The sequence below is a fragment of the Agelaius phoeniceus genome, chromosome 14 (genome assembly GCF_051311805.1).
Source record: "Agelaius phoeniceus isolate bAgePho1 chromosome 14, bAgePho1.hap1, whole genome shotgun sequence".
NCBI lineage: Eukaryota > Metazoa > Chordata > Aves > Passeriformes > Icteridae > Agelaius > Agelaius phoeniceus.
Genome location: NC_135278.1, coordinates 12,894,248 through 13,038,426, shown reverse-complemented (window position 1 = coordinate 13,038,426; position 144,179 = coordinate 12,894,248). Strand labels below are relative to the sequence as shown.

The window sequence follows — 144,179 nt, the reverse complement described above, 5'->3', positions numbered from 1 at the left end:
AACAGAACTATTTCCAGTCCATCAAAGAGAGAAAGACAGTACAGACCTCACCAGCCATGCCATCAATAGCAGCACCAGTGCTTGATGGAAGACCTCAGCAGCAGTCCTGGGGATCTGCCTTTCCCTCAATCACCATTTCCCAGGCAGGATAAAGCTCTCCTGGGCACGTGGGACTGGCCTGATGCTACAGCTGAAGCACTGCAGGTGCAGCAGAAGGTTCTGTCAAATCAATATTTTGCTTTCATACAAAGTCTGAGGTCATAGTCTGACCACTGCCATCTCCATGGCTTCTCCTTTCTCTTCTGGGAAGAGCAGCACTGGTTCACAACCCTGTGTCATCTCAACCTTGGGAAATACAAATGTGTTTGTGCAGAATGGGCCTATTAGCTAAACCTCTGCTGCAGGGCACAGCTCAGGTGATCCACTGAATTTTATCTGCATCCCCTCAAAAGCCTCTGGGAAGCCTCAGGAAGCTTAAATAATGTAAGGGCACCAAGCACTGAACCCAGTCCCTTGATGCTTTGAGTTCAACCACTTTGCTTTTAGCCCCATCACTGGTGAAGAGGAGGGAAGTGGTGCTGGCAAAGTTTGCCTTGCAGTGGGGTGAGAGCACAGAAAGGCAGGGGAGGGGGTGCAGGGGAACACTCCAGTGCCTGAACACTCCTCAGCAACATCCCTGTTGTTCTTGTGGCTCCTCAGGAGCCCTGCCAGGTCTGGGAGTGAGGTGAGGTTTGTACAGAGCCCTGCAGAGAGCAAGAGCTCTGTCAGGGCAAACCCCAGGAGAGAGCCAGGAGAGGAGGGGATTTGGGGCATCCAGGGGATCTGGGATGTAGCTTTGCTTCCCTACCCTTGCTGGAGTAAAGATACAGTAAAGATGGAGTAACTGTGAGTATCAGTGGAGAAGAAAACCATGGCAACAGAAACTTAGCTCCTGTGTTAATTTATTGCCATCGAGATATTTGCCAAGTGCCAGCTCCCTGGGAAAAATGCATTTTTCATCAGTACTGCACAGAAATTAGCATCAGAAGAATTAATGCACTTAATAACTGACAAAGAGCACTGAGAAATGTGCATGAGATATGAAGACAACTGTATTTATGTGTCCCTTCAACCTATAGCAAACACCAGCTAACTGGATAAATGTCACTGCAAGTTTGAATCATGGCTTGGTGTCATTTTAAATTCAAGTGAAGCAAGGATTTTCTTTATTTAGCTAACACTGGAAGTGACATAATGAATAAAGGGCACAAGCTTCTTGTTTGTGTTGCAAATCTTTCAGCCTTTAACCTAGAAAAAGGTGAAGGCATTTCCAGAACAGGTCAGGTCATAGGCTAATCTGCTGGTTTGTACCCAGAGGAGATGTGCAGTAGACATGGGACCTCTCAGACCCTTTAGGCCATGGGGGCTTGGGCCATCTCCTCCTCCTCACTGTTCCTGCCCCAGGAGGAAAACCAGGAGAGTCTGCAGCCCCTGGCCTTGCTGTGCAAGAGCCCCCTGGAGCACATTCAGGCAGAGCTCTGCTGTTCCACAGAGCAGCAGCACAGAAAATCTGTGCCTGCCTGTAGGAAATGCAGGGGTCTGTGTGCTGGGCTGAGTGCCTCCAAGCCCACTCCAACACTCTGATCCTCAGCTTATCTCCAACGTTATCTCCTGCTACCCCACACTCCCAACAGCACAACTTCTCCACAAGGCTTTGGTTCTTCCCCTCCTTCCATATCACAGCCTGCTGATCTGAATGCTAGGCAACAAGCAGCCAGCTTGCCAGAGCATCTCTGGGTTTTCATCAAGAGAGTCCACTTCTTTGTTTTGGCCCAAAAAAAAGAGAAGAACCTTTTTTCCCAGCTCTAATTCATGAAATACACAACACACAGGCCACAATTAAGATGACTGCAAATAGCATCATTACATTTCTACGAATATTTTTGAAGTAATATCAATCTCTGCATTGTTTTTTTTTAAATATACTGGCCACTGACAGACAGGACTGTCTACTCTCAGATATGCACTGCAGAACTAAGTCCTGGGTTTGCTTTCAGGACCTACAGAGACTTTAGGAAACTTGAGGGGTGATGGGCTTGTTTTTCTCTCTGAAGCAACAGCTCGTTCATACGTTTCTAGAAGATGGTTTCTCCAGACCTGCCCCCAGACTTTCCCCTCCAAATGATGAAGCACTGTTTGCTTACACTGAAGGCAGTAGAGCTGATATGCACTCTCTCTCAGCCTGTAACCTTGTAACAAGCTGACCACTTTATTCAGCCTCTCGATTTTAACAGGGAACATTATTTAGTACCACATGCAAATTGGCATCTTAACTGTGAGAAAAATAGAGACTGATTCATTGTTCAGCTGATGGGAGGAATTACCTCCATCACTGTGTGATTCATCTTGATTCATCCCACACCAGGAATCACGAAGGAATAATTTAAAGCCAACTCAATATATTGTAAGCTCTAAGTGGGAAAGCCTGTGCTTAGCACACATTGCTGATGGACAAAAGCAAAGTGTGGGGCTATCCTGTTGCAGGGCAGAAATTTTGCAAAGATGGAAGCACAGTTACAGAAATAGATGATTTTTCCCCCACCCCTGGTTCACTGTGGAAAGCTGACTCTCACAGGACCAGGTGGAAAAAGAAACAAGGTAGAGAAAAGGCATAAAAAATTTATTGTAGGCAAAGTAAGATCTGTGCAGGGAAAGAGTGACAAAAATTGAACTGCTACATGTTCTGATGAGACAAATAGGACAGGATATGGCAGAGCATCCTAAACCAGTGCAAAGCCTGGTGCTTGCCTGCTTGCACATGAGACAGAGGACAGATGAAAAAAAGGGAAAGCACACAAACTGGAAGAAAATGTGGGGGAAGAGGAGTTAGGAAAGCAGCAACACAAAGCAGATAGTCCAGGACTCAGTAAAACTGAGAGATAGGGATAATGAGAAACACAGCCAGGAAAATAACCCAAAGATCAGAAGGATTCAGGTTCCCTGATGGGGTGGGGTAGTAGGGGTGACCTTGTAGACAAATTGCAGAGTATTTACCTGCCACAAAACACTGTTTCTTTCAGGATCCTGCAAAGGCACAGACAAAGGGCTGCACGAGACAAAAAGACAGTGGATATTGTTCCCATGGCACAGCTTTAGCATGTCCAGAAGCAGGATGGTTTGTAACCCTGACCTAGCACAGATTAGAAAGCCCTGCTGTGGTGTTGGGGGAACACAGGCAGGGCAGCCCTGCAGAGCAGGACCAGGTTATGGATTTACTAAATGAGCACTCTGAAACACTGTAATTGCCATCTGGGCTCCATTATTGCAATATGGGGGTTTTAATGGAGAGTTAAGAGCAGTGCTGACCTTTAAATACCCTAAGTATTTTAAAGCTGTACTAGAAGATTTTGCACCAATTATTTATTAGCATTATAAGTAAATGAGTTATTATCATTCATGAATTCTGTAACAGTCAATTTGTTTCTCTGCCCAGAGCCTTGAAGTGCCTATTTCACAATTTCTTAGAGATGTAACCATAGGAACTAAGTGGTTGCCAACATAAACCCTCACAATTAATGACAATAAGCTTTCACCCTATTGAGTGATAGTGAAATGTATACAGAGCTGATGAAATGCACCTCAAGGGCCATGGGACCCTGAAGGCAGAGGCACATCCACTGGCTGTGCAGCACTCTCATGCTGCCTCAGTGAGTGCATTGGCTCAGCTGTGCCTTTTTGAAACTCTCACACAGAGAATCCTGCTGTGAAATGGAAGACCAAGAAGGCAGATTTTCTGCCCTGGAAAGCAGAGATCCCTCTGAGCTGTAATAGAGAGCAAGGACAGTGCCCTTGACCCACTCCCTGAGCATCACAGAGGGATGGGAAATGGCAAGGGAGAGGAGCCACAGCGCCCCAGGGACACCAGGAGAGCTGCAGCACTGGGGGGCTCTGCTCCTGCAGTGCTGCACCCACCTGGCATCAGGGGTGCAGCTGTGATGCCTCCTGCAGTTAAACCTCCTCTGTGGAGATCCTTCCTGTCCCTTTCACATTGGGATGAATATTTTGCCTCTGTTCCCCTCTGAAGAGGTGGGTTTGTTTTGTTCCCTAAGCATCTATTGCTGGAGGACAGACAGCTCCACTGCAGATGATCATCCTGACGTGGGTGTGTGATTTCCAAGCAATAACATGGCTTTTCCCAAGAAAGATTCACAAATACTCCATCTCTGGAGGTGATAATTTCATATGCTTAAATACCATGCCAAGGACAAATGCTTTTGCTGTTGCTTGCCTGTGACCAGGAAGGCACAAGACCTTCTTGCAGGGGAAAATGTTCAGTAACACCTGAAAGCAAACTGCTTTCTTGCCAGGGAGGGGAAATTCATCAGGAGTTTGTGACATTTATGGTAACAGGCTCAGAGGACATCTTGAAAGACATCTCCATTTACTGCTTCAAGAGAAATACCCAGATGACTTTTCCCACAGCATGTTATGGTAGAAATTAGAATATGGAAATTAGAGGCATCCTTGCAAATGGTTTTGAGCTTCATGAGGTGGCTCTATCAGAAAGAAATAGAAGACTTTCCTGTTTCTGAGGTTCTTCCCAGAGTGATGCTGTGGAGGAAGATTGTGAGTGGGCTCCAGCTCCAGAGAAGGAAACAGTTCTTTGCCCACAAGGTGGTGGAGAACACAAGAAGAGTCACCTGGGGCCTGAGCAGAAGGGAACAGAGCCCTTTGGCTGCCAGGGAGATGTTTAAGGAGAAGGGAAATGTGAGCAGCACTTGAGGGGCTGCAGGTACATCTCCAATCTTGCAGCATAGAGGGACTGAGGAGCTGCCAGAGCCAGTGGGATCAACCCTGCAAAGGATCAGAACTCAGAGTTTGCCATTTAAACCTTTGTGAATGAAAACAGCTGAAAAGGGGCACAGAAATAGCTTCCTTTTTTCTTTGGGCAGCACTGCTAGAGAAGAGTGAAGTGCTTCAAGACGGGTAGCACAGGCAGGGCACAGTTCTGCACACACACATCTATTTCTATCTGAGCTTTCTGCATGCAAATCCTTGCATTAAGTGATGCCATACTGATTTTTGCCTTTTTCCCTTTTATATATTCTCTGTATTCTTTACACAAATATTTGTAGCTCTGTAGCCTATTATTGCATTCAGAGCTAGTTTTCCCAGTACTTTTCCCAGCCCTGATAGGCAGAAAGACAAAACATATTCCAAAGCCCCATCCTATCTTTGTTCTCCCTGGGACCCAAGACCAAAAAACAGCTCTTAGAGACACATTTTCATCAACAGCTTCAGTTTCCATCTGAGGGGGGAAGCCTTAGCAGGAGCTTGAACTGGAGGGGAATTGCATCACCACCTGTGCTCCCAGTTGGTGATTTTTGTCAATTAAGATAATTTAATAAACTTACAAGACTGTATGCACCCCTGTGGTGGGTGGGCTTTTGTGTATTTGCCCCTGGAGGCCTCCAATAAAGACCAGGCTTTATATTACCACCTGTACTAATATTACATTGAAAGTGTGTGTTGTTTCATTTCTAGGTTTCTTAAGGCATCATAAGAAGCCCCATTTGGCTTCTGCAGTGCAATAATCCTACCAATAAAGAAGCCCATTTGAATATTTGATGCCATTAAGTAAACTGTACTGAACACTTAGGTTTTTGGTTATCTCAGCCATCAGAAGCACTCAGAATTCTCTGTGTTTAAATGTATCTGTCTTCAGCTCAGTACAGATACACAGTTCCTGGCAGATAACACTGTCACACCAGATAATAAGCTCCTGCTGCTAGATAAAGCACTTGGAGGAAGATGCACATTTGAATTTCTATTCCCTCGGCTTTAATGAGATGCCATCAGCTCAAGTTTGGCCCCATATTTAAATGTCATTAAGAGAAGTTCTATGCAATCATAACAACAATTTAAAAAAATAATTTTAGCATGATTTCTACTGGAAATAGGATTTTCTTGCAAACCCCCATTTCTTTGCAGTCTTCATGCAGAATTATGTTGGCAGATAAGAAATCACACCCAGCAAGGATGGGACTGAGAACTCTCACAGGGTGACCCAGGACCTGGTCACCCCAGAGGGGTCAGGTGTCCACCCAGGCAGGGATGTGACACGTGGCAGCAGTGTCCCCACCCAAAGGACTGCTGCCAGCATGGCACAGCACTGAGCAGGTTTGTCTGACACCGACACACTGGTGTGGCCACCAAGCCACACAGCCAGAGGAGCTTTGGAGACTCAGAGGTTCCATTTCCAGAGGTTCGAGCTCCTCCATGCCCAGCACACAGCCACCACCCATTGCCCCCAACAGCAGCTTCTCCCACAGAGGCAAAAGGCTCAGACCAATCAGATTTGGTGTTTTTTCCTCTCTTTCTCTGCTTCATATGCTGCTGACTTCCAGTGTGCCACATCCTAATCTTGATGAAAATCTTGGTGACCTCTGGGGGTTTTAAGATCTCAAAAACTCATTTTCTCCTTCATATTCCAGCAGGAATAGCTTGGAAAATAATAATTTGGCCATATATATATTTATATCCTATCATATTATATTCCAAACAACTGCCTTGGGGTAGGAGAAACCACATTAAAATGCATGCAAACTGAGTTAACAAATGTCAGCCAGAGGTCCCAAATACAAAGTGTGCTTCTCAGACCCCAGGCTAAAAGTCTGAATAAACAGATGTTCTTTGCACTGTGCCCTGAAGGTTAAACTTAACCTTTGTTAGACAAACAAGGGACCCTGATACTCTTTGTTAAATAAGAAAGGTCGATGGCATGTATAATCAATAATATTAGACCATTTGACATATTTTAGGTTAGGGGTTTTAGCAGAAGAAGAGAAGTTATAATATTTCTAGGAGAGGAGAAGCAGACAGACTGTGCACAATAAATCACAAGATTAAGAGTTCAGAGGCACCCACAGAGAAGCAGCAGCTCTCTCCCTGTTTCCACACCTACTTTATTTGCAGTTTGGGCTCCACCCCAGATGGAGGGATGGTCTCCAAGCCACACCAAGGAATGGCTCCTCTCTGACACCCTGGTCCTGGCAGGTTTGCAGGTCCACTCACAGCAAGACCCAGGTTTTACTCCTTCTTATCAGTGAGTTAGGACTTGAGATCTGGATGTGAGTAATTCTACCAGAGATAAATTTTGTCAGAAGCACTCTTATCTATAACTCCATATCCATGCTCACAAAGAGACTTAAACAAAAAGTCCAGAAAAACCTAGAAGAAAAACTGTGAAACAATTTCCCGTGATCCTAAAAACAGAAGAGAAAGTTAGGGTAAATCCTAGTCACTGTGTTGTTTTTTCCCTGGAAATAGAAAAACTAAATATACCAAAAGACTATTTGTTTCCTCATGGGTTGGTCAGCAGGGTTTTTACTTTTTCTTGTGCTCTTTTTGGGCTTTGCACTATGAAATCAAGGCACGTGTTCATCTTTGCTTTTTTTGCAATCTCCATTGATTTATATTCCTCTAGGCTGTGCTGCTTTCTCCTGCCTGTGCTTCTATTCTGCTCTAACCTACCCTGCATGCCTTAATCTGTAGAATTTTTCATTATCTCCTAACTCATGTAGATATCCATCTTTCTAGCTCAGCAAAAACCAACTTGAATATGAATGGTCTGTGTTCCACTATATTGTGCTGTGTGTGGCAGGAGCTGCCTCCCACATCTGATTGCTCTGATTTACCCATTTGATTTCTCTTCATATAACAAAGTGAATCCTTTCTCTACCCAGGCCATGCTTGCTGACCATGGAGATTATTTTTAATGTGGTTCCCATCCCACAGGAGCAAGGACTGCCAGGGTTATGTTCCTTCCTGCTCTGCTGAGTTACACATCACTAACTAATCTAGAATGACTCTCAAGGACCCCTGTTACTCAACAGAGCACAATCAACAGAATTGCTTCATGTTTGGCCATGTTGTTTCAGGAATAATGGGTTCAGATGAGGTGACAATGCTTTGTAAACTGTCTGCAATGAGATATGTTTTATTAGGAAAGTACAGAACTACAACTGTTGATCATCTAATTAAATTTCAGGCTAAGTTTGCTGCAATTTGATTTACTTATGTGCTCTGAGTGAGTCACAAGCATTTTGAAATAAGGGGCTGGTATGACAACTGCACAATGATACAGAAAATAAAGGCCTTTTCCATGCCAATTGGAAATAAACCCACGTTCATTTAAATAAAGATATGAATTATTTATGGCACTTCTGTAACACAAAGATGCTGATGCAGATACTATCATAACAGAGAATATAAAAGCAGAAACTAAACATGTGTCTTACCTGCCAATAATCCTGCAAGACTTCTAAAGAAACAGAACCTTGTTTACTGTAGTGGGCTGCTCCTCCCAACACACAGTGGATGTGAGTTTTCCCATGTTTCATCCCTAAGACAACTAGAATACCTTATGTACTCATGCTAAATACTTACACTCCAAAGCTGAATCTTTATTATTGTTATTATAGAGAAAATATCTGTTGATTACATCCAGACAGATATGCCCATTTCCATCATAAGCTGTAGAACAGTTTTATTGCCTCTCACTGAAAAGTCAGCATTTTGCAAGATTTAAAGAAAAAAAAAGATAAAAAAGAAGAAGTTGAAAACAATTAAACAACACAAGTTTCATAGCCATTTTCCATGGGAACAAAATCTTCTATAGTCAGGGCAATTATTCCTTTTAAAGTATAGCTTCCAATGTTCTGTTGTGAGTTGCATTTAAATAGGGAACGAACTCATCATCTCACCGTTTAACCATCTGTAAATAGTCTAAACACAGGACATTAGATCTGGATAAGAAATTTCTGCAAAAATGTTCATTGGTATTTAGTGCAAATTAGAGCAAACTCCATTTTGTAGAGGACACCAGAACTCTTTGTTCCTCACGAACTGTCTGGAAGAGTTGATATTTCTGCCAAATGTGGCATTTTGGCTGCCTTGAGTGAAAGTTGAGGGAGCATGGCTGAGGCAAAGAGTACGTAAATTCTGGCTAAATCAGCATCCAGGCCACCTAGGCCATGGCAGAGTCACACCAGAATCCATGGGAAAGGCTGTGAACCTCCCAGCCCAGCCTCAGAGACCCACTGCTAGGGTTGTATCATCTCAATTATAACCTGCCCAGCAGCCATTAATAAAATAAATAAAATTATATCCTAGAGATGTAGCACTTGCTGCATTTCTAGCATTAATTATGATTTCATCCCATCTTATCCCATCTGTAGCAGGGCATAATTTCACTAATACCCTTTTAAAACACAACTAGACTCTACTCCCAAGGGAGGGACTCAGACCACTGGTGCCCACATGAAGACAGAGCTGTTGTTCAGGAGCACAGCTGCCAAACATCATTTCCAGAGAAGCCCTTAATTGACTGCACTTGTGAAAGATGCATCAAAATGTCCCAAAATGAGCACATTGTCACTTTTATAATTTGCTGACAGTTTGCCCCCAGGTAAACCTCCAGCACACTAATAGTTTTTCTTGGCCAGCACAACCAATATAGACTTAATATCTTTCTTTGCTAAATAAGAGGAACATTTACAATAGCTGCTGGGTAGAAAATTAACCAAGTGAACTCTTCAATTTGTCTGTCCCTGTCTGTCTCTCTCATTAATTTTTTATGGAAATCAAAGACTAATTCTGTCTCTCTGCTTGTAATCACATTCAAAACATGCTCATGACTCAGTAATCTGCTTATGAACGTTGCTGTTCTCTGCAGTAACTCTGCAGACACCCACATTTGGGGCGGTCTGAATGTTCACACAGCTTGCAGTTGCCAACACAATTTCTATTCCTTGCTGTTTTTGTCATTTTAGAATCTCCCTTCCATTTTGAAAGCTATCAGGGTGAACAGAAACTCATCAAGCCTAAGTCAGAAGTCACAAGAAGCTATTCACCACACTGCAAAACCCTGGTAAGCAATTTCTGATGGCTTTAGTAAAAAAAAAAAAAAATTACTGATGATGCTTTTTTTTTAAAACACGCCCAGCCTGAAAGGCCAGATGTGAAATCCCACACTTATTATCCCAATACAAGGGAAGTCTGATCCAAATTTGTTATTTTGGCTCGAGCCAACACTATTTGCTCAGTTCCTCTGCATACAGAACATAATGAGAGTGAGGTTTTATTTCAAATTTCAACTAGTTGCCAAGATGTTAACTTTCCTAGCTGTGTTCAGCATCATAATTACCTGCTTCAACCAGTAATTGGTCGCCTTCACACAGCAGCAACAATCCAGTTATTATTCCTCATTCTGCCCCAGTCAAAAAGGCCCTGGGGAGGCTCAGTGAGCAGGTATCCATGTCACCTTCCCAGCAGCTCCTGGAATAAAAAGTGGCCAGAGAGAATTTCCACGGAATGGCAATGCCATAATTGATGTGCTCCTCGATGAGGAGAGACAAAAGGCAGTGATGAAGGAAGGAGCAGGAGCAGCTCTGTGGGAGCACGAGGGGCACAGCTGGCCTCATCATTGTTTTCCTCTCAGCTGCATTTTGATGGCTTAGCAACACAGCTAATTTTACCTAAGAGGGAAATGGTGAAGCAAAGTGATAATACTTCTTTATTAAGCAAATGCACTCTTATTTATAGTCAGATTTTAGATCACAAAAATAAAATAGATGAACACAGAGCTTCCTTACTATTTTTTTTTGTGTGCATGCATAATTAGTACAAATGTTTTTCCACATTCAAATCATGTAGCAAAATCAACTATCTTCCAGCATGTAAATGTTTTTCTGACTGTATGGACAGCACAAACATAATGTCAGGAGAGTTTGTAGCAAAATGGTTTGAACACTTCTATTTAAAACTCTGTTCTATACACAAAAAACACATGTATGTATTGCAGAGATCTGGTGATGTATTCAAATATTCTCTCATGTTTCCTGTGATCAGTCCCCAGAGCATAATATTTTGGAAGAAGCTAATTTGTTACATAATCTAAAGCAAACAGTCGCAGGCTTCCCAGCTCTGCTCACACAACAAATATAAAACCAAAAAGGATTTCTTTATTCTTAAAGAATGAGCCATGAGTTGCCTAAAATAAGCTTTCATAAGCACATAAAAATAAACACCACAAATAAGAGTGAGAGAGAATTCTAAATGAGACATTTATTAGGCTTGGGATGGCAAAAGAATAATGAAGTAATGTGTGAAAACTAATTCTCTTTGATTTGACATGTTGATTTTTGTGTGTTTACAGCTAGGCAGGGATTTGCTGAAGAGAGGTGTCCATGAGGATGTGCAAGTGGGTCAGAATGACAAGTTTCTTCAAGCTGAATTGCACCATTTTTTAAAAATTACCTTCTGGACAAAAACACACCTCTGCTAGCTAAGCAAAAGTCTCCTAAAAGTTCTTGTGCAGAATGTATTCTACTTCTGATTATTTACCACTTCTTTGTTTCATGTTGCCAACTACAGTATTTCCATATCAATCTAGAGCATGCTCATTTTAGGCCTTAAAACTGGGTCAACACACCCTGGAAATTCACACCAAACTGCAGTTCCTGAGCACAGATAGGCAGAGTTGTCAAAATATTCTCATCACTGAGTAAATTTGTGCTTAGAGCAAAACCAACAGCCTGGAAAACACAAGTGCCCTGCAAGCTATCAATTAAGCCTTACATCAGGACAAACTTGTGTCAAGAGGAAATGATTTCCATTTTACCTGGAGAGATCCAGCTCTGCTCTGACATACAGACAAGGACAGCTCAGGGAAGAGTCCACTTGCCTAAAGAAAGGGCAAGTCCTTGCTGTGCTGTTTGATAAGGTGCTACAGAGAGCTCCTGTACCCTCAGTGGGGTATGATTTAACCTGAGCATTTTCTGAGATTTCAAAGCATTCCCATTCCTCATCAAAATGAAAGAAAAATGCTTTCAGGATGTGCTTTTGCTAAAGCCACAAAGTGTCCCCAGAGGAACCCAACACTTCATGACTGGGGCAGAAATTTGGTGGCTGGACTCTGCACACAAAGCCCTGGTGTCAGGGAGGTGCAGAGGGGAGATAAAGCAGCTCTCCACAGCAACCAGCCAAATGAGGCAGGAGAAATCAAGATCCACCTCCTTTTTCCCATCCAAGTACCTTGTGAGTGTTTTGGTCCTAAGAGGAGTCTGAACTAACAGACATGAAATTTGCTAAAATGTATTTTTCCCAGACTGGTCCTAATTGAGTGTTATTGTACATGGCCTCCACTCCCCAGACAGCCCTGCCACACATTTCAAGTTGAAACTCACACTGCTCTGTCTTAGACTCCAGTGGGATTTAATGAACAGGGAAATGCTCCTTTTGAAACATCCCATGGCTCTCAGGCTACTGAATGGGGTAAATGTAAATTGGATCTGAAGATTATATGATTTTTAAAAAAACACAATAGATGAACCTAATTTCCAACCAGATTTTCTAATAAGACACATCTTTCCCTTCCAGTTCTGGTACTGCCAATATTGTGCTGCATCTCACAGTATGGCAGCACACAGGGTGGATGGGTCAGAAGAGTTCAGTCTTGAATTTGTAGGAAAAATGATGCTGTACATATTTTCCATCTCTTGTTGGTGCTAAACTCTCCATCTTGAGATATGCAACATTTACCAGCTTACACATTTTACATTTCCCTCTTTGAATGCCCATTCACCTTCTGCTTTGAACTGTTTCAGGGTCTGTTAATAAGGGAAGATAGAGCTGCTCAGAAAAATAAATTACTTTTTTAAAAAATATTACAGTAGTGCAGGAACGTTTCTGAGTAACTGGGTTGAGAAAGGGGACAACAACTGCAAACCATGTCCTTAAAAGTACCTGGACAAATTGACTTTGCATTACAAATTGGGCCTAGGCTATTCAAAGGCATCAATTTGTATTGTGTTAGTAGTCAATTCAAGTAGTAGTTAATAATATTCCATTACAGTTAGTAATTAATTCAATAACAAAATGAAATAAATATTAAATATTATACATCAATATTATTTTAAATTATTATTATTTAATACAAATATTAAATAATCAAATTCAATAATAGTTAATGGTTAATTCAAATCACTTATTTAATGTCTAAAGGACCTATGTAAAGAGAACTTACTTTCAAGACTACAGTATCAATGAGCTATTGTAGCATCATTTTTTAGCTGCCCAAAGAGTGATTTCAAAAGTTAAAACTAAATTTCTGACCTTACACTGTTACCCAGAGGCAACTTTCTGTTGCCCACTAATCTGATTTCCAGGAAACATTCAGCTTTAATTCCTCTTGTCATCAGTAAAGGAAATGAGCTGGCCCATGCTCTGCCTTTACAGCTGTTAGTGATGAGGCTGGCAGGATAACTCAGGCTGAGTCCTCTCTCCCCAAACCTCAGAGCAGCCTGGTGTGTCTGTGCTCCAGAAATCCCTGCCCCAACCTGCCCCGGGGTGGGGCAGGGCTGTCTCAGGTGATGGGTGACCCTTCCCCACCTCCTCTCCAAATCCCTACAGGTGAAACCCACCTGCACAGGCTCTCTCCCTGCCCCAAGTGCTCATCAGGCTCCTGTCTCTTGTACATGGTTCTGCAACAAACAAACAGAGAGACAGAAGCTGCCTCCTGCCAAAGGAAAAAATTGCAAGAAGGAGGAGATTAATGTGGAACAGCTGTGCTGTGGATTTTTTGAATAATTTGCTGAAAATAAACTTTAATGGCAAATTAAGAACAGAGATTAGCTCTGCAGTTCTGTGTTCTCAGAGGGTAACTTGCTTGCACAAAAGCAAAGCCAGAGCTTGGCACCAGGAGCAGCTCAGCTGGCAGTGCCTCCCCAGGGCCAGGCAGGGATGGGAGCAGGGCTGGCAGGGAGAGGGAGCTGCTCCCCACACCCTGCCCAGATCTGAGCTGCTCCCCTCACCCTGCTCGGCCCTGAGCTGCTCCCCTCACCCTGCTCAGCCCTGAGCTGCTCCCCTCACCCTGCCCAGATCTGAGCTGCTCCCCTCACCCTGCTCGGCCCTGAGCTGCTCCCCTCACCCTGCCCAGCTCTGAGCTGCTCCCCTCACCCTGCTCGGCCCTGAGCTGCTCCCCTCACCCTGCCCAGATCTGAGCTGCTCCCCTCACCCTGCCCAGATCTGAGCTGCTCCCCTCACCCTGCTCGGCCCTGAGCTGCTCCCCTCACCCTGCCCAGATCTGAGCTGCTCCCCACACCCTGCTCGGCCCTGAGCTGCTCCCCTCACCCTGCTCGGCCCTGAGCTGCTCCCCTCACCCTGCTCCTCTCTGAGCTGCTCCCCACACCCTGCTCATCTCTGAGCTGCTCCCCTCACCCTGCTCAGCCCTGGGCTGCTCCCCTCACCCTGCCCAGATCTGGGCTGCTCCCCTCACCCTGCCCAGCCCTGAGCTGCTCCCCTCACCCTGCCCAGCCCTGAGCTGCTCCCCTCACCCTGCTCAGCCCTGAGCTGCTCCCCTCACCCTGCTCAGCCCTGAGCTGCTCCCCTCACCCTGCTCGGCCCTGAGCTGCTCCCCTCGCCCTGCCCAGATCCGAGCTGCTCCCCTCACCCTGCTCAGCCCTGGGCTGCTCCCCTCACCCTGCTCAGCCCTGGGCAGGCTCCTGCTTTTGGGAGCTCACTCAGGAGGAAGAGGAGGTGACAGCCCAGTGGATCAGCCTGGCTGCTCCTGTCCCCTGTGCCTGGCTCTGAGAGGTGACCCAGGAGGTTCTGGGCAGGGTTGAACACCACTGCCCATGGCAGGGAAGTCACTGCCTCTGCCAGCTCAGGTTCTCTCTCCTGGATGTGTCTGTTTTTCAGCAGTTCAGAGGCCCAGATGAACCAAAACCAGACCTTTCAGGTCTCACCACAGGAGCTGACAACAAGCAGGCAGCCTGCACCCCCCATGCCTATTGGAATGTGTTTTCTGGGCTCACCAAGAACTCAGGTCCTTCAGTCTGCATCTCCCAAATTCTCAGCCACTCTCCCCTCCGCTCTCCACTCCTAGAGCAGCTCTCATCCCCTCTCCCAGCAGCAGGAAGGGGAGCTCAGAGGTGTGACAGCACCTTCCAAGCAGTGATGGGATACAAGGCAAGGGACACTCTCATGGAATGTCTGCTGCCTCCAGCAGGGTCTATTTCTAGGACCATTCCTGGTTCAGCTTGCCCAAAAACACCTTCCTTGTGGAGCCCCCAATCCTGAGCACAGATCTGTCAATGCAGAGTGTGTGAGCTCCCCTCCTGCTCCCCCTGAGTGCTGCAGTGGTGCCTCTGCAGGGACTGCTTGGGTTCCTGGCTGGGAGGCACAGGGAGGCTCCTCCTGAGGGAGATGGGAGGGAGCTTTCCCTGCTGCATCCTGTGATCTGTGAATTAAACACCCTGGCTCCATCATCAGTTTCTCCTGTAATGACTGGGCACTGACAGAGAGGGATGAAAACACCAAGTCATTCCTCCTCCTCTGAAAGGATAAAGGCCAATAAAAGATGGATGTTGGCAGGCTGGCATGAATTACCATGCGGGCTGATGTTCTGAAAAGTCCCAGCTCTGCCAGCCTGCCTGACTGCTCCATGGACATTGAGTTACATGACCCCAAACATGACAGAAACTACTTGTGTCTGCAGAAATGATGTCAATTCATTTTGAAGTTAATTCATCCAGCTCTGATCACTGCTTTTGCTTCAGCTGAGAAAAGACATTAATCTGTTTAATTTCTCCCTCTGTGTTTCAGATCAGACAATCCATTTACTGAATGTGATTGATAAATGAATTAACTGTGCAACATTCATTCCTTTCACTAGTTCAGAACACACAAACTGAAAATAAGCCACTACAAACCTCTATATATGAAAGATAAACTGCAGATCTTTCAGGATATTGTAGAGTTCAGTACCAGAGGAGGATTGAAAGATTGTTTAACCTTGTCCAGTCCAATTCTTCCTCACCTTGCACCCTCAGCAGCCATAAGAGATCACCAGCATTGCATGGTCAAACACAAAGGTCTGTTGGGATGGATATATTGCATCTGGCAGGAGAATTTTCCCTACATGCTTTTCTGATTTGTTCTCTTACTCCAACAAGCACAATTCCTTTTTTTTTAAATATCTTTGACACACAACTATATCCTACCAGAATGTAAAATAAAGCATTTTCAGTAATAAATATTTGCCAGTTTAATGTTTGCTTGCTTGCTGAATGAGAAAATTTGAAGAATTGCATGGTTTGTGAGAGAAGAGACCATGGCTTGAAGGGGGCAGTGGTGGAAGGTTCCCAGCAGCAGATCCAGGCCCACAAAAAGTGGCACTTGCTCCTTTTCCTACCCACACAGCCATGTGGGGCAGGTTGCAGCTGAGACACCCTGATTAATGGAAAATTGTTTCTTAACACTGATGAACCACCCATCAGGAAGCACAAAGCACATCCATTTCCTTCCAAACGTGAAGACATTTACTATCTGCTCTATAAGCTTTATTACAGTATTTCCTACAAGTTTTATGTATGCAATCAAAGCATCTACATCAAGTTCTGCACATTTTAAACACCTCCATAAAGCAGAGTAATGACCTTCCCCCCCCCCAAAAAAAGTTAATAAACCAATAATATTCAAGTTTTACATCAATGAGGCACAAATATTAAGTGTATGCAAATTGCACTGATAAATCTGGAATGAGCATGTAGCATCCAGCACTTTGCATAGTCACTGGAGACTCTGGAGCATCAGGAGATTCTGATGGCCAGTCCTGCCAGACAAGACCTCTTGAGTGAGGAAACCAATGCAAACATGTTCATAGTCTTTGGAAATGAAAGGGGTGAAGCAGTAATTCAAATGCCACCTAATCTGTACTAGTTCAACAGCAAAACAAAAGCCCTTTCCCAGGGTTGGTTAAAACCCCTCTAATATCACATGATTGGGAGAGGCACTTAATCAGGGCCACCCCTGCCTGCCTTGGGCTGGCTGGCACCTCTGTGCAGGCCTCTGCCAGCTGAGAGCCACGAGCAGCCAGGGGATACAGAAGGGACACCAGGGAGAGGAGAGCATGGCACATCCAGCAGAGCTGCCTCTGGCCCTCTGCATGCTCCCACTGCCAGCCCAAGCCATCTGCCAAGGGTGGGAAAGCCACCAAAGTGTTCCTTTTTTTAACTGAGTGATCATATAAAGATGTACAGGTAATCCCACAGCTCCCCCCCAACAGAAAGAGTTGATATGTGACTGTATTTGCTGTCTGCCTGCCACTGCCCAGCAAAGGACCTGTATGCTCATGTCTCCATGGATTTAATGCACTGTGCATCTCACAGCAAATGTTGGCTGCTTTTCTTTGCATTGCACTGCAAGCTCATCAACAGAGCAACAAGGTCAGCTTCTTTGTAAGCACAGAGAAAGCAAAATGGAAAAAACAGTCATTGCATTATTATCCCCTTGTTCATCCCTGCTCCTGCTCCCTTCTCCAAGGACACACAACCTCAGGGGTTACCCATGCTGCCAGTCTGGCCCAATAATTACATTTCAAAATAAAGTTACCTGCCAAGATGAAGTCTGCTTTCCTGATGATGCTGATCTCTTCTTTTTGTACTGCAAAATAATACAAACAGAATGAGAGCATGTTTGGTGGGGTTTTTTTTCCTTTTTTTTTTTTCCCTTTTAGGCTGTATGATTTTAACCTCCAAACTAGGCCAGCTCAGAGAAGGAGCATTTAATCTGTTACAGTGATTAACAAAGCAGTTATATTGTTAAAGATTACATGTGAAGTGTTTACCACAATACCATCCACTTTGTGCAAATGCTTCCTAGAGGGTGCTAAGGAAAAGCATGCAGAATGCAGAGAAAGACCAAAGAAAAGAGCCTGACTGAAACCCACCAGTCTGAAGCTCTGACATTTTGGGCAGCCCCACTTCCTGGGATATGAAATGATGTTACCCATCCATTAAGAAAGTCAGCACATTCCACAGCACACATAAATCTGTGATGAGTCAGGGGTGAGGAAAGCCTTGTAGACTCCAAGATTAAATACAGCATGTCTCATACCTTCTGTTGCTAACTTACATCTTTTCAAAATTAATCAGGAAATGGAGCATACAGCCCTTTAGCATAAATAAAACGGGGAGCAAACCTCTCTTCTCCCTCCATCTCCTCCTGGCATTTGTGCTGCCTGAAAACACAACCCCCATGGTGAGTTTTGAGGGTGTTTGCGAACAAGTCCTGGCATCTTTATTTTGCCTATATCCTCGCATTTAAACAGGCTTGGGATCCTGGCCAGGGCAGGAGGTTTCCCACCAGGAGAGCCCCACCCACCGCTGTAATTTCACTTTGGTATCCCTTCCTTTTGATTTGACAGCCCTTGCTCTGTGGGCTTTCAGACCTTTTTTTTTTTTTAGGACACTCCCTATCCCATCTGTGGTCCTGAAGGGCCAGGCACAGACCCAGCTATTGGATGTGACCCCTTCCTGCAGCCCAGGGAGCTGCCCTGCACCAGGGCACACTGCTGTGGGCTGCCTCCTTGATGGAGCTATGATGATGGAGAAACACTGAATTACTGCTTTATTACGTTTGTTAGGAGTCTCAGCAAGGCAGGTGAACATTCCTATGAAAACTCTGCTATTGTGCCCAAGTCAGGCAAACTCTTGGTTGAGTAGAACCCCACCTGCCCATGCTGCAGTATTTGCTGCCTTGTATCATTTGCTCTTCTGGCTCTCCTCTTTGCTTCAGCACAGCTGATAGGCTGGAATAAAAAATAAAAGCATGCTGGGGAAAGCCTGGAGCTCAGCCTGGCTTCCTGTGAAACACACAATGCCATGGGAAAAGGAGCTGACCTTTAAATCTTGTGTTGCATTGGGCTTGGAATAACTCAGAGCTCCTTCTCTATGAAGATTTTCAAGAATATTGGTAATATACAACAATTTATGGAGGCTCTATGTTAGTTCACTGCTTTCTTACTTCCCCAACTCCCCAGCAAATGACCTCTGCCACATCTGGTGGTGTCTGGAGCACAGGTGCTCTTCAGGTGCTGTGCTCATTTCTTGCCAGGGAGTGGGGGATATTTTACACCTCTCAGTGAGGGATTTTGTTACCTTTGTGGAGATGTTCTGCAAAAGCTTCAGCTCCTTTTAGGACTAAAATTAAGCCTCTCTCACTGTGTGTTTAATTAACTTTTATTTGCTTGACATTTCATTTTTTATTATTTTTAAGCAGCCTGAGGTTCTTGGCATTAACATCACATGTAAACTAATTCAACTGATAGATTATCTTCACAAAAGACATTTTTTTTTCTATTATCACACCACTAGGAATATTTTTCTGAGGAAAGAAAGTGGCTGCAAAAATTCCCCTTGATTACCTCAGTACAATGGATGCTTTGCAAGGCAATAACAAGGGGAGAAAGTATCTGCAGAGAACATGTTAACACTAAATCAGGCACTTTATGCTTCTGGTTGAGCTCCTCCAGGTACCAGTAAGGGAGAGGAGGGGCTACAGAATATTTATTTTATTGGGAAAAAAACCCCATTTATTTCCTCAGTGGTTTAAAGCCTGATTTTAACCAGATTGAAGAGGAAAATAACCCCTGCACTCCTCCACCTGGTTACTGCCAGGCTTCTCCTCCCTTCCCTTCTATTTTGGGCAGATTTTGGAAAGGCTCTGGTGTCTCTGAGATGTGAAGCCTCTTCTGCCTGAGTGGCCATCAGAGGCCACAGAGGAGCAGGAACAGGAGCAATGTAAATCAACATGAAGAGTGAAACTAAGGGGAGCACAAAATCCTCTGCTTTGGACAATAATTTAATGTATACACACACACACAAAAACATACCTAAAAGCAGATGAAGATTTTAGGAGAAATGTTGCCTATCCCTCCCCCCCAAAAACGGAATCAATTAATATACTGAGCATTACCAAGACACCAGCTTGATGAAGTGCCCTCAGGAGAGGCAAGAAAAAAAATTCTATTTTTGCATTTACAGAACATCTCAACCCACAATGTTCCACCTATCCTTTTCAAAGCATTCATAATTCACCGAAGAGAGAAAACTTGGCACTTACTGCATATGAAATATGTTTACAGTGGCACAGTTGGTATATTGATTACATTACTTCATTTTAAATATTTTAACACAGTCTTTGGCTAATGGAGTATTTAATTAAAGAGAAATAAACATTAGTTTTCAATTTATGGGAAAGGAATGCCCTTACAGTATGGACTGCAGGATATGATCCTCCCTGTCTTTGCAGATTTATCACTTTCTCCAGACAGGGAGGATATAAATAACATCAGCCTTAGACTGGTGGCTCTCAGTAACTCTTCAACACTTCATAATATTCTGCTGAAAAATCAGCGTTCTCTGAAATTCTAGTCCTGAATTGCCAGCAATGTCTTCTCAGCAGCAATCAAAAACTGTTGGGAGATATGCAGTGGGGGTACAGTAGTCAATATTAGGTTTACAGACATCATAATCTGTTTGGCTGATAATAAAGTCAACATGCTGGTTTTGAGAATAGAAAATAATGTTAAATAAGCATCATGTTTGCAAAGACCCATTCTATTCCCTTTTTAAAATGAATTTTTTCCTTCCATTTCCTACAATCTGATTGATTCAAAGTAAAAAATTTAATTTTGCTAATTCTACCCCCTTACTGAAAAAACGGTATTTCAATCTGTGTGGATGTGGAAAAGAACAATTCAAAGAGTTTCCTGCAGAAAAATGGGCTCTCTGGAGTATTTTTTGCCATCATCTCCCTAATTTGTTCCTAATATCTGATCTAAACCAACCATCCTTGAGCTTGAAAGCATTGCCCCCTGTCCTGTCACTGCATGCCCTGGTGACAACACCTGTGGTCATTCACCAAATGGCAGCAGCAGATTTATGTCCCCAAGGCACCCTTAAACTTTGGGCCTCCTGTTTAGCAGTGCCACTGTAACATTTTGAGGGCTGTCACCTGTCCCATGATTTGCAATGTGATATTTCTACTTCTGCATTTTGTGACATGGCTTTTACCCAGTCTGCAAATGCCCTGGAGCTCTGTGCCTGCTGCTCTCCTCCTCGTGCAGCACCTTGCAATGGTCACCACTGATTTTCAAAGCTTCCAGGGCAGCATCAACCAGGAGCTGCTCTTTCTAAGGGTTTTCTGCTGGCTGTTTTTCTTCTCCTTCCCTTCATTTTTCTCCCCTCAGACAAGTCTTTGGGGGAGAGTGCCTCAGCACAGAATTACTTTGTTTGGGTGCCAAATCCTCCTCACAGTGGGGTGTAGTCAGGAGCCTTGCATCCCCCTGCCAGAAAAACTCTGCTTTTCAGTAGCTCTCAACCTCCAGCATCCCTCTGGCAGCCAAGGCAGAAAAGAACAACCTTATTCCCAACCCAAAGCATTTATTTTTTTCTCTCTCCCCTGCAGGCTTCATCTCCACCAGTCACAGCTGTGCTCTGGTCCAGGTCTCTCCCCACACTGTCTTCACACAACTGGCCTCCAATTTGCTGCTCTGGCTCCAAATGGAGCTTTCAAAATCGAAAGGAAAGCCAAGCATGGAGGGAGAAGGAGCAAGCCAGCTCTCAATACGAGCTAGCCCAGCCAGCCTGCCCAGTCCTGGGCTCCAAATCCACAGACAGGGCTCCCCCCACCCTGCTGGCTCACACCCTGCTTCAGAGCAGAGCAGGAATCCAAAAACAGAAGAGACTTTTTATTTGCTGCTTCTCTGGAGACCTCTTGAGCTGCTCTCTGAGCAGCTCTCATTTAAGAGCTGGCATGGCAGCCCATTTGATTTCTTTTTAAGCACTTGGTGGTGGAAGCAATTTTAGAAAAGGAGTGTAATTCTTGTAAGAGCAACTTCTGCCTGGGCAAGTGCTGCTGTCAGCAGTGGCACAAATGAAAATGGGAAAAGAAAATTCTGCCTCTTAAGTGGGATGGGAAGAGCAAAGGCTGCAGCACTGCTCCAGGGCTTTGATGTCCCAGGGACCACAGCACTGCTCTCAGGGCCAGTGAGCTCCCCTGAGCCATGGAGGTGGCATCTCACCCAACAAACCCCACTGAAAGCCCCACAAGTCTTTCCTGTCTCATAAAGCAAACAGATTATTTGCCTTTCTTTTCAGCCTTGACATTTCTTCCCCGATTCTTTTCCTTCCTCAGATCCATCCCTATCCCATCACCACTTGACAGCTTCTAGTTATTACTGATTTCAGCAGGTAAAAGGGGGCAGACATCTCCCTCCCCAGTCCAAGAGCCTGACTTTTAAAAATATGTGCAATGAGATGAATAAACCTCAATACATCACATACCTGATCTGGGCTGTGGTGGAAGAGACCTCTGCCAATGGCAGTTTCTCCTAATAAACTTTTGTAATGGTGCATTTTCAGGAAAAATATATCAAACCCCAGGAAAGAACTAAAACTGCTTAAGTGGCTGAGTCTCAAACACCCACATTTACAAGGTTAATAGCTGTGAGGAACAGAGCATGCTGCACCACAGAGCAGAAAAAAAATGCCCCACTCATGAAGCCAACAACAAAAACCAGTATGCAATTTCCCTTTCCAAAGGGATTTGGAGATCACACTCTGCAGAAAGCTAGGAAAAAAAACATTTAAGAGCCTTTCTTTCCCTTGAAATGCGTGGCTCTAGGGAATCTGATGGCACCTGGGCCCATCCACCAACAGCAGCCATGTGAACCCAACAGAGACATGAGCATGCAGTGATGGGCTCTGGACACTTGTCTGGCATGTTTTGCTTGTGGAGATCTTCCCCTCATCCCCAGGCCCCTGAATTTAGCAGATATACTCCTAAAACCACACTGGAGAATTGGAGTTTGCATTCTATTTCCTCTCCCAGATGCCTCTGGGAACAAGGAGTCCTTTGGCAGGAGTTTGGGAGAGGTTTTGCCTCTGCTTAGTGCCCACATTCAGCTTATCAATGAGTCCAGGAAAGATCTGGTGTTTGCTTCAATCCCTCCCTCAATGCCTGGAGCCATGGGGTTGGCAACTCACACCAGGCTTGCACCAGGCTCTGCCAAGCTCTACTAGTGGTGGAATTAAAAAAAAAAAAAAAATACACTTGCTTCTATCTGCCACATTTCTCTGCTGGCAAAATACAATAGCAGAGATACACAGTGCCAGCATGAATTCCATTTGCTAACTGAGCCTATTCTGCTCACTAAAACAGCTTTGGAACTGTGTTTGTGTTGTGCTACAGTGGCCAAATTTCTCAGCACAGACCAAGCTGAATTCCCAGCTCCCAGCACTGCCAGGGATGGGCTCTACCTCTGCAGCCCCTGCAGCAGCCTGGGAGCCTCTCCCTCTCCTGTCTCTGGCATGATTCCTTTGTTCCCTGGCTTTCCAGAGGGGAAAACTGAGCTCAGATGGGTCAATTCAAGAGCAGACTTTTCACACCAAAGGCTTCATCTCGCACTTTGTAACAGCTAAGTGTTGCCTTTCTTGCAATTTTACTAATTAAAACATTACCCAGCAAAACCCAAACATGACTCTCTGTTTAATACAACCTAGATGCAGTATCTTTTTAAGGAAGGCTCCAAAGTAAAGGTGTATTTTATTTAGAGCAGCAAGGACAGGTTTAATCAGTGTTGAACAATTGAGTTTCTCCCCTAGCCCTTGATTAATGAGCATGAAATACAATCTACCTTATAACTGCTCCCAAACACTCAAGTATGTTAAACAGACTTTTGATTCTCTCCAGCTTCTTGAGTGTGTATGGAGCTGCAGCTGAATCCAATTTGTACCATCAGCAACAGGAGTTATTCTGCATTTGTCACTGGCACTACGTTTGGCATTACACTTCTCCAGCCACAATGAGGTGGCACTGAATGATAGAACTCTTTATACTGCATTAACACTGTGATCATCCAGGTGTTTGGAGTCTGTCAGGGACCTTGAGCTACATGTCTGCCAGGACAGAAAGGTAGGAGTGTTTCCAAGGAATTTTGACTGGGCAAATTGAATGACAATTGAAGCCAGAAGTGGCTCTCCTGCACCTCCCCTGCAGTGTGTCCTTTGAGGGACTTGCTAAAACATCTCAATTAAATCTCATCTATCAGTGGGAGCAAGACAGGAAAAACACCAGCTTTTGTCCAGAGGCACCCAGGCCTGGTAATGCCCTGCACTCTGAGGGTGGCTGAAGACACCTCCCTGTCAAACTGAGGATCCTGGGGCTTCCTGAAGGTGTGGGGTGAATCCTTGCTAAACCCCACAGATGGATGCCCTGACCAAAACAGCACCTGCAGGACAGAGGCAGAATGAAACAGTGAACAGAGACGAACATCTGCATGAACCTCTGGCCACCAGCACAGCACATGATGCCTATCAAAGGTGGAAGGGGCCATTTTTAAAATTTCTGCCACAAAGGGAATCTGTGCTGTCCTGAGAGGAGAATATTCATGATAAAGCCTGAACTGAAAGAACTACTAAATATTTTAACCAACTCAGTCCTCCTATGGAAAAGAAGCAATTTTCCCCTCTCAGGGCTGCATGGATGGGTGCACACTTGCTGCCTGATGGAGCAGTGATCATTTATTTAGGCTGCTTTAGCTTAACAGCTAAAATTCAGCTCTTTGACTTCCTGTTCTTAGGAAAGAAATGGATATACATTTTTTAAACCTTGAAATAGACAGAAGCCAGTAAAAGCCAAAAAGAGGGGAGGAAAAAGGGAGCATTCAGAACAAATCAGCCTAGAGTAATCCAGAACAGGTTTAAGCATGTTTTCCCTCATATTGCCTATTTCCTTCTAGACAGTTTTTAGTGTCTTGTGCACCTTTCACCCTGTGGACTTTTCATATTCCTACAGGGTCAAATACAACCTCTTCCACAGTCCTTAACTCACAGCAACTCAGGGAATGCTGCTCCTTGCCACCCCAGGTATTTTCCCCTATAAATAAAACCATTGGAGCTGCTTCCCTTGTTTTTACAACTCTTATCCAGCTTTCTTTAATCTGTGCATATATTTTCTAATAATTGCAATGTGCACACAGTGTCAGCTCCCCTTAAAAAGCTTTAATCTTCCTGTTAATCTAACTTGAGGTTTTTGGTTGTCATCTGCCTTTCTATTCCCCATCCATTGCCAAGCAGGAACCTGCCACCCATTAATTAATCTGGACAGCAGAGCACCTGAAAACAGTCAGTCCAAATGCAAACTACAGAACACATCATTGTCATCATCTTTTAGGAAAACCACATTTGATTCTTAATGGTAAATCTTTAATATTAAATCTATAAAACTAGTTCAGCAATAAATGAATGAGGGAAAGCAGAGGTAAGAGGGGGAAAGATATAATTTCAGATTATAAACATAAAAAGACATAAAATATTCCCAACTTTGGGCTGCTCTCAGAGCTTATGTGTGTGGTGAAGCCATTTCAGTCCAGCTACTGCCCTGCTGCCCCACTAACTCCAGTGACACCCATCACACTGCAGAAACAGCTGGCACCAGTATTCCCCAGTTCAAGGAACTGATTAAATGACTGTTCACTACTGGGAACAGCACCATGGAACATTAGCTGTTTGTCTCAGGAGAGGGTCTCCCTTTCATCTTAAGGACCCAGATCAGACTTTGCATTGTACTTGGAAGGTGCCTGTGCTGGCTCTGGGGGGCTCCATGGGGCTGGGGTTGGCTCAGGGTCCCTGTGCTGGCTCTGGGGGGCTCCATGGGGCCGGGGTTGGCTCAGGGTCCCTGTGCTGGCTCTGGGGGGCTCCATGGGGCTGGGGTTGGCTCAGGGTCCCTGTGCTGGCTCTGGGGGGCTCCATGGGGCCGGGGTTGGCTCAGGATCCCTGTGCTGGCTCTGGGGGGCTCCATGGGGCCGGGGTTGGCTCAGGGTCCCTGTGCTGGCTCTGGGGGGCTCAGCCAGCAGTCCATGAGAGGCTGCTCAGGCTGTGGGGCTGAGCAAACTGAGCAAAAAGCTTGAGGGCTGTGTCTATAACTGGAGGTTTCCCTGGCAACATGGAGAACGTGGCACATCTCATGGTTTGCTGTGTGCACAGACTTTCTCACCAGAGCTGCAGCCCAGGGAGTGCAGGGCTGGAAGCAGGAAAGCCTCCAGCTGCCCAAGCATCCAAACTCCTCCATCCCAGCACAGGCCAAGGCTCATTGCTGTGCACTGAACAGCTTTTGGGGGGCACAGCCTCCTGTGATGGCTTGTGATGACCACACAAAAGCCATTGGACTTGTAATGCCATTCATCCCAGCACACAGCAATGCCATAAAATGAAGAAAACATAGCTTGAAGCATTGCTTAAATTAATTTCTTTTTAAAAAAAAAATTGTATGTAGCTTTACTTCAAGGGTTCTGAAACCACCTAGCAACTTGTAATTTAGTAGAGCAAAGCCTGTGAGAAACCCAGATCCCAAATCCTAAAACTATATAAATAGAAAACTCAGGCATATCATCACTAGGAAATTAGTCCCAATTCCCATAGCACAGCTGGAAGTGAAACAACAACTCCTGATCCAAGGCAAATTACACAGAGGCCTTGACCTCTGATAATGAGTCCTGGCTCCCCAAGCTGTTGTGTCAGTGGTGGTAAATGTGTGTTTGGAGTCAGTGTTTGTAGAGGAAAATTCACATCATGCAACCCAAGTAATCAGAAAACACAGGAACTGACACCATGATAGGCAAGAAATGAACAAGAAGGAATCCAAACTCATCTCCTGTGCTGCTTCCCACTGAAGGTGTTTTAGCATATTGTTCTCCAATACAATTCAAACTATCAGCTGATAGAACAATTATCTAACTAAAAGATTTAACAGTGATTAAAGTCTAAACAAGCTGCTGAACAAACACCTACTCAGCCTCACTTGAGCTTCATTTCAATTCCCTGCACGTTGAGTGCTTCAGTTACTGATTTTTCATTTACTGATGATCAGGCTGGCAGGGTTCTAGGCAGCATCTCTTACCTGCTCACCCACCATTTATAGTCCAACCCCCCTACCAAGGCAGGGTCACCTGGAGGGGGTGACACAGAAACGCTTCCAGGTGGGTTTGGAAGGTGTCCATGGAGGGAGACTGCATGACCTTCTTGTTCCAGGGCTCTGCCACCTTCAATATAAAGTTCTTTGTTGTGTTGAGGTGAAATTTCTTGTGTTTTAGTTTATGGGCATTGCTCCTTGTCCAGTCACTGGACATCACTGTAAAGAGTCTGTCACCAACCTCTGGTACCCACCTTTGAGACATTTATGGGCATTAATGAGATCCTCAATCAATCTTCTCTTCTCCAGATTAAATCCTGTGCTAAGGGGCTGACAGAATGGTATTTCCAGCAGTCTGAGGCAAATCTGGAAAACTTCTTGAAGCTCCCATTGTAAACCACACACCTGAGCTAGATCCAGGTAGTCACTGGTACCTGGGCACCAGCAGGTCCCACAGAGCCCATGTGCAGGTGTCCCCATGTGCCATTTCTAGCCCAGGATCTGACCTTAGACATCACATTCCTATTTTCAGTTTAAAATCTCTGGAATTATAAAGGAGAACAGGACACCAGCACAGGTAAGTGCAGGGACTTTCCCCAGACATTTCCAGGGCCAGTTGCAGCTGGGAAGAATCCCTGCATTCAGGTGAGTGCAGCACAGGAGGTTAAGGCAAGACTGGCCATGCAACAGGTCTTTCAAATGCCTTTCCACAGCTTGAGAATGAGAATGACAATTCTGTTCAGACAGCAACAGAACTGGAATGTGACAATGCCAGAGCAGCTGCACTCCCCAGCAAAGCCACAATGCTGGAGCCAGAGCTGCCAGTGGCACACAGGGCACCCAGCTTGGTCATCACAGCTGAAATGATGCACAGATGTCCCCAGATGTCACAGCCAGGGTGACAATGTTCTACCCACAGAGAGGCTGCAATGTCCCCTCTGTCCCAGTTAATGACCCCATGGCAGACCCTGTTCCCCAGGACCCTTTTCCAGGAGTCCTGCAGAGCTCTGTGGATCCCTTTGGGAAGGACAGATGCCTTTAACAGACAATTTCTGCAGAAAGGACCAGTCTGCCCAGGCCTGAAGCACAAGATCATTTCCTACCCTTGTGCAATGAGCAGCACTCCAGTGAGTGCTGGCAGGAGGAGGAGAGCCAGCACTCCCCTCACCACACCCCAGCCAGGCAGCCACGTCTCCCTGATCTTTCCATGGACAATGCAATTGATCTGTGACAAATGGCAGAATGCATCAAATGAAGAGTTTTACAGCAGGGAAATGGCAAAATGCCAGTGGGCACTGCTGGGTTTCTGTGTCACCAAACAGCATGTCCACATCCAGGGAATGTCACTGTCCCTATTTAGGGACCACAGCCACTCTCATCATTTCCTGCCACCACACACAGCTCAGCCAGGAAACACCAGCAAGGGTCATCCACTCCTGAGGCCAGCAAGAAATACAAACACAGCCTGGGCTTACTCCACCTCCTGGGCTAACTCTGGAGCATTTGAGAAGATGCTCAAGTGCTCATATCAACACAGTATTGTGCCATGGGTGCATCAGCTGAGAACAGAGGAGATTAAAGTGACAGTCTGTATCCTGATTTATGACATAAAAATGGCAGGATCTTTACTCATTGGGCTTGAAAAATAGTTATGCTGCTTGACTTTTTAATTAAATTGTGAAGACTACTTATTATATGACCATAAATTGTTTGTATAAATACTTATGGTTTTGAGGGATCTCAGTGCAAACGACAAATAAAATAAAAACTAATAAAAATGTATTTTTTACCATTAAATCAATAGTAATTTAGGCATGCCAAGGGTCACAATTCTATTTGAGAAAGATTGATCATCCCACAGGAAGAATTTTTAACTATTTGGCTGGTTCCTTGCACTTTCATTGAATCAGCTTCTCTTGGGAAACCAACAGCAAAATGTTAAAACCCGTTGATTTTAAATGGCTGAGCTTTTGAAAATCACCCACATTTCATTTGCACTTCTCAGGCAAGTGATGAATAATAGACATCTAAACAAAACTGCCCACAAGCTTGCTAAGAACAGTGGAACACACCACAGTGGCAATAAAAGTAATCTGTAATACCTATTTCCCCATACATGAATTCCTTAACAGGTATTAAAAATGAATGCATCATAGAAGAGGATCTACAGGCACAATTATAGATCTGAATTTGTACCATTGGTATAAAAAAAAATCTGTTAACCTACAATAATGTTAAGGTACTTTCAATCCCATTTGGATGACAGAAAACTGTAAGGAAAAACTACAGCTGAAAGGAGCTAATTATGGAAAATCCTGTACAAAATATGGCTGAACACAGAAGTGAGTACAGCTCCCACTCTTTTCTGCATTGCAGATGTACAGATTGGCTTAGGTAAATATCCCTTAACAGTAAAGAGAAATTTGAGCATAAAAATAATAAATTTTGGTAGAGAGAATAAGAAACAGCAAGCTAACACTGGCTGGGAATTCCTCCCTTTCCTTCAGTGCATCTTCACACACACACAGGGGGATCTTCCCCACAAGGACCATGTCTTGGCAGATACCACAGGTTCAATATAATTCCTTATTTAAGTGCACCAGTAAATAGAAAGGGCTTGAGAAAACTTCACATCTTACCAAATATTAGATATGCAAGTCTAGGGAGTGGAGCTTGCAGGGTGTCAGCTCATTTAGTCCCTAGCAGGAGCACAGGAACCATTACCACACATCATGCCCTGGAAGCTGTTTTTTATGGGCACTGTGTTTGAAAGCAAACCAGCCCAGGCCCTCACCTTTCCCTGGAACCCATTTCTGGGCTTTGTCTAATACTTCCTATTAGAAATTATGCCTGTCACCTATTTTTGAGAAGGTCTCACACCTCTGCCACTTGCTGCCAGCCACTGAAATTTAGTGGGGAGAGAAGCCCCCAGCTAAACAAGCTCTTTTTCTTCAGCTCATTCTGTTTGGGGCTGCTCATGTTCCTTCTGCTCCTGGTGCCAGCAGCAATATTTTTTTGCAGCCTGTCAAAACTGTGATTAAATCCAAGGCTGCAATCTAAAGCAGCCCCAGCAGCCCCAGAGAGCTGCAGCAGAGGCAGATCCTGCTGTGCCAAAGGTTCCACTGGCACCTTGCACAGGCAGGGATGGGAGGGATGAGGGGATGGAGACCAGAGGCACATCCCAGCCTCGGGTGGATAATCCTGCAGCAGTAACAAATCCACCTGAGGGTCTCACTTCTGCATAAACATTGAACCAGCAACCTTTGCACCTGAGCCTCACCTCTGTATGAATTCCTGCCTGATCCAGACTGCAGCAGAGGAGCCCCAGCCATGCACAAGCAGATTTCCCAGCCCTACACAGGCAGATTTCCCAGCCATGCACATGCAGATTTCCCAGCCATGCACAAGCAGATTTCCCAGCCATGCACAGGCAGATTTCCCAGCTCACCCTCTGCAGGAGGGTGTCTGAGATGTGAAGAGGGGTGGCAGCAAATGCAGCATCCCCAAGGGGATGAGGGAAGGAATACATCTGCCAGATAAACCTTTTTCAGAGAGAGGTAGAAGATGCTGGAATGGCTGCCTGGGGAGGTGGTGGAGTCCCCATCCCTGGGTGTGTTTAACAAAGCCTGGATATGGCACTGGGTGCCAGGGTTTACTTGAGGTGCCAGGGAATGGGTTGGACTCGATGATCTTGAAAGTCTCTTCCAACCTTGTGATTCTTTGATGATGTTGGTAGCTTTTGGGGGTCTGCACAACCAGGCAGTGCAGGGGGAGAAGCACTCAGAGAAATGTTGATTTACCAAGAGGCAGTGGCAAAACCTGCTACTACAGAGCAATGATTACCTCTGGATGAACAGGAGGGTCTGGAGCTTGTAAATCCCAGAGTACACCTCAGCAGCCTCTCAGGACATGCCATTCATGGCAGATTATTCACCAAGAGTCCCAGTGCCTGTTGCAGCCCATCCCTGGGTGCTGAGCACCCCCTGATTCCTTTTGGCTTGTGCATAAGCTCTGCACTGCTGCTCTTGTGCCAGGATGCATTTGAAAAGAAATCATCTGAAGCAGGCTCCTTTCTAGGCTGCAACACTCAAAAACCCAGGTGCACTCACTGTCTCTCCAAGGTGCCATCACATAAAAAAACTAAGCATTAGTATAGAAAATATTAATAAAAATATAATTATGTTAATACAAATAGAAAGATAATATATAGTAAACTATGTTAAAACATTGGAAAACATGGACTTCTACAAAGTTGAAAAAACAGAAAGGGGTGCTCTGACTTCCTGAACTTTGCTAATGTTTGTGATTCCTCCTGCAGTACTTGGTGAGAAAGCAAAGATTTTGCACTATGCAAGTCACATTCTTTCACTAATATTTCTATACAGAGGCAAATTGCTGCACTTCTAAATATCATGAAGCTATCTCTATATTCACACTTGTTTTATGGTGTATCCTTCTCCTCCTTTAAAAACTTAATAATGCCAATTAAATTTAAAAAGCTGTGTAGGCTGGATTGGTGGATTGGATTAAAAATGTTTTGGCTGATTAAATTTGGAAAGATGCCTTGATTTGAAAACATTTTCTTCGTCCCTGTGCCTAGAGCCAAAGGTGCCTCCACTTTGCAGCATATTCCAGCTGAACTCCAGAGAAGTGGCTGACAGCACAACAGGAGCTCCTGGAGAAGATACACATCCAGCCATGCTCTATCTCTCCTCCCTTGCAGCCCCCACTTTGCATTCCTTACACTGGCTAAGTCATATTTGTCTATGCACAAAGGCCCACAGGGGGAATTTTCAGCACCAGGTTTACAGAATTTGCCCTTTACCACCTCCTACAGATATCTAAAAGGAAACATGCAAGCCAGGGCTCCAAGGGAAGTGGGTGTAGAAACCCAGGACTCTCAGCATCATGACAACTGGAATAGCAATAAGGAAGTCACATGTCTTGGCCAAAGTTCTGTGAAACCTTTCATTTTCAATGACTTGCCATTTTTCAAAGGGGAAAATGCATCATTGCAGTATTTTTCTTCAGAATTCATACAAAGATACACCACAATAATTTGCTTTGCAACAAATCCCTCCATAAAAAGTGCTGATCTTGCAGAGCTGTCTGCCTGAGAGGTTATATGGAAGATTTGTAGGAGTACAATCAAAGATGAAATGACATGTTAACTTCTGGATTATAACTAATCCCTCTGGAAATAATCATTTATTCAATCAACAAAATAAAATCAGTTACATTAACCTTGAAAGATCTACTACCAGCTACTCTCCAAGCTTCACATACACAGATTATGATGTTTAGCACTGACAGTTCCCACTATCTGATTTTTCACTCTGTTTCTGCCATAAAACAGTGAAAGATATCCTCAGGCCTTTTTACTGTTGCACTTACAGAGAATGAAATTATTTGGAAGGTAATTTTCTTCTCACATGCCCCAGCCTCTCTAAGTGGGCCAGCAGCATTTCCATCTCCAGAGCCATCGGAGATGGGCTCTGTTGGACATCATGGAAGCTTCCAGCAGCTTCTCACAGACACCACCTCTGTGACTTCCCCCCCACTACCAAAAGCCAGGCTGTGCTGAACCAGCCCACCCTGTCATGCATGATTCCATTGCACCATCCAGCCTGGTGTGTTTTTGTCTCAAATCCAGTTCTGGCTGGAGACAAATGGCAAATGTCACTCTGTGGTGTCCTCTGATTCCTGGTGTGTTGCTGCTCAGTGCAGGTGATGCTGTGCTTTCCACACTGCACCAAGCACCTGCAAGATGAGAGGATTTACAGCAATCCCCAGCTCAGCATGGCCATTGCTGGAGTGCAGCCATCCCCAGCACTGGAGCACTCCACGAGGCCTGAAAGGATGAGCTCTGAGACCTTGGATCCAGCCCATCTTCACAGGAGCAGCACACACAGCTCTGGGAGCCAGGCAGGGGAAAAGGCAGGAGAATTCCCCCAGGCATCTCCCGTTTCTGGATTTTTTTTCCTCAGGAGGGAAATTCAGAACAAATGAAATGGAAAAGGTGATTCAGATGCACTGGCAGGCAAACAAACTACAGGAGCACCTTAGCTTTTTGCAAAGTCAGGTCTGTCACTGCTAAAGCTTCAGGAGTCCTCCAGAGGAAAAGACTGACAACAGAAAGTGCTGAGAAAAGGATGGTTCTGGAAGAATCAAGAGCCAGCTGGAAGGCAGCACGAGGCTGGGTGTACTGCAGCCAGCCTTGAGCCACACTCACAAACTGCAGCACTGCTCCGTTTACACTGCTCAGCACTGCTGGAAAGCTGTAAATTCAGAGGTCCCAGGATGGCAGTTTCCTGGAATTACCTGAGGAATGGTCACCAAAGTCCAGACCCACAGCAGGATTTGGGTGCTGACTGCAACACAGGCTGACACCTGGGGAGAGCAGGGGGCCACAGGAGGGTTTCTACAACAGCTGGTGGTTACACACAGGAGCTGCCTGCAAGAACCTGAAAGAAAAGCAGACATCTCCTGTTAGCCAAGACTTGGCCACAGCATTCACATGTCCAGGTGCAAGCTGTAAAAATTGAAAAATGTTGTATCTCCAGCCCCTGGAGACAAACAGCAGCCTGAGCAGGAGCTGGATGTCAGCACTGAAGTCCAAGCCCAAAGGCTCAGCTCCTGGATGCTCAATCCTGCTCTGACTGAAGCCAAAAGGAAATCTGCAATGCACTAAAAAAGCCAAGTTTACTGGTGTTTATGTTTATAAATATATAATTAATGTTTGTGAAAAATTCATTCTGGGAGCCATGGAGAGCAGCAACATCAGAGGAAAGCAGACTTGAAAAGAGAAGGGAGAGGTTGAGTCAACAACAGAGCATCTTTATGATCCATATATTTAACAACTGCACCTTTCTGTGCTGTTTTTAAAAATCACTCTTATTTGTTATCTGTGCATTTGTGCAACACCTTTACCCTGCAATCCTTCAGGAAAATTATTAAATTTAATAGAATCCACCCACGTTTTAAAGCTGAGATGGAAAGTACTCATATTTAATAAAAAGTACATTTTCTAAATGGTTATGGTATTTAATTTGCATTCTCTTTGCTATTTTAACTGCAGCTTTATTAGAACAGCATTGTTGGCTGCAGTGTTTATTTTTCACCACCATTGTCATGATAAGAAAAACATGGAAAGCAGATGAAAAACAGGGAAAATATAAAAAAACACAGCATGAGCAGAGTAGGCTGAAATGTGTGTTTTGGGGAAAAATATCTCAGATCTCTGCAAAGCTCAAATCCCCAATCACCCTCCCTATGAGCTTCCAGGAAGAGAAAAGAAGATGTAGGATGTTGCTGGCTTATTTCCATAGCAATTAAACATCCTTTTGCTTTGGCAGAGAGGCACAGACAGTCAGCAGGTGAAAACTCAGCCCTCCAGCCAGCTGTGCCCATTGGCACTGGTGGAGGAGACCTCTCCCAGCCTCTGATTCCTCCATCCTTAGATGGTGGGCACAGAAACTCCCTTTCCTTCCTGTGCTGTCTCCATCTCAGGATGCAGTGAGCTCTGTGGGGTGGATCTGGTGCCAGATGTCTGAGTGTGCCCAGGTCAAATCCCCAAGCAGAAGATTAGACATGTCTGCACCAAGAGGATCATCCCCAGTCTCTGCTAATGAAATCACAGAGATCAGGAGGAGAGGCTGTAATGATGGCCCTGGAGAGGTGGAACATGAACTGGCAGCAAGGGAGACAGGGAATGGGGTGGGTGAGCCAGGGAATGGGGTGAGTGACCAGGGAATGGGGTGGGTGAGGCAGGGAATGGGGTGGGTGACACAGGGAATGGGATGGGTGACACAGGGAATGGGGTGGGTGACACAGGGAATGGGATGGGTGAGGCAGGGAGTGGGGTGGTGACACAAGGAATGGGGTGGGTGAGGCAGGGAATGGGGTGGGTGACACAGGGAATGGGGTGGGTGACACAAGGAATGGGGTGGGTGACACAGGGAATGGGGTGGGTGACACAGGGAATGGGATGGGTGAGACAGGGAGTGGGATGGGGGACACAGGGAATGGGGTGAGTGACACAAGGAATAGGGTGAGTAACACAGGGAATGGGGTAGGTGACACAGGGAATGGGGTGAGTGACACAGGGAATGGGGTGGGTGAGCCAGCTCTGTGTGGGTGCCCAAAGCCCTCCTGTGTTGTGGCATTCACAGGGGTCCCAGGACGAGGGAAGAGATGAGAATCTTGACTCCATGTTTCAGAAAGGTGATTTATTATTTTATTATATAGATTATATTAAAAGAAAATTATATAATAAAACTATACTAAAAGAATAGAAGAAAGGATTTCATCAGAAAGCTAGCAAGGAATGGAAAGGAATGATAATAAAATCTTGTGACTGCTCACAGCCTCGACACAGGTGGCTGTCATTGGTCATCAAGTAAAAACAATTTCACATGCTGGGTAAATAATTCTCCAAATCACATTCCAAAGCAGCAAAACATGGAGAAGCTGAAGCTTCTCAGCTTCTCAGGAGAAAAGATCCTGGCAAAAGGATTTTTCATAAAATATGTCTGTGACACTCCTGAATCCACAGCCCTGCTCCAGCCCCTCCAGCCTCAGGCACAGGGATTATCAAGAGTCAGAGGGCAAATTGCAGAGGGAGAAAGGTGAGTAGAAACAGCAGCTTGATCACAGGCCCCAGTAATCACTTTCTGAGCTGGAATCAAGAGGATTTCACCACTGGGGAGGTAAACAATCATATGGGTGAAAATGATGCAGTGAAACGGTGCTGCAGGCTCAGCACCTACATTCCCCACTGTCACCAGCTCAGTACCACCCCACAGACCCCATTCAGAGAGCCCTGTCTGCTCCCCAGCCTGTTTTCCTCCCCAGTTGCAGATGCAGCTCTGCCTGCTCCTGGCAGCACAGCCCCAGCCCTGTGGAGCTGCCAGGGGAGGAACGTGGATCAATGACCTTCCAGAAACCAGCACAACTCAGTGCTGAGGCCATCACTGCTCAGCATCCTCCCAGCCTGAACCAGGCAGAGAGCAAGGAATGGGCTCAAAGAGGGGAGGTGGAAAGGCTCCAGAACACCACAGCACAAGGCACTGGGAACTCTGAGCCAGAGCTCCCCAGGGGCATTGACAGCTCAGCCATGCAGGATCATCCATGTGCAGGCAGCCAAAAAAATGGTCCCTGTCCCAAACCCCAGTAAAAGAACCTAGTTAAAAAAGGAGGGAGACAAGAGGAAGCATTCTGGAATTACTCAGATCTTTGAGTCTGAAGGAAATGTGATACCCCACAGTGAAAAAAAACTCATATAGGAGACTATATCTCTGCTAATTCTGAAAATTCTATATCTCTGCTGATTCTGAAAAATTAGGCATTAAATTTTCCTTTGACTTTGTCCATTATAGGGATTTGCTCGGATTCATCATCTTTGTTGCTTGCTGGATGGAACAAGGAGCAGCAACTCACCTTTCTACAGATGTCACTGAGTTTATGGCCCCATGTGCTAAGAAGGCAAGGCACACAAAGGAAATATTATGCCTCCACTTGCTAAGAAGTCAGATTCACACTAAAATGAAATAAAAGTATTATGATTTGTTTACTGCTTCTCTTTTTAATAGAAAAAAAAAAGAAGTTACTTTAGTGAACTATTTAAGCTGGTTTTGATATACAACAGACTTTTTGGGAGAATAGTGTGTGCACTGATTAGATTTTGAGAGAAAGGACATGGGTTTTTATGTTAACTGGTCCTTTTGCTCACTGCTGTCATGAGTTTGGACAGATCCCCACCAAAAATCAAACTTTGATCTAAAATAACACTCACCAAACGTGGAGCAGAGCCAAGAATGCCTGCAATTACAGGGCAGCACTATTCATCTGTCCTGGGGTTCCTGTGCTGCAATACACACAAAACACTTCAGATGGAGTAATTCAGATAATATTTCAGATAGAATAGCTAATAACAATTGTTTTAATTAGCCCTTGTCAAACATCACAGAACAAAGCCCTGTAACACCAAGACTGGTGCAGATGTTTTAAGATTTGCTCAAACAGGTTCAATCAACAGCTTTGTCCTGGCAGGAAATTCAAAGAGGAGAGGATAACCAAAACATTTATGCAGAGACACGTGAGCTTGCAGCTATTAAATACAAACCTACCAAAGAGCTTACTCAAAGGGGCACCACAGATTCATACCAGAATTATTGCCAACTGAAAACAGCTCCTCAATAGTTTCTCTGTGCCTACTGAATGTCTGCCTTCAGCCCTTCTCTAAATATATTCCATGTCATCCTGGGAGAAATACTAGAAAGGCAAAAAGATCTTCAGTACTTGTACTCTTTCTTGTGAAAGGGCTGCTACCACCTCCAGCCTCCCCTTTAGATCTGCTACACAAAGTGGCCCTGCTGAGGGGCTTTGCATAGCAAAACTTCTTCAGATGATGATGCCAGAGCATGAGTGCAGTGGGCTCACCCCTGGCCTTTGCTTGGCAGCAAGAGAAAACAAGGTGCCTTCGGCTTTTGAAGTCTCCTTTTAAGCAGGTTGGTTCATCTGATCAGAGGCAGGCTGGCTGGTCAGGAGTAGATTTTACAGGCAATTAAAATGGCAGAGAAATAAAATGCAAATATTTAAAACACATTTAAGTTTAATTAATGGATTTGCAATTATGCAGGGTGTTTCATGCACAGGATGGCACAGAAGGTGCCTTGGGAGACCAGGGACAGGCATGTGTGACCTCAGCAGTGCCCACACCAACCCAGTCAGCCCCAGAGACTCAGCTGGGATCCAGTCCTGAAGAACACAAATCTCAAAATGCAGAAGGCTTCAAATCCTCAGTGTGGCTCCTTCCCATCTCAGAGTCTGACCACAGGCTGCTCACAAGGGCTGTGCTGGGCAGGTCAGCTCCTGCAGTCAGCTCTGGCTTCAAGCAATGCACAAAATCCCTGGCCTGGCACGGATGGCTGGGTCAGCTCAGGGGTGCCACCTGTGAAGGTGATGCCTGGAAGGTACCTTGGATCCACCAGAGGTGCTACAGTGCAAAAAGGCCTCATTCCATGGCACACCACTGCCCCAGCCCTGGGGATCAGGGCTGCACCCACCTGGCCCCCTCCTTTGCTCTTCCCCTTTGTGCTCCCTTCAAGGTGAGCTCTTCCCCCAGGTTTAATTGGATGTGTCGGTGTGTTTCTGTGCTCATGTTAAAGTGGAGCTAATTTTACATGGCAATATGCCAGTTCAGGAAACCAATACGCAAATTCATAATTATTCATGCATAATTCAGGGTAATTTGCATACAGTAAACAGGCCATCATCCTGATGAAGTGTCAAATGACATAAAGTGCTAATGAAAGAAAAGAGAATAGACAAGAAGAGATCATGAGATCAAGAGGGAGAGAAAGTAGGAGTGGAATATATCCTCTAATGAACTTTCAGAAGTCTCCCTAAACTGTTGTGCATGACAAGAGGCACTAAAACACCTTTGAACACAGCCCCAAGAGCCATCTTCTCTCCCACACTTCACTCCAAAATCTTCCATCAAGCAAAGCCACATTTTCAGTCTGGCCCAGGGTTTATCTGGGTGTAAATCAGATCATTCCAACCAAAGCAGGAATCAGTTCTCCCAGTAATCCAAAAGGCCCATCATTGTCAGAGGTGCAATGTTTCATTATTAAAGGGCTCCTTGGCTATTCCAGGAGGGTACCTACACTTTCATTATGTATTATGTATGGTGAGATTATTTTAATCATTTCAACACAAGAACAAACATTTCCCAGCCTCATTCAAGTCTCTCTCTCACTCTTATCCTGGGGTCTGTGAGGGTGACAGAGTCCTCACCTCCAGCAACTGCAAAAATATTCTACATTACTAAGAGTGCTTGTCAGCAACATGATATTCACTGAGGAAGAAAGGGAGAAATGGATTCACATGCTGATACTCCAGCACTGGATTCATTCCATCATTTCACAGTGAGGGTTGCATCCAGGATGGATGGCACCTTCTGTGCCATCCAAGAGACACAACTCTTACTGAAAGCATTCTCTTTGCAAGGAAAAACAATCAAAGGTTTGCTGAGAGTAAATTCTTTATTTTTAAATATGCAGGCTTCAATTACTATTACTTTGAGCTTTAAAATGTAAATATTTCAGAAAAGGGTTTCTAGCTTTCAAGATTCACAAAAAATGTGGTTTTTAATGTGTTATATGTAAATAATATTTCTACCAAACCACAGGTGTTGGTAGTTACTATATACATATTAAAAAATCTCTGAGAAAAACTACAAAAGCTCTTGTAAAAATATGCATTTAAAAGTTTTTTCAACATTTGATTTTAAAAACTTGACTTAACTGCTAATGAAAAACTTGAGCATGGAATAGTGCAAACACAAATGACAAAGGATAGTTCCTATCCTGATTTACAGTGTATTACCCTGTTGCTTTGTGCACATTACAATTGGCATAAAATGAAATAAAGTGATGATGGTACACTCCTGGTAGTAACTCCTGCTAGAGTGAAGCCCAACCAGGCTGGTCTAGGGGGCTACTGGAGTTTCTAGTCCTTTTTGCACACAGGTTATTGTGTGGTTTGCCATTGATTTGGTCAGAAAAGCCCTGACTTTGCCATCTGCTTCCACTGAAGTGGAAATCAGTGGGATCTCCCCAGACTTGCTGTGGATTTATTATACTTCCACTGAACTGCAACCACACCTATTGCTCGTGGAGGGGCAGTCACATTCTCACAAAATACAAGCACCAAAACATTCATTATTTTGATTGTTCTGTGGTTTGCTCCTTTCTGCTGTCACACCAAGAGCAGCAAGGTGGCTTTCAGAGGACAAAAGGAGAGACAGGCTTTCTTTGTGTGCATTCCTGTTTGTTTGCTTGCTTCTTCAGCAGATAATATTGCCTCTCCACAAAATCTATTTATAATCAAGGCCTCAGTCTTGCTTTCCTCTTGGGTTTATTTGGGGAGGGTGGGGGTTGCTGGGTTTTTTCCCCATGAATGGACTGCCAGGGGGAGCTGAGCCTGGGAGATAAATATATCAGCTGCAGTAACTCTTGAGCAGAGCTGAGGCTTGGCACAGTGCTCTCTTTCACACTGCTCTATGCATGATAAAAAGGATTTCTTTTTTTTCTGGTGAAGATGCTTTAGGAGAAAATGTTCTAAGCATGGTGTACAGTGGAGAGAAAGGGAGGGAGACAAAGTCTGGGAAAGAAGGCAGAAGCACTTTGCGCCATAAGAAAAGATTTAAGCTTGTCAGAATGAAAGACAAGCATTTTCAAAGTGCATAATATCCTGAGAATTACATGGGATGTGGGTGGCTTCAAGGCTACAGCTCCTGCTCTGCCACATATAGGTTTCAAGGTCAGAGTCTAATTTTATCCTGTGATATAACAGCCTGTGCTGGAAGCTGCTGAGACGAGTGTGAGCGCGCCCCAAGTGATTCGTGCTCGCTTTCCTTGTTTCTCTGAAGCTGAGGACGGTGAGAATGGGGCAATTTGGGATCACTCCATGACTTCCACATCCACAAGTGACACAGGGGCAGCCACAAACACTGCTCCAAGCCACAGCACAGCTTCCACTGCCAGCTTTTAAGGTGAGCTGAAGGTGCTGGAGGGGAAGGAATGAAAGCAGGAATTCCTGCGGTGGGCACCAGCTGTGGAAGATGCTGGTTTCTTTTTCCAGTTATCCCACAGAAGCCTCAGCTTGAAAATTAATGACTTCAGGGCAGGAACCAGAAGTGCAAGGCAAGGAGGGAACATGGCAAGGCAAGGCAAGGCAAGGCAGCAGAGATTCTGTGCTCATGAATTCAAGGGTTCATCTCAGATGAGCTTGGCAGGAGCCCGAGAGAAGCACTGGGAAGAAATCTGACTTCAAGCAAACAACCAAAAAAAGGAAAGGATGGAAAATGGAAATTAAAAGTCAGTGAGACAGACCTTGAGAAACCTGATAAGGATTAACACTTCTGATGCCTGTTCCTCATAGAGGAAAGGAGGGTTTGGCAGGATCACAGGGCTAAATAGTTGTGACCTCTGGAAATTGGTCCACCAGAGCTCCTAGGATGGGCTCCTGAGTTGAGGGCAGACAGAAATCTACACCTAAGTGGTTCCTGCCTTGGAGCAAGCACAGGGCAAAATTACTTTCTGCATTATCTGCCAGTCCTGCTATTCAATCATTTCACAAATTCTCCCTAATGCATCTGCAATGCATCCCAAAGAGGGAGGGAGGGAAGGAAGGAAAGCAGGAAGGAAGGAAGGCTTCTTCCTTTGTTACTTTTCCTATAAACAACAGAGCCACCTGCCAAAAATGAACACAATTTTTGTGGGTTTGGGGTTTTTTCCCCCCACAAACATATGCCAACAGGTCACAGAAAATGTTGGAGAGTCAAACACATCTCTACAGCTGAGGGCCACGGCTCTGCCATTATCATACAGAAAATGTCAGGTTTTGCTGTCACCACAATGTTCCAGGGCTGGCTGAAATAAATCATGGATGAAGAGAAAGGCAAATTCTGGCCAGTGGCCCCTTCCCAGTGAAGTGCAGCCCCTCAGGAGAGATCTGCAGTGAGCACTCCCAGCTGCTGCTCAGTCTCCTGCTTGCAGCCCCCAGACTCACACAGGGTTTTTCATACAGTGAAAAACTCTCCTGTGAGCGTTTCTCTCCTGTGAGCTCACCTGTAGCACTATTTAAGCTGTCCCCTAATGACAGTCTCAGAGACAGATTTTTCCTTGCCTAAGCAAGAGCTCTGCCAATTCCACCCATTAGAAGTATTGACTGCCACAGGGTGATGTGTGGAGCAGTGAGAACACAGAGCTGCAAATTGTAAAAGACAAATTAAGTCCCCACTGACAGTTCTGAGCACCAGCACGAAGAGAGCTGTTCCTGCCAGCAGAAGGATTTTTAAGACTTTGCTAGATAGAAAACAAAAACAACACATGGTGACAGTGACCTTTGGGCTGAGGAAGAGCCAAGGATGGAATTCTTGCATCTGTAAGGACCAGAGGAGGTGCAGGATGATGCTGGGGGAGCACCAGGAGCTGTTCAGCCACCTCTCACTTCTGCAGCACAGATGACAGAGAACAGTTCAGTTTTTTGGCTTTCACTGAGCAGACACCAGACCCCCAAGTCAGACACCCAGGGCCATTGCAAGCACTAAAGCATCTGGTAACTGTAAATCATAAATTTTCCTCTGAAGCATTCTGTTAAAGCAACAAATTCACTATCTTTCCCACACAGCCTACATTTATTTTGCCTTGTACCTTGCCTTGTATTTAGCTGCATTAAAATCAGCTTATTCTACACCAGTCCAGTGCTGACTACAAAGCATACTGCTGATGATTATAAATTCTTCATGATGTTATTTCCAAAGTAGGAAAGATCTGCAAGGCTGGGAGAGACTCTCCTTCAATCCTTTTACCTTAATCAATCACGTCTGCTATAAACCTGTTACAAGCTTGTTATGAAGTAAACAATCAGAAAACCAGTATCAAATTTGTCTGACAAGGTCATCTTGCCCTCCTTTAATACTTTATTCTTTATGAAGTAGGATTTAAAATAATGATGCCCTCAAGGTGCTTTCACCCCTAGCAGATGGCAGAAGTCACAAGGCAAGAGCTGTAATTAGAAAATCAATGGTGGTCTCATCATCTACATCAGTGCTGGAGATAAAAAGAGGGGGGTCTGTTTGTTGGTGCTGAGGGTACCCATTTTCCAGTCTGGTGCTCCTTGTCCCTGGCCTCCAGAGAATGGTAACTTCCCACTGGAGTTGTTTTGGAAGTCTCCAAAGGGCTCAGATGTTTCCAGGACCAAGGAAAGGGGAAATGTGTCACTTTGCCTGCTGAGGAGTCCCCAGTTGCTTTTCTTTGGAGCTGATCCATGAAATTGGCAGGGAAAGGGCACTGACAGAGGGATTGTGCCTTTTGCACCCCCCTGATGAGGGACCAGGCTCAGCCTAGGATTTCTTTATCACCAAGAGGAGTGTGTGCAGAGACCCTGCACTCCAACAAATGCTCTGTGTGCATATGGGTCACACCAATTTTAATTACAGGATTTTGTTTTTCTCTCAGATTCCCAGACTTATGCAGGACATGCTGCAGAGCTGGTTCATGACTTACACACCTAGAAGGAGCTCTAGTCATAAATCATAAGGTTCATGCTCCAGGCCTGCTTCCTAGAGTATCCAATCTTGAGTAGCAGCACAGAAAGCTCAGGAATGAGCAGCACCTTGCCAAGCTTTTCAGCCAGGGCCCAGAGCAGCTGGCCTGGCTCAAAAAGGGTGCAGAAGTACCCAGGGCAGCAGCTGCACCCTGGCTGCAGCTGCCCCCAGCCACAGGCTCCAGCATCTCCTCTTTGTGCAGGCTGTGGGCAGGACCTCAGTGCCCTGAGGGCTGGAGGGGTGAGAAACCAGCCCAGAAAAGGGGCACCAGTAGCACAGGGAGCATCCTGTGAGTAACAGGGCAAATGGTGCAGGGGTCCAGGCAGCATTCAGCCAGGAGCTATTCTGGAAACATCCCACAGAGTAGATAATGCCAGGGAAAAGCATTTTCCTTTAATGGCCCCTTCATTTCTCTTTTATTGCATCTGAATATGCAGTAAAAGGAAAAACATTAGAAGCCACAAACAACCACAAAGAAACAGCCTGGCATCTCCTGAAATACACTGCAGGATGGAACACAGGCAATTTTAGGGTGGTGGCACAAAGGAAGAGCATTGATGATCCCATGCTGGGGGAAATCTCATCCTCCTGTGGGGTGTCTGAATGAAGATCCCACACTGCACTCCTCATCACTTGTTCTGCTCTGGGAGACTTTCCTGCTGGCTCCATGGGCCTCAGGGATCCTCCTGGGGGAGGCAGGGGTGGTGGACAGACACAGGGACACTCCTGCAGCAGCACCACGTGTTGCAGGTCCTAGAGGTGTGCTGAGGAGATGAGCCAAGACAAGGCTTGTGGCACTGCACTGCAGCACAAGGAATCCCAGCAGCAGAATTCCACCCCATGGACAGTAACAATGCAGAAATGTCAGAGCTGTGCCCCACTGGCAAAATATTGGCCCTATATCCGAAATACCAAGGAAAATGATCTTTTTTTTAGGAACTAATAAGGTACCAAACCCCCACAGCGTGCAGGATGATACAGAGCCCACTCACAGTAGAAGAAGAGAGAACCCCATGGTGGGATTGAATTCCCCCACAGCCTTTCTCCCCTCCACAGTGAGAGAGATGGGAGCTGTGCCCAGCCCCTTCCCCAGCCCAGTTCTTGAGGTATCTCTGCCCCAGCAAGAGAAACCCCTCAGTGAGAGGAGCCAGGTGCACCCTTCCCCTGAACCACTGCAGCTCCTTGGGTCTTCTCTAGTTCCAGTCATGATTGTCTCTTAGCAACAGATGGGAGAAAATTCCCTGAGAGAAAGGAGGAAAGGAGCAATCCTGAGCTCCAGGACAGCCACACATATGCAAACAATGCTGCTTTCCTGGAAAGTTTGTAGAAAGATGTTAAATAACACCTAATGCTGGTTTTAATTTAGCTGGATGCTGTAAAATAATGCCAAAATAGGAAAAAAACCCCACAAAATCCCAAACAATCCAAAATACCTATTTCCAGTGCCCAAGAGTCAGTAACCAAGGACATGAAACAGGTTAATTATAACATTCAGTGTAGATGTGCATTACACCACTGCCTGTCCAGCCAGCAACACCTAATTGAACTCAAATTATTCACTCTGCATATGTAATTAGAAGGCACAGTCTCAAGGCTGTGATGCAATCAGTCACTCAGCATTAGGCTTTGTTGAGAAACACAGCTGATGACACTCACTGGTGCAGGGCATGGAGGAAATGCCATTGCTGGAGCCACAGCTCTGCTTTGCAGCAGATATTACTGTTTATGATGGCCTTGATCTTTTTTGTTGTGTATTTATAGACCCTACTGCTGTGCACAGACATCCCACACTAAATCTATCAGAAAACATTACCCACTACAGCTCTTGGCAGCACCAACTCTGCTGTGTCAACCAGCCAAAACAGGGCTCTAAATGAGGAGAACAACTCAGATCATATGTTTTGCTAATTATGCAGAAGAAGAAGATGTAAACAAGCTCTATTAAGATTATTATGCATGAGTTCATGTTTTTGCACAATTCACAAATTACCTATAACTGCTTTTCTCAGATAAATAAGGTTGGAACGACTCAGCTGACATTTTTTGCCAAAGTCTATGACTTCACTGCAGCTTTCAGAGAAATTACTCTGAGATTTACAGTCTTATTAACCCACGGCCCTGATATTGTCTGATGAGACTTGATTATCATCCCAGTCTGGTGGCTGAAAGAGTCCTTTTCTTGAACCAGAAGACTCAGAGCAGAAGCAATGTGCCTCTGAACTGAATCTGAGTCTGAAAGAAACTGTCCCAGCTGTGTGTGAGCAGGGATAGCCCTGTTCTGCCCAGGAGGAAAGCTGGGTCAATAGGATGAACACATAGGATGTCTTTATTTTCTGATTCAAGTCAATCTTATACAAACTGGGAATGCTAAAACAGACACAGTTACTAGAAGGCATTGATACATAATTCCCTGATCACACCAAGTTCACCATGCTCCTGCAGAGAGATGCATGGAGAGTCTGGGGGATCAGGACAAAAAAATTGGGTTTCCTGCAGGCATCAGGATCCCCACATCCTGAACAAACACAGCTCCAAATGCATAAAGCCATGGCCTCTCCCTAGGTCTCAGGTCACAATGAACACCTTGCTTGGCAATACCATTCCCTGTTTAAAGCTCTCCATCCCCCAGCACTCCTGGCTTCACTCCTCACTGCCTGCACACTTGGGATTTCCTGTGGAAAAATGCTGGGAATCAACTGCACTCGATTTCTCAGTCCCTTTTTACTTTTTAACATAATAATCAGATCAGGGCAGACTTGTGACTTTTTAAATTAAACATATTATTATGATTCTCTTTTCTTCTGCATCATTAGACAACAGGAATGCCTTTCTAACCCCATGTCACTCTGCCAATTGCTTCAGTTGTACCTACTGAGCACTGTCCAACACTGGAAAGAACAGATGTGTTATGAAGGGATTGTCTGCTTTTCTGTAGTATTTCCTGGCAGAAATAGAATGAGATGAGAGTAAGGTGGGACAAGTCCATGGTTTCAGCCAGTGCTGCAGACAGCTTTGCTGGAGGAAAGCAGTGATCAGCTTCTTCCCTTGACCAGGCTGTACACAAGCAGAAAGTCTTACCTAACATTTCTGAGATTTATAAATCCCTGAATGACCTTCATGGATCTCTTTAAAATAGTTTTGAAGCACTGCCAGGTTCACTAACCTTGCAGCATTTCCAAAAGGATGCTGAGAGCCTTTGCTTAAATCGGCGGTGGGGTAAGAGCACCTTGTCTCTTCACACCTGAAGGGCTTAAAAAAGGTAATTTAAGGATTTCTGCAGAAATCTCATCCATCTTCCAAAAGTGGCCATTCTGAAGGACAGAACTCCTGTAACACTGAGGGCCCAGTGGACTGGAGGGCAGAGCAAAAGTCTAGAGGAACCCAACAAGACCTGGGGTTTATCCCAAAATTAACCCACATGTCCATGAGCTGCTGCTACCTTTGAGTCAGAGCAGGAATGTGTTTTCCTAGGGATGTGTTCAAGCATTCAGCTTCCAAATCCAGCTTGCTCAGGGGCTCCTGCTTGTGCAAAACTGTGCCCAGACCACAAATTAAGGTTTGCCAGTGGCATTGTGTTCTCCTTGACTGACATTCATAGCTTTAACTACAGGTATTTAGAATTATATTAATGTCTCCTATATTATGTAAGGAAGATTAGAGTTCTGTTCCATTTAATCTTGCTCATCCATCATTTATTTAACTTTGCATATTGTCATTCAAGACAAGTATTTTGAAATCAAAGCTCCATTAAACCTATTCAATTATCTGTTGTTCTGGGTAACTGTTATCACTGGGTGCAATAGCTTTTATTAACTGAAATAGAACATTAAGAAAATGAAAAATATGTGATTGTTAACCTTGGAGCATCCCCAGGTCCTCGTTTTAAAGCAGCTCAGGCATTAATCCTACAACTTATAAATAAATGATTATTAAAAAAAGACTAGGAAAAGTTGTAGAAACAGACAACTAAGCAATGTCTTCCATCACTGATTCTGCTTTTTTAAGCAGGTAGATCTTTCTTTCCGTGCAGCACACAGAAAGGCTTTGATGTTTTATGTAATGCTGTTGCTCACTGAAAGGCAACTTGAAGTTCAGTATAAAATTCAGACTGCACAAAGAGCCCAACTCCACAGCTCTTGCTCTCCTATTTTTGAAATGCTTTATATTTAAGAGTATTTGTACTGCTTCAAAACTATGTTCAGAAGAGACATATTGTGGTGAATCTGTCTTAATCACTTTGTAATTAGATATACATTTAGTAACTTCAAAGTAAGAGGAAATATTGGTCTATTTCTGTACTATTCTTACTCTATGTCATGCTTGTAAAAACTTCAAAGTGTCTAAAGAACCAGCCTGATTTCATGCATAATTAGGTGTGGAACTGATACTTCCAAACAGCAGCCTAAGACAATAGCAACCCACTTTCCAGCCCTTGGCAAGAAACAAGCTGAGACAGAGGCAACAGCAAGAATGGCTGATACCTGAAATCACCTCCCTGCTTTCTGGACTGAGAAAGCTTGGGATCAGACAACCCACGTGGTCTGTGGATCATCAAACTTCTCATTTGTGCCAGGAAGTTATCTAGGAAATCTTAGAGACTGAAATGTATGAACTGGTCAGAGAGAGGTGGCTAGATCCAGAACATGCTTGAAACAGGGAGCTGCAGACAAGTAACAGGCTCTAAGGGAAGATGCCCAACTCCCCAGAGGCCAAAGATGCCTGATACAGGATCACAGAAAGCAGCCAGTAACAAGGCAAAATGGCACTGTGAAATTCCACTATGCTTGGGTACAGTTGTTAGCTTCATCCTGGGGGAAGTTTAATCCAGGCTTCCTTGTAGCCTTTTCCTATTGCTGATCAACACCACCTCCCCAAACAGCCCAAACCACTCTTCATGGACAGCAGTGCTTGCACAGCACAGCCTGCCATCCCCCCAGAGTTCTCTGGTGCAGGAATCAATGCAAACTCCTATTAAGGCATAACTTTTTCTGTTGTTCCTCTGCCACAGTGCAGAGAACCAAAAAATACCCTTGAAGAGATGCACATATGAGATTAGATGATTTACAGCTAGCATTAACAACAGATGTATGTGGGTATTGACTACCTTTCTTGCTCCAAGTAATTACTGCAGGCTGCAGTGAAGAAGCTCCCATCTCCCAAACACCTTCAGTCACATCTCATTGGTCTCCAGCCAGATCATCCCACAAGAATCTTTTCAATCACACAATCCTATAAAAACCAATTTGGTTTCATGACGGTGATGAATCTGTCCTCTGACTAACCTTATTATTTGCTTGCTTGCTTTGTGAAGAGCCAGATCAGACAGCTTCAGATATATCCATACATTTTCAGTGTTTTGTTAATCACCCTATTGCTTTATTGATGTTCCCATATTGGACAATCCCCTTCATCTGAAGAACACTTGCTAATTGTCAATACTGGGGAGGCTGTACATTTGTGATAAGTCTGGTTAGTAGAACAACATTTCTTTGTTCTGCTAACAGAATTTGTCAGAATGTAATCATCAGCTGTAAAACAATGGGATAAAAACAAGTGGCAAACAAAATAAAATGCTATGTGTTTTCATCCACGGGAAATCATGCCTGACCAATAGCACATAATTCCTTATAAGAGAGCTTCCTTGTTAGACTGGGGAAACACACTTGTCCTCACCTACCCAGAGAGTGGCAGTCACTGCAATCTCCTTAAGAGAGTTATTGTTTGAAGATGGAGCAGATGGGAATTAAGAGCAGGAACCAGCTCCATTGGGATTACCAGCAGGCTGTGCTGAAATGAGACTTCTGAGAGCAAGGGCATTATCAGTGGTGACAATCCAGTCCATGGTTGTCATCAAGGATCCTGGCCCATGAAGCAGCTGTGGTGCTCAAGGAACACGCCAGGCTCATGTTCAAGGCAGGAGCTGCCTTACAGAGGGAGACAGAACATCAAACCTGTGTAAAACTGCCCTGTATTACCAGGCTTTTCTTTTCCCAAAACCTTGAAATGGTCAGAGGCTGAGAGTCAGAGAAAAGGTGACATCAGAGGGACTGGTAGAGATAAAACAGAGAATGCCTTGCAAAGAGGCACAGCTTGACTCAGCTCTGCTCTACATCGAGCAGGTGATCACTGACACAGGCCCATGTGAAAAGGAAGAATAGAAAATGTACTTCAGCTCCTGAAGACTCAAGATCTGGGGAAAAAGAAAAGCAATCAACAGTGCAATTTGTTTCGAATTCCCAAACATTTGAAGTCTGCTGCAGTGAAAGAGTTCATAATGAAGCAATTTCTGCCACCACGCTGAAGAGGAGAGATGTATGGGCCAGGAGCAAATCAAAAGCCACTCTACCAGAACCATCACTCTTGAAGAGCCATCAGAATTGCTGCTGAAGTGTCTTCAGTGCACAGAATTCAGTCCCTGCCCAGGCTGATGCCTGGCTAACCAGCCCTCTGCAGGTCAGTTTATTGCTGCTTTGGGGCTGAGCCTGGGGCCCAGGTGACTTTTGAGCTTCTCTGTGCAGGACAAGGAGTATGAGATACTCTCATTTGCCTCCCAGAAGCACTTCACCTCTAAATTATCAAGCAGTGAAGTAAAAAAGGGGTTTTATAATGCCAGATGCTGCAGCTTATGTCTTCAAGGCCGTCTCTCACAGGGTGCACCAGAAAGGCTCAGATGGGACAAAGGGCTCAGCCCACACAGGGTTCACAGGCCAGGAGGTCCTGCAGTGACCTGCCTGTGGTCACCAAACCCTGGGAGTTTGCAGGATTTCCTCAGCTCAGCTGGAGCAGGGGTGAGCAGGAGCAGCAGCACAGCCAGGACAGGCACCTGGGGCTGAGGCAGGTCCTGCCCCAGGGCCAGGAAAGCTCAGCCAGGGCAGATTCTGGACCAGAGCACCACAGTCAGACAAGCTTAGCATCACCCCAATGAGCTGCAGGAACAAACCCTGTTAATTTTAATGCTCCCCCATTTCTGCTGGAGTCACTGTGCTCCCACACTCCCTTCCCCTGCAGGGAGGGACAAGGAGCTGCTCATTCCTGAAGCTGCAGCTCCTCTGTACCCCTGAGCCTGGGCTGGGGGACCAAAGCTCAGACATGAGCTCCCAGATGCAGCCTGGGGGATGCAGACACCTTGCTCACTGCCACTGCAGGACTGCCCCAGAGCAGGATTAGTGCCTGGCTGAGGGGAGGTGATGCTTTTGTCTCCAAAACCTTCCCAATCCCTCTGCAACTTCGAGGTGAGCTGAGGGACCTCAGCAGGATCCCAAATGGCAGCAATCCGGGCCACAGAGACTCCTGAGCCCAAAAAAATTACAAGACAGGGCATAAACAGAAATTAATATAAGTATTTCCTTGGGATTTTTTAAGCATGAAAACCTTTTTATAAGCATCTATGGAAAGATTACTGCTATTTTGGATCAGCTGTAGAGTCAGCATCGAGCGACAGATTTTGCTGAGCATCCGCTCCTCTGGAAACATTTCCCAGGATAGAAAGCAAAACACCCAGAACTTCTCAGCACACTCAATTTGCTAATTTTGTCCAAGGAAATCTGTCCTCCAAACTGATCCCTTCATGTCTTAGACAGAGCAGTCCCAAGGAAGAGCAGCAGCAGTGCAGACACTTTGGTCACCATCAGCCCTTTGTACAACACACTGCACACACAACCCAGAGCCTTCCCCTTGCCAAATACACATTTATATCCATTTTAATGCTGATCCTCCCTGCAGTAATGAGTGGCTGAAACACAGGCAGGGAGGCAGCAACAAAGCCAATCTTAAGGTGTTGGGGAGGACTGAACCTCCCTGAGGGCACTGGTGGGACTGGACTCCTCCTTGGAACAAGAGTGGAGACAAATTCAGGGAACTTCCTCCTGCTGTCCAGATGTGTTCAACATAGCAGGCAGATGTGCTGAACTGGGGATGTCCAGAAGAAAATCCATCAGACAGCAAGGAGAACAAGACCCTGGAGAGAGGGTGGAACAAACTGTATAGCCATGGATGCTGACTAATGATCACAGATTAATTATCTTACTAATGTTCCACAGTGTTAAAGCACAGAGTGATACTCTGGCATCACTTAAAACCCCATTTGATTAAGGCTTATACAAGCATACTTTTATTTTTTTGTATTTTTGCCAAAATTAACTCTGTAAAGTGTCAATGCTACAGCAGAGCACTGCAATCAGGGTATTTGTAAGGCTGTTTTCAAGATTTTAAAAATTGGGAAAGTGAGTTTAAAAAGGGAGCTTCAGATGAAAATTTGAAAGCCAGTTTGCCAGCTTAATAGTACAAGGAGAAAAAGAAAAATTAAAAATAAAGTTATCAGGCTTTTAATGCTACATTTACCTGACAAACTAAATATAGCAGGATTAGACTAAAGCATTGTCTTTTGCAGGCTTAAGTTTCAACAATTCATTTGCTGATTAGCATCAACACGAAATCACTCAGCACCTTGATTTTTGGAAAAAAAAAAAAGACAAATAGTGAAATTTTACCTGTTTAAAGAAACCCAAACCACAGTGGGCTAAACATAGAAAAGGAGAGCGATAACAGAGAATGATGTAAAACCTAATTAAAGACCTCTGGCTGCCGCAGAATTGAAAACCAATTAAAAACCTCTTTTTGCCTAGGAAGGTCCCAGAAGAAATTCCTAAATCTTAATTTGCTTCTGTCCTTATCTGCACTGTGTCAGGTCTCTAAGGCTCCCAGGCAGACAAAGGGCAGCGAGCAGAGGCACCGGGGCTCTGCCTCCCCCTCCCCAGGCACAGCCACGGGACCCAGAGCTTTAATTACAGAGCACAGTCGGGGGCTCCTGCAGAGAAAGGACTTTTAAAGCCCCATTTAGACCTTGGTAGCCAGCCTCAGTAGCCCACAGCCCTGGAGGAGGAGGAAGGATGGTGCTCAGCCCAGGCCATGCTCTGGGAACCCAGGAAATTCCTCCAGCTGCCCTGGAGGGCTCCAGCCCCTGCCCAGGGGGCTCAGAGACCCTGGCACAGAGCCCAAGACCCTGGGCCTTTGGTTTAGCCCTTGGAATAAACAATTGCCAACCTTATACAAAGAATTACAAGCCACAAAAGTTTAAGTAGAACGATAGTGAATTTATCACAGGTGAAAAAAATAGACTTTTTGGGGGTTTTTAGAATGGGGGTTCAGGGGACAAGATGGAGGGAGCTGGGTGTGTCCAGCCTTTCTCCTTCTTCTTCTTGGCCTCCATCTTCTGCTGTGATGTTGGCACTTTTAGATTGGTTTAGAGTAGAAGCTCACTGTCTAACAGGTGATTGGTATTGGAGAGTAATTGTAAACATTGCACACGTAGTTTTTAGTATAAAAAGATAACACCACCCCAGGGAGGCAGAGTGCCTCTGACTGTCCTGCTGAGCAGACCTTGGCTGAACAGGAGAAAAAATTTCATAGATAAGAAACAATAAACAACAAAACAACTTGAGACTGAGAAATGAAGAGCTCTGACTCCTTCTTTGACTGCCAGGCTGGGAAAAGAGACTTTATAACACATCTGGGGTCCCTGTGACCACAAGAGAACCTGAGACCCTACCTTGAGGCCTCCTGCTCCTGCCAGCACCTCCTGTGCTCCCAGCTCAGGCTGTCTCCTGGCCTGCTGCACAGGGCAGTGCCTTGATGCTCTGCCAGACACTTGATACCATTTTGTTTTATTGCTCTAGGGAATTATCAATGGCAGAAGCTGGGAACACTCAGAAGGACTTTTTACAGGTTTATACTTAATTTAAAAATCTAATTTAAATCCCTAGTAGCCTTTCCTTTTTATAAAATTAACATTTAATTCCTTCCTTGCTACTTGAATGGATTCATATCTGTGGTCAGCCAGAGAAGATGAAATTGGCAATTACAATTCTGGGGTGTCATACTGCATATGAGTAATTAGAACCATGGATTTTGACATTGATTTCTTTTCTTTACTACCACTTTTTGTTGCCTATGTCAATATCGCTGTGACCTGGGATGTGAGGCTCACACCCATGGCAAGTGCAGAGACCAGGGGCCACAGAAGGATCAGCTTTGCTCCCAGTTCCAGCCCTGGGAAGGTGCAGCCTGCCCACAGTGGGTGTCCTCCCTGTCCTAGAGGACAACACAACCCAGATCACAATCCCAGACCTCTGAGGCTCTGCAGAGAATGATTTGGGAGCTGGCCTTGCCAGAGGGCATGCTGCCTGGTGTGTCCATCACCTGAGACATTCTTGGAAAGACATCAAAGAACCTTTTCTCCTGCACATCTTTCCCTTTTGTTGCATGCTCCCTTTATCCTATTACTGCCCTCCTTTTCCCTTCACATTTTTAGATTTCAAACATGTTTTTTCCTTCCCACCAAGGCAGGCTCAGTCTTGGCTCCCCCTGCAGAGCTGGGTGAGCTCTCCCTGCTCACACCACCCCTCTCACGAGCTCTGCTCTTCTCACCTGAAGAAGGAGAATTAAAATCATCTTAGCAAAACCCTGCACAGTGATGGATGACTGATCATGGCTCTTTCTCCCCAGAGACCCCATAGTCATTGCTTGAGCTGGCAGCTTGCTGGGATTTTCATGATTTAATGTTTACCCATGAGCTCCCTGAAGAGCAGCTTGGGCTGTCCAGGCCCTTTCATCACTTTTCCTGCTGAAGTCCCAGGCTCCATCCAAGTCATCATCTGCAGAGGAGCAGCCTATGCCTGTGCAGACACAGAAAAAGTCATAGCACTGGTATTTACCAATTGATTAGCAATGACAAGTGCATCCACCTTAAGCAAAAGGACCACCAGAGCCCCAGAGCAATTACATTAAGCAAACTCTCACCTTGAGAACAAATTGACATTATTTAAAACTCATGCTCCCAGTGACTTTGTTCCCTTTGCTTGTGTCCCTCTTGATGGCAGCAGGGGTGGATTGCTGCCTTGAGGCTGCCATGCCAGTGATCTTCATATTCCACTGTCCCCAGGGCTGGGGCTTGCTCTGCATGGACAGGATGGGTGCTTTAACTGCAGCCCCTGCCCCCTGAGGCCTCACCCTCTGCAATGCCAGGCCATGGAGCCCCAGGGCTCTGGTGATCCTTCTGCTGCAGGCAGGTGCTCTCCTCACTACTGAGCCCTTCCAGGCAGCCCTCAAGGATCATTTCCATGACCAAGGGCCATTAGTCATCTGATCAGCTTGCTCACCACAAGCAAGTTCTGCTGCTGCATTCCCTACATAAAAAGGCAGCTTTAATTTGGGGGAGGCAGCTTTAAGCCTGCTGGAGGAGCAAAGCCAAGGGGAGTTCATTGAGGGCAGTTTGATGGGAGCTCTGTGTGGCGGCTCTCACGCCAGCAGACACTGAGTGAGAACCAATTCCAATAGGGAATTAACCCATTTTGCAGTTACTGCTAAACCTCTAGGTTTAATTATTTTTAAGAAAGTATTTTAATCCCCATTCCTAGGGTTTTTTCCCCAGAGGTCTCTTGGCCTTAAAGCAGGTTCATTTGTACAATGGCAGCTTCAGAACCTTGTCTGAGGCAGGTTGGATCCTGAGTTCAGGGGGCTCCAGGCCATCAGACACATCCAGGTATTCCAAAACCATCAGCTCAAGGGCTCTTCTACACACAAAAATAGCCTTTAAATTTGCCCCTCCCTCCCTCACTGGTACAGCTAAATTTTATTTTCCTTTATGCCAAGCCTTTATTCCTGCACACCAGACTGCCAGGGAGGAGGATCAAGAGGAGCTGTCCAGAGGTTTGTGCATTGTAAGGTCACAGCAGGCCTCTCCTGACGTAAGCCACTAATAGCATGGCTAGACACACTAAATGACATAAAAGTCAAGAGTGGACAATTACATATAATTTCAAAGTGATAGTTATCCTACTTGGGAAGGCCACTGGATTTACAATGTCTAATCCTTTGCAAAATGTCTGTATATTAAATAGAAATAGTTAATTCAACCACATATCCTCTCTGTGACCTCATTAGTCTATCCCCTTGCTAAAAATACTCTTGGTTTGTCCCTGGGAATACAGTGATTCTCATTAGCAAATCATGGTTACTCTTACTCAGAACAACAGCACAGACTGCTATACATGAAAAATACATCAAAGAAACTAAACAATGTCTTTCTGCCTTTCTGAGGGGTAAAACCAGTCAGAACAATCAGTTATTTTCTCGTGAGAATACAAAAGAACCACCAGACCACTGCATGCAGAACCCAGCAATAATCCTGTGCAGGTATAAATTAGCCCCTACCCCTCCCTGTGCTCAGACCATGCATTGTACCCACAGCTCCACTCTTTTATTCCTTTCTGGCACATTCTGGAGGTCCTTGGCAGGAGCTGCACTGACCTGTCAGGGCAGTGTCACCTGCACACCTGCCACCTGTGTCAGCTCAGTTCCTGCAGAAGTCACAGCTTTCCAAAAGATGCTGGCCCTGAATTACAGGCAGAGTCTTGTTGAATTCTTCCATGCTGTCACATCACTCCTGCTGTGAGATCCAGCATGAGCCCTGCCTTGTCCTTGCACACAAAGGCTAAATTTGCTAGAAAAATATGTTAAAGTATTAAAGTGTTAAAGCAAACAACTGGAGATTCTTCAGACTGTACAAAGCATTTCCTGTGAGCGTGCTGGTCACAGGGCTGGTCAGGATCTCCCTTTCTCCCTCTGTGTCCATCACCCAGCCCAAAAGCAGAGCTCAGTGAGGTAACACCAGAGGCAACCCCGAAGTGGTGACTGCAGCCCTGCCACAGCTGGAAGCAGAGCCTGCAGGGATGCTCCCTGCCTGGAGGCAGCTGTGCCCAGAGGGGGAGGAAGCTCTCAGGTGCCAGCAGCTTTGCCAGAGGGCATTTAAAGACCTGAGTGCTTCTCTGGCCTTCACCATCCTTAAGCAGCAAAGCCCTAAGATCCTTCCAAACAGTATTTTTCCTAACACTTCTTCAAAAATCACTGTAAGCTTTCATGAAACTCATTTTACCTGTAATTTTATCAAATTGTTTTGGTGAAAACTGTTTACTCCCTACTTGGTGATGGCCACAACCAAAACTTGTTCCTATGCCTATAGTAATACTGGGAACATGCTCCAGATTTGCTTTCTAAGCCTAAAATTATTTGAAATAACTTTACATCAAGACCTGTAAATCTGATCTGTGACCCACACACAAACATTCCACCTGGTTCCACACCATTCACTGGATCTGGAGGGAAAATGGACCTTAAATGACCATCTTCAAAATAGTTCCTCTGTTACATCCTTCCTGTTCATCACTTTTTTCAGCTGAGAACACAAAATATTTGGTGATAGAAATTCTAAGAAGTAAATAAAATTAGTTCTAATTAGTAACCAAAGTACTTTTATTAAATAAACAAACTGTAAATCTTTCCTCTGTGCCTGAAGGAGATATTCTCTCCTATATTGTCTGTGATCATATTACCAGAGTCCTGCTACTGGGCAAACCTGGTAAATGAAGCCCAGAAGTATCAGACATTCTGCAAGGTGTGAGCAGGGCAAATGCTGCTGGTGGTGCTTGGTGGAGTTGTATTGTTTGCAAGAAAAAGTTGTTGCTAAACTGCTGCAGCCCTTTCCAGGGTCTTAATGGTGGAAAATGGTAAAGCACCTGCTACAGGCCATGAGCAGGAGAAGGCTGAAACTGCTTTAGATTTGCCACCGTGGTGCACATCTTTACAACCAAATGTTCATGTGTAAACCATCATCCATTAGCTATGGTAAAACATGCACTAAAAATAATTTTAAAAGGAACATTCGGCTGCTATTTACCCATTATTTTTTTAGCCATTCAAGATGGTTTGATTTTTTTGGTCCCTTTTTTAAAACAATTCATCCCACTCCACCTTGACATCTTGTTTACAATTTGTTTCTAGGCACAGAGAGCTGACAGATGTGATGTGATTAGCAAGACAAGACAGCCTAAATACAGAGCAGACAGCAGAGCAGACAGCACACAAGGGGCCTGTGAGCTCCTCTGCAGCTCCATCATCCCCACCAGCCCTGGAAGCTCCATCTGACAGGAGGATGGGCATTAACCCCTGCAAGTCCACACAAGGATTGGTTTCAAAACAGGCTGTACTTAGGAGTAAACACAGTTTCTGTTGAATTATAGAGAAAAAAGTGTCTTTCTGCAGCCCAGCTCTTTCAGACAGGAACATTTCCAGCTCAGTTCCACTGTCATTAGCAGAGTTATTGAAATTATTTCTGAAGATCAGCTTGTGTGCTGTGCCCTTGTCCTTGGTGCCACCTCAGCAGTGCTGTGGGAGCAGGAGCAGAGCCCCAGAGCTGCCCGTGGGGAACCCTCCCCTTCAGTACTCAGAGCTGGCACACATGGAGTCCTCTGTGTGGTTTCCAAAAGGGGTCAGGACTGGCAGTGCAAAGAGAAACTGAGGAACTGTCTAACAAACCCAAATGAGCATTTCTGGTGTTGGCAAATTGGCAAATTCAGATACCTGGGGTCTTTCTTACCAGGGTCTTTACATTGCAATGCTTTGGCTTTTTAAACACCCCCCAGCTCAAGCAACAGGTAACACATCCAGAGGAGAAGCTTCTTTACAGTCATTTGATGGGGGCTTTCCAAAATATTACTGCCCTGTTTTGAAAGGCACACGAGGCCATCCAATACCCACCCCTCAGTACCACACATCTGAGAAGGTGCTGCCCAGGATCTGCAGACAATGGGGTCACAAACCTCAGCACGTGGCTTTACTTTCCACTCTGGTGAAGTGTTTTCACTGCAGGCTGTCAAATCACATGGATAAGGTCCACAGTAAGAGAATAGAAACAAGAAGTTGGAAAAGGGGCATCCCACCTTCAGCAAGAACAGCACAGGGTGGTACAGGGGCCGATGGTTCCCATCACAGCAGCCATGCACAGCATTTTGCAGAGGCATTAACCAGGAGGGGCAGCCTGCCTAGATACTTGATCCCAGCAGACTAACCTTACTCAGTTACTTGTGGCAATTCAAGAGCTGTTTTCATAAAATAACCAGTGGTCATGAGGTTCTCCTGTGCCTTCTGTGGGTGGCCACTTGACAGCCCAGCCTTTGCTCTTGACATCAAAAATGTCACCTGACCCCCCCATCCTCCTTCAGGTAGATCACAAGATTTTAGCGCTTTTGAGAAAAAAAAAACAAAAAGTAACACCAATAAACAGCTGGAGAAAACAAGTCTTTCAAACCTTAGCTGATAACCAGCTTCAGAAGAGTGTAATAAATCTTTGTTCCCATTTTATGTGTAAGGGATACAGGCTTCCCAAGTGGCTTAGAAAAGAACCAGGGAAGAGCAAGGTCTTCCTCCAGCAGATGGATCTAGGAAAATAAAGATGAATCACATCCTCTGACCAAGACCCAGCCCCTGGGTGCCCCTCTCTGATCCTGGCCCTGCTCTCTCCTCATCCCCATCCAGAGCCTGGACAAATGGCAGTGCTGGGAAGCTACTGGGAAGCTACTGGAAGTTACTGGGAAGCTGAGGAGCCACCCTGCTGGGCAGGAGCTCTCCCTGGAGGCTCATGGCACTCCTCTCTCATTGGTTTTGCCCAGCAGCTGCAGCGTTCAGGGCTTCCTCAGCAGGGCCCTCCCTCCTCTCCAGCACTGAGCCCGTGGCATTTGGCAACACAGAAACTGAGGTTTCACTTGCCTGTTAGCCTTCATACTTGCATCACACACACTGAGATTCCTCTGCTTAATCCTGACCCATTTCCAGTGGCCAAGCAGTGACAATGAGCACAGGGTGCAATGGTTTGATGCTGCAAAGTCAGCTCTGTGTGGGGTGTAGGGAGAGGGCTCAGAGCAGAGGCTTCTGTAAAAAGAAACTCCAGTAATTTTTAGTTTGTTTGCTAATTGACAAGCTGATTTTAGACTGCATGAAAGACTAATTGCTATTCCTTTCAGCCAGTGAACTGTTAATGAAGCTGGAATTTGTCCTAAAGACCATATGGCACATGTCATCTCTATCAAGTTATCTAAATTCCAGAAAGTCCACATTTATAAGAGTATAAATATGGAAGAGGAAAATGAAATGTGATTCTGTAAGAAGTGTAGTTTCTGCTGTAACCCTGAGTTCCAAGCTGCAGCTGTTTATTGAATGGCATTGGTCCCTCATGCCACATGATGTTAAGACAAAAAAATTCATCTTAATTTTTAAAAGGCAGCAAAAATGAAGAGTGAGATGAAGAATGTGAGGCATCTTTTAAAATTCCCAATCTGATGTCTGGTCTGATGAAAATGCTGGTTTACAATGGGAATGGGTTCTCTTTGGGGAGGAAGTAAGGACAGGGAGAGCAAACAAGGTCACAGCTTTTTTCCTATCAGCATCCCTAAGTACAGGACACATGCCTGGTGACATGCAGAGGGCTCAGTCTTGTCCCCAACCACTTAAACCTCTGCACAGCCCAGCCTGTGGAATCAGACACAAAATGTCTGAGAAATGTTTAGGGCTTTGGCAGAAAACTGGGGATGGGGTGGGGAGAAATCCCCACTCTCTCCAAAATCTGGAGTGGCTGATGAGTGCTAGAACTGGAGGAGATCACTCAGACAGGCTCTTAGTGACCTCCACGTGCAATGATTGCAGCTCAGATTTGTCCTATGCTTTGGAGAGCCAAGATTCAAAGTATTCTGATGAACAATCAAAGATAAAAGAGAAAATCCTTTCTCCATCCATGGATGAAGGTATTTTTCTGGCTCTGCTGTCCACAGTGGAGCCCTGCTGGTCCCTGCTCAGAGGCCACAACAGCCCCTGCCTTCCCAAAGCCACTCTCCATCCATCCCTTCATCCTCCAGAGCCATGGGATGCAGCCCAGCTGGGGCAGGGGTGGCCACAGGTGTCCCCTGGCTCTGGCAGCTCTGCCACAGCAGGGACTGGAGCCACCCCTGACAGGAGCAGGGCTGGGATCTGAGGCTGCAGTGCCTCTGGGCAGGTGAGTTCCCATTGCTACTCCATGGGGTAAGACACAAGGCACAGAGCAGGGAATAATGCAGAGATGTTTGGTTTTTCCTTTCCCAGCACTGTGTCACTGCAGGCCAAATGGAAACCTCCTGGGTTCTTACACAAGATAAATTTGACAGGATTGTAAATCATAAAATTGTCCCAAATAGCAGAGCTGCTGACAGCAGACACTCTCATTCAGTTGCACCTGATGTTTCCTTTTCTTTGCTTCTTCTTGCCATTCCCTCCTTAAAACTCCATAAAGTAAAAAGGAGAAGCAGAAACTCCAAAAAAACCTGAATGATGAACCAAAACCTGACATTTCATGTTTTCTGGGTTTAACTAAATGCAGTAATGCTGAAATAACAAGATACATACAATCTCTTTTAAAAAGGCTTAGGAAATAAAACCAGAAAAGTGTATCCTCTAATATTCTATGTAATTTTAAAACATTATTCAGAATTGACTAGATAGAAAACATTGTGACTAATGGGAACTAGGGCATCACTTATGTGATATGAGCACTTGAGACATCCCATATACACACAAAGTCAAATATTAATAGTGTGGTATATCAACAGAAGCAATCTCTGTTTTGGGGACAGATGTAGGGATTTATTTTATTGTCTTCATTTACAGCAACAATCCTTTCATTGCTAATATCCTCAACTCCTGACAAAACATGCCTAAGGGACAGCAGCTCTCTCCCCTTTCTGGAAACTTGGGCTCTGCTTTAACTGCAATTAGGAAACTGCTTTGATTTTCCTTCCAAGTTCACTGCTCCTGACCCTGGCAGAGGCTCTTTAGTCACAGGGTTGTTCCCCTGAAGATGGAAGAACATCACTCCCAAAGAGTCCTTCTGGGTAGGAAGGGAACCTGGCAGGCAGGGCCCAAGGAAACCTCAGCACCCAGTGCCTCCCCCATGGGTGAGCAGGGAACACACACTCTACAAACACTGCACTGTAAGCACCCAATGCAGTTACTTATCTGAGAGAGACAAATATTCAAAACTAAAGTTAACAAGCACAGGCCAAAACAGTCTGCATTTAAATGTATTAAACAGGGCAGGAGGTTCTTCAAAGCAATTTTTTTTCCAGAAGTGATTAAGAAAGAGATGACCCCTCTTTATCCCAAAGCAGGACCCATCAGCAGGAATTTTATGGCTCTGTGATGGTATTTATTGACAGCTGTCAAACATTTGGGTAATGTTATAAAAATATGGAAAGATACACTGGCAGGCACTGAGTAAGAAACATGGGGAGGGAACTCAGGTGATCAGTGGTGTGTTTATTTTGGTGCATAAAACATGTAAGGAAAATTATTTCCACATTTCTAAGAAAAGGTTACAAGCAATGAAAAACAAATGGAAAAGAAACCAAGCAATTCTTTTTACAGTAACGTGTAACAAGGGAGGTAAAGGCAAAGTTGTTAATTCAACAGAAGCCAAGTCTTTTGGAACAATCCTGGTTATGAGGAACACAGGTTAAAACAGACTAATTTTTCCTTTATTAATGAATACTGTTCTGTGAAACAATGTTTAAAATCTATAATGTTCCTACTGTTCTCTTTCCTGCTGTGTTGTGCAGACAGAGGAGAATAAACAAACTTGCTCTCTCCTGAGAGCTGGAAAGGGTGACCCAACCCTGACCTGCCCTCCCATCACCCCCACCTGGGCACAGAAGAAGGAGCAGAACCAAAGGCCAATAAAAGGTTTGGTTACCCAAGGAGTGCCTGCCCCTCCCAGAGCCCTCAGAGCTCATGTGCAAACTCTGCTTGCAGAGGGGACAAGGACACTCTGGTGCTCTTTAGATGCTCAGGTTACTGAAATTTTCAGGCTGAGATTTGCCTCATGCACACAGATTTTGGCTGGGTTTGAGAACTTCTTGCAAAGCAATGAGGGGCTGGTGGGGAATTAAATGTCAAAGCCATGGCCTTCAATCCACAGCTCCACATGGTCTTTAGATCCACAGGTACTTTGGATGTAAGAACCCAAGCTCAGATTGATTTGGAACTCAATCAACAGGCAGCAGGGAGGACAGGAGGTGCCCTTACACGAGGAAACAGATGCCAGACAGCACAGAATGCTGTGGTCTGAGGGAGAATACAGCAACAGGGCAGCCAAGAGTGCAAGCAGGTACAAATAACTGAGCTTTGACTCACTTAAGCCAACTATAAGTTATTAAAAAAAATAAAATATATATCACTCCCTATTCAGTGTGTGAGAGCTGAAAGTCCAAACTAACTTCTAAGCCATGACCAAAAAAATCTGAAACAATATGCATTTTTGTTCCAGTCCTAAACATGTTTTCATCTGAGATCTTTTCACATTGCAAAATGATTTCTCCTAAACACTTAGGAAACAGAGCTCCAAATGGAAAGGGTTTAATAACCATGTGGACAGCCTGAGAGCATGCAGCTCTGAAAGAGCCACCTGAACCTTTTGCTCCCACTGCAGACTCACAGAGGATTACTCATTTCATGAATAAAAAGTTAAAAACTCAAACAGCAGCAATAAATACTCTCAAAGATGGGGGGAAAACCAGCACTCGAGCCAAAGTAACACATAGAGTAGGAGAGCATCCCCTCAGGAATGTCAGCCACTTGTGGCTCTGCTGTAGCACCACTCCCAGGTCCCCTGGGCTGCATCTCTACACAATCACCAGGTCATTAAAGAGCAAACACATCCCACCACGTCTTCCCCAGAGTGGGTAAGCAGCAGGTCCCCAACAGAGCTGGACACCAAATTTGGAGCCTTTTGACCGAGAAAAGAACTTCACTTAATGACCTGTGAAAGACTGGCAACAAGAACCAGGTGTGACCTGGTGACAGGATTTCCCAGCTGCCTCTCAAACTGCAATCACTTCTCACAGCTAAACGGGTCCTGCAATACTCATGGGACAAAAAACTTTATCAATTAAGCAAAGTATAACTCTGCCCTTTAAGACCTTTTTTTCTGACCACATTTGCACACAAAGAATCATTATTCACATTTAAAATATAAAAGAAAGAATACCTGATAAGCTACATATGGTGTGCAAGGAAAGAACACTTTCACAGAGCATGGAAAGCATAAAGTGCCACATGAGAGCTTGACTCTCCCTCCAGATCTCTGGGTCACCACTCCACACCACCCCCCACACACCACAAAAGGTGCAAGCCAGGAGGAAAGGGGACACACATTACTCCTGCAACATGCACATACCTTTCACTAGCTTAAAACTGCTTTTCTATTTCCAAGATGCACAAGCTGAATTACAAATACATTTATTCACAGTGGGCTATTTTCTCTCTTGATGTAAGTGCCACTAAAAAGCCTCTGCCTTATCTGTTCTGATCATGAGCAGAGGAAGTTACAGAGATGTCAGCTACCAAGGACATCAAGTCAAACCAAAGATTAAAGAAACAGTGACCAGCAGAGTCAGACACCAGTGTAAAGGTGAGGCAATCACCAACTGGAGGGCAAATTAAGAAGGAACAATAATTCTGGTAGGCAGAATGAACTTTGCAAAGAAAAGTGCTATGATCCTTTCTGATCAGATCATCCTCAATTCTTTGGTTAGAAACTCCTCCAGATATTTGTACTGCACTTGTTGCTGTGGTATCAAATTATTTTTTCAAGTCCAACCAGCCCATCAGATTAACACTGCAAGCCTTTAGGTAGAACTTTATTTATTTGCATGCAAACTGCTCTAATCCATGACTGCCACTATTCCACTAAAGGACCAGACCACTGCTCTGAGCTTCTGACTGTCACTAAAATGCTCCTCCTTAAAGATCCCTTAGAAACAGAATGGCAATTTAAAAATAGCATTGTTTAGAAGAAAACAGCTCACTTTTGTCCTGAGAACAGGGGAAGTGATTCTTCCAGCCAAGGGGCCTGTAGAGCCACAGCCAGGCTGTTCTGCTGCACCAGGGCTCATCCCTTCAGTTCAACTCCTTTATCCCAAGAAGCCACAAGACTGGCTGGAGCCTTGCAGGAATTGCTTTCCCTGGACCAGGTTTTTGGACTTTACAACTTTCTAAGGGGAGGGGAATCACAGAAAAATGGGTATCTGCAGATGATGAACTCTCTGATGTAAACAAGGCAAAGAATTTTCCCAGGTCTTCTTCCCCATTGTTCTTGTCCTATCTCAAAACACAGAACAAGGGAAATGTCATCTCATGTCTGGAGTCAGAGTGTTGGGTTCTGCAGGGATATCAGATGGGCCTTTGGGCAAACTCTATATGAAGTGAGGCCTTTTGGCATTTTTTGCTAATTGGGCACCATAAAGCAAAGTCTGAATGAATTTTGCAGTGTGTGTCTGCATCCCTGGGAGAGGGCAGACAGCTCCTGTGGCTCTCCCAGCTGGCACACCATGCAACCCTGATTTCATTCAAATCAAATAGCTATAATTGCTTTTCATCCAGATGCTTTTCTGATTCAGGTACTACAACTGCAACATGAGAGAAGCCAAGACTGATGAAGAGGCAGCCTGACTGGAAATGGAAATTTGGTGTATCCTAATTTGTATGTGTGTTCCTACAGCTGTGGGTTCAGAGATGGAAAGGGGTTCTTATGCTATGGTTAAGAAAGACTCAATGAGCATCAAGTCATTTTATACAACATTACAGAAGAAACCAGTTTGCAGTTTTGGGCAAGTCTTTGATGTTTGCTTTTCAATCCTTGTGAGTAAATATTAACTAATGTAATTATAAACACTTTAATCCAGAGGGAGATTTAAAAAAAAAACAAAAACAAACAAAACAAAAAACCCCAAAGATTAATTTGATTGAAGCACTACATTTAATCCACTGATGACAAAACATTCAAAGATAATTCTTCAATTTTACGTATAACAAATAATGAGTCAAAAAAACCAAAACAAAACCAAAAAATAAACCAAAAACAAAACAAAAAACCCACAAACAAAAAAATCTCAACATTGTGGCCATATACCAGCTCCTGGCTATACAAGGCTCAGACACAAAACTGACATCCTGGCTTTAAACCACCTCAGAATGATCAGAACTCATGTTAAGCTTCTTCCAAACAGAGAATACCAGTGAAGATACCCACTTTCAAACACTGTGTCCCTCATCCCCAGCATACAAAGAGCAGGACATATGTACATTATCCTAAAGGAATTGCAACTCCTTCAAGTACTTTTCAGTTTAATTAATAAAAGAGACACTGAATATGGATTTCAGGGGATTTAAACTCAAGCAGGATCTAAAATCTGGTCTTTGAGCTGGAAAAAAAAATTAGTAGCATGGGACACTTAAATGATTGAAAAATCCTTCAACATTAAACAACAGAGCAACATTTTTTTACCCAGTGCTTTGCACACCATAAGAAGAGTATTCTAAGGGTGATGAATCAATTTATCTTCACTGGCCAGTTTCCAGGAGTATCCACTGGTGCCACTATTCCACCTGCAATAATCTTGCACAGCCACATGGAATTGAGACTTCAATTTTTTTTAAAGAGGAAGAATTGATTTTGATTTTCACCAAAACAATTATGAAACCTAAAGCTTACATGTAGATTTTTGTAGTGACCATTACTAGTAAACTGCACAAAGAATAAATATCAGTATGTCCAAATCTGACACCACAGTAATCCTGCTGCTTGATTGCATCAAGCAGGGACAAAACACAAATAGCAAAATCCCAATAAAAGTCGATTAAGCTTTACTTGGTTATTATTAATAGGTAACACAATAAGCTGGTTTAAACATTTTCCCCCAGAGGATGCCCCTGTGACTGTGTTCATTAGCAAAATGAATTGTAACATGATGAGAAGTTCAGAACAACCACAGTGGCATAATCAGAGCTGCAGTTTTTCAGCAGGGCACTGTATTTTGGAGCAGGTAAAGATTCCTGTGAATTTGCAGGGCTGCACACATAAGCAGTTCTCCAAGGAAAAAACATTAAGACTGGTTTTTCATCAGTCCCTAACAATAAAATGAACACATCAGACCAAAACAGTTTCTTAAAAGTAGGTCAAAAATACCCATTCATGATCACTTGTGCATTGGTTTCCTGCAGGTTCACCTACCCACATGGATATACATCACACGTATCCTGGAGACAGGGAGGCAGAGGAAAAAACCAAATACATTAATGAGGTAGCTTAGACTGGGTAACTGCAGTTAAAAGTTTTATTGAACAAAAGAAGGTAAAATGTGGTAGTCCAGGTTCACTGAGCAAAAGCAGCTCTCTCACTGAAGCTGCACTTTGTGCTAAATAACCTTATTAACTGAGACTATACAGAGGACACATTATGCAAGTTATCTCAACAACAAAGGAGAAAAGGTAGATTAAATTTGATTGGATGGAACCATTTGGTCAAATTCAGTGGCTTAAGTTACTGATTCTAGCCCTTAACTACCCATATTCAGTACAGCCATAGCACAGAATACACAACTGCACTGAATTCCCATTTGTTAATAGTATGTGCTCCCATGCAAGAGGAAGCCAATTCCTGAACAAAAAGAACAAATTAAAAAACACAAATATGTTTAGAATGTTTTGTTTGAAGCATCATTCAACTGACTCAGGAAAAACACTTGATGTATGTTATAAAAAACTCCCGACCCCTACAAGGTCCGCTCCTGTACAGTGCTAATATTTTAAAATTATTTTATTTCTTCCCTCTGCCTAAGAAACTTCATATGCTCTGAAAGCACCCACAAAGTCAGGTGGGTAAACAGATATGTCAAAAATACTCTGTGTAAAGAGGGAGGTAGCTCAGGCCCCTTGGCAACCTTCAGAGAGTTCACATTGATGTGGTCTACCTACCCTTGTGATCTGCAGTCAAAAATGAAAGGAAAGAGGATTTCAACATGAAATTCAGTGACATGTTCAATACAAATTTGACTCACTGGGCTCCCAAATGTAAGCTACAAAGTACCTCACACCCAACATACAACATTAATAACGTACCTAGTTCATACATTTTATAGACAATACCCTCTCATTTGTTAAACATTTGGCTCGGGCGAGTACATCTTTTTTTGTCAACCACTTGAGAGACATTCTAGGCCAAACAAACAGCAGAAATAATGTCAAAGTCCTTTTTTTTTTTTTCCAGTAATTGTATGAAATGCTGTAGGCTAAGCCTAACAGAAACTACTGAAGAAAAATGAGAGACCCCATGATGCAGTGCAGAGGTGTTACTACAATGGTGAGCCAAGGGATGGGTCTAAGGTGCTGACAGAGGAGACTCCCTGGACGGTGACCCTGTGTTGTCCTCCGGAGGGAAAACTGTCAGAGTGCAGGCTCGAATGCCACCAAGGGATTCTGGAAGGTCAAATACTTTATGCCACTCATCTTTTTCTGGATCATACTTCTGAACTATTTCCACCATGCACCGGTTATTCCAAGAATATCCTCCAACAACATAGATCTTATTTTCAAAGACAGCGACCCCGACATCGCTTTGCCCACGTAACATGGCGGCAATTGGAGTCCACTGGTCTAGAGTTGGTGAGTAATATTCACAGCTTAGAACATCATCATAATCACTTGTTCCTCTAAAGTGATTGCCACCAATGACATACAGCTTGTCTCCTACAGTACACATGCAATGCAGACCTCTGACTGTTGTCATGGGAGCTTTCTGAGTCCATTTGTCTGTGTCAGGGTCAAAGCACATGAGTTCCTTTTGGAAAGTATCGTGGGTGATTCCCCCTAAAGAAACAAGACACATGTTAGAGGAGTGCTCACCCTAAGAAGCATTAAATAACAAAAAATACATTTTACTGAAAGAATTACATCTTCCTTAAAACTTCTTCACTCTAGCTTAGATTACTATCACAAAAGTACTCAATTTCAAATGACACTTGCTCCTTTAAATGGGAATATGGACAGAAGCCATGTCTCACACTGCACCTCATTACACAATTTACTGGCAGATTAAAAGAACAAAAACCTGTTACCTATGCTTCTACTTTGCAAATTTATTTCTTTGCCTGTGTTCATTCAGTTTGCTGGTTATGTTTCTCACCAACAAGAATCCATTTCCCTTTCAAATTTTGATACTATGCCACTGTGTTTTAAGTATCACATAGTAGAATTTTCATCAAAAATCTTTTTTCATCAACTTCAAGTGAATAGAGAGAGGACACACATTTCAAACAGTCTTCAGTTAATAGTTACCTAGGGTTCCCTCTACATTTACCTTCTCCATAGCTCCCTGCAAAAGCATTTGGAGAGGCTCCAGGACAAAAGGAAAAGAAAAATCTGTGGGATCTACATGAAAAAACCACAGCAGACAGCATATGTATGTGCCACCTGCAGTAAAACAAGCAAAATGGGCAAAACACAACTGACAGCAGCACAGCAATTAGGAGCTCAATGGACTTGCTCACATCAAAATAAGCACCTGTACCTCACAGTAAATTCTAAAGCAAATTCCTCCTTGCCTACTGGCACAAGAGCCCCTAAATGAAGCAGCTCCAGCACAACCCCCACCAGTTCTTGTCAGCTAAGCAACCTTGTCCCACCTCCTGCTCTGAGAGGACATCCTTTACAATTTCAGTAGGAGAATATAGGGCTCTGATCCCTGCAATGATCACTGATAGACAGATTGAATCTTCTTAAAAAATTAAGCTAATAGCAGATTTTCAGACAATGCATTTGGAAAAAAAATGTAATGAAAGTACAACCTCAGTGACACACAGGACAAGCATATTTCAAATAAAAAACAGCGAAAATACAGATATCACTTATATGTTAGGATTAACACAAGAACTTAGCCCTTTCCAGTACCTCAACGAAGACAAATGTTGTTTAAAGTTATAAAATTTCCAATGCGTTCCAAAGTTTACTGGGAGGGTGTGTTTAATTGCTATATTATATCATAATATATGTTATAATTATTTAATACTATTATACACAATTATAATTATATATTATAACAATATTATGTTTAATTATATTGCTATATATAATATATAAATTATATATTATAATTTATATATGTAGCTACAGAAAACTTTATTCTGATTGGTAAAGTGAGTAACTGCTTTGGAATTCAGAGCTATTCATTTACTAAGCATAATATTATCTACAATAATTTTGTCAGAGCCAGCAGTGTATGTGCTGTTTCACTGGCTTCATAGGAAACTGCATCACAACTGATACCATGGCAATCCTGCTGCAGCTACAGACTAATTTGTACTGTCTGCTGCTGAAACAGAAAAAGTTAGAGGAGGAATAGTTTCACAGAGATGATGTCACAGGCGTGATTTATTTACCTGAAATGTACATTAACCCCCCATAGACCGTTCCAGCGTGACCATAGTGGGGCTCGTTCATTTTTGCCACGTAGCTCCACTCGTTCATTCTGGGGTTGTAACATTCCACAGTGGCTGTTGGAGACAAAGGACAGCACAGAAGTGGTGAAAGCAGCAGGGCAGTTTGGTGCTCAGCTCAGTGCAGTGGCAGAAACATCCACAGAGGAAGTGCCAACAAGTAACACTTCAGCTGAGGGAGTCTCAAGGGAATTATTGAAATTATTATCACAGAAACAGACAGCAGATGGGCTGGAAAGGGCCTCTGGAAATCATCTACTCCACCTCATCCAACTCCTCTGCTAAAGAAGGGTCACCAAGAACAGGCTGCATAGGATTGTGTCCAGGTGGGTTGCACCACCAGTACACTTGCTCAGAGAACACTCTGTGTTCTGATCTTCTACTCTGTGTGCTAATTTTCTATTGTATTGCACTGTTTTATTAAGGATTTGCACAGCAACATACAGCACAGCATATGCAAGTCACTACACCAATTTACAAAAGCCAAGCTTAAAAGAGAAAAGATGAAACATCCCTGAATCTGGCAAGGAGATAAGCAGTGCCTGTGTTGATGCATAACTCCATTTGTGCAGTTTTCTCTGAGTTGGAATTTTAGAATGATCAAGGGTTTTATCAATCAGCAATCACAGAGGGCAGTACCCAGCAGTACCCAGGAGTGCAGAATGGATTCCTGAGGAGGAAACCTCTCTCCAGTGTAAGATGGGAGAGATGCAGGCTGCAGGAAAAGGGCTGCAATAATCACAGGGAATACAACTGAAGGCAGATTCAAAAATGGAGCAAGTTCTAGGTCTGGCAGCTTGAACATTACAGGATGATCAGAGGGGCACAAGGTCCTCAAAACCCCCATAATATAGTGACTTTATGATGCACAGAGAAATTGTCAATAATTAAGTTATCTTAAAGACAAATTAGATCTCATTTTAAATGATTAAAGACTGCCTAATCTTTGTTGGATGTTTATGAACTATACATAGAAAAATTGAATCTGTCTTTAAAAGTGGCATTTTACTTGCTCTAGAACAAGGTTTTTATTGAATCAAGAGTAGAAAATCTGAGTCAGCTCTATGGAATCAGTGATGGTGACTTAACAGTGCAGGATTACACATCAATCAAGAGAGAAAATACCCTCAGAATGTGAGAAACTTGTCATTATAAAGGCAGAATCCAGTTACTTTTAGTTTAAGCCTAATTACAGAATTATAGAGCCAGTAGAGAACATCAGACAGTAACACATAGTGAATATAAAGCACCTCACTCTAACTCCAAAGCTGTTTTAAAAAGATCCTCTGGATCATTTTAGAAGAGTATACCTATGGTCTCAGACTACAAAAAAGAATCCCTAGTCATGAAAAAATTAGTATAGAGCACATTAGAGTGACCTTCTGAATTCTCTTTTAGTTGCTGCATAACCTCTTTATTGTTGCAAAACGGGATGATTATACATAAATCCATGCAATTAGTGTCTCAAGTACATGCACTGAAAATAGAAGCTTCCAGTTCCAATGTCAGAAATACTGTTTGACAGCCAGTTCAGTATCATCTAAGGCTAGAAGTGAAAAATAAAAAATCTGGTTTGCACATAAGAATTGTTAAATTGTTACAGCACACTGGATTTGCTTCAGCTTTTCCCCACCCAGGAGCTGAACTTTAAATTTATGAAATGCAGAAAAGTGCCAGTCCAGAACATTAAGTTCATTATACAAGGCAAAACACACTAAATATCTGGTCTTTTTCTAAACAAATTATATATATTGATTTGCATGCATAAAATGATTAATTTAATATTCTTGAAACTGCTTCAAAATAGTAATGAAATCTTGAAATGCATCTGGTTCTCTGCAAGTGGCTTGAACAAGGACTCCCAGTTCTGCCAGCTCAGGGATGTGTAAGATGGACAAAAAATAACAAACCAATACAAAGGAGCTGAAGTCAGGTGTGTCTGCAGTACTGGTGATGTACCAAATTTTTGATTTAAAAAATCTGCCCAATATATGGGCAAGTTTCCAAGTTTAATCTAAGAGATCTCCCTTGGTTGTTTGGGCTTTCTTAATAAAGACAGAAATCTCCTTTTTAAAAAAACTAGTATTATTTTCCATTTGATACACTGTAGGCCTTCTGTATCCCATCACGGACTTAGCCACAAATCCAAGGAATGCTGGAGACACTCTCTTGCCCAAAGAAAGGTATAGGCACAAAGACCTGATTCCACAAATGACACAAAATTAAATCTGTGAGTTGTGTTTCAGTGCCACCTTGACATCACCAGCACTTTTTGCCCAATCCCCAAATAAACCCATGCTTGCTCTTGTAAACACATTCATCCATTCCAAAATGCTTCTTTTATAAGGAAAGCTCCTTTCCCCTCTGCTCTGTTTAGCAATCAGAAGCAAAGATGTGCAGAAATTTCAAAACCAGAAGGAAACAGATTTGATGTGCAAGTAATTACAGCTGTCCCAGTCCCACCCCCAGGGCAGCCCCTTCCAACCCATGCTGGCTGCTGAAACATCACTGCTGCTTCCACACAAACTGCATCCCTTCCCAAAGTGCTCCCACTCTGCACCAAGGTGAGGAACTCGTGTTTCTAACACACTCCAAGGACAGGGAGAGCAGAGGATGTGCAAAGGAAGAGCAGAGGAGCAGCACACAGAGGAATGTGACATTCAGTGCTGGACAGTTTTATCTCACTCTGCACTACAAACTGCATTTAAGAGAGAAGCCAAAATATCCCTTTAGCTAGAGAAGACAAAACATGTAGAATTGGTACCCATTACCACCATCACTATCAGCATGTTGTAAAGACATTATTTATTTGAGAAAGGATGGTGCTGAGTCCAAGACCCATCACTTTGTGATGTGGCTTCAAAACTGTCTCTAACATTCCTAGTACAGTCTGACACCATTTCAGACAAACTATTCCAACCCAAATCTCACATCCACTGTGCTCTAAAACAAAGCTAATCACTTTACAGCTGAAAACCCTACTCTGCTGTTAGACTGATCTGTATAATTGTTTCCCTGTTACCTTGCAAGGTCATTCAACTTCTATCTTTTAGCAAGATATTCCTCTGCACTGAAAAGAAAAAAAATATTCAAAATTCCAGCTATTAAAGGTGCCCATAAATTAAGAGAGACAAATTCTTCTTTAGAAAGTCTCCAGACAGAGCAGAGTTCACAAAACACTCTAAAACTGCTACTTTATTGCATCTAAGTGAGAGTGATGGATTCATTCTTCCAACACCATGAATGATTCAGACCAGGCTCTATTTATGTTTAACAGTAGAACTTCTGATGTGTTCATTACCATAATCCAGGCAAGACAGGCCTCATTTTAAGAGAATTAAGCAATCTCAAAAAGACAAAGTTTTGGCAGTCCCAAGGGATGTTCAGCCTGCACTCATTTTATAGTGCCATCTGTGATGCTATTTGAGGAGGATGCAGATATTTAACACTTCTCTGTCAGTAGCTTCTAAAGTGTCTTGAGGTCTGTTACAGCAGCACTTGGCAACTCTGTGATGTCCCAAAACCCAGGCTCTTAATTTTGTTATACTGTTTCTATAATACAACTTATTCATGTAAAACTCTAAGCTGACTTAGTTAAATAGTCCTGACTAATTTTGTCCTAACATAGCAAGGAGCCACTCCAAAATGAGCCTCTGCACAAGAGATCCTCAAGCTCACACTCTGGCCTGATATTCTGATATCACAATACTACTCTGATATTCACTACTACTCACAATACTACTCTGACAGTGAAAAGCCTCACTGGATACTGGTGCATATCAATCAACAACATTTAAAATATCTTAGCTGTATCTTTACATACATACATATATATGTACACACACACACTCTCACAGGGGAAGATTTTACATAAACAGGGAGGGTTCAACATCATAGAGGGCATCTGGAAAATAAATATCTTCCAACTTGATGGGCAGAGGGTCAAAAGAACTGGCCTGGCAGTTTTCTCCTTCTGTCTTTATTGCAGCATGATGAATGAATCTGTGGTTTAGTCACAACCCAACATCCCCTAAAGTGCTGAGGAAAAACCCATATATAAAAACCCCAAACTCTACTCCCAGCTATCAACAGCAGAGCCTGAAGTATCTGGACAATATTAATGAACAAGTTTTCTAGTGCATTAGACACACACAGCTTCTGCCATCATCAAGCACAACTGAACTCTTACAATGAGCTACACAAATCTTCTTGTCAGAAGAGAAAACAGTCTCCAGTGTCCAGCTGGAATCTGCTGTTGTGCTGTGCTTCACAGATATCTTTGGGAGCCACACCTGCTTTTCTCTTTGTCTCTTTCCCCAAAAAGTCTTTTTTTTTTGCCCACCTGCCCTCTCCAGGCTGGGCTGCTCCATGCCCAAGGGAGGCTCTCCTGCCTTCTGGGAATGAATACCTCTGGCAGGTGCCTGCCTTGACATTTAAAGGGAACTAAGCAAAATTATCTACAATCCTTCCAGGAGGGGTGCTTAATTCTGCACAGTCCTAAGCTGTCACAGGGTTGAAAAAAATCTAAATTATAATGTCATAATTCAGGATATTTAAAGAATACATTTACCACATTCCAGCACATGTACCACATACATGGAAATTCACTCATCCTGTCCAGTGAACCAAACTTTTCCAGTGGCATGCACTGGTGGAAAAGCAGCTCATTATTACACTAAAGCAAGTATTACAAATGTAGAATGTGGCATTTACAAAATTCTCAGAAGAAGAAACATCTGAAAACTGTTTTCAGAATGTTTGATAGAAAGCCTCAAAAAGTATAATTTTTATTGCCATGAATGTCAAGGGAAAAAAATTGTTTTAGTAACTTTAATCCTTTGGCCCTTTTCCATAAGAGCCCATTTTCCAGAAAGCTCAATTCAGGTTTTGGGAATTTTTCCTCTCTAACAACAGACTGAAATTAGTTTGAACCCAAGGGCAACTTCTTTAATATCTGTCCAACACAGATTTGACCTTCTCTCTTTGAAAAGCCTTAGAGCTTTTCTCTTCTGAACAGAATGGGAAGTTTAAGCTGGATTGCATCTTCCAGTTGTCAAGGTTTATGAAAGAAATATGAAAATGAAAAGTGACTCACCTCACAATTAACAAGGAAAGAACCTGAAGCCCCAAATCAAAGCATCAGACAGCTACAATATTTAGCATTTAGAGTGCTCTTCCCACAGAATGATCCAGTGGCATTTTTCAGGTCCGTGTGGAAATTGCTACAGTGTTTTAATGATATCTTTACAAAAGAATTTTAGATAGGCGATAAATTTTGTATTTTAATTAAAGAAAGCAGAAGAGTTGAGGTCAGCAGAATAATACTGATCTAATTTAAGGTAACACTGCACTCAAAGCCACCCTCACACACAGGTTGCACTGGCTTAGTGACAATATTATTTCATATTGATTTTGTCAGACTTGCAACTTTTTCACTGACATTTTTATAACCCTCCTCTGTTCAGATTGTACAGTGCACAAGGTCAGCAATCTGATTATCTGCTATTAATTCATACTGTTAAAAAATAGCTCACTGAAGCTATATATCAGGTTTTCTGACACTTAGAGGTCAATATATGTTATTTTGTACATCTAGTATTTCAGAGGATATTGAGACTGTTTAGGATGCATTTTCAGGTAAGTAGTGATAACAGTAAAAATTCTGAAATCCTGAGGATCTGCATCAGAAAATGGCTGTCTAGGGAAAACAACTTATTGCTAAGCAGTTTCCCATCTTTTTGGAACAGGAGGCATTTTTAAATGTCTCATTTCATCAAACATTAGATAGAATTAAAATTTCTAGCAAAGCCAGGCCGTTTTTTTTTTTTTTTGGAAGCAGTGTACTGTATGTTTCCTATGAAAACTTGCAACATGACAATGAATTAAACCTATGTGAATAACCAAGATGCAGTAATTCTAAGAAGCCACAGATCCTGCAGTAGAAATCAAGTTTTGCATTGTTTCAATTAAATATGTTTCTCACTGCACTTACAGATATCTGTGCATTTCTGAAAAGTAGATCTTGGTAGCAAGAGGTAGAAGCCACAAAGGGACATGGGACAGTTGAGTATTGGGCTGAAAGCAGCAAACTAAATAATGAGGTGTCACATCTGGTTTAGATATAATATTATGCTAAACTTCCAAGCATAATCTCTGTGACATTTCAATTTTAAAGCACAGACAAGTTTACAGTTGAGTCTCCTATCCCAGACTTGACCAAATATTAACCACTAAGGCTTTGCACAATGCAGTGGATTAATAGGGGTCACGGTCAGCATATTTTTGTTAAATTTAAACTTAACATGTATTTAATATTTGTTTCTATCTTGTTCCCTGGAAACTGATATGGGGTTTTTTCTTCTGTTTTTGTTTGTTTCTTTTTTGGTGTTTTTGTTTTGTTTGTTTGGGTTGGGTTGTTTGTTTTTTTTTTGTCAAGCTAAATTAAATATCCTTTGCAAGGGGAGAAAAGAAGAGGCACCAGGACCAAGTAATTCAGTCATTTGTACAAATAAGATCATAGGTGAAACATAACACTTTTAATAATTAAGACGTCCAGAACATCAGAATATCTGAATGTCACTAATCTGTGAGTGAAACAAATTACAGTCATAAGACTAAAATTAAAAAAACCCAAAAAGCAAAAAACAAACAAAAACAAAACAAAACAAAACAAAACCCAAAGGAAAAAAAAAAATCAAAAAAACCCTTGGCATTTCCAATACTATTCCAGAAAAGTTCTGTCTTTTAAAATGTAATGTTGATTCAAGAGTGAGTTTCAGCTAGAGTCATGTATCCCTTAGGAATGGATTTTGTTTCTCAGCTGCAGTAATGATTAATTTTTCTTTTTAAAACTGCATTTATATTCCCCCACACTTACACAGGCCGACATAGATGCTTGCTTCATGTTTCCTGGTAAAGGATAATATGCATCAATACACATGACATACGTATCTGGAATTGGTTTGTGGGATTCCTTCTAAAATTAACTTCTAAGAGTACCCAGAAAAAATTCTGTATTCGCAGTATTCCCAGAAAGCAGCAGCACTCCAATGACCTCAGCTTGTTTGTCTCCACCCTCTCCCTGGGCAGAGGGCATTTCCAGGCCCAGCACGAGGCAAGGCTCCAGGAGGACTCACCTAGCTCGCCCGCCGCGTTCCGACCTCCGACTGCATACAAATGTCCTTTCAGGGCACTTAGGTGGAAGAAGGTCCGTTTCTCGTTTAAAGATGCCACTTGCATCCACTTGTTGTAGCGCGGATCAAACCTGAAGACCGTGTCCACCGCCGTCTTGCCCTTGGTGTCGTAGTTGCTCTGGCCGCCCACCACGTAGAGGAAGTTGCCGATGACGGCGATGCCGTGCTGGTAGCGCGGCGCGTCCATGGGCGCCAGGGACTTCCACTCGTGGGCCTTCTCGTCGTACATGCGCAGCTCCTTGCTGACCACCAGCTGCTGCCTGAGCACCCCCCCCAGCGTCACCAGGTGCGTGCTGTCCGAGCGGATCGCCGTCCGCTCCGACTGCATCACCGGCTGCATGTACGGCATCATCTGGTAGTTGCTGGCCTCCAGCAGCAAGTTGACGCAGGTGTTGTCAGTCCTCATGAAGTCCACCGTCTGAACGTAGTTGATAAGATCCTGGGGTGTCATCAGGGGAAACCTGATGTTCTTCATGAGCTTGGCGGCGTACTCCATGCGGGGCTCCTCGTAGCGCAGCCAGCGACACGCCGCCTTGAAGAGCTCCAGCTCAGTGCAGTGCTTAAGGCTATTACTTGAAAGCACGAAGGCAAGACGTTCAAAGGGGAGTTTCACAAATTCACCAGTACTTAATAATGCAGGGAAGTTCTTCAGGATGAAATTATTAACATATTTATCCACTTCTGTGAGATTGTATGTGTTGGCAATTCGCCCAACCTCAACACAGTTTTCCAATGAAACCTATTAAGTAAACAGAAAAAGGAATCAAAACGCTTTCTTAATTTGGTGTCTAAACGATAATGTAAAATTTAATGAATACTGTAGAATCAGCAATATTTCAGCATTTTGCAGTGCTCAAGGTGATTTACACATGAGCAAATATTCAATGCAGTGTATCTATTCATGACTGCAAAGGGAGACCCCATTTATTCCTTATTTTGAAGAAAGAACTGAGACAAGTAACAAGCAGATGGCATATATTATGTCAAATACCTTATACAATGGTGAGGCACAGCAGCTATATAGCCCTTCATCTTTGAAAAGTTCTGAAAACATCTTTGCAAGAAAGACATGTGGAAAATAAAGTTAGGGGACAGGTGATCACCCAAGGTTACAGAGAGCAAAACAAAAGTCTCACCAGTAGATTTTTTCTGACTATACTAAAACTGTATTGGCATAATAAAACCAAAGTGAATGGCACAGCTAACCCCTGTATGCCACATATTTCAGACAACTAATATTTACAGTGTTCAATCTCATGAATACATTCCTTCAAAACAAACAAAAATGGATCTTTAATAAATCAAGGCAGTGTTCTTACAGACTCTGTTCAAAATTAAATACACCTCCAAAATAAGACAAAGGTAGTGATTTTAGTTTATACACAATTTTTAAAAAAGAATGAACCTAGGAGGATTTCCCCTAAAAATACCCAGCTCATTAAATGCTTTAGCAGTATGGATCACACCCTAATTTAACTCAGTACTTGAGTGACTTGGTAATCATATGTTTTACACTGTAGCTGCATTTATCTTTTTATATCTTTGGCTGCTGAATTTCTAAGGTCACTTGGGATCCAAGGCACAGGAAGGAAGAAACATGCCAGGAATGGGGCAAACTTCTGGGTGGGTTTTCAGTGAACCCAGCCAGTTCCTTTCAGGAAGCTCTCTGGTACATGTGCCCAGCAAGTCAATCAAATGCTTCTTGCTGAGAATTGCAGCTTTTTTGCATTCAAACCTTATTTCAGACCAAGCTTCATTTACACATGTTCTCGTCTCTGTGCATGTCAGTTCTACTCAGTGTCAACCATTTCCACAACTTTGTGATTGTCATTACATTCCTAATGCCAGAAGAATTTAAGCTCACAAATCTCACAGTTATTTTAAAAAAGATTATAAAGATTGAGGACTGGACCTGACTGGAGCCTAAGAATTCAAAAACCTTCAAATGACTTCTGGTCATGACAGAGATTAGAAGATTTTAATACTGTATAACTCAATCTGATCATTGTCCTTTAATACCAGACAATTCAAATGTCTAAGAGTACAGGAATAGGAGATTTTCTTAATTCACTAGAAACTGATCTAACTTGGCCTAGAGTTAAGATCTACAGTCATCCAAAGTCTTCATTCACGCATCTCGAAACATCTACTAATCCTCTAATCGGGTCCTATCTATAAAATGAATGTGCAGCAGACTGTCAGGAGTTCTAGTATGAAAATATTTGTGCTTTATATACATGGAAATAACTTTTGTATTACATGACAGACCACATAGATTATATCAAAATATAATCACACCAACTAGCAACAGCCTATAAAATATTCTCTGACTGGTTTTGAGGATCAACACTGATTGCCCAGAGAAGCTGTGGCTGCTTCATTGCTGAAGTGTCCAAGGCCAGGCTGGATGGGGTTCTGAGCAACCTGGTCTGGTGGAATTTCTCCCAAAATTTCTTCCAACTTGTATTACAAAATAAAGCAATGAAAAAAATCACCCCTTAACAAACAGCTGACTTGCAGTATGCCACAAATCTTAACTCTTGCTATATAGTTACTGTATTTAAAAATCACTTTGGAATACATTGTCTGGCACCAAACTAGAGAGATGCAGCACTTCCTCCACATCAAAGTAGGCAGGCAGAAATTATTGCATAGAGGAAAGGCACACTTGAACTTAAAAGATCAAAGCAAAAGCTGTACAGGTTCTGTACCACTGGCACATGCCCAGGATGCAATGAAGTATTTGGAACTGTTGCTGGCTGCCACTTATCAAGAGCCCAGAGTGCACTGAGTTCTGTATTACCATAATTATGTTACACTGCAAATCCATGCAGCTGAGCATATTCCTGGACTTCTTACATTTGAAAAATTTATTGACACATTACACACTGTTAATGACTGATGAACATGACATCAGCAGCTTCCAGTCAACCCCTGATTCTCGGAAAATTTACTTTATACTGCCTTTATTAATCCACTGGGACTGTACTGCACTCAGGGGTGGAGGTTTTTTTAATATATGATTCCAAGTACTTCCCATTATGCTTATGAAATTATGCACTATGTTTGACTCACCAACAAATTCCACCACTCACCTCAAAGCAGGGTGCCATATTAAATATTGTCTTAAATGCTACTTTTCTTGCAAAATTGCTGTTAGCCTCTTTTCTGTACTCTAAGATGACAATCAGTGTACCAGCCTAAATTATATTGCAAAGACTTAAAAGTCATAAAAATACATATCTTAGATTCTTAAATCCTGAGCCAAAAAATAATCCTTCAACAGAAAGAAATGCTATAGCTACTTCTACTGTAATATTCAAAACTGGACAGAGTTCAGCACAATAATGTTATTTAAATAAATACTTAAGTTACCCAAACATTAGGGTTTTTTAGGTTTTTTAGAAGTTTGACTTATGCTAGGGTTCTGTGTGGAAGTCAGTCAACCAGGAGCTCTTCAGTGAAGAGAAGGAACTGCTACTCTGGAAATCCCACTGAAGTGAACAGGAGGAATGGAAATACCAGGTGAAAATATATACACTGTACAGTGTATCCAAAAACAAGTAAAAATACTCACAAGGAAAGAGTTTAAAGCCATTGACATTCAAACAGCTAAGCAGCTCCACAAGGAGTTGAGAATTGCAGTTAAATAAATCCTATTTTACATGGACTTTGACTACTGAGCAGAGCTGCTCACTCACATTACTCATTGTAATTGCTCATTACAAAACAGAAGTTGCAGAAAATACTAAAAAGCTTTTCAAAAAAGAAAGGTCAAGCACAGGACCATGTTACAACAGCCTGAAAAACCCAAAGCAAAAGCCAAAGTACTTTCTTGAGAAAGCAGTTCACTTAATTCTTTGAAATTTTGGTAGCAACCACTTCCCAAGCTCTCATAAAAATTTAACTGACTATAAAATACTACAGAACTGGACACAGCAAAATGATTGCAAGTATGAGAGCCTTGGAGAACAGCTCAGGAAAAGCAGCACGCACAAAAAAATCCAGCCCTCAAACGCAGCAGCACAAAACAATCAGGTGTCTGACTCCATTTTATTTCAATGGCTGTCAGACACTGAAGCACTTAATGCAGTGCTTCAAAGGGCCAAAGTTTAAATGAGCAAACACACCCCTGAAACCCTCAATTTTCCTATGGGCTCCCATTGACAGAAGCCCAGAAAAAACAGCACAGAAATTTGACCAGCTCAGAAAACAGAATCCATTGTACCCCTACAGTACAAAGTCAAATTTCTGGTGGCTGTCAGAGCTGGTCCCAGGGTTAAACCCCACATTCCCACAAAACTTGCTTCATCCTCAGATAACCAAGTTTTTTTGACAAGACACGACTTCCATGTATTAAGCCCTCAATATTTGACTATTTCCTAGTAGTTACAAAAGTGTAAAGCACCAAATTATAGATAGAATAAAATTTTTTTGCAGGTACATCCAAGACATTAATTTTCAATGTTTGGGAATGTTTTCTTTAATTACAGTGTAACTACCCTTTCCCCATTACCCTGTAATTTTCCTAAGTGCTGTAATTCACTTGGGCAAGTTTCTCATCTTTCTCCATTTTGTACACTGCTGCTACTTTTGCAAGATCAGTGTTGTGTCTAGAACTCACTACTCTGAAAACATTTCCATGGCATTTTTACGAATTTTATTTACATTACAGCTCAGTTAGATGTGAACATGAGAGTAGTCCTAGTCTATTGCACAGCTACAATTATTGAAAACCAATAGTAACAGTAAAACTGAAAACACCTTGGGAAGTATTCCACTGTTTTCTCTGAGAGTTTGTCTGGTTGCAGAGCAAAGATAATCAGAGCAATGGGATACTTGACAGGAAGGGTGTAAATGCAGAGCAAATTAAAAAAACACTTTCAAGTCAGCTACACCAGATATTGTTCTTTGAAGGTCTCATTATTTTTGTTACATAAATTAAGCTGTAACCTTAAGCTTTGGTTTTTCTTTGTAAATATTTCCAATACCCTCTTATGAAGTACACAATTACATTATGCCTTACATAAACTGACTTCTATAATCTCTTTAATAATGGACTCCCCTGACAATTCAAAGACAATTAAGCATTTGTCTGGGAATGGTTACCTCAGCTCTCAAGCCAGCTAACTTCAGTAGAAACAAGCTCAATACTTGCTCAGAATATTCATTTAAATTACAGAAATGCTCCTTCAAAAAGAAGTTCATTTCCTCAACAACTCTTGTTTCAACAAATTTAGACGTAAGGTCATTCAAAAATTCTTTATATAAGGCTGCTAAGAACCTAACTAGGCTAACAGAACAACCTCAGTTTTGTACTTCCTCTCCAGCTATACCATGAATGATGTTCCCTCAGACATCAGTCTAAATGAAAGTATTCCCCAAAAAACCCCAATAAAATTAAGAGAATTAACAAAGTCTTCCTCATTCTTTGAAAATGAAATGCAGTATCAAACAAGATATTTCTTATTTGAACAAAAACAGTGACTGAGTCAACATCACAAGTGAACATACTTTCAGAGAATGACCATTTTAAACAATAAAACGATTCAATATGAAAAAAGTTCTTTCTTTAAATAAGCAAAATAAACAAGGAGCTGCCCTACCCAGAAAGGGGAAAGGCCACCACAGTGTCCCCAGGGTTCAGCTCCCATCAGAAGGAGCCCTTTTCAAATACCTGATTCAAAACACTACCAAGACCTTTTCCCAAGCTGGTATTTATAGTAATGTCAAACCTGGAGAGGGATCATTTTGGAGGTAAAAAAAACTACTGAGCAAGATAAAATAGGTGGGGTAGGATTGAAGAGTATTAAGCTTAATGAAACATTATCACAACATTATCAGACAGGTCAGTTATAAAATGTCTCCAAATGAAAAGCAAAATGGCATTATCAAGCCTGAATATTTCTAACACATCATAGGAAACAAATTGCTGTTATTACCAGCTTAGAGTCCTCTGGTTTGCATAAATCCTGGTATGTATTTTCAGTCAGGGAGGTCACATTTCTAAGCCTGTACTCTGCAGAGCAACAGGAATACCTGCTTCTTTATTTCTCATTACAGAATCAAAAAGCTGATTTCCACATAATTCTGTAATTTGTGTGGAATACACCTGCTAAAGTCAGAGCTCTAGTGAGATATATAAGCATTTAACATCAACACTAGAAAACCTCCAGTGAACATTAAAAATAACTGCAGAGTGTCTCTCCAGGCAGAACTGCTCTTGCACCACTGCTGTTCTACAGCCCCACAGAGCAGGAGCTCCTCACTGCTGGCAGGGGAGGAGGGATCCTCTCTAGGTAGTGCTTTTATCCTTGTTAGAGTCAGACAACAGGTAACTGCACCCCATTGAGATGGAGGGGCTGTAAATACAGGAATAAAGTGACTGTAACTGAAGCACACCTAATGAATGCAGCAAGCAGGTAATGCCAGAGTGAGTGCAGTCATGCAGGGAGACCCTGAAACATCTCAAATCAGACATGTAAGGGAAGAATTTCAATGTGGTGAAACATTTGTATCAAACTCATGCTGAATGTAATATTCAGAAGAAAACCAAGTTTTTCAAGGAAACTATAAAGCAAATTTGTTCTCTGTGAATCTAAGCTGTGAATAGTGGCAAGTTTTAGACATAACTTTGATTATTACATAAGTCAGTGTCATTATAAAAGAAAAAACAAAACTATGTGCCAAGGCCTTAAACACTGTAAATAGGAAACAAATAGTCTTACCCCAGAGATAAGAAATACTTTACAGAAGTCCAAAACAGGTAAAATCTGCAAAAAACTGGCAGCTTCCAGAGTGTCCTGAAGGTTGTCCATGTTAAGGGAAAGTTTTGCAGTATAGATGAAATCAATGATCTTCTTTAGGCCTATTTTGTTCACACCATGAAGCTTAATGCACATTAAATCTTGTTCCTTCATTCCTCCTGAAACAGACATGCAGGTAAATGTAAATGATCATTTCAATGAGGTTGAAATTATTTCATAAATTTAGAGATAATTAAAATATAATTTTAAAATTTAATTTAAAAATCCCATATGCAATAGTAGAGAGAGATGTTTAGTCCACAGTGTTGTTTGCAGTCCTGGACTGATTCACAAAAAAAAAAAATCAGTGAACTCAGCACTGAACTTGTGTCTGAGTGTCTGAATTAGAGCAATTTGGAGCAGCAATTTGGAGATAGCAGTACATGGCTTTAATAAAAACACCACCTGTGAACATGGCCTTGAAGTAATCACTTGCAGAAGCCATCATTGCTCTGTGCACAGGGAACACCTCATCACCATCTCCAGGAACGAGCGTCACGTCACAGAGCAAACCTTCCACCCGCAGCTGGTCAAAGCCCTGCAGGAAGAGCACAATGCAAAGCAGCCCTTGGATTTGGGAGGAGAGCAGCAATCTCTTATTTCCCTTATGTAAATATTTTATTTCCCTTTTGTAAATATTTATTTAATTTCATGTACATGTGCAGTGTAGGTCCAAAAAAGTGACAAAGAAATAATTTGTCATCTTAAAACCATTATCTGTAATATATTCAATGATTAGTATTCATTGAAGACGAGCAGAATAATCATTATTTTTCAGATACAGCTGATGAATGCCAAGTACACCAGGCCATGGAAAGTAGTTTTATTCAAATAATTAAGTTATTTCCAGGAAGGAGTTTATTTTGTAAGCTTTCACAATAGCAGTTTTTTCAGGTAGGGACTGCTATCTTTTTTGGACCTACCCCTTCTGGTCACATATGCCTTCTAGATTTAATTCTGTTCCACAGCAATTTAAGGGGTCTGCAGCCTAACAGGCTGCAAAAGTCTGTGACCTGAAAGGAAAGTAGTTACCAGTTCTATGATTATCAAATTTGTTACCAAAGCTGACATGCTAAAAACTCCAAAATAAGCTCCCATTATACATCTGGTCTCTGAATTACTTAGAACATCTAACTGTAATAAAAAATAAAATCATCTACAGTAGCATCCTAGAGCAAGATTTCTTCCAAAGATGTGCCTGGTTGTGTATACTGGAGGATGGATGAAATACTCTCCTCATTCATTCACTGTGGAACAGAAACTCAAACATAAACCATTTTCCTTCAAGCTGGTATTTTTCTAATACTAGCAAGAATGTAAATATTGGCAGTATAGATGTTCTACCACACAGTAGTGCCATAGTCAGACCCAGTACAGGGCATTACACCAAACCTGGCAGGGCTCAGCCATGTAAGGGACATGCCTAAGGTAATTCAATAATGGTATTTAATTGAGCTTCTTTGATACAGCTCTCATGTCAGAGTTTGAATGTTGTTACCTCTAAGAACTTGAGAGTGAACTGGGACATGACTCCAGGAAAAGGCCAGGTTTTTTCCCAAGCTGCTGCTGAAAGTTGAGCCTCTGTCTCAGAGGAAAGCAAGTCCCAAGCCATGCTTGCTTGTGGGCATTGACGGCACAAGAACATGAGAGTTTTTGAGCCCTTACAGGAATTACTAGACTAATAAAATCTATTGAGTGGACACATTGTTTAGAGCAGCCAAAAATCTCAGTACAGCTCAATACAGGGTGAGAATATTTAATTACCTGTAACACCACAGAACTGTGAGTATTGCTGGTGAAAAATCTGGTGGTTCCTGTCTTCGAAGACTGCAGGTGGGCAGAGACGCCCATATCGCTGCTGCCAAGAGACACTTTCATGTGAGGATCCTCCTCTTCCACCAGGGATCTACGGGAATGGGAACAGAGAAACCTCAAGACCAAAGTCATTTTCATTCAGTGATCTTTTGTTTTAAACCCACAGTCTTCTGGGATGAAATGTAACAGCACAGGGGCTACAGGAAAAAAAATCAGCAGGCAACAGAATCAGTCCTTAGTGGTTCCCTTCAGCTAATTCAAGAAAGTGAAGGGTTAACAGTCTCTAAAAAGGCATAACTGCTTTTTTGATTGTAAGTTTTTCCTTTTTCTTCCATCCCCAGCTCCCTGATTTACACAATTGAACACTGTTATTTCTATAATCCAGTATTGTAGAATGTTTATAGAGGTTTCATCTGGTTTCCAAAATTAAGCATCTTAGCTTTTCCTTGCCAAACTGGTGAAACATTGAAACTCTAAGTGTAATATTTAAAAAAAGTATTTTCATTCTTATAGCTTGCATTGCCTCATCCATGCATGACTATTCATAATAGAAAATATACATCATGGAGTTTCAAGCTGCAGTTGGAGTTTTTAACCTGCTTTTAGAAACACACAATTAGAACTCCTTCAGAATATGATATCCAGTATTCTGCTACTGTCCAGGCAAACACTTCATAATTTTAATTTAAGATGTGATTCCAAGCAATTACTGTCCAAATCTAGACAGGACAAGCTAATTTTAGGTAGAGTTGTTAAAGAATTACTGCAGTATTATTAGCCTACTATTTTAATCTTCAGATATAAATTAGGTTACATCTGAGAGCCTAACTAGGCTAACCTCTAATTATTATACAATGTTAATAAAATTCTTCCACAGAAATATTAACACCAACTAGTTTCTGTAACTTCTGTGATTTAATGTTCTACCTATGAGCCTGTATAGAGGACTAATGAATATGTACACAAATTTAATTAGCAAACATAAGCTATAAATCCACAGAAGAGGGCATCTCCATTTTTAATCAAGTATTTCCATATCTCAAAAAAGATTTATAGCTGTTTGACATAATTGATGCAAATTTTAGATACAGAAAGTTTTCCAAATTTTAAACATGCAGGTTCAAACATTGGCCTTCAAACCAGTTTCAGAAATTACTTTAAGTAACAAGAATGTGCTTAAATCCCCCTCCTTTTCCCCAGTTTTGATTATGATCACTATGTAAAGACAAATTTGGAATTTGTGGAAGAAAAATAATTTTCATAATTTCCCTTTTTTAAAAAAACATTTACCCCCACCTTCTTTGGGTACAAAGACCACATAGAGCACTTTCTGAAACTCACATATTATCCTCATAGCATTGATGTGCCTTGTTCAAAGCCATGAGTACAAAAGGTCAGCTACAAAAACATATTCAAAACAAATTCACCATTCAACAGTGTACATGGGTTTGAAACATGGGTGAGATTTTATGCACACAGACATAACACTGTAGGAACAAGGGTACATCTGAGCAGCTGTGACTTCTAATGTACTCAGCTGAATAAACTAATGTGGATCAACTGCAGCATGCAAGATTTGTGCTATTTTTGAAACACAATTATCTCTATCTTATAAAACAAATCCAGAGTCATTTAAACAAAGTTTACAGGGTATACCTTAAAAAAGGGCTCTCCAGACTATCTCTGCATCCAACAAACACAATATGCAACAGAGCAGCAAGCAGTTGCTGGCTCACAACCCAAAATATTTTTGTTCACTCAGTTCTAGGGTGTTTTGGGTTTGGTGAGTTCTATTTATTTCAGTTTTCATACAATTGCATGGAGGCAAGAGTCTTACATAATTTCAAAGGACATCCACTCTCTAAATTTGTACATGTCTTCCTGAGAAGAAATACAAAATAATGTGGGGAGACTTGCAAGCGTGGGCGTGAAGAACAACAGATTCAACAAGCATGAATCTGACTCTTTGCTCTTGAAGCATCTTCCCAAAATGTCAGATCAGATAGATGTTACATGAAGGAGTATTTAAAATACTTTCTCTGAACTCGGAAGAAAGTAGAAAATGAACGCATCGTTTAAAATCATTCTGAAAAGAAACAGACAAGTAAACCAACTTCCTTGGCTGTTTGGAGTGGGCTTTTTACCATGTTTGCCACATCACTGCTTGACTTCCTGACAGACGGCATAATTCATAAGTTTTACAAATGAAGGCAAAGACCTTGAGCATGATTCATTTATTCCAAGGACAGCTGGGATAATGGAAGCATTTTTCTGAACATGACACACAACTTCCCATAGCTCTGTTCTCTACAGGTTATCTTCCATAGAACACAATGCCTTGTTAAAACTGCACAGTCAACAGAGAGGATATAATAAATATTAAAATACTTTCAATACCTAAAAGTAGACATTTGACATGCCTGGTGTGGCTATAAGCAGTTCTCTATCTGATTTGCAATATATAATGAGCAGTTCTCTATCACACACACAAGCTCAGCTGCTCACCACCTGAAGCTCTTCTGCAGAAAAGATTTTCACTATTTCTCTTCCACATTTTCTGTTACGTATGGACAGAAACTTGCACATGTGAATGAAGCATTAAAAACTGCAAACTCCACACTAGAAAAATTCACCAGAGTATAACTTTTACAATTCTAGTCCCAAACATTAACTTGGCTGATTCCACGTGAATAAAGACAAGTAGTTTATATTAATCCTGTATGGGGTTAGGCTTATATCTAAACAACTGTGACCAAAAAAAAATTGTGATGTGAGTTTTTTGTTTCTTTGTGGGGCCTTGAGGATTTTTGTTTGATTTGTTTTTGTTAAATACACCGCCACAGTTCAACAGTTCTGGAGGGCTGAGCACCCTCTCCTTTCTGCAGGAAGTGACATTCAGGAGCTGGGTTTGGCAGAAGTTCCAAAGCAAGTCAGCAATAACAGCTGGCAATAAGGCATTGATCCCCTGAATTCCAGCTCTGTGACATTCACCAAGAGGGAAAGATCACTCCCAGAGTGACCACAAATTCTGCCTTTGTCATTGGCTTGGTAGCAGCTCAGCATTTATCTCCACACACCACCAAGAACCTGGCTTTGGAAGACAAAGTGAAACTACAACAGTGCTTAAGCTCTGTGTAAACTGCAATACACAAAAAGCAAAACTTGATTATTCCATCACATACCCGGCAACAAAATCTTGAAGTATTCAGAATGTAGCTTCTGTTGCAGGGGCTGTAACATTAAGATTCAGAAATAACTCTGCCATTCACACCCAGAACAGATGGGAAATGAGCTGAATGTCCAACTGACTTCCCAACAAAACCCCAGTAAGTGCATCTGTCCTGTTTGGACACTTACCACAGGCATTATTTACATTTATTAACATAGGTCTACTAAGCACTATCATTAACTCAACAGTAATGAAGGTAAATGTATTGATTTTTTTTTTTTTTTTTACTTTAAGTACAGTATATCACAATTAAGCATACTACCAAAGGAGAAAGTTAATTCACTTTCTAATTAATTCTATTGTTCTGATCAATAGAAATCATTAAACAAGAAGTACAGCAGTACTATTTTTAACCAGAGTTTTAAAAAGTTAGGAAACAAAAGAAATTAAAACTACAGCAGCATGTAGTGAGAATTCACAAGCTGCTCTAAATGTGGATGTTAAAATCACCTTCAACACACACACTTGGTCTGGAGAGGGTTGAACATTACAGAAGTTAGCCAAGAGAACGTTGGAGTTGAATGTGAAATGAATATTAACACTGCAAGAGGAAGGCACAGGAGCTGCCTGACTTTCTGCAACCTCTGGGAAGCAGTGGCTTGCAGCTCAGAGAAAGGTGCCAGAGGTTAATTAGTTGCTATCACAAAGTAGGTTGGATCAGAATTTTCTTTCTAACCACATGTTGATTCTTTCAAGTACAGCACAGTTTTTTCCTAGAGGCTACAACCAAATGTGCTTTTCTCATGACTCCAAGTTAATCCTCCAAGTACTTCCAACAGATATTTTTGGAGTGATGAAATACAGAGTGTTCATTATATGGATATTAACATGCTTTAACTTTCCAGCAAATACTGACAGATTTCACTGGCTGGAGTTACAATATGACTCACAGAGGCAAATTGCTTTCTAAACCACTTAGCAAGTATTAACCTGTTAAAACAGTTCAGAGGCATCCAGGTGATGATAAGCAAAGATCCTTGAAAATTGTGATAGATTTTATTCTCAAATAGAATATTCAAATCATGCAGTTGCCATTTTGTAAAGCTTAGTGGCACAAACGAAATAAACCAATATTCTGTTATGATGTTTTCTTCAGAAGTAGTTGAGTTTATTCTGATGCAACAGGAACAAGGCAACTAAGAATATTATTAAGGATTTTTTCATTTTCATTTCCATCAGTAATCCATTCATCTATTTCTCAGACTATTGTAGAAACTCTTTGAAAACAAAGTAAGGAGATCAGCCTACAGCTACAGATATTTTAGAGTGCATGTTCTCCAATTTATTTAAAACCCAGTCTTACATAACTCAGTAAAAGCTTTGCCAAAGCCAGATCTGCCAGAGAGTGAGTTCTTAATTTGGTGAAGCTCAATAACTCATTTTTGGAAGGACTATAACCTTATTTTCTCTGTCAAGTTACTGTTCAATGAACCATGGCCACAAGTGTTCTGGTCACTGGTAAAATGGCTTCTGCTGCAATCACCCCTGGCATGTGCCAGGACTCTGGTATTTATCAGGTAACAAGGACAGAGATTTCAATTTTATATTAGGTTATTCTTATTGCAGGCCAAATCTTTATCATTTTATGACCTATCCAAAAACCCCCCCTTGTACATCCCAGGGCTATCCTATGCATGCACCTATGCATGTCATTTGCTAATGAACCTAATCATTAAAAGGCCAGTAAAATACAATAATTTTTTACTTTGTATGCATAATCTGCTAAAGAGTATTTAAGTAAGCTTAGTCTCCAAAAAACACCCAAAAATTATTGTCTCTGTTGCTGTCCTCCCATTATGAACAGGTGTTCCAACTTCCTGAGTAATGAATTTAGGAATTCCCCAACAAAGTACCTGGACACCTTGGAGCCCAGTAAGCAGAACTGATAGGGCAGCATTGTATTAAAGAAAATCTCATATTTTTTAAGAAATTCAAATATTAACATAATGTAGATGAAAAATTTATGCAATCGTGGCATTTCACATTTCCATTCCATATCTCCTACTCATACAATTTCAAGAAATCCTTTATTCAGGCAAAGAAGTTACTTTTATACTTGTCCCCCCCCTAAAATAACATCTCTTCATTTTACTACTACTTTTTATCAAGAATTTCTAATTTAATTCTTTCATGGTATCAGCAACCCAGTAAAACTAACCAGCTTTTATCAACTGCTAATGTTTACTCATTACAAAAAAGTTTCTATCAGAAATGCAAGTTCACATTTTAAAACACAGATGACTCCAGCTAGGAGAGAAAAGGAAGAGAAAAGGTCATTTTTGTGCCAATGGGTTGACATAGCAAGTTAACTCCTCTCCACAGCCCAAGGAGCAGGTTCAAACTCCAGTTCTGGTTTGGGGCACACAGGAGCTGCCACTGCTGCTGCTCAAGAGGCAAATGGAGCATGAACACAAGAACAGCACTGGGAGGCAGGACCTAAATTGCTTTGCATGGATCACCTCTGTGACACACACAGTGCATTAGGAGAGGGAATTGCCTTTTTTTCCTTTATCACTTTCACCAGGTGTCCTACACTACTGGCTTCAGATGTCACTGTTTTTACTGGACAGTTTAAAGACCAAACTTTTATTAGATGAACTTGAGGCTGCTGCTGAAACTAGAAACATCTTGTATTTGTCAGGCTACTGACTTTCTTTAAAATGCTATTTAATTAGGTTCACTTGAAAGGGGCCACCACAACCAGAAGTTTACAGACCTTCTGCCTCAAGTGAATTATCACTGCACTGTAACTGCTGTTAATGCAATCTCCTAAAACAGTAATGGCAGCTAGTGCCAAATACTGCTCACTTTGGACAATGCTCTGCTGTTTATATTTTAATATTTCACTTTTTACACCTTATCTTTTTCATACATTAGATGGGCAGCAGTAACAGCTGAACATTTAAAAATACTTGCTTAGTAACTTCATACTGAGCTCTTTTAAATCTCCACTCCAGGAGAAAGTCACAAAGTAAAACTTACTGTTTCTTAAATTAAAAAGCAAATAGATGTCCCATTTTCCACCTTTCCTCTAAAGTGAGGGTGCTCTGTAAAAGAGAACATAAAAACAGGCTCTATACAATAGACCAAAGCAGTGAGAAGTGGGTTTTTACTTTGACAAAGCTCTGGCCAAGGGAAGCAGGAGATGAAGATACAGCACCTGCAAACCCCCCCAATCCAGCAGAAAGGAAGAAGGTCATTTGTGGGCACACCCTGATGGGCAGAGGCAGGCAGTGCTCCAGCTTCACCTGCTGCTCTGACACTCTCACAGCACAGGATGCTCACTGCAGTGACCAGCTGAAGAGGTGAAGGCAAAGTCAGTAGAGGAGCAGCAGAGCCTGAGCTGCTCTGCCAGCACCATCAGCAGAGGCAGCAAGGGCAACAACAACCACGACCTCAGCTGAGGGCCAGGGACAATGACATGTGCTTAACCACAGTCAGGCTCCAGGTGAAGCTATTTCTAGAAGAAAAGTTTTGGAGATTAGTACTTAAATGTCAAGACTTAACCTTTCCTTCCCTTTTTTCCCCCTTTTTTTTTCCTAGTACAGTCAAGTCTCTTAGGACTTCAACACACAATCACCATATTGTGTCCAAGCACACAAGCCCACATCAACAGAAGTGATGAGAGCTACTACAAACACTCAGGTGATTGAAGACAGTCTCACTGCTCCCAGCACCAGTGGATCTCAATGGCAAGTTGGAGAACACAGAAACAAAAATACTCCCAACATAACTTAAACCTTTTTGTATCACTTTCTAGTAAGGCCACACTGTGACCAAAGCCAGCAGAAGACCAGTTGCCACAAACACAGCAGAAGAGGACTGAGCAACATCAACTGTTTAGGTATGATTTCCCAAGAATATGCACACAGAAAATATTCTCTTCAAAACTCCTTCTTAAACAACTAAACAATCACAGGTCTCAAGCTGTTAGCAGCATAATTACAGCCCGCTGGTTAATTCAAATTTGTTTTCCACAGAAACAAAGCAATATTTGGCTCAGTCACTGCTATAAAGCTTTTGTTCCTAACAGCATTTAATCTCTCTGGGAGCCTTAGCATCACATCCACATTTATCTGTTTGACAAAGGGTTTGCATTCATTGAGCCATTCGTAGCTTAAATCTGCAGACTTGCATTGTTTAATGATGCTAAATTAGAAACAGTTCACTAATGACTTTTTGCCATAGTTGGAGTTTGTCTGTTGATTCCTCCTATTAGAAACAGAAAAAGCAAGGAAATACACATTTTTTTGGCTTTTCTACATAAGGAGAAATATTTTATTCCCTTAATGTTGAAAAAGGTAAAATAGGAGAGTCAGAGGTTTCACAGTTCAGGCTGGACTAACACTGCAGGTATTTTCTGCTCTTTTTAATTGGTCTAAAGTACCCAAGAGTTAAATAAGAATTTTGACCAGGCAGCTTAATACTGCCTGTGTATTACAAAACACAAAAACCATTCTGCACGCCCCAGCAGATGACAGCTGTACCTCATGTGTCCTTAGTTTCCACACACAGAAATTAGTAAATTAAAATTAGTAAATTAACAGAATGGCTCCTCAGAGACAAATTTAAGGCTAAGGAGGCACCTGCACATTTAATATTTGGTCATAGACCACACATCCCACTGTATTCCTGTAACCAAATTAGGAACTACTCCTCCCAAGAGTGTTGGAGGCTTTTTCCCTATATACTGGTCAGAATAATTCTGAACCTTAAAAGTCAGTAAGATTCTGACTTTAGAGTTTGGGTCCTTATCTACCATTCCTCTTGTTCTGTCACTTCTCACAGATGTCTCAGCACTCCTTTATTGCAGTCTGCCAGAGAGGATGTAGAGGGGCATTAATTACTTTCAATTGTAAAATATTTTTCCCCTATGTGATAAAGCATTTAGATCTATGCATGCCAGAAAAGAGGGGCATGTGACTTGTTCATCCCATGAAAAACCACAATTGCAATTTAGACATTGATACAATCTTTGTATCAATGAAACAATGGACAGCAGCAACATAGATGCCCACTTCCACTTTAGTGTGATAGCTACACATTATTACACTACAATTCCCATTATTAGCATTTAGAACAAGCAACTACTATTTTAAAACTCAAATATTCACCAATGATTTTTTGAAAATCCATAGGTAGCCCCATCCAAATGTCAACAGAAAATACCACTTAACACTAGAAAAGTCAATGAGTAGAATGTGACTGGAGAACAAGATTTTTTCACCTTAACAAAGAAATAATGGCAAAAATAACAAACAGGCAGAACTGACATGCTGGCAGGACAGGCTAAGTAACATATTCTAGATAATTCAATAAAAATGCTTTACCATGTCACAATACAATGTCAATATTACAACATCCTGCTGTATAGGGATAAGTGTGTCATTTTGGGGACCTGCAGGCCACATCATCCCCTATAAAGTCTCCCCAGAAAAAACAGTAGCCCCGGGAGACTTCATGATAAACAAGTTGGAGGTTTTTTTCTCATTTTCCTCAGTTTATTAGAGCAATGAAATTTCACATTTCAAACTTAGAATAATCTATTGAAATACCTATTATATAAAAAGCAGAAGAAATACCAACAGGCACAAAGGAGAACTCTATACACAAAATTTCTGGGATTAAAAGGAGTCTCCTACTAGTATGATGCAAACTCCTTCTACTCCCCACTCATCCAATTCATCTTTTTGCATGTATTGTCAGATCAGTTTAAAACTTATTTGAGGTGAGCTGCATATTGACTTCCAACATGTTGAAGTTTGAAATGTCTAGGAAGCAATGTCATAAAATGGAAATGCTGCCAAAGACAGGAGCATGTGAATATTGTGTACCCTGTCAAATGCTCAGGAGCCCAACAAAAGGGTTCATTTCCTGAAAATGGCCATTGAAGGCAGCAGACACACACACAGGGTGGTCTCACCAAAGAGAACTAATACACATGGTCTGATGAATTACATACACACCTTTTCCCATTTAAATATATATAACTGTAGAGCATAAATTCAAAAAGCTCATTGTAGAGCAAAGCAGATTGTTGGAAAAAGACACAAAAGCATTAACCTGTATAACCAATATAAGCAGCTAAAACTAATGCTGCATACTCCAGGGTATTAAGAATTTATTCTACCTTTCTGCAAAGCAACTGATTTCCATTAGAGCAAAGCATTTCCTATCAGACAAATTTCATAACCACACGACTCAGGATTGACTGTGTAGTAAACCCTTTGATAACAATACATTTGGAATACTACATCTGTTTATTTCTCCTAATATTAGTCAGTTATTTATGAAAACACATGCAAAGGATAGTTTCCATTTAATACTATTCCATGTGAAAGGATAGAAGGCACTAAGATTACAAGTGGATTATTCTGAAATAAGAATCCTTTTATTTTACTTATCTTTAAAATTGGCATGCAGGTGACTAAAGCCACTTAATCGAACATTTAACTTTCTAAAAACCAGCTAAGAATATTCTTGCATGACATAACCTTAGCAGAACAATCCTCTGTAAAGTATTTTTGCCAATAGTATTTTTGCATTATTGAATTCTTTGTAGATGTTAATCATAGCACTTTAATCTCCTGAGTTTCCAAAAACATCTATTCCATTTGTATTAATGGAAGATGTGCACAATTTAAAAAAAAAAGACATTACTGGTGGGAATAAGAAAGAATTCTCTTAGTTCTTAATGCATGAGATGCCATGCACCATGAACAATAAGTGAGATCCATGCTCCTTTATGCCTCAAAGCTGTTAAATATAATTCAGGACTGCTCCTCACCCTCACTGTAGTGGTGCTTTAATTCTTAACCTCTGCTTATGTCAGTCACTGTTGCTTTTTTGTTTTTAAACGTTTGGCAGTCATGTTAAATAACAGCCATGATGCCATGGGACATCACTTTTTCCAGTGTTATTCAGGGTCTGTGCTATTCACTTTCTCCTTTTCTCTTATTCCCTTGCTCAAACTGTCCACCTAATATATGAAGTCACGTAGGTCTCTCTGCACGTAGTCAACACAACCACAAGTATGAATATGATTTGACTAGTGGTGCATAAACTTGCTGTAACAGCTTTCACAATGTTTGACAAACAGCATCTATATTCTAAACCCCAGCAAAATAAGTGCCACAAAAGAAAATGCAGCCTGACAAAGGCATGTGCACGTACCCACAGCTGCATTCCTAACTCATGCACTCAGCCAGCTGCACTACACCTACAAATATTGGCACATGCCAGTCTTCAAGTCCAATAGTGCCCAATTTTCCCTAAGCAATGTCACTGGATCTCTCCAGCCTGGGAAAGTTCAAGCTACCCTGGATCAGTTTCAGCAGCAGTCAGAGAATTTGAAGAGTTACCTCTTTGCAGTCAGGATGTCCTGAAAATATCCCTAATAAATAACTGGTGCTATAGAAATCCACCAGCCAAGAGGCAGCAAGCCCCTGCTGCTCCTTCCCATTGCCAGGAAAGGGGGAACCAGCTCCTGCAAATGAAGCAGACTCGCCAGTGACAGAACCTCATCCTCACCTACAAACTGATCACACCTCAGCTTCTGCAGGTCCTTCATGTCAGCTTGTGCCCAGCCACAGGCTCCCCACAGCACAGAACTCTGCCAGACAAGCTCCTCACACTCATATTCCCCATCAACAACTACCACAACCTCCCAAGCAGACACTGAGCTAAGCCTGCTCAGCTGCAGGACAGCCAACATTTTGCAGTGGCACTTTGTACACTGGTGCTTCATCCAAGAAGCCAAACCTGCTCACAGCCACCCGTCTCAGCATTTTGAGACAGGGAAACCAAGGCAGAGTTCAGCTATCAGGTACACAGACCAAAAAAACTCTAATAAAATCTATGCATCCTGATCATCAGTTTAATCTCTAGATATGTTGCTTGTAAATCATAAACAGGATGAAGTTTTTAAAGCTAAGGTCAACTTCATTAAAGGAACCTGAAAAACTGGAATTTCATTTTAAATACAAGGGGAAAAAGCCAAACAAAACACTTTTAAGACCTTCCTACTTTGTATTCCAAACTACACTAAACCCCTTATTTTGTAAGATTTCGATGTCAAGTATCAAAGGGATTAAAAGCTCAATCATACCTTTGCATACCCTAGATCCAAAATATGAACAAAGTGTTCATCTGTGAATTATAGAGCTGTATGGCCATTTATTTTACATCAATACATGTTCCATTTCACACACCACTTATTCCTCAACCCTTTACTCAAAACATAAGCTCTTTGCCAGTGTGCAGAGTACTACTTACAACAGAAGTTTTAAATATGAATATGAAAAACATCAGATTATATAAAACAGTATCAAATTTACTGTTATCTCTACAATGAAAGTAATGAATCTTATCACCTACTTTACTGGCCAACCCAAGATTTTTAATTAGTTGATTTATATTGTCTAATCAAATAGGTGCCATTTTATAATGTTTCTCAGTCTTTATAATAAAATATATGAATAATTTTAGTGTTAGATATACGAGTCCTCCTAATTCCAGGTCTGTGTGCCAATAAAGAAATGTCTCCATAAACATTGAGATACATTGACTCATTATCAAGAGATGATTAAGGCTGCTGATCACATATTTCTCATGCTCCAAATAATCTCAGCATCATATAGTTTAAACATGATCACTAAACCTGCTCGTACTTTCAACACACTGAGATAATCAGCCACACGATCCCCATCACAAAGGCTGGAGCATTCTCAGGGCTAAGATTAGCACTTTAAAGGCAACACACAAAAGAAATGCTCCCTTTCAGCAGCAGAGACATCAGACTGGGCTAGTTCTGATTTTTCTTGCATTTAAGACCACTACAGTTTAAAAACAACAGCATAAGATAAAACACTAATGACACTGTTTCCCTGAAACAGGTTCAAATGTCTCACAACTCTTATCATCTTGATACTTTCCTTATATTTAAGTGTTTAAGTCCTATTTTTTTAACAACTCAGAATAGGTAGCAATTTATAGGAAACAGCTTCCCTTTTGGTAGCCTTAAGTATATTTGATGCTCCCCATAAAAGGACTGAAGCACATCCACACCTTGTCATAGATGAATTAATCTCAAAAGCAGAGGTTTTGCACAGGCAGGTTTGTTCCCCACCTTTCTGTTCCTGAGAACAATAGTGACCCTGCACATGGCGCTGCATCCTTTCAGCCCCACCATAACAGTGCCACGCTCAGCAACAATTAAAAAAGCATTTAGAGGACCTGTGCACCTCTCTCTTACAGCTTGTACCTACTGTAGCTGAAGCCAAAGCCTATCTGTAAGCAGGCAATACAAGCTTAAAAGTACTAATATCGTAGGTATTAGGCTGGAATTCTATTGGAATGTAGGAGCCTTTACGGCAATTTCCAGATAGAAAAGTCACCTACACTGCTACCTGTGCATTTTAAAGTAACTCTTCCTCTGTTTGGAAGAGCTGCTTCCTTAAATAAAGGCAGAAGGAATTCAGTACCCTGAGTAGTTTTATTTCAGAGAAAGAAAAAAAAGCCACCTGTATATGCTAACACAGAACTCACAGCAACAAAAGGTGAACAAAAGCTGCATCAGGATTTGGCAAGACAAAGGCACATTGTGAAGCTACTTTACACTGACAACCTGTATAACTACATAAGTATTCAGATATGAATGATTCAAATTTATGTTATAAGCTTTTATTGTAACTTTTTATGAAGACATTCAATTTGTATTAAGGCTAAGACTTTAAAGAATAAAACAAGACCAAAGCAGGATGATTTCACCTCTACAAGAACTCACATGAACAAAAGTGCAATACAATACAGCAGGTGATTTTAAGCTCAATTTCCAAATGAAATAGTCAGGAGAAGGAAACATTCACATATACACTATATAGAAAGCCTGCCAGCCTCAAAGCTTAACTTGTCATTTCAAGATTAGCTCTACAAATTAACACCACCACAAACTTTTCAAATGAACATACACAGTATCATTATGAATAGAGCTTAATCTGCACAATTTCTCTACGTTTCAACAAAAAGGGAAAGACTTGACACGACATCCATCATGAAACATCCAGGATAAAATCGGGAGGGGGGTCTACATAGCAAACAAGAGAAAATTCTGAGTGCCAATGTCATTTAATATGTATCAGGGAATTTTGCCACAGGGTAGTCTCACAAAAAGAATTCCCACCTTATTATCCTCATTTCTCTCACTTACATGTATGCTGGAGAAAGTGGCGATGACCTGGATGTTTTAAGCACAGGAACTGGGAATTTCCAGATAGCAGGAGAGCTCGTTTTCCATTTCAATGGCATGTTGTCACCACGGTACTACAATAACAGTAAACAGCGTTTCCATAACAGACTACCAACTAGGACTTCCATTCCACACACTACTGACACAGCAGTGGCTGCTGCGAAGAACAAGGAAATGATTCTGCCAATGCCCTTAAACCGATGCTTCCAATCTGTAAAACAGGGCTGTAAGGCATCTCCTTTTAAATCCTGCTGTCCCCTAAAGCAATATGATGATTCTATCCTTCTAACTCAACAATAGTGCCACCTCGTTAGGGAAGCACTGACTGCAGTATATGTTAAGGAAAAAAAAAAGAAAAGACTGCACTCTGCACATCAGCATAATGCAGCTTTATTTAATAAAAGCAGCTAATTTTTAAAGTACTGTTTCTGATGCTATTGTTCTACCTTAACAGGGACACTGCAGCACTGTACTATATTCTCTTCCTATTAACCTCATTTCTGACCAATGGAAGCAGAAAAAAAAAATGGGTTTCATATGAAAATGAAACAACATACCTACTCAGAATACACTTGTCATCCTCTGAACATTCTTCTTTTGAGCTGCAACAATACAAATGGGATATAAATCTCAGCATAGCCTTAGGCCACGGCTAATAGAGATCAGTGACTAAATTCAGCAGCCTGTTTTCCTCCTGTGCAAGCTCTGACCAAACAATACAAGAATGCCATTATGGAAAAAGCCCATTGCAAAAATCAGTCCTTCTAATCCATAGCTAGGAAGACAAAATAAAGCAGAAATCGCTGCAGGTTTCTGCATGCTCTTCTAATAGCTTCTGGTTCAGGATGCTCTCATTTTCCTATTCTCATTTCCAAGGAGGAAGAGCAAAATCTCATGCATTTTACAACATGATATGGGAACACAAATATCACTCTGTCTTCTGCAGTAGAGAAGCAGAGACTAGCAGGCTGTTAATAGCAGTCTTTGTAGGAACGCTATCAACAATCTAATTCTCAACGCCCCCCAGCAGCTCCCAAATTGCCTCCAGAGCTGACGAAGCAGATGGGGCCACGCCGGTCCCCAGCAGGGACGGCTCCGCAGCTCGGGGCTCTGCCCGGTGACCTCCCGGGGCTGACGACAGCGGGGAGCAGGGCAGGGAAGCGATTAAAAAGGGACTGGGGAATTTAATAGCATCTCATGCAGAAGCAGAGCATGTTTCCAGGGAAGAGAAGGCAGAGATTCCGCTATACTGATTACCTTACAGGGAAAAAATACATCACCTCTAATGTATCGCCAGAGCAGACCAAATCAACACTAAGATATTTAGTCTGCAGATTTCAGAATAGTCTCTGTACAGCATGACAATTTTTCTATTCATCAGGACAGATTAATCCTCTCATTAAAAAGCCAACACCCTGTCACGCTACTTAGCAATAAAGAATTGAACCAGGAGCTATTTCTATAAATGTCTATAAATTTGTTCATTCGAGTGACATTTAACAACACTCTGATAGGGTTCTGTAACAGTGAAACATTTTAAGTTTCACTGTTACAAAATGTTTTTCACAATGTAAATTCAATTTTGGGATGAAATCCCCAGGGAATAATTGCTGCTCCTGATCACCATTGTTGAAAATAGTTTGGGGCAGGCTGTTACCAAATCCAAAGGCAAGGAATTAAAAAACCACAGGACAACCTCACTCAAAACCAGATGCACCCCTTGGACAAACAATTGAGGGCCCCTCCCACTCCTCTGAAGTTCTAAATTACAAATGAGCAGCATTAACCCAGGCAAAAAATTTCACAGGAACTGGGGTGCTGAAGAGACACCACTGGGTATGACAATAATGCTTATATGCTGTAACTATTAAGAAACAAAGTCCTGCAAAAACATCTATGCAGTTTTAGCACAGTCATACTTTTAGCAAGAGAATTCAAGTATTTACATGCCAACAGGCAGGCCTGGCTACACACTTGGTCAATACTGTGTCCAGTCTCACAAACACACACAACACCAGACTGCTACATTGTGCCAGCTCTGCACTGAAGGTCTAGAAATCAGGCTGAAAGATGTTAGATACACCTACTATAATCACAAAGTAAAAAAAAATCATTACTTTGCATTCATATACTCAGCTTTGCTTTTGCATTCACCATTACACAGAAAGTGTCTTAAAATACAAAAAGCAAACACAGTTACTCCCTTGCTCACACAGAGTGCATCCAACTGGTAACTGCTTGTAAAGCCTCTGCCTCCACTGCTCTACCACCCTCAAGGAGATCTTCACATGTTTTATTTATTAACAGCAGCATGACTAATTAAAAAAAAAAGAATGAAGTTAGAGACAATCAATGGACCCCTTTTTCAGAAGTAACTCCTGAAATACTCTTTTGATCAGTAAAATAAAATCCAACTCAAGCCATAAAGTCATTCCCAAGCATTGACTGACATTGAAGTCAATCCAGACAGGCACAGAAATCAGAGTTACTTCTCACTTTTGACCACAACAAGATCGTTCACCCTAGAGGGCAACATGAGTCCTCAAAAACCTGCTCTCCTTTGTGTCCTACTTACTTTTCCACTTACTCTACAAACAACATAAATAAAATCTTAGCAGAAAAAACAGTAAACAATTTTTTTAAAGTACAGGAATTCCAAGCACTGCCAACCAAATCCTCTCCCAAAGTCCAGCATAAACTACTCCACCAAACAGTCCATGTATAAAATCCAAAATTGAAGAAAGCAGCAGTGCCAGGTACTCTAAAAATAGGGAAATACTTGTCACTTGCTAAAGAACAACCATGTGAGAAATGAATCACCTATCCACACATAAGGAGAAAAAAAATAAATCAAATCCCATTTTCTTCCTGACAGTCACAGATTGGTTGCATATTCACAAGGAAAATACTATTATTATGTATTTTATGCTTTGCATCAACTATTCCTAAGTCAACAGAACATCTCAGTATATAATTCTGATATTTTAATTAAGACTTCAAAATAACATTTTAGCTGCACATTTAAATATATGGGGAAAGTAATCTGATCTCCTGTAGTGTGTTGTACCACTGAATACACATTTTTCTGTTCTCATATTACATAACTTTGCCACTCATCCTCAAATGAAGGATTCTGAGGGCCAAAAGCAGCATTACACCTCTGTGCAGAATACTCCTTGCTGAAAAAATATTTCCCAGTGAAGTGCTCTGAAAACATATCAGCTTGGTACACAAATTTGAGATATGCTTTAAATTTAAAACTCCTAAGTGCTGAAAATCCCAGGATAACTGCACAGATTAAACATAATTTCGGGAGCATTTGAGGGGCTTTTCTGTAATTTTCTCACAAGCATGTTCACATTCAAAATTAAAAGCATCTACTATTTATAACTTGCTTGAACTTACATTCTACTTATTATCCAAGTCTGCCACATATCCTTAATTCTGTGTACAAAAGATGAGAAAGTGTTTGGGGTTTAAGCAACTATTTCCATGTTCATGTTTCCAAAGCTGCACTGAGCACAGACAAGTAACTGACAGAGTATCACGAATTTCTGCACAGAACTCAGCCATAAAGGAAAGGAACAGGTGGCATAAGAAGAACAAAAGTAAACAATGGCACCAAAGGCAAGATCCCAAGATGCCACTTTACAGAGCTGAGACATTAAGAGAGGCCAGAAGCTCCTGGCTGGGGCTGAACAGCAGTGCAGCTCTGATCCCACAGAGAGAAGACTGAAAAGTGCTTGTGATTAGAGAGGAAAGCATTTCCTCAGCCTCTCCCTCCATCCCTGCACCTACATCCTGCTTCACTACTGACCAACAAGCAAAATGGGCCCCAAATGAGAAGAGCAGGCACACAGCATCACTCAGCAAGCACATGACCAAATGACACACAGAGTTCCCCTGCCAGGGCACTGATCACAGCATCTTTTCTTCTGGAAGCTCTCCCTGATTTTCAGAGCAGGAACACAGCTAAAACCACATCCCTTGTGACTCTCTTCCTTTTCTGGGGATATCCTCTTCCTCCCTTTGAATGCTAAGCTGCTGCCACGTTGTGTCACACACAGCAACTGTCAACACATTGTCCTCTTCCAGCCCACTGTGTTCACAGCTCTGGGGCATCTGTGCATCCAACAAAACTTTTAAACCATCGCTGCATTTCCCATAAGACTTCCCTTCACAGTTGTTCAAAAAGAAGAAAAAGGCACAGCAGAAAGCTGTACCAGAGCCCAGGCAATATAAAACTGTTCTAGTCTGAAAGTATTTATTCTGAGCCTTTGAATGCCACCTGAATTTTTGTATGAAAACCAAGCAGAATAAAAGTTAACTTCTAGAGATGTGCTGGATTTTTATCAATTTGCACAGATAATGAATTGAGCCTTTTTTCCTCAGTTCTTAAACTGTTAAAAACAAAACTGAAAAAAATACTTGCTCAGTCAAGTGATTTGCTGTGTTTAAAAAATTGCTGTTCCACTTTAACGGGCTACTTACCTCTCTCCCTTTATTCATCTCTTAGGTGTCAGAGGAACTGAAAGGACTAGGTGCAAAGTAGGGTTATGCTACATCACAACTTTCTCAAGTCTTCCAAACCCTTCCTAGCATGACCTGAAAAGTCTTCTCACTTCCAGAACCTCGGGCTTCTTGAGCTTTCCAGAAAGAAAACCAGCCAAAGCTAAGTGACAGTGGGATGTACATCTCCCATTTACAGCTAGAAATGCAGACAACAGAAAGGTCTTAATATTTGTGTCACAAACAATTTCCTACTGAATAGTGTTTATATAAGAGAAGATGCCAGACTCAACAACAAGAAAATCACCTTAAAATGGTAGTGGTTAGACCAGTAAATATATTCAAAGCTCTGAGATTCTTTTCCCCCACACCTGTGTTCTGAAAACTCATTGATACAAAAGCATGTTTCCATTTTAAAATGCGCATTTGTTATGTGATAAAATCCCTGGTTTATGATATTAGCAGCAGCAGAGCTCACTCCAAACTGAAGGCAGAAAATCAGTTTCACATAGGGAGGAATTGCTCTCATCTTTTTTATATCTTCAGACCACCAGCCTGCTGAGCTGATGCCTCCTACACCACACAAGAGCATTTTGATACAGAAAAAAATAAAGCAGAACCCTCCAAAATCCAGCAAAATATTCCCAAAGGCATGGAGCTCAAATGCAGTAATCATTTCAATATCCAAATCATTTCAGCAATTTAAATATGGCTGCAAAGGCACAAGTCTCGAAACTGAAGAGGAGCAAACAAGGATGTGTAACATTTCTCTACAGGTACCCAAAAAAAAACCTGACTGTGTGATAATTTAATTGGCTTTCTTACTCAGCTCTTTCCACTTCATATGGGTGCTTCTCATGCCTCTACCTCTGGCTTTTTAGTCTATTAAACTGCAGCTGTTCCAATTACTGGAAGAGAATAATTAAAAGATGGTGTTGACAGTACTGCCCTATATATGAGTCAGTTAATTAATACAATTTCTTTGACCATATATCTCAAAATATTCATACCAAAATTGATATGAACAGAAAACAAATCTTTGCCTAAGGAGGAATCCAAAGGAAACCACTGCAGTCACATCTGCAGTCCTCTCACAGCAGCACTGAAACATTCCCCAAATACTGAAGTACAGAAAAAGATTGGCCATATGCACCTGGCAATGCTTTTACTGAAATGGCAACTTTTCTAGAAACATCAGAAGTCTTACTTAGAAATCTTACTAAATCTTACAAAGAAACAGTCTTTGAATTTTTTTTTTTTTTAATTTCATTTAAAACTGCTGAAGACAGTTCTGACAGTAACACCTGTACTTTGACTTACCTGCTATACTGTCTCAAATTTTTTTTTATAACTGGGGATAAAACAGCCCTCAGACATCAGATGTAAGTTACAGCAGCTTTTAGAAGCAGTGGTACTGTAGACATCAAGGTGCATGTGATGGATAATAAATGGATCCATCCATAATCTCATCTCATAAATGGATCAGAGATGCTTACAAAGTAGTTACTAACAAATAAATTTGATTCTTTTAAACTGGGATGACTGCTCATGGAACAAGGAACAATCATAAAGAAGTGAGATAGACTGGGTTTGCAGCCAACCCCTCCTGCTGTCAAAATGCTGTAAGTAGTGCAGGTTCCTGTCTCTATAGCAATACCTGGGGCCCTTTCTCAAATAGAAAAAAAAAATCCCCAAATCTTTAAATATTAAGTTAAGCAGTCAGGGCATGTCCTATGTGTTTAACAAGAAGTCCTACAGTTTTCTATCCACTCACTCAGCATATTTTTTTCTGTATAAATGAGGAAAATGCTGCAGTAACATTTTAGGATGCTATTATGTGAAAATTATTATACATAAATAAACATATGCATACTATATATATGGGATTGTGTATATAGCATGTGTGTGAATATATATATATATATATACACACATACATAAACACACACACACACTATATATATATATATATATATATATATATACATACATAAACACACTATATATAGACATAGATTATTTCTATATATATTTGACAAATACACATTACCCTGCATCTGACACAGCCACTTCCCCTTCCCTTCCACACACCTCAGATGGGAGAGACTCAAATTCTCGCATAATTTTGAGACTACCAAAGTAAGTATATGTTCTTCAACAAACCAAAGATGCTGAGAAGGAATCATGTTGGGAAATTAGTTTCTCCATTTCACACATTCTTCAAATGTCCATAACCCTTGTCTTTGCATCATTCATAAATGAAAAAAAAACAAACTTATAGTCCAAGTCTGAAACTTCTGAAATTATTCAGCAACAGCAAACATTCAAAAAAACTCATGCCATTTCCTATAAGGTCACAATCCACTATTTTTAAAACTATTTAAGTAAAATAATTTTGCTCAAATTTTAAGTCAGGTTCCCAAAAACTTGCAGGAAAAGGAAGACAAGAAATGCACAAATTCAGTCCCTGCAGTATTCACATTTTAAAATATTTGGAAGTATTCAGTTATTAAAATATTAAAGCCTGTCTCAGGTATATTTGGAAACACAAAGTTTCAGAAATATTTCAAATATTCTGAAGTGTGTGTTTTTTACCATGAAAGTGGGTTTTATTTTATGCCACTTACAGATGTCTTGCATTTTCTTGTGTGTATTCTTGAAGAGAGATTTTTCTAAAATTGAGGTAGGATTTGTCAAGATGCACTGTTAACTTAATTACAAGACACAGGTTATAATATTAAAAAAAAACAGCTTTACTTGGGTAAATTACGGTTATGTAAAATTTATTAGGTAAAATAAGGTCTTGAAACACTTGGTAGGAGGTAAAACCAAAGTGAGCTAATGAAGGTTTCCAATTTTTGATCTAAGTCCATGTACTCTACTGAGAGCACACCACTAAGAAGAAATGCTTTTGAATTAGCACCAATTTATTCAGAGAACCTGGCTCATCTTCCCCTTGTGATTATATTTAATAAATCAACACAGAAAACTGAATGCACAGTCACAGCAGCCAGACTGACCCTGCTGAAGATAATTGTCTGAAGCAACAGTTATTTTTATTAGGTCAAACTGTGAACTACAAAGAATTTATTTCTAAACAACTTCTCCACAGCTCTTATAGTCTGCTGGCTGCTCAATTTATTTTAGTAAAGTATGCCTAAACACATTTACACATCAGACTCAATGCTGCAAATATATTAAACAATTTAGTAATGGAACAGAAGCCAGGACTGAGCACCAGCCATAAACAACTTCAGTATTTTCTGCACCACAGACAGCAAACTGCAAACTACAGGTGTCATGTGTTGGGTAATGTTTTTTGGAAATATTCTTAGAGTGGAAGTTTGTGGGCTTTTTCTTTCATTCTTGCATTATTTATATGGAATCTCTTCGTCTTCTTGCATTCTCTAAATTCTACCACCTTTATCCACTGGAGTGTGTTTTTGTGGTCCTGCACACCTACAGAAAGTACCCCTGAGGAAAAGAGAAGAGCAGGTGTGGGGAAGCAAGAACAAAGCCTTGATTCCTGCTCTTTGTGTGCTTCTGTAAGGACTCAGTTTCATTAAAAGCCAAAAATACAAACCTTTCCACAACACAGGAATTCCTACTGCACTGTCACCTCTGATGTCCCCACTGTGGACACTCCTGACACCTCTATCCAAAGGCCAGAATCCCTCAGGAGGACTGACAGAGAATGAGATTGAAAAGGTTTCAAAAAAGATGCTGATGCTTCAAGTCCAGGTTGTCAGAAATCGTTGTGTGCAGCCTGGGAGCCATAAAAACTGCAGCATGCATCTTCCAGGGTGCCATGGCCACTGCACTGCAGCTGGCTGCATCCCTTCAAGGAGCCACAAAAGGTGCCATCAAATTTGATTACCTGCCTTCAGATACTCTGAAGCATATTAGATACAAAATTTTCCTAAATACTTAAAGTTCAGCTTGCCTTCACACGGGAACATGTGAAAGTCTTAAGCAGCAAAAAGTTCAATTTTAAATTTGTCACTAATGTTGTTTATGGCTAATTTCTCACATTCAGTGAGTGAAAAATACTATAATTTCTCTACACTAGAAAAGGAGTTTCAGGACCACAGATTATTTCAAATAAATACCATGAGAACAGGTGAAATTAGTACCAAAACCAGAACAGCTGGTTTTGGCAGTGTGGGAAAAAGAGAGTTTTGTACTAAATTTTCATTGTACAATCAATGAGTGTATTCATGACACAGAATTAGCCCCATTCTAGGGGTCATCAACATTTAAAAAACACTTGCAACTTTCAAAATGCATACCTTGCTTACATTTAGATTTTTCCAGAATACAAAAATAATCACAAAAATGATTCTTCATATGAACTCATTCCATTTCTCTGAAATACACCACTATGTTCTACTTCTAAATCACTAAATGTTGAAACTCCTGTGTAATAATTAAATTATAGACAGAAAATTACAAACTGCTTTCATCTTTAGCAGCTCTGAGAACATAAATTTAAGGAAAATTCCACATTTCTTAGGCAAAGTTTTGAAAAATGCCAGTTACTTATTTCAAATATATTGTGGTGGGCAAACATACAAGCTATTAATTCATTTCCAAAAGCAGATTTAAAGTTTTAAAATATTCACTTAGCAGACTGGAAGAACTCTGCAATACCCCTATTTTGTGGCAATCTGGATAATTTAGGATCAAATGAGGACACGCTGCTTTGCATAAAATAATTGTACATAGCAAGAAAAGTACAAGCTGATTTTAGAAAGGCCCATGGAAGAATGGCAGTCTTACTTGTATTTTTAAAAACTATGAACTATTTAAATGAAATACTTTCAATACATGTGATTACAAACCTTTTTTTATATAACTTCAGACATCTGACTCCTATTCAAAAGTGCAGTTCAGTGCTTTCACCAGTGTCCATGTAGCAGCTTGTACAGGTCATTTTACCAGCAGTTCCCTACATCTTTATTGAGAAACGTGGCCACATCTCTTTACCTGGCAAAGTCCCCTTCAGAAACAGCCCCCTTAGAATTGAAAACAAATCAGTGAAGCTCAGAGGAGGAGAAGACTGCAGAGAGGTGGGTGGGAGGCTCAGCCCAGTGAAAGCCACCACCAGCACAGCTGCACCACTTCATCCCACCCACATCATCTGGTCAGGAAAAAAAGGGTCTAAATTCTGCAAATAACTCCAGGCTCCTATGCAAAACAGTCACATCCTTCTCATCTGTGCTGCTCTAGTGAATCACAGCAGGCTCAGGAGAGATCACATTGGAGAAAAAAAAAAAAATCAATAGAAGTGCATGGTGTAGAGGTCCTTGGGGTGAAATAGCATTGCACAGCTGTGATGCATGAAGACACAGTGCAAGAGTCAGCTAAACCAAGAAATATCTGTATTTCAGCACCTTCTGCAGCTGCAGGAGTGTACTTTTCTACAGCTGAAGATATCTTTTTGAAGCATACATAGAGAACACCAAGCAACCATGATAACTTTGAGCTGGGACAAGCCCTTCACTGAAATAGTTCTAAGTAAGGCAGTTGTAATTCAGGGCTTTGTCTGCCAGAGGGAGCTGAAGGAAAGTGAAAAAATCCCATGCATCTCATTCCTTCAAAAGTTTCAGGGTTGTCCTACACGTTACAATTAAGGATTCCAACAAAAAGGGGGGTTAATGTAAAATCCACTCCAGCTGTGCAGCTGTGTCTGCATAGGGCACCCCTGCACTGACACCCCACTACCAAAACCCTGCCCAGGGCCCTCACTCTAGGAGTCAGTCTCTCTACCCTGAATGGAAACAATGCCTCCATTTAAACTTTGATGAACCCCACAGTGGAGATGAGTGCTCCAGAGACAGACAAACAAGGAAAGCATCAAATGAGATGGTATCTAACACCTTCTTACACCAGCTTGTCAATAAATGCAGGGCAACACTGCACAAAGACCGAGCTTCCAGTTAGAACAAGACACATTATCTGAAAATAGATTGGCATTAAAAGGCTCATTGGTCCTTTTTGCACACTCTTTTCACACACTGGTGATGGTACACCTAAAAATCTGCCTGTGGTTAGAGGTGCTACCACACAAAGCTATCATTTATATGTTACCATACCAATAACTTATTGTTTTGTAGCACTTGCTAAAGAGCTTAAAAGAAACAGGAATTGGTCTCATTTTGCAAATTGATAAAGCAAGCTATTCAAACAATGTGTTCATGGGAAACTGGGATTCTGTAAAACAGTTCAGGGAAGAATTTCACTGCACACATACTGGAGAGCCCCTTTCTTCCCCCCTGCATTTTCAGGTAAACTACTTCCACCTTCTAAAACTTGACCTATAAAACCCTGCACAGAAGGGTTTCACAATTTGAAAAAAAAAAAAAGGCAGATGGGTATACCTTTAAATAACTCTTTTAACTGCTAAGGTCTAAGCTGATGCAGCTATCCTTAGATCAAAATTCCACCAACAGCTTTAAAATCAGCGCAGTAGCATCGCGTGCTTTTCTTGCAATCAGAACACTTTTAGGAAAACCAGTTGTGCCACCTTCTGGTATTCACAAGAACTACACACCAAATATTTTAATACCTTCCCATTTTAAATGGGGAAAAAAAACCCAGTGCAAACAGAAAACTCACTTTATCTATGAAAACAATGAAAAATGCTACTTTTTTTATGCTTTGGTTGATCTGTGCAACATCACAGCCAGGACTAGCTAGATTGGACTGTATCACCCAGGAGATGGATTTGATGGTCCTTAGGGGGCACTTCCAAACGAGGATATTCTGTGACACCTCCTGACAAACACAGCACCCTTCCCACACATTACCTGGTCTGAGCCATGAGCTGTTCTGCTCTTTGCCCCATCCTACCAGCTGCAGCAAAGAACTGGGAAAGGCAGAGAGTGAAAAGGATGAGAAAAGCTGTGGAATGACTTCTGTACAAGAATCGACTTCCAGATTTGAATTAACAGCATGGAAAGCAGAGAGGAAAGAAGAAATACATTCAGAGTATGTAGTGTCACAAAAAGCATGGTAAATGTGGGGTCCTGATTCACCTGCTCTCCAACACAATAAAGAGAAAGCTTTACATGAAACTAGCAGGTGTTTGGTGGGGAAAAAAAAAATGAAATTGAGGAAATGTCTTCAAGAAACATACTGCAGCCATCCCACCAGCAGCAGCCCTTCAATAACTGTTTATTACAACACAGAGTCACTGAAGCAAAGTGAGAAAAACAGTTTAAACCAGAAGTGGTTGTACCCAGGGCCCCATAGTGACTCCAGCACTCACATACAAGGCCAGCAAGCAAACTTCACCTTTCCTCTCACTACCAAAGCATCCCTAATACTGCAGTGGGGCACACACATGGCTATGTAAAAACAACTGTAAATCCCCTTCCTCCTGTATTACACCTGGATCTATAATTAACTCTGGACTGATAAAAATGCAAGGGAAGATGTGTTTAAGCTATGACTTCAAGACATTTTTGATCACTTCCAATCTATGCCTTCAATACAAAACTGTTTCTAGATGTCAAATTCCCACCAACAAGTTCTGGAGCAGAAAAAGCTTCAGTGAAGGAAGAACGAAGGCATAGAATTAGGTATGAAATAACATTAACAAATTAAGTGAACAACTGACTCCAAAGTGTGTCAACTGCTACCTCACAACCCCTCTCAAGACAAACATTTAGTGATTCTCCAATCTTAGACAATCTCTGACCAGAAAGTAGGTATTTCTGACTGTAATTTTCTGCTGTAACTTGGAACTACAAAATGTAACTATATGAATTTAAAATAGAATTTGGAAGTTTGGTGTAGGAATCAAACCCAAGGCCATGCTCAGTCACTAATGTACCAACAACAGAAACAAGGTAAGACAGCTGAAACACAAGGACATCTATTTGCATGCTGACAAACTTCTGCAAACCTCTGTATATTCTTTCAGCCATATTTACTCAGCTCTCTGCAGTATGTGTCCCATGGTATAATCATTTTCTGGATCTCTAAACAAAGCAAAACTTACATTAATCAAAGCTTTGCTTTGACATGTTCTTCCTAGTGCAGGATATTTTACTCCTTCTGAAGTTTGGCATTTTCATTTTCTGGAGATGCTGAAATTACAATTTTGCCCACACAAGACAGAATGATAATACACAGGAGGGTATACAACACCATGAGAAATACAAAACATGATTCTCATCATAAGCAACACCATAAATCATGCTGCAAATAATATCTTACTTGCCTGAAAGATTTTACAAGAACCTCTGGGATAACTAATATAACAGCAGAGTTGCCCAGTAATACTTCAGGAGAATCATGAGAGTAACTCAGACCAGGCAGAATGTGACTGCAACCCCCTGAACAAAGCCTTGCTGCATATTGCACAAAGTATTGCCAGGAAAATGCAATGCCATAATCCCACATAACTAACTGTTAAAATACTTTTTTTAAAAAACCATGCATTAACATCAGTCATGTCTGAGCTTCTCCTGCCTCCCTGTGTATCTACAGATATTTAGAACTGGAACTGAGTAGATTCCTGCAATTTACTAAAGCATTTCTTCACTCACTTGGAACACTGATTCTAAATTTCAAACCCTATAGTGAAAGCAGCATTGGTGTCTAGAGATTCAAAGGCAATCTCAAAGGAGCTCAGTACTTTCATGACAGTAAAATCCTTGAGAGCTGAAGCTTTGGAGGCCTTTGAACAGCCTATACTGAAAACATGAAAAGAAGGGAAGATTAATTCTGGAGACACATGGGAAATCTCTGCTGAGACAAACACACATTACTCCAAAAGCACAGGATACAGTGGTCAGATTAGGAAGGGAGGAAGGCAGGAAGGGAGGGCAGTAAACCAGATATTTATTCAATAGGGTCAGTACTGAACTCAAAGCAAAATGCAGTTGGTAGCTTAAGATAAGATGAACATTTGCCACAAGAGTTTCTGTAAACACTGAAATCAAAACTGTTCAGTGAATAATAAACCTCTGCAGGGAAACCAAGAGTTACAGCAACTGTGAACCCAGGAGTTTTACATAAACACTGCTACAGAAGACTGTTCTTTCTTTAGTGCTTCTCATCAGATTTCTGTGAACTTGTGTTCTGGCTCATATCCTGAATCAAGCAACAACATGCACAAACATACCTTCTTCTGTTTGAGTCTTTCACTAAAGTAGAAATATAAGCAAACTACCGACACCTTGCTGTCCAAAAAGCAGCTGCTGGGGAGAAGTTTCTAAAACATGACAAAGTTTTGCTGGATCTTGAAATAAATGTCCATTCAGGGATATTTTTTTGCTGTGCGAAAGGGGATGTGCAGATGGCACTAATCAAAGACTGATTTATTTAAAAGAAAAGGCCTATTTGAAGACTACCAAGTATTTTAAATAATTACATTCAATAAATAGTTAAGAAGATTTTCAGAATTTTCAGTCATTCTATCAGGCACCTGTGTGTAAATAACTAAATAGAGGATTTGTAGATAAGCAGCCTATTTATAATTGTCTTTTATCAACACCCTAGAACAACTCACAAGGCCCAGTGTGACTAAGCTTTTACTTCAGGGCTCTAATCTGATGAAAGTCTACAAAATCCAAAGGGCAAAAGTAAAATTAACTAAAATTATTGAGCCTTAGCCTTCTGGTGTTGAATGTACAAATTCTTTTTCACAGCAAATTCCAGCAATGTGATTCAGTTCATTTACCCTCCTCCCGAGGTCTGCATCAGTCTGTAACCCAGTTCACTGGCTGGAGAACAAGGCCATTGCTGTTCTCCAGCAGAGCTGCTCATTACTCCTGGAGCATGAACAGCAGAGCCGTGGCTGCTCCCCCTGCACAGCAAGCCAGCAGCATCACACAATTACTGCTCATAGCCCAAGCCTCTGCCACACCCCAGTGCAGAGCAGCAATGAAAAGGATTTCTGGCTGCCAATGACAGACCAGGGATGTCCTGGCCAAGGCCCTGAGCAAAGCCCAACACAGACAAGCATGTACTTTGCTGCATGGGCCAAGCTCTAATTATCTGAAAACAGAACTGAGCAGAGTCACATTGGTGCTCTAATTACCAGGAGACAGAACAAGAGAGGAGAAAACCTGGCTGTGGGAGCACACAGGAACCCAGGCAAGGGCAAAGATGCTGCTCCAGCCAGAGAGAGCAGCTTGACAAAGCCTGCAAACTCCTCTGCTGCAGCTCTGGTGTTCTGCTGCACTCCCACATTGCTCTGACTCACCCCAGTCACATCAACTTCAGCAACAGCAAACAGGGCTTTGCTCCTTGTCCAGCTGGGCTTCTGAGGGACCTGCTGACTTGTTGATACATGCATGACCTCTGTGCTCTCTGGGACAACAGAAGCAAAATGAGATTTAACACATTCTCCTTAAATTAAGTTTCCTCCTGGATCCTTGGTTGATCCACCTCCACCTACGTGGCTGTCAGCTTAGATTCAGCCACCCTGAAACAGGTGAGCTGGAGCAGAAGAATGAAAGCAGAATTCAGGAATTTGGAAGAGGGTGGCTGCATGCTGAAAATGTTTGGAATCCAACATGATGGAGCTGGATGTGAAAACATAGCTTGGGAAAATGGAAGGAGATTAGCAAGATGCTCAAGTTTCAGCAATGCCATAGGAAGGTCAGGCATAAATATACACACAATATTGTGACAAGGCAGAAGAGCAGTAGTTATATATATATATATATATATATATATATATATATATAAAATAGTTATATGGCGTTTTTCCATGAGAGACATGGACATTTAAACAGTGAATTGTCATGTTCTGTTGTTAAATCTGCAATTATCTGCAGGAATCATACTGATGTCTGGATTTCAGTGTTTATTTACGGGATTGGAAGTCACCAGGCTGCAGAACACACTTTTAAAAACTGAGCTGTTTCCCTGAAGAGCCTTCACTGGTCCTGCAGGATACCTGTATAATCCCTCTGAAGATCACATGAAAACTTAGTAGTTGCTTCAACTTTCATTCTCCAGGACTGGACATTAATGCAAATATAACCCAACACTTCTCATTATTACAAGATGTCCTTAACAACATTAGTAAGCTTAAGGTGCAGCTCATTAAAACAGATCAGGTTCAGATGCAAAACTGATCCCTCCATACAACGAGCACAAGCAGGACTGTTTTTCCAGCACAGTCTCCAACACTCTGTGATTATTTTCCAAGATATGACTGATTTTGCATCCAAGTGAACTGCAACCTGAATCAGAGACATCCCAGATGTCCAATGACAATGGAATAATGGGAAATGTATTACCAAGCTGCACACAGGAATATACACAGGCAGAAAACCTCTAGCATTAAAAAAGAGTGGAAAGACTAATTTTTGAAACAAGAGAAGTAATTTTTGAATGTTTTGTACATTATCAATTTAAGAACTATGCCAGTCTGTACCCAAAAGTGATACACACAATTTAAATATGAGGTCACAATCAATAAATTACATCCAGACAAAAAAATACCATACTCTCTCTCAAAGGGACAATGCTATACACACAATGGGAGTAGATTATTTTAGATTTAGGACTTTAAAGCACCTTATCATAAGCACAAAGTTGCTTTGGTTAAAGCCCTTCTTTTTAACTTGATGCATTCAAATAAACAGCAAACAGAGCAGGGAAACAATTACTCATAACCTAAAACCACCACTCATCAGGAGAACGACTACAATCAGCAGACACCCACCCACCCCAGTGACAGAAGACAGAGAGAGGAAACAAAAGGGAAAGTGACAATCAGCATGAGATTACACTGCACTGCTAACAGGTGTCATCAGATGGAGAACTTTCCAAAGTCAGCTTTCCAGAAAAAACCTGCTTACAGTGTGCTGAACATCCTACAAGCCAGCCAGACCTTCCAAGCAGCCAGGGCAGTTTGCAAGCTCACCTATCCCAGTAAAAGCAGCAGCTGACCTCCTTTGAATGAAATATGAACTATTTTAGATCCACACCTCTCTGCCTCCCACATGAAGTTCAAGTTGCAAACAGTTCATGTGCAAAAGGCACTGGCTCACAAACCATGCACTAAAGCTGCCCTTGGACAGATGGCAGGACCCACAGCCATGTCTAGAGGAAACTGAACTGCATTTAACCCAGAAACATACCCAAACCACAACCCAGCTTTTAAATATGAAAGAGGATGTTTCTGCTTTGAGCCACTGGTCTTTCTTCATGAAAAAAAGAAAAAACAGGAATACACTTGTGTCATGTTTCTATAAATTCATTAAGCCTGGATGTTAATTTCTAGTCACAGAAGAGGAACTTGGGCATTTTTATCAAATATTCCATCACAAAGAAAATATTACTTTTACGTAGTCAACCTTGAAAAAAATTACAGATACTTTCTTTTAATGCAAGTCAACACTAAAGCTGCAAGTATTCACTCTACCAATTCCTAGGTCATTTTAGTGGTTGGTTGAAAACAAAGATTATTTGGAGAGCTAAAAGCATTTACAGGAGAAAAACTTTTTACTGAAGAGGTTCATTCTTCCATTGAGATTAAGAAACCTTTACCCCTTAACAAGCATAAACACTGTCACACACACCATACTGAGACCAGATGTAACAAAAACCAGTGCCCAATAAATACAGTAAGAAGTTTGTCATTGCCTTAAAAAATATTCACTGAATTTTTTTCTAGTTCTTTATCTTCTAATTTTAATTCTTACATGAATATATTTAAACAGGCTTCACATCACAATGCCAACATTCACATTTTGAATGGCAGTGGACTTCTAAAGTATTTAAGTGCACATGCCTGGGAACAAAGGACAAAATCATGAACCTAGTGAGGACTGAAAGCACTTATCACTGCTATGAACACAGAGATGTGTTCATCTGCTAAATAAAATGAAGTACAAAAGAGTAACTTGAAGGAAGTAGGACTGAGTAGGTACTGGTTGGGATTACTAGAGACTGGAAGATTTCAGAGATGGAGAGAACACATACATAAGAACTCTGATCTAAGGAAAGCTTTTATAACTCTTTTTCTTCAGAGTTTCACAGAATTATTCATTAAAGAGCCATTTTCCACACGAAGCAGAAACGTGACTGACCAAAACACTGCTCACAGGTTGTGTGCACTCAGAGTGCAAGAATGAAAAGTGAAACTTGAGACTCTGAATATGCTCAAATCACCATAAATGCATCCAGCAGACAAAAGGCACTTGTGTGCCTGTTTTGGGAAAAAAAAAAAGGCAGAAAATATATTGCTTCTATTCCAAGATCAAACCTATAAGGAAAAATCCCCCCGGAAGCAGCGAGCAGCATACAGATGAGTTTGGTCATTCTTCAAGACTGATTCAGCTGCTGCCAAAACATAACTTTAGTAATTTCAACTGTTGTCCTATGAATTCTCTATTTAGACTGAGACAAAAGTACACTAAATCAGTCAATGAAACTACAGAATCTATTAAGATTTCTTCACTCCAAACTTGCTAAAAGAAGGTTGCTTAATGTCAATACGTGCCTTGGAACAGAAATAATTGAGCATTTATTCTTAAGATGAATGCTCAAAACAGTTTTATTAATCTAGTTAAATGAAAGGTTTAAAATGCCATTAGCAATCCAAAGGAAAAAAAGTGGAAGTCTTAAATGGCATTAACAGAAAATTCTAGTCATGAATGATGCCTCTTGCTGCAGCAATAGTTTCAATCACCTATAAAGGAAAATAAATCCTACCAACATACTGAAACACTAAACACTCATAGCCAGGCTGTTACATTTCATACAGTGGTGAGGAAAGGCACATGATGGATCCCTGTCACTTTCTCAGACAAACACTAAATCAAAAGAATCACTCCTGACAGGATGTCAGGATATAAAGTTCCTTTACAAAGTAGTGTCAGAAACCGTTGTGCCAGCAGCACATTTCATCATAAACTTATGACCCCTAATCTCACCTTTTCCATGTAAGTATGATGTCCCTATTCAATTGCAAAATTCATGAAAACTAATAAAGTTGTTCATATTTGAGCATGCAGCTCAAAAATTGTATACAGAAACATCCTGCACTACAAAAATATTTTTCTTGTTTCTTTGAAAGAATGAACCCAGTAACTCCAACATAAATTAACCACATCAGGCAAACTACCATTATGGGTGTGCAAAGTACAGCACAAGATAATATAAACAATGCTATAGCTTCTATGTCCATATTATAAAAGAACAATTATGTTTTAAGTGAGGATTTAATTTCTAGAAAAGACACTGAAATAAGGTTGCTGGAATTTCTGTTGGGTTAAGGCAATCAACTCTGCATTAAATGACTACTGAAGATCTGTGGAGTCCATCTCCTGTTTACCATAAGAAATTAAGACTTGTGGTTTCAAAAAAGCATCATAGAAAGCCACAAAACAGATGAGACATTCTAAAATACAGAATCACATCGAATCACAAGTTTCCAATATCTAAAATGTAGAGAAGATGGGAAATGTTCCCTTCACAAGGATACATTTATCTCATTTTTCCATCAAAAATCTCTCTTGAAAACACGTTAAGAACCAAATTATTATCCAATTAAAATCAATATTAAGTCATTTTTTGTCACCATAAAGCATTCCAGACAATGAAAATATTCTGTATTACAAAATACAGAAAAAGGGGGGGGGAAACCTACTGAACTTTACTAATTTTTCTCTTGCCAACAAAGCATCAAGAATTAAAATTCAAAAGCTGAACCGGGTTTTCAGACATTTTAATATTATAAAGCCTTGGGTGAAAGTGACAGTATTTATATCAAAATAATCTTCTCATTTCTCTTCTGCCCACATGCTACCTCGAGTTTTGGGCAGATCTTTATTTATGCCTTTTATCTTGCCTGCAGCAGTACATCACTAGGGACGTGCAGTTTTGCCTGACTGGTAATTTGCTTGCTGGGAGCACTAAAGAAAGAGTGTTTTGTTTGCAGGATCCTGTCCCTTGGCATGAAACTGAAGACATAGGAAACATGAAGGGTGCTGTTTCTCTAAAATACTTACATATTCAGAACAGCAAGGGCCTTAAATAAATGCAGTTATATTGCTAATTTTTTTTTTTCAATTTATGTCATCAGTTAGGATAAACTGGGTAAAAGCCATCTGCTAGAAGTGTATGCTGCAGGTATAAAGAGTTACTGGCAAATAGACAACCATTTTCCAAAACTTTCTCTACAACATCTTCAAGATGCAGCCTTTTCTGCCTTGTTATCTAGGCAGGTAAAATCCATCTTTCACAAAATTAAATTGTTCTGGCTTCTGACAAGCCCCACATTTCCTAATCTTGGAAACTACTCAAGTGTCTTCCTGCCTTGTCTCTTCAGCCACATTATTTTACTACAGCACATCCTTCCAAAACTCCTGCTTCTCTCACTACAACCAGCATGAAAAGCTGCTTTCTGATGACCTACAGGGCTCAGCTTTGCTGGTTTTGCAGCAATTTTCCCCCTCAATTAGATCAACCTTTGGCAATGCAGCCAACAAACACTTCTGTGTTCTCTTCCATGGGACCCCTGACACACAAAGGCGCCAGAAAAGAAGAAGCAACAATAATTTCTCCTTCAAAACAACACCAAGCTGGCAATGGCACTCAGCAGTCAGAGTGATGATATATGGCAACTATCACTGCTTAGGCACTAGAGTAGGGTTTGCACAGATCCCCAGACAGCCCACAAGCTCTTACAGCAAGAATTGGGAGCTCCAGGCTGGCACAGCACGGGCACAGCTTTAGAAGTGCAATTAAGTGCAATTGTTAAGGTAACACTTTGCATCTTGCAATCCCATTACAAAAACTTGGTAATCTCTGATCAAAAGGCACCAAAACTAACCATGACTGAGGGGTGCAAGCTGACTGCAGAGCACTCTGCTAGCACAGCACCAGCAGAGACTCAGCCTTCCCATCACAGGATATCCTGATCCAGCTGCAAACACCCACATGCAACATCTGTTGAGTCAGGGCTGCTTAGGAGCAAGGATTACAGAGGGCATCAGACAACATTTTAAAAAATATTCCCCATGGACTTTTCTCTTTAACTGAAAATACTACAACACTGTTCCTTCTTACAAAAAGAAAAAAAATATCAACAACAAAACTATTCAGTTTGGCTCCCTGAAGCAAAAGCAGTTTTTAATAAATTGTGCAAAACTGTCCAAAGACTAAATTTTAAGGAAGCTTTGTTAATTAAAAAACCAAACACACTTCATCTTGCACTGAAGAGTTCATCAAAATTCAGCTGTAGGCAAAGTCAGCATGTGTTGGATCAGTTCAGACTTCCTGAAATGCCATTTACAAGCAGTGAATTTCAGGTAAGCCACATACACAAAAAAGGAAGTGAGACTAATGGAACAAGATTCACTACAATGAACTCCAGAATACAAAACCATATTTTAAATCAGTGCAAGTAATTCTTGTTTTATGTAAACCATTCTACTGCAAAATCAGCTTGTACAGCACACAGAACACTGCTAAAGCAGCATAAACACCTGCCTTGTGAAAAATACACCCTGGCAAGCAGGAGGCAACCCAGCAAAGGACACATTACCAATGAGCAGAGAGTAAAGCTCCAAAAGATCTATTGCTTTGCCCTCACCATCCTAAAACACCTCCCAAAATAACTCAGAAGGACACCTGTACCAAATCAGAATCCAAACTGCCTCACTGCACAGCCACTGCTACCTTTAATAAGGCATTGTACAGCAGCAAAATAAAACTCTTGTGCTGTTACTTGGAGAAAGGAAAACCCTTCTACAGTCTTAATGAAATCTAATCTATCATCTCAAAACCATTGGGCAATTTCAATCCCTGCATAACATTTGCAGGAACACAACTGTGCTTCTGTGCTCCCAAGCTGCACAGGATTATTTCACTGCCTAAGTACACTGGCATCTTGGCTCCCATGTCAATCCCTGTCTTGGCAGTTAGGGGCCAATTCCTACACTGAGCTCCAAGAGGGACAAGTCTGACAATACCAGAGTCTTTGTAAAATTTCAAAGCAAACAGGGTTGCATTTTACAGAAAGATTTATGTAACTTACGTTTCAAAGCAAATCTGTTAATACATTCAGGGAGATAAAGGACAAAGCATAGCTGGAACACATTTTACAGAAATTTTAATCCACTATCTCATGTTTGCCACAAGTCATCTGAGACCCCTCCTCTCTTTGTACATTACTTCTAAAGTTTATCTGCTCCAAATGAGCTTTTCTGTCCATTTTCATGGCCTAGAAGATGAGACTCCTTCCACCCTGTACCTTGTGTCTAAGGGAACAGAGCTCAGCCTGCTGCAGCCTCAGACAGAGCAGGGACAGAAACTCTTCCCACCAACACCTCACCTTAAATGGGGCAGGCACAGAAACCCCCATTTCTATGGCCAGCACATGACCTCAGTCAGGGCTCCCTGCAAGGACAGCCTTTAACCACTGCACTGAACAGAAAGCAGCAAAAACCAGAATTCTTACAATGCTGAGGTATGTGTATTAAAATAGTGTCTTAAATGAAATATTCTTCTGAATTTTAAGTCAGATGATCAACTTTTTCATGCCTGGATTTGCATAATGAACCAAATTTAAACTCACATATCTATGGTGAAATTAATCAAATTATTATTAGTTGGCCCAAAAGCATCTAATCAATTTATAAGTGCTCTTAAAATGTGAACTTAGAGATTTCCCATCTCTTCAGTATTCTGTAAAGGACTTTCATCTGCACTTTCCAACCCTCATAAAGCCTTTCCCTGATATAAGTCACCTGTGGCTACAACTTATTAAAGCTCATTCATCATCACCTACACTTAATAAACCCACAGTGATGAAATAAACTCTGCTGACAAAAGGTTGATTAGATAAGCATTGCATGTAAGAAAAAAAACTGTACATAAGAAATCCAGCAAAGTGAAAGAAAAACCTGGATTGTCTCCACAAAGACAACAGGACCACGACATTTGGATCCCACCTTTTCCTCACTACCAAGAGAAAAAAAATCCTATGAATTTCAAGCTATGAAACCAGCTGCTGACTGTCAATTACTTTAAGAGCATAAAGCTTTATGTGGTTACAGAGAGGAAAGGCCAACAGAACACATGAATCAAGCCATTCATGAGGAAACAGAACAGCTTAGATCCAGCATGTCCCTTCAGTGCCCAGCCTGTCACATACAGTCCCTGGTCTACTGACTACCAAGGGCACAGCTCAAGCACCTTCTGCTATTGCACAACTTAGACTCTCTCAGACATGGGCAGAAGTCAAGCAGAACAAGGCACCCTCATTCAGCCTGTCCAGAAATAATCAGCATTGGGAATGCTGTGCATCTCTGCATTTTGCTTGAACTTCATGGTAAATATTATCCACTTAAGAATTCCACTCAAGAATTGATATTTCTGAAGTTTATTAATTTATGAATCAATATTACACAGAAAATGAAAAAGCTTTTATTGGACATTTGTTCTTCATTAGCTAAGTTACCTTTTAACTTAATGGACTAAGTTGCAGTGTATATTTCAAGCCCTTTAAAACCTTAGAGCATTCAAAAGGTGAAATGTTTTTCAATTTTCCACCAGAAATTCTACACATCAAGTACACAGTAATAACCACAAAAAGAACAATGGTAACAGGAAAAAAAACCAATTTTCTTTATATAGTACACAATACTTCTCAAGACATTACAGCATAAAGGTTAAAGCCAAGGTTATGATCACACAGAACTGGAAAAGGAACCAGTTCCTTCAGCTCCCTCCTGCACCAAAAGTTAAATTAAATTCTCAACTTATCTCATTATATTTTACACACATTCACCCTTGCAATAATGCCATAAGACCTAATGGAACTGTCCACAAAGATATTACCTGTATTGCAGCTACCAATGCTGACACACAGTGTTAATGTAGGGAAATCCCAAAACACCCTTCATGGTGGGTGCCATTGGCTGTGAGCCTCATCCACTCAAGCATCAGAGCACAACCTGACCCAGCCCAGTGCTGAAGACCATGAAAAGCTGACTGCTGTGCAGCTGAAAGGTCCTTAACAGCAGCCATCTGTACAAATTAAATATTAGCCCCACAAAATAACTGCAGCCTATTTTACAGAAAGTCTTTTCTGAAAATGACCTTCCCTGAAAATATAGTCAACATCTCTAAATAAGCTCCAGGAAAAATTTATGTATTATCAAATTACTGTAGCATCACCATAAGAACACTTCAAGGTATAAAGACTGATACTTGGAACATTTATACCTAAATTTCTTGTTTAATTTTAAAAAATCAAGTTCCAATTTTATTAAGCAGATAATATTAAAGAGATTTTTTAAAAATAATGAAGTAATGAAGAATATTGCATATTGTCATTGCTACTCAGCCAAGTGCAGCTAAAACTTCACAGACTTTGCCCACAAGAGATCTCAACATAACAGAGTGAATCGAATCAACACTATGTCCTGGGTAAGTCAGCTGGATCAGGACAAGGGTTTCTCCTGCTGCTTCATAAAGAATCCAGCATCTGGCCAGGAGATTGTTATTAAAAAATCCTCACACAGCCTTCCTGAACCATCAAGCAGAGCCTGGAAGAAGACAAGGGAAAGATGACTACAAGCCAACATTATCTTTAAGCTGATTTTTTCTTCAGTTGAAAGCAAGACAGGCTTTCAGATCAGGCACTATTTGCAGATGCCAAACCAGAATGAGGTCATTAAGCAATAGTGACTTTTTTTAATTAGTTACTTAACAAATCACAAAACCGTATCTAAGATAATATCCAAAAGTCTCCAGGAAGAGGGAAGGCTAAAAACCATTTAACCTTTCTCTTAGATCCAGGTAACAAGAAAGGCAAGTCATGTGTAGGAACCCAGACTGGTTCCTACCTAGGAGTTGAGGCAATTACTAGTCTGTTGTAATAAAAGGATTTTTCTTCAAGAAAAGAACAAAGAAAAATTTCACTGTGTAGCTTTAATGATATAAACATAGGAAAACTTAGAAATCAAGGTGCCTGAGGTAAGAGCAGTTCTTCTAACTTGAGCTCTTCCTTGCCAAGAAAAGCCCTGAAGTTGTCCACAAAGGCACTATTCTCCTAGATAATTATCATTAGAACAAAGCAGCAGCTCCAGAGTATCAAAGTTTATGGTTTAAAAGAAAGCACTCAAGAACACATTACTCATATTATACTTACACACAAAAAAAAGAAGCACAAAGGCTATCACGGAAAATCCTAAAATAACATGCTGCTTTAATTCACAACTGTTACTGGAAATCTGGCAAAAAAAAGGAAACACTGGGACTAATTACTCCAAAGGAATGCTGGCTGAGGAGCCTATAGCACTAAAAGCACAGCATTTTTATGGAATCCATCTGAAAAATAAGACATTGCATCACCTAATTGTGCTCTCTAAAAACGACTTTGTCTCCACAAAAGCAAATCCTTTAAGTACTTATTTAGGTACAGTTATATTCCACCATGGAGGTTCTTTCTTTCCTGTAATACTTTAGCAGTGTGGTTTAGCTGCTTGGTCCCAGAATATTGTTGTTTATTCCAGCAGAAAAGAACTGAAAACTTTAAGGAAAGCTTCTACTGACTGCTATTATTCCCATCATCTTTACAGCAGATATAGCAGATATGCAATCCAAAACTGGACAAGGACAATAAAATATCAAGAACCTGCCATGCAGAATAAACTTCTACAAGAAACAAGTAAACCCTGCTAAAGGTTCCCCATGCCCACCATGTCAGGGGTTTTACTGCAGTCTAGAGCACTTTCAGCAGCCAATAGTAAAAGCCTTTGGTAGACTGATCACTTCAGACAAGTGAAGCATTGTGGTTAATCCCTTATGAAACCACAAATGGCTTTGTCCTCCAGCTCTTTCCTTCAACAATGAGCTTTGTCTATGGTTCCCATGAAGGGCTCTACACTCACAGCTTCCCAGACCCAAATGAAACTTTTAGACAAATGGCACAGTTACTCTAAGTTAGAGAATTAAAAAAAAAATAAATAACTCCCACATTAGCATTTTGGGCTTTTTAGAAAACACACATCAGTTACTCACAAAGAGTCTCTCCACATCATCTCTGACAAGCGGAAATATCTCCTCTGTTCTTCATGCACCTGTAGTCAAACAGAAAAGAACTGAAGCAGAGTCACAGACAGACATCCCCAAATAGCACCTGGCTCTCTGATCCCATGGATTTTCACAAAATGAACCAAGATTTGTTCCAAACATGCACAATCTGTTTCCCCACTTCACTTACTTTCTCTGGTAAAATTACAGAGATGAAGGAGCACAAAAGCAAGAAAAGTGCTTCCTGTGTGCATGCATTAGGCTGCTCTTTGCTGTGCAAACAAGGATGAATTATGAAAACTAATCAAGTGAACAGAGAGCACATGCCCTAGATTTTTCAAATAATCTCTTGGTTTAACCCAGTTGTTCCTGAGCCTGCCTATCCCATGAACAATTTACTAAAATGGAAGCTGTGACTCATTAAAGCCACCTTTTAAGGGAGAGAGAAACAGCTCAAATTATTTATAAGCAAGACGTAATCACATTAATTTGTACAGAAGAGGCCAAAATCTTAATGACTTCCATTTCTAAGATCTAATACAGCTGATAAACAAACTCCTAGTTCTTTTTTTTTTTTATGTCTCAGGAGTATGGTATCTTACAGCCTTTAACCAAAATGAAAGAAAAATGAAAGACTACAGACTATATTCTGGCTTGTGAAATCATACCTCCACTTGAAGGGACAGTGAAAAAGTTGTAACATTTCTATTTGCTGACATTTATTATTAGCAAACATTGAAAAATATAAACTAGGCAATACCTCTGAAAAGAGACACTTCAGCTTTTCGGTCTGTTATATATTTTACATTTATAAACATAACTGAATTATAAAAAATTAGTAGCTCTATGCACTGGGTATTTCTTTAAAGCAATTTGCTATTAATTCATAGCCCAAATAAGAAATTCATTTTCTTAGTCAATACTTTAAAGATACAGAAGCAAATTTTTAGATAAGGTCACAGTGGCAGCTTATATATAACAGAAAATAAAAGCTTCTGCAAATCATCCTCTCCCCTTCAAGTGCTCTGTACCATGACAAATAAAATTTTGACTTCAGAGAGTAGACACAAGCTCTCCTAATTTAAGAGCCTGTCTAAAATCTTATTTTGCTAAAGCAGACTTAGACATTTAGTGGAAGGAAATAGCACACAGTATTTGTAAGCATGAATTATAAATTCAGTGTATGCTTTGCAATACTTTAAACATGCCACAACTGAGACAGCATCAAACAGAATTGTTTAATAGCAGCTAACTTGCCCACTCCCTCCCACTGACACTACAGCAGCTGGCAGAATAAAGTGGTTCTTAACTCTTGATGTTGTTACACCTCAGGACATCCTCTTGTTTCAAATAAACTTTAGGTTCTTCTCTTTTAAAGAAGTCTGCTGAGTGAATGGGATGGATTTTATCCATCCTCCATCACAAAACTAGCACCCAAAAAGTGCCACATCACCTGAGCTGCTTTGCTACCATCATTACTCCATTATTTGTGAAGTCCTGTGTGATGTGTAGTGTGGTTCCTGCAATTGGGATTGGTGCTTAAGTCTCAGTCCTTGTTTTACCAACCTGTGGACACTACACAGGCTTCTCTAATGAGACCAATACATTACACAACAGTATGAAGGGATCAAAAAAATTCCATGTTGAAATAGAATTTTTCATACTCAGAAAAATTTTTGTCAACTTTCATCTTTAGCAATAGGGCTTCTATCATCCTCAGTGTTGATTCTACATTCCCAGCATGCAAATATCAGAAATTCACACCTCTGCTTATACCTCTGCCACAGAAAGGACAAATCTGATCACCAGCACAAACTTGCATGCCCCTGTCAGGAGCTGAATTTCTCACTAGTGTGCAAGGTCCTGAGGTCTCTGTTTTGCACTTGTAGCTGCTGTTATATTTTGCCATCATTCTTTCAGAATTGCCAAAAATAGTACATTTATTAATGAATAAGGATTCATTTCCTATATAAACCATTACATTTGCTCCAACCATCTTCAGCCTGAATACAGGAATACAAGAATACAATTTAAAAGAGGTGGGGTTGAGACCCATGTAAAATTGTTGAGCGTTCCTGAGAAGTTAAACTACTTCTACTTCCAACTCCACAAGGCAAACACACTATATGCATTGTCATATGCCACTGAATGCAGCTCACATGGTGGATACCCTGTGAAACTTATTTTTACGCCTGTAATTCATCTGTCAGGAAGCTCTAGATTATTCAGGGTTGATAGTGCACACTGCCTATGTAGGTTACTTGTATCAGTTACAGCCAGCTCTTCAGAAACAACAGCAAATGAGTGACACCAGGCATGCCAAGGAGTGACAAAGTGTGCAGGAAGCCATTGAATGAACAAGCCCACACATCCTCAAGGGCAAACGTGAGCATCCAGGGAATGTGAGAAACACCTGTCAGGTCAGAGGCCAGACCTCACAAACATCACTCCTACAGCAGGCAAGTTGGGTTTAAATGAGTCTCAGAAATCACACAGCAGATGCTGGGACTGAGCCTGACCCACAGTGGTAACACAGCAGACAACCAGCACAGCAAACAACCTGAATCAAAGCTAACAAAACACAACTGCTGAAAAGCAGAGTGCTGGTGAAATGCACGGGAGCAAGAGGCTGAATTCTCCCTTGGGAACACCACTGAGGGCCACAGCCCCACCTCCTTGGTTTCACCCAACCACCCCTTGCCTACCTTGTGCTGGACCCAGCTGCACAAGCCACCAGCAAGCAGCTGTGAGGGACAAGCAGAGCCAGCACAGCCAGTGCTGTCCCACCAGAGGGACAGGGAGATGCTGCTCTCCTGGGCAAAGAGAGAAGGAAGAAGCACTGTCCCTTCCAGCAGCAACTGATTCAATCTGACACTGAACTGTGCTCTTAAAAGAATGGTTTTAATCTCTATATAAGTATAGTAAGAGAATCTCTCTCTAAACACAGAGAAGATATACCTAAAAAAATATTATCATCTTAGAGGTCAGATGCAGACTATCCTGATGTAGGCAGTTTTCAGCATGGACTTCGTACACATTTCTGGAGAATAGCACAGCCTCCCAGTTTTTATAACAGGCATCAGAGCAGCATTACTCAAGAGCAGCATTACCCTATATCAACTATCACCTGATAATCATTACCAAGTAGAATAATTTACTGACTTCCACCCATAAACCAGAAGTATATAAGTACTTAAACATTTTCTATAAAAATCGAGTCCAGACACAAAAGTAACCCAAAATTATAGACTATAGAAAATATAACTGAAGCTACCAATTAGCTTCAGTCAGACAGAGTGCTGTATTTTGAAAAACTCAGTGTCATAAATGAAGCCAACAGTCAAAATACAACTCTAGGTAGCAGAACAGATCTTATCCTAATGGAAATTTTGCAATTGTGAAGAAGTCTTACCCACCAAAAGCAGTGCTACCATGCTTTACAATGGCAGTTACAGAATGGCCTTCATTAATGTATTTTAAAAATATGTTTGATAAAAATTGTATTCAACATATTCTAGAAACACAAAATAAAACAAGCTTCAGCATGCTCACACAAGCTTAGAAGTCTTCAGTAATACTTCAAGTATTAAAAAACCCCAAGCTTCTTGGTATAGTATTTCACTCACACAGAAAGAGAAAACAGTTCCCTGAAGCAGATAGAGTCATTAATACACCACATATAAATCACACCTAAGTAAAACACCTGCAGTTTAAAATGGCACCAAAGGCAAGAAGAAAATGCTGGGTTTCTATTGAATAGCTGTGCTAAGCCTGACAGACCTAGGTTGGATGCCCTTATATTACACTCTCAACACTGGGAGCTTCAGCAATTACAGCACAGCATAATCCAGTCCCAAGGAATGAATGGACTTCTCTCCATTCCCTTGAGCCCTAACGAGATCATCTTCCCACACAGCAATCCCAGCCTGGGAGAGGGGGACAAGGAACAGGCTGCAGATGACACACTGCAGTGACAGTGAGTCTAAGATGCCAGCACAGGGAGGGGACAAGGATGCAGCAGGGACCAGCGCCCCAAAACACAGGAAAGCAAGAGTGAGACAAGCCAGCTCCTGCAAGAGCCACGATGACCTGACAGGTTAGTGACTCACCCGGGTTCAGCTCTGCTCCTGGACAGCAGCACTGCTCTGTCTCTTCTGCCCTTGCCTCAAACATCTGCACCCTCTTGTCATCCCCAGCTGCAGGTCCAAGCATTGTTCAGAGCTGTGCACAGCACCCAGATGATCTATCAGTGGCAGCTGCCCAAAATGCTGTTGTCCTCCCTCTGCTGCTCCTACAGCCACAATGCAGAGCAGGCCCCTACCAGTGGCAATGCCCACAACTCCTGCTGTCTGCCATGTCCAGACAACAAAGCAGCTTCCATGCCACCCTTCTCCTAAAGGTAATGTGAGTTTCTGCCTCCATGCTTATGACTGGAGGAAGGTTTTCAATCATTATCTCCTAAGAGTGCTGACAGTACAAAGTTAGGAGTCTTACCCCCCATGGATTGCTTCCATTCTCCAGGAGCTCCATTCTGGACAGTCTGTGTCACAGATTTAGAGGCACCAACTGGCACCAACTACTCTGGAAGTGTTAATGAAAAGGCCAGTTCACATCAGACTGGAAACAAGTGATGAAAACAGGAAGTAAAAGCCTGTGAAACCTCCTGTAAAACAATGCACACACACTTCAGCAGACTGAAATCTTCCAGCCTTCACAAGCAACTCCCAGATAGCCAGTATACATTACTTGGCAATAAAAGCAAAGAAAGTTCAGAACAATAAAGTCCATTTTCCCATTCTCTGCTGTAAACCTTTTGGCACCCTCTCCTACATCACATACCAGAGTATCAGAACCACCTGCATCAGTGAGAAATTGAATCCTTGGTATTTCCTAATTGCTACCATTCAAGTATCCTTATGGCAAGACACTTTCCAGCCTTCCCTCCTGCTGTTACTTCCATCAACAGTGTCCTTTACCTGGAGGCTTCTCCTAATCTACAAATGCAAATAAAGGCCTCAGAAGAATGCTCCTAGGTGAAGTTAGTCTGTATGATCTCCAACAGCAGGCGTCCAATCGTGCAGTGCTGTTATGGGCAAAGGTGGGAGCCCAGGAACACCCGGCTGCAATAACTTAGAGGCATCCATGGTCCTGTGGTGTCCTTGTGAGGCTGCTCTGAGCTGACCCTGAAATGGCACCAGCACTGAAATGACTCGCGCACACCCGCGCACACCCGCTCACTCACGCACACCCTTGCATACCCGCGCACACCCACACACACTGGCGAACACTCTGGCACACCTGAGCACACTCTCGCACACCCACTCACACTCTGGCACACTCTCGCACACCCGCTCACACCCTTGCACACCCTCGCACACCTGCTCACACTCGTGCACACCCACTCACACTCTTGCACACTCTCGCACACCTGCTCACACCCTTGCACACCCACTCACACCCTTGCACACCCTCACACACCCGCTCACACTCGTGCACACCCGCTCACACTCGTGCACACCTGCTCACACTCTTGCACACTCTCGCACACCCGCTCACACCCGTTCACACCCACTCACACTCATGCACACCCGCGCGCACCCGCTCACACCCTTGCACACCCTCGCACACCCGCTCACCCTCTCGCACACCCACTCACACTCTTGCACACTCTCGCACACCCGCTCACACCCTTGCACACCTGCTCACACTCTCGCACACCCACTCACACCTATGCACACTCTTGCACACCCACTCACACCTATGCACACTCTCGCACACCCGCTCACACTCTTGCACACCTGCTCACACTCTTGCACACCTGCTCACACTCTCGCACACCCGCTCACACTGTGGCACACTCGCTCACACTCGCGCACACCCGCGCACACTCTCGCACACACGCTCACACCCTTGCACACCTGCTCACACTCACACACCCGCTCACACCCATGCACACTCTTGCACACCCGCTCACACTCTGGCACACCCGCGCACGCTCACACACACTCTCGCACACCTGCTCACACTCTTGCACACCTGCTCACACTCTCGCACACCCGCTCACACTTTTGCACACCTGCTCACACTCCTGCACACTCACTGCCTTACCCTAAGCCTCACAAATGACACGAGAGCTGAGTAGGATGCACGTCCCGTGTTGGTCATTCAGCTTCAGTTAGTGGCACATGGATGTCTTCTAACACAACAGCTTTAAAAGCAAAATGAGATTTGGATTTCTGATGATACTTGTGCTAGAAATGGACATTACGAACGTCCCAAACTCAAGGACCTTGAACACCAGTACATCAGTCCAGCATTTTTGGCTCAAATAACCACGTTGAAGGAAAGACCAGAAGAGAAGCCACAGAACCTTTAGATAACTGATTAGAAGGTGAAAAAAACCCCAGGATCATTCTAGATGTCCCAACCTCTCAAACAGTCAATTTGCTAAATCAGACAGTTCAAAACGAAGCAATGCTTTACCTCTGAGCAGCACAGCTTAAATTGTTAGCTCAGTCAATCTACAATCAGAAAAAGTAAACTAAAGCTTTAGCTGCATTCTGGAAAAATTTCAAATCTATTTAATATTCTACAAATATATACGTTTCTCTTTTTCAGGTAAGCTGAACAAACTTCTCAGAAAGCCAAAAGTAATCAGTCTTAGCAGAATCTGCTGGAGTGACATACCCTACTTTGTACAAAGCACTAAGCTTCCTGTGTCTTTATCAGCTCTACTAACAAAGAACATAAAGGCTCTGTGATTTGATCTACAAGAATTTAACAATTATAGTTTGTTCATCAAATGAGAGTCCTGATATTTTCAAGATATTCACAGTGCCTAACATCTCAAGGATATAAACCAGCTTTTGAAAGCCCTTGGGAAAAAACTGCTCCCATGGAAGAATTAAACATGACATGGTCAGAGTCCTACAAAAGAAAATAAAATATGTTTTCAATTTAACATTTGCATGTTAAGTATTTACAGTGCTGTGAAGAGTTTAGATTACAGGAGTTTTCAAGAGATGTACATTTTCAATGGACTAGATCCAAATTATTATATGTAACAATACAAAAGCCTTCTAATTTCTGTCCCAGTGAAGGCTGACAAATTGTGTAGGTTTTCTGCAGACACTGTTGATACTTTGCAAATATATTACTCACCCACACAGTCTCTCAAGTAATCTATTTTGTACCAGGAAAATTAATTAGAATAATTTTCAATTAGTTAATTTAAGGATGTCTACTGCAACATCTGGAAAAGGCTATGTAAAGAATACAGAGCATGTACATACATGAATATTTACACATCCTTCAAGCTAGGAAGTATCAGGATACCAACAACACAAAAATATCTGAATATTTTGATCGACACTCAAGAATATCTTCAAAGCTATCTTGCTTTCTTGGTTACACAAACTGTTTAATCAACCTCTGTTACACACTAGGTTTCATGTAAGAAAAGCACCACACAAAAGTGGGACAGGAAAGCTCAGAGTGGAGACCTAACCAGCCAGGCTACCTGTCCAACAGCATCAATTCAGGAACAGTGGCAGTGAAAGGGCACTGCCTCCTGGCAGCTTCCTCCCACAAACTGCATCTGGAATTCAGCCTTGAGCACTTCAAAATTCATTTTTTTTTCCTTCCACTAATTTATCTAATCACATTTCAATCCAATTTGCACTCAAGGTATCCCATCACAATGGAGTCTTGATATAATTATACACTGGTAACAATGGAGTCTCACAATATAATTACTCATTGCAGGAAAGCATCCTTCAGCTACCACCTCAATAATTTCTTAATGCACCACCCCTAGCAGCTTCCCACCTCCAATGCCATACTGACTGCAGAGACCTCCCCACTTGATAATACTTTTTAGGCATATATTCTCTGTATTTAGAGTAATAATGCACAGCTTCCCAAAGAATGCTCCCCTGCTGGTCCACCCCTCTGACACACTCTGCTGCCTCTTCACTGCCTGGAAAGCTGGGAGCACCTCCACACCCAGCTGCACAATGTGTGCCTGGTTGTGTTAATTGAACAGGAATTGTCTCACTGGGGTTTAGTCACTAAAAGAAAATTATTTGCATACACAAAGTATCTCAGCTTTCTTACTGTTCATGGCAGGATCCCAGGGCTATGTTTCGCCATTCCCAAGCAGTCCAGGTTAATTTTGACATCTAGAACAAGGTTTGGGAAGAGAAAAAAATTGTCACACACGTTTGCACACTATTATCCACGGTAGATGTTATTTTAAAGAACTGCAGGGTAGAGCATCTCCAACAGAGTTAACTATTGGCTCCTGCAGCCCTTTGAGCTCTGTCTCTAGTGTGAGTGGAAAATTGGACAGCCCTGCTTCTTGCCTGAAGGGAAAGTTCACATAACTCACTAAAAATCTGTGGCATCCTGCTCTTTTCCACGTGTATGGAATATTTCATACAGAATCCCACAAGATCACAGCTCCACATAAAAATCTATTTCAACAGTAGCACAGAAGAAAAAAAAGTCAGATCTAATTTTTGCCTTGAAGCTACTCAGGCAGACACTGTTTCAGAACCACAGCCACCACTTCATGTCAATCACGAAGTGCACACAAGCCACAGGAGGTACAGAAGTCCTAACAGAAGTAATACCTTGCACCATGATCCCAAGCCAAGCCCCCTTCTCACAAATTCCCCCCAGCAGCTGCTACCACAGCAGGAAGCTGTGCTGGGCTTGCACAGAGAGCAGCAGTCACAGCAGAGCTGAAATAGCACAAAGTTACAGTGAAAAGTCATCTTACAGCCATGAACAATGGGATAGAGGGATTTAGGAGGAGACACTGCACTTCTTTTTAATGCTGAAAATACAGCACAACCAATTCGAAAGGAGAACAGCAGGCAGTTACCCCAAAACACAAGGAGCAATCAGCAGTGCTGTTATTTGCACTGGCATTAATTTTTTTAATTAGTTCTAACGTAAAGCAGAGTGAAGAAATGCTGGCAATAATGCTGCTGGGTTTCATTTCCTCTGCATTTCCTCTCAGAAAAGAAAAAACCAAAAACATTGCACTTGGCAACCCATATTCACACCATTAGCACCAGAAAGTGAGGGTCACTTCTATAATTCAATGAATGAACAGTATTTTTTTTTCAATTACAAGCCCTTGCCAATCAAATTATTTATCCAGTTAAAACAATAAAGCAATGCTAACAACAAAATCACTAGGAAAGTGCAAGTTAACCAATAACAATGGATCAGAAGTACTATTTAAAGTTTTGAACCAAAAAAAAGGGTTTACCTGAAGATAAGGGGCTATGGCAGTCTCATTTTATGAAGCTTTTGATACTCCTCCTTAAAGTGTGTCACATTGTTTTGCTTTCATATATGCACAGCTATGGATAGCAGCAATCAGAATGACTCAAGTTCCAGAACTAAATACCACTGTGTCAGAAATGGCACACACAATTCACCAGGAAGCCTCTCACACAGTTTGTTTTGGTGAAGAAGGCCAGAAAGACATGAAGGTAGAAAGCAGTTTTTGGTGGTTTCTTACTCCCTTTAAAACCAGGAGTAAGATGCAGCTCCCCCCATGCCCTATGAGGACATTTTGCCCAACCTGCAGGGTGGCAGAGCCGTGTCAGCTGCCCCAGTGACACACATGAGCATTACACTGCAGGGCCTGGTGAAAGGCTCTTAGTAATGACAATCTCAGACAATGGCAGACTTGTTAGACACATCTGGGATGGCACTGAAACAATAAAGTCAATACAAAGACAGCATTTTCTCCTCTGACCCATTCATTTTTTCCTCCTCCCATTTGTTTTTCTGCCATTATTTATTCCTGACTCCTTGTTTGAGACTGTGAAGTGTTGTCATGCAACCTCCTACCTTGCACATTCATGTTTTCCAGCCCAAGTCCCTCCTAGCATTAATTTTACTAATGAAGAAAGAATCTGGACTTGTAGTGGGAGCTGGTTACAACCAAAACATGGATTCTTCTGTACACAGGTGGGGAAGACAAGGCACTGCTGCACAGCAGCCCCACACCACGTGCCCTGGCACCAGGCAGCACCACCACAAGGGTGCCAGCACTGCCATCCCCTGCTTCCACATGAAATCTGTCTAAATTTAATCACTTCTTTCACTCCACACCAGCAGATCATTACAGCCTAACCAGAAAACACAGACATTCCCCATGAGGATGATGAAGTGAAATTTTCTTATTTCAGCTGTAATCACAGGGTTATTTGCAGGGACAAACCACATTTCTGCCTCCAAGCAGCCCTTCAGCTTGTGAACCTCTGCCCTAGGTTTGGATCCCCTCCTCTAGGAACAGCTGTGCCATGGAAGAGCTCAGCACCCTTGGCTGCTTGTCCCTGCTCTCTGCCATAAGGCTCCAGCTGAGCTGCTCTTAAGTACTTTCTAACCTATTTACTCAGGATCAACCAATACAAAGAGTGATTATTTAGGCTGTTAAAGCCACTCCAGCTTATTTTGGTTGACATTCTGCAGAAGAGCTCACATAAATGTCTAAGCTGCCAGAGTTAAGGTTTACAACCCCCTTACTGAAATATTTTCTGCTCCTACAAACTAGGAATGATATCCAACAGCAAGAGAAAGCCAGCAGCAGACAAGAAATCCCTGCTGTCATCCCAAAAGAAGCCAGGGCATTTGGCACACTCATCATCACTGAAGAAATCAATTTTAAGAGGAGGACAAGTCCAGTGTACATCTGCTCAGCCCTTTCTCTCAGAAAAGACATAACTTGGAGCTCCATGAGCCAGGAGAGCCATGTAAGCACCTACAGTAACACTTAACACAAACCCCTGCCCTTAGAGGAAGGCAAGACATGCTGGTAAAAGTCCACCACATCACCTTAAGGCTACAAGAAAGAGACAACTGTCACCACCACAGGCTGGACTACTCGCTTACTAAGGCATTACCAACAGTTGTAACAGTTCCTACACACAGTCATACCCAACCCCACCCACTGCCACCAAACACCAGGAAAAAAAACAGTGGAAGAAAGACTACATCAGCATAGCAAGATTTGGGAAGGGAACAGAAACTGCCTTTTTGTTCTGCACATGGGAGGTGCTATCATAACGAGGTGCATCACTGTGGCTCTCAATTATCATCAGGCAGGCACACCAGCTAGAACACCATGAAAAAAAAATAAGGAATTGCAGTAGGAACAAAATCTCAGAGTCCTTACCTTCTTGCTAAAGGGAAGGGCTAGGGGAGTTCTACCATGGTTCATTTAGAGTCTCACAGCAAACTCCTCCACATATCAAAATTTACATTAAGACAAGGTACTAAACCATTCCTGAAAAAGATTTGCAAAGGTACAGGCCAGGCTCTCTTGTAGCAAGTGATACCACCAACATCACTGAGATAAATGATGAGTTTGCAGCACTTCTACCAACCCCAAGACAGGCGATAACATGATCATCTCATTACTCTTATCCTTTAAATAACAGAACTCTGGACATGAAGGACAAAATTCTCAGACTGAGGGGTAAAATATGGTACCAAGCCTCACTTGGATCACAAAACTCCCCACAGTAGTCCTTTTATCATTACCCATGTCAGTGTTTGGTACTACCCAGTTTGGTACTAATAAGGAGCAGGGACAGTGAATGTTGGCACATTTACTTCCCCATGACAAAGGTGAGCAACCACAAGAGACTGGTCAGATTTGCAGAGCCACCAAGGGAGCAGCATAAGGCAGCTCAAGCAACCTGGTAAATTCAATATTGCTGACTTATCTAGATTTATCCTCCAATTCCTTTGTAGTTTAAGTGTTTAATTCCTAATTTCCAGCTTCGATGTGTAAGCTTGCAAAGTCTTTTGTTTGTATGTCTCATAGGACATACACCCTGGTGGAAATACCTTAATTCCACTGTATAAAAACAAGCTTTCCTTAGAACAACAAACACAAGAGCCCAGAATAAATTTCTAACTATAAAATCATTGCTATATTATAAGTTAACATTGAAGAGAGCAAAACTCATAACACTGTTCCTGTTAAAATCTACCAACACAAAAAAGCAATAAAATATAGTTATTAATAACTATCAGCAATACAACCTCATGTGTATTTTGTAACTTGTAGTTGCTACTACTTAAAAAGTTATAACACTGAGATGAAAGATGATGGGGGAGTGGTAGGCATAAAATATTAACACAAGTCTACAATTCTGGCACCATGGTGGATAATCAGCTTCTAAAAAAAATAAATATATATACAGAACACATGCCCACGTCTGTAGGATTCTAGTGCTGCTTGCAGCTTTCTTTAAATAACGGATGTGCTACTCACTTCCTCAATTCTATTCAAAAACTGTGGGCAGCCATACACTTGCCCAGAACCATGTGTTTTGTAACACTGAAACTGGTTGAGTGTCAGGCACTGAGAAGCCAAAAGTTGAAAAGGCAGAAGAGCAACCCATTTCTTCCTCTTGGCTCCCTTCAAGAGCCAGGTATCTGTCAGCAGGATGCAGGGCAGTGTTTGAATCCTCCAGAACTAAGAAAAAGTTTTTCCCCTTCCTTAATGTAGTGTAGAATTTCTGCTTTAATATAAACATTTACCTGAAAACATGAATATAAGTGTTACATGGATCATTCAGCTTCCTCACAGATGGAAAGCTAATTGGAGAACAGCAATCCCAGGAAGGGTTCTTTAATGGCATCTGGAAACATGACAAGTTTGAAGTGAGAGCAATGCCCTGGTCCTGCTGAGCTGAGTTTGATGCTCCATTCCCAGCACCTGCTGGGAGAAGCTGTGCTGCTTTCCCTCCACTCACCTCCTGACATGATTCCTGCCTCCACCTGCAAGGTGTAGCCACAGGGTGAGTTAGCAAACTGATAAAAACATTTCTGAGTGGGTAAGTTTCCCATGAGCTAAGCAGCATGAAAGAAATCATCCTGCAATCACTGAAGCATGAGCTCTGCCAATGGAGCTGCCCCAGGAGATCAGGGCACAAGGCAGGACCACCCAGAGGCACATTTGATGAATTACCTGCAGCACCAAACTGTCTCCAAAGTCTCCAGCATCGGATTTTGCCGTCTGAGTGTGAATCTTCTGCTTAATTTTCAATCCTAACAAGTCTATGAAGAAGTTTGAAATTTGAAAGAAATATTTTGCATTGTTTTCTTACAGAATTATTTTAAAATGTAAAAAACATATTGCAATCATATATGGCAGAACCAGAGCTTCGACTTCAGAAATCCAAAACAGTAAAAATGTGCTGGGTATTTCAGATCATCATCTTAACATACTGCTGGATACCTCCATTAGCATTATCAGATAAGGTCAATTATTCAAAGGAATCAAAATTCTCACAATACCAAATTAAATGCATGTGGAACACAGTCAACTTAAACTAGAACACACCACTCACATGAAGATCCCAAAGAACAACCAGGAAAAAGGAACTGGGTTGAAATTCACATTTATCCTTGCTTTTTTCAGCCTATAAGATTCTGTCTAATATTTAATCATAATCACTCACACTCATTCTGCTGATTTTTTTTCATCACATGGCACCTCACCTTCCTCATAACAATTGGCACTTGACCAGATGGTTATGGTGTGAATTAAGCTCATTTACCATGCACCATGGTTTTCACTTGTCATCCTGGTCTGTGATTTCTGAATAACAGACTGATAAAATGAGTTTATTTTCACCACCAAGAAAAAAGGAACAAAGTTCTTCCCCCACTGCCCTGCAAAGATGGAAATTAACATTCATAACAGGACTCACATGATGAGTAGCTGAGCACTGCAATATTTGTTAGAACTCATACTTTTAAGTCCTCTGAGCAAGGACAGGCACTCAAATCACCCCATCCCTAGTTTTAACCCTGAGATCCATGCACCACATTCCCATAAGCTTTGTGCCAACTGTTTCTCTTCTTGCAAGGTGGAACAGCTTAGACAGGACCTCTGTCCTAAAGCAGCTTACACCTCCCACTTCAGGCAAATAAAGAGACTTCTGAGAGGCAGGACAAACTAGTCCATGTGCCAGGAGGCAGGAGGAGCCAAAGCAAGTGTCTGACATCACAGGTAAATGGTCCTGCTGCTTTACCTACTGCAAGCAGGTCTGCTGTGGTCCCATCCTGCACAGAGCACAGCAGCAGATTTGCTCTGTCACTTGCCTCTCATGTGCATCACTGTCTGGGCACCCTCCAGAGAAGGAGCTCTTGAAAAGGGAGAGCAAAATGTGCAATGTGACAACTCCAGCAGGCATGGGGCACCTGGTAAGACTGATGCTCTTTAACAGGGAAATGGAGAAAGGTCTGAAGTTTTCCCCAAAAATTTAAGCAGCTACAAGTCAGGGCAAAAGCTCTAAGAACTTATTTAAAAGCAAAACTTCTGTTCACAAACCATTTTCATTTGTACTTTCTCCTGTACATAAGTTTGTTCATATTTGAAATATTTCACATTAAAGAAACCAAGCAGAATAGCTGGCATTGCCAAACAAATCTCACATTTCACAACTACAGAACACACCACCAAGCAGCTGCATCAGTCACAAAGAAGGTAAAACAAAAGCCCCAAGGAATCATATGACCATTGCCATTAGTATTAACAAAGCACTGTTTCCATAAAAATAAATTGAATTACGTATTTCCTACACCAAGTTTAAAGCAAAAACCTCAATAATACAAATCAATAACTGGGGCATTCTTCAAAAAGTAGTACAGCCAACTCACTTGAAACCAGCTTCTCAGAACAGGCATCGAAGACATCAAATTCATTACAGGACACTGAACATGGAAAATCACCCAAATTTTCTTAGTCTTCTGAAATACACAAGTCAATTAAAGGAGTCAGATTTAATTTTGTTGCAGGTTGAAAGCTCCTCCTGGGTTCAAACAGGTCCCTTTCTACCTCAAAATTCAAAAGATATCTTCAGGAACTCCACTTCTGAAACACTTCTGTCAGCAGTACCAAGTCTCACACCCCAGCTGCCTGTATCTCCCACCCCAGTGCACTTACAGCCTGGTCAGAACCTCCTGCACAGGATATTGGCTGCCTGCACTGCATGGCATAGGCACACCTTCACCCCAAAACACCTCCTACCCTCTAAAGGCCTGAGAGACAAAGCTTTATGGAAATAATTCATAATATTTCATAATCATGAATAATTTCATAATCATAATTCAGATAAAACTGGAAATTTTTTTCAATTCCCCTGAACGCCCACTGAAAGCGTGCCTGTGCACCAGAGGCTACAATTTAACATTGGTTAATTACTTTGTAGCTTTTCAAAGACACTTAGCTTAAGGAGAGCCAATATGCTAAGAAAAGTTTCTTCCACAGCAGTGTTTCTAAGTTATCCACAAAGCTCTAATCTCACAATTTTAATAAATCTGTTGCATCACAAACAGTTAAAAAGAAAACCATAAAAATGTTTCCAGTCAGTACTCTGACAATGCAATACAGCTGTGAGAATGAAAAAGACCTGAAAGTGGAGAACATTGAAAGGAGAGCAGAACATATGTTGCCCCATCTATTTAAGCTTTTACCTCCCACTCACACTGACACCCATAAACACTATGCCAGATCTGTGATAAAAGCATCCATCCCTGTGAACCCAGCCCCAGGCTGTCAAAATCAACTCTGATAAGCTATTTAGAGTCATTAGAAAAGTTTTCCACTATTGATACAGTGAAACAGCCAAATACTGAATATGTTCTGAGGCTGCTATTCTTAAAACACTCCATAATTGTTCAATTTTTGCCATAGTGCAGTTTCACAGAAAGTTTTGCCAGCACAGATATATCATCTAAAATAGTAAAGGGAAAAAAAAAAGAAAAGCCATATACTAGGCATCACAACTATTTCAGCAACCTAACAACCATGAAAAACACGAGCATTTCTGACAGCTTTGCTCGTGGTGTTTGTGGAGGTGATAGAGTGGTGCTAGCAGAAACACTCCCAGCAGAACACACTGCAGATTCCTTTGGAATCACTACCAACACTTTCTCTGTAGTGTTGATTAATGATCCCTCTCTAACAGCTAGACCACACCAAGAACACAGAGCCCTGGAGGTAACTTCAATGATACCTTTAGATCCAGACAACCTGGGCTTGATCACCATTGTCAAAGAAACCACAGAAGTACTGAATCACACTGAGACATATTCAACATGAGATAGCTTGTTGATTTTTTTTTTAAGAACTCCAGCATTTTTCTCAGCCCATTGGAAAACAAAACAAAGGAAAAATCACACTTGAGACTAGAAATCATAGAACACTTTGAGTTGGTAGGGCCCTCAAGGATCACCTGATTCCAACCCCCCTGCCATGGGCAGGGACATCTCCCTCTGCACCAGGTTTCTCAATGCCCCATCCAACCTGGCCTGGAATTCAGGGGAAAAGGCAAGGTCTGCCTTTGTATGCCCAACCCCACTGTGCCTCCAGACAGGTCATGTGCCAGCAGAAGAACCCTTCCTGCAGAACTACACCTCACTTCCCCTCTGAGGCTCCCACACCAGCTGCATGTGCTCCCTTCCCTGCTTGGCCCCCTGGCTGCCTGAGAGGATCCCAGTGCTCAGCCCTGCTCCATGGACACGCTCTGCTGGCATCTGGGGGACTCCACTGCAAACCAGACCAGGCAATCTGGGCCCTTTTCTTCTGGTTGGGAGCATCTGCTGATCTGCTTCATACATCACCAGAAGTTGTGCCAATGATGCCGCGAATTGCAGAAGTCTCCAAGCCACAATTACTGCTACAGATTAGGTACAGTTGAACTACAGCCTCAGATGACATTCAGCTTAGTGAATCTTTTACAGAAGAGCAGAAGAAATTATTTAAAAGAATAATAATAAAAAAAGCTGGCTGGGGCAAAGTCGCTTTAATTCATTTTTGACACCTAGAGTCACTGGCTCACAAAAAGCAGTCTTGCTTCTTTGAAGCAGAGCAGCATGCTAATTTGTGCTGGCACCTCACTACAATTTTTTGAACTTTAGAAGTGAAAGAAAATGTTTAGAAGCACAATTTTGAAAATCATAGAATCAAAGAGATCACAAGAAGTGCATTCAGGATAGCATTCAATCCAAGTTACTACACCGATTTTTTTTACTATCAACACTCTGCAGCATATTCTAGTATTAAACAGGACTGCAGAACAAGCTCTACCATGAAATCAGAGAAGTGGGAAGAGTGCCCTGAAGGTTATTCATTAGCATTATCTCCATGTGTAGCTCACTAGGGAAAGAATAAGGAAAACTCCTCTGTGGCATTCTATTCAAATGTATGAGGCATATTTAAATGAGCGAGGGAAGTATTTCTGATGCAGATTTCACAGCAGGTCTAAGACAGCATCAGTTTCATTAACACTCAGAACATCCAAGCTGAAGCGCCCTTTGCCATACAAAACTGACAAAGATGTGCACCTTGCGTCTCCTGAATCATACAAAGGAGGCGAGCCAAGACTCCTAGAGTTCTTAAGTTAACATCGCACTTTTCATACGGAGGCGAAAAGTCCTGAACAGTACCTACTAAAAACAGAGCTTGGCCTAAATTTTATGAGAACAGGGAGAAGAGGAAACTGACAAGTTAATTACAACCTACAGCTACGTCCCCCTTTTTAATGGCTGCATCCCAGAACTAATCCCCAAAACTCCTTCCTGCACCCAGACCTCATCCAGCCCATTTAAGGACCAGGGAACAATAAACACTGACGAGCAGAACGGGCCGGGTGAAGGAAGAGAGCGATTACAATGGCTGCACAACAAAGCCTGCAAAAGGAGAGTTAAAGATACTTTCTGCGAGCGGCACAAGCTCCGCAGCCGCTCCGCACACGCCGCCAGCCGCGACCCCGGCCGGGACACTCCCGCTGTGTCCCCAGCGGTGACCCCCGTCCTGCCGGACCCCGTCCCTGCCCCGCCGGGCACGGCGCGCTCCGGCTGTGCCCCGCACCGAGCAGCCCTCGCCGGTCCCCGCTGGAACGGGGGGGACCCGGCGGGGACCGCACTGCCCCGCACCGCCCCCGGCACGGGGCTGACCGCCCGCCGGCCCCCAAAGCGCACCCGGGACACCCCGGTGCCGTCCCGCCCGTAGGGAGCCCGCGCCGCCAGCAGCGCTGCCCCGTGGCCTCCGAGCGGCCCCGGTGAGCGGAGACCCCCGGTGCAGGGCAGCCCCTCCGGTGCGGGGCAGCCCCCCCGCGCCGCTCACCGAGCGCGGCCCCGCTCCCCCCGCGGCCGCAGAGGCCCCGCAGGACGTGGCGCCCGCCGGGCCCCCGAGCGGGACAGGACCGAGCCGGGTGCCCGCGCCTCGCCCTCACCTGCGGCTGCGGCCGCCCGGCCCGGCCGCGGTCCCGCTCCGGAGCGGCCCCGAAGTGCCGAGCGCGGCCCCGCTCCCCGCGCGCGCCCGGCCCGCCTCGCCCGGCCCCGCGTCACCGCACGGCCGCGCGCACTGCGCCTGCGCGGGGCGGGGCCGCGGGGAAGGGGGCGGGACCGGGATAAAGAGGCGGGGCCTCTGTGAGGGGAGGGACGGACGGGGAGACAGAGGGAGGGATGGAGAGAAAGAGAGAGGGAGGGATGGAGAGAAAGAGAGAGGGAGGGATGGAGAGAAGGAGTGAGGAAAAGAGGGTAGAGGCCACGGCGCACAGCGGTCGCAGGTCTGCCAGCAGGGCTTGTCTCCAGCAGCTTGGTGCTTCAGGAGAGCCGCGGGAACAGCAGGGAGGACAGGAAGAGGCAGCAACAGTCATAAAATCACAAAATGTTTTGGGTTGGAAGGGACTTCAAAGACCATCCTGTTCCAACCCCTTGACCAGGTTGCTCCAAGCCCCATCCAGCCTGGCCTTGGACATTTCCCAGAATGGGCATCCACAGCTTCTCTGTGCCAGTGCCTCAAACAAACCTCAAAGCAGATAATTTCATCCCAATGTTTAATCTAAACCTACTCTCCTTCAGTTTGAAGCCATCCCCCCCTGTCCTGTCACTACACTTCCCAATGAAGAGCCCCTCTCCATTTTCCTTGTCGTCCCCTCTCAGGCACTCACCAAGTCCTTGGTGACCCAGGGAATGTGAGTGATAGATACACAAAAACATCTCCTTGTGTTCTCCATTTGGGATCAGCAACACTACCAGGTGAAAGGCAAGCCACAAGCTGCTCCCCTGACCAGAGCGTTGGCTCCTGGAAAGCTCAGAATTGCTTCACCTGCTCCCATAACGCTGGAGGATGCTAACCCTGAATTTTCCTCACAGTCCTCTCCTCTTTTTAATGTGGCCACATCTTTGATTTGGGAACTGCTCTTCTTCTGCCGTTCTGCCTGTATTGTTTCCTGTAAACACACGTTTAATTACTGAACCCCCAACATTCAGCAAATTTTTGACTGCAGGTAATCTTAGGGCAAATAATGCCTTAGTTAAACCCAGCCAACCCTAATGAAGTTATAGGAATTTTAGCAATGCAATTGAGGGCAGAACTTGAAGCAAAACTAGTTATGAAGCCATAGGTAACCTTCCAGCCAAGACTGCAACCAGCTCCTCATTCTTTTAACCCTGCAGGAAAAGCTGAACAGCCTATGAGACCATAACACACCATTTGAGAGTTGTGTATGTCTGACAGCACTTGCTTTTGAAGCTGTTTTTTATCCAAACATTTTTTTACATTGGCTTATCAAAGCCAGCGCAGCATCAATCTCAGAGTAAAAGCTATCCTGGTTGAGTAACTCTAACAGATTTTGCTGTGGGCAGTTTTGGGTTCCCTTCTGTTCTCCTCACATCAGTGAGAGCAACTGAAGCAAATTCAGGCACAAGGAACCAACTCACCTCTGCTCTGAAGCTGACAAGAAAATCAGTATCTCAGTTGCAGAAAAAAGCATTTTTTGTGTATATATTTTGTGTATATTTTTTCAACTCCTGTCCTTGAGAATGACCTCTTGCATGAGCCAGTGCTCTCTTTGTAAAGATAAGTCTCCACTTATCTTTACAAACCTTTAGGAAGAATTCACCTCTGCTGAGAAGAGACATGGGCAGAGTGGCACACTGGATATCACACCAATGTTCCCAAATAGAATAACTCCAGTATAGGAATGTGCTCAGTCACAATATTTTACAAAAAGAAGGTTGCAACAGTGAGTTCTTCACCTTTTTGCTTCTTTCTTTCCATTAGAAAAGAAAGGGAAATTTGCCATTTAGATGGACAGTAGCTATAAAACACACCCCACTCCAGATATTGCCTTTTTTTTCCTACTGCTCTTTTTTATCCCAAGGCAAGGTAATGTCTCCAGTGCACATGAAACACAGGCTCTTGCCCAAGTTCAAGCCCA

At 42.2% G+C, this 144,179-nt stretch overlaps 1 protein-coding gene across 6 annotated transcripts; it reads right to left on the bottom strand.

The window, feature by feature from the left end:
- Positions 1-61,067: 61,067 nt before the first annotated feature.
- KLHL13 (kelch like family member 13) lies at positions 61,068-142,325 on the bottom strand. 6 transcript variants are annotated; one of them, XM_077186237.1, is made up of 9 exons: positions 142,188-142,233; positions 132,025-132,089; positions 123,898-123,956; positions 84,860-85,001; positions 83,501-83,633; positions 83,018-83,214; positions 76,233-77,028; positions 69,040-69,153; positions 61,068-67,471 (listed from the first exon to the last, which is right to left on the bottom strand). In XM_077186237.1, exons 3-9 carry the CDS (start codon positions 123,915-123,917, stop codon positions 66,984-66,986), a joined length of 1,890 nt encoding a protein of 629 aa, XP_077042352.1. In that variant the 5' UTR covers positions 123,918-123,956; positions 132,025-132,089; positions 142,188-142,233; the 3' UTR covers positions 61,068-66,983. The 6 variants fall into 6 exon arrangements, with proteins under 6 accessions (XP_077042352.1, XP_077042351.1, XP_077042349.1 ...); XM_077186236.1 differs by lacking the exon at positions 132,025-132,089 and having other exon boundaries at positions 142,188-142,325; XM_077186234.1 differs by lacking the exons at positions 123,898-123,956; positions 132,025-132,089; positions 142,188-142,233 and adding exons at positions 98,347-98,459; positions 98,943-99,376.
- Positions 142,326-144,179: the final 1,854 nt, after the last annotated feature.

What these genes read in the sequence shown, in the direction of transcription:
- KLHL13 (XM_077186234.1), bottom strand. Translation starts at nt 98,444, where the DNA reads ATGCCATTGAAATGGAAAACGAGCTCTCCTGCTATCTGGAAATTCCCA. An exon ending in CCACTTTCTCCAGCATACAT is followed by an intron (nt 85,002 to 98,346) that starts GTAAGTGAGAGA and finishes CCATTCCCGTAG; the next exon opens with ATCCCTGGTGGAAGAGGAGG. An exon ending in AAGTATTTCTTATCTCTGGG is followed by an intron (nt 77,029 to 83,017) that starts GTAAGACTATTT and finishes TTTACTTAATAG; the next exon opens with GTTTCATTGGAAAACTGTGT.